The sequence below is a fragment of the Adiantum capillus-veneris genome, chromosome 26, assembly GCF_014529385.1.
Source record: "Adiantum capillus-veneris isolate H3 chromosome 26, ASM1452938v2, whole genome shotgun sequence".
Taxonomy (NCBI): domain Eukaryota; kingdom Viridiplantae; phylum Streptophyta; class Polypodiopsida; order Polypodiales; family Pteridaceae; genus Adiantum; species Adiantum capillus-veneris.
In genome coordinates this window covers 138,850,413-138,994,591 of record NC_140956.1, presented here as the reverse complement: position 1 = coordinate 138,994,591, position 144,179 = coordinate 138,850,413, and the positions used below count along the sequence as shown (strand labels likewise).

Below are 144,179 nucleotides of genomic sequence, written 5' to 3'. Positions count from 1 at the left end.
AAGTGGATCACTATGGAAAGTCACTTCTACATATGTGCAATAGTACCGGAATGCTCATTGCAAATGGTGTATCTCTATGGCAAGGCACCAATGACTTTACATGTAGAAAGCACAATGGTGCTAGCGTGATTGACTATATGTTGTTCTCAGAAGCCACTCTAGAATGCATACAAAGCTTTACACTTGGTGAATGGAATCCGGAATCGGATCATAGGATGTTATGTATTGACCTCAAGTGTGGTAAACGGCCCGAGCATGTAGCCTCCAATCATGATGTGAATCATTTGTACCTACGTCTAGACTTCAAACGAGCACTTATATATGCTGATATGGTGGACCAAATGTTAAGCATGATAGAGCATCAAGGGAGCCCAACATTAGAATGCAAGTGGAAAGTTTTCAAAGAAGTAATTTTCTCTTGTGCGAAGGAATGCTTTTCGGTGAAACACATGTCTTGCAAAAGGTCTAAGAAGGGTAGCACCAAGAAGAAATGGTTTGACATGGAATGTAGTCAAGCCCGAAAACACTTGCTAAGATTGGATGCAATCAAAGACAAGGAAGTTTACTTGGAATGTTCACACACATACAAAGCACTTGTTCAAAAGAAGAGGAGAAGGTGGGAAGTCGAAAAACAACTTCTTTTAGCACAAGAGAAAGCACATGCATGTGGCAAGTTTTGGCAAAATCTAAAAGGCAAGCGCGTTGAGAGCTTTGGTGACTTGACTCTTGAGGATATGTATATGCATTGTAAGAACCTCTATGAGCAACCCAATGTTGATAAGATGGAGGGTTGTAGCTCCCTTCCATTTATGTCTCCCTTCTTTACCATTGAAGATGTATGCCGCGCGCTTGAGAAACTTGCTACTCGCAAGGCAGGTGACCTTCAAGGTGTCAAGGCTGAAATGATTAAATGGACAAGCAAGAAAACACGATATTGGATATGCGATATGTTTAACCTTGCACTTCAGTATGGCATGCCTCATGATTGGAGTGCAAATTGGATCAAACCTTTGCACAAAGGAGGAGATGTAAACAATGTGAACAACTATCGCACTATAATGGTTGGTTCTTTGATGGCAAAGTTATTTGGATGTATCATGGAGATGAAGATAAGTGAATGGGCTGAAAAGAATGGCAAACGTGCGCTTGGCCAAGCAGGTTTTCGAAAGCATCATAGCACTATTGATCACCTTGTCACTCTTCGAGTTCTTATGGAAGCGTCTCGATTGAAAGGAAAAAAGTTGTATTGTTGCTTTGTGGATTTCAAGAAAGCTTTTGACATGGTACCGCGAGGAAATCTTTGGAGACGTATGCAAAGCCTTCAAGTGCCGAGAGAATTTATGCATGCAGTCTTTCGCATCTACCAAAAAGTGATATGTCGATTACGTATGGGAGATGGAATTTCAGAATTTTTTGCAAGCACTATTGGTGTCAAACAAGGATGCCCACTTTCCCCAACCCTCTTTGGGCTACTTATTGATGAATTGGAATACATGGTTCTTGATTTTATGCAGCAAGAAGGCATAGAAGAGGTTAAGATTGGAAATGCGGTGATCATGCTTTTGCTTTATGCCGATGATGTAGTGCTCTTGGCACATACCTTAGAAGATGCACAAAAGCTTATGAGTGTCTTGGAACGCTTTTGCCTACATAGCGGGCTGATCGTGAATGGATCCAAAACCAAGGTTATGCTTGTAAAGACCCTCAATGACGAAAATCCATGCATTGTATACAACAATGAGAAACTTGAAGTGGTAGATCACTTCAAGTACCTTGGCCTTGAGGTTCCATCCAATCATAAATGGAAGGATTGTGCAATGCGTCGCTTGGAAGCCGGAAAGAGGGCTTATTATGCATTTGAGAACATGTGCAATGCATGAGAGATCAAGTGTTGGGCTCTCAAAAAGTACCTCTTTGACACATTGGTGACACCGGTGCTTCTTTATGGAGTGGAGGTGTGGGGTGGAAGCATCGGGAAGTCTACTTGGAAAGAATTTGAGAATGTCCAAAAGCGTTTTCTCACCAACTTTCTCCAAGTCAAGACACAAACACCCTACATGCTCTTACTTCTTGAGTCCGGATCGCTTCCCATTGAGGTCTTGGGCATGGAAAGGGTTGTGGAGTACATGCATAAAACACAACGTAGCCCTTTGCATCGACTTCCTAGAATCGCATATGAAGCAAGTCAAAAGGTTCAAAAGACATGCAAGAGCAAAATACTAAGTTCGGGGTGGATGCTTGATATCAAGAAATGGTTTGGAAGATGGGATGCATGTCACTTGGTCAAGGATGCGTCGATCGACTCCCAAGTTAATGAGGCCTTCTTACAACGCCAATGTATCATGGCTTGGGAGAAATCCGGAGGTTCTCGCTTCAGCCATTACACCACACACGTTGCCCCAAACTACAAATCTCTCTTCTTCTCGGAACGAGGTAACCGAACCTATTCCTACATCCTTGAGCCCATCCCGTTGAGTGCGATCCGCACGATTGCCTCCATTCGTCTTAGCTCCCATTCTCTACGCTGCGAGACAGGACGTTGGGGCACTGGCGAGGAGTGTCATCGACTTTGCACCTTATGCCCTCGTCAAGTGCGAGAGAGTGAGTACCACACACTACTTGAGTGCTCAGCTTTTGACCACATTAGGTCCTCTTTTCCCCATATATTCAGCCATGAGCTCTCCCTACATACCTTCCTCTCCCAACCACGATGTGGACTCTCTATTGCGACGCTCATTTCAGCCATTTTTGAGCATCGACAGTCACTTATGAACTCCACTCACACCACGTGACATGTTCATTTGGTCCCATAGGTCATATTTGACCTCCCAGGACGATAATAGAACTATCTATCTATCTATCTCTCTCTCTCTCTCTCACTCTCTCTCTCTCTCTCTCTCTCTCTCTCTCTCTCTCTCTCACTCACTCACTCTCTCTCTCTCTCTCTCTCTCTCTCTCTCTCTGTCTCTCTCTCTCTCTTTCCATACACACTCACGCACACACACACACACACCCTCAGGACTCTCTCAATCTACCATAGGCTCTCTCTCTCTCTCTCTCTCTCTCTCTCTCTCTCTCTCTCTCTCTCTCTCTCTCTCTCTCTCTCTCTCTCGATATACACACACACTCACTCACAAACACTTACACACACACACACATATACACTTCTCTCTCCATCTCTCTCTCTCTCGTTCAAAAAAAAAGTCAGCTCTCTCTCTCTCTCTTTCCATACACACACACACACACACACATGCATACCCTACACACATAAGCACACGCACACAATCACATACGCACCAACAATGTACACACACGGCACGCACGAGAAGGAAAAGAAGCAACGAAAATGGACATCGACGCATCGACAAACGACACCAAAAACACGCGATGGAGACAACAATTCAAAGAAAGACGCCGAAGGCATGCCCCAGCTGGCACCAAAATTGACGAGTGCGCTACACCAACGCACCAGTAAAGCCTGGATTCACCGGCATCTCATCCACGATGCATTCCTTAGTAAACATCCATAGGGTAATTCATTTTCCGTTTTCTAAAGCCAAACTTTGTAACAAACCATTTGTCTATTCCACCTCTCTCTAGGTGATGGTCACCAAGGCCCACCTAGGAGAATATCACTTTCTTATTTCTCCCAAAACAAAGCACCAGTCAACCATCCGGGACCCGACTGCCTGCTTTGTCTCTCCGGCTTAGGGCCCTAAACCTAACTAGTTTGTACTAAACTAAGCAGCCTGCACCTATAAAAGAGCACTGAGAGATCACTATCGAGGAGTAAGCACTTGAAGGAGAAGTCATGCACATACACTGACTCCAAGGGTCACTATGCACAGGAGTAGGATCTCCGTATACATCCTATAGAATGCACTATAGGCTCTCTCGCTCTCTCTCTCTCTCTCTCTCTCTCTCTCTCTCTCTCTCTCTCTCTCTCTCTCTCTCTCTCTCTCCACGGTCTCGATCTCTCCCTCCACGGTCTCGATCTCGCTGAAACAAGGGGTTTTGTAAATACCATCTTGAATCAAGTTTGCCCGCACATTCCGAAGGCTCTTCATCTCTCTCTCTCTCTCTCTCTCTCTCTCACACACACACACACACACACACACACACACACACACACACACACACACACACATCGCGGTCTCCATCTCACCGAAACGAGGGTGGGAGATGGGATGCATTACACTTTCTACATGATGCTTCAATTGACTCCCAAGTGAATGAAGCTTTTCTACAATGCCAGTGTATTACGGCTTGGTAGAAATCCAGTGGGTCACGCTTCATACATTACACCACCCATATTGCCCCAACTACAAAACCATGTTCTTCGCTGAAAGAGGAAACCGTACTCACACTTACATGCTTGAGCTTATCCCCTTGTCGGGGATACGCACTATCGCAGCCATTCGGCTTAGCTCCCATTTCCTTCGATGCGAGATAGGGCGTTGGGGCAATGGAGAAGAGTCAAATCGTCTGTGCACATTATGCTCACTACAAGTTCGAGAGTCTGAGTACGACACACTACTAGAGTGCTCAGGTTTTGGTCACATCCAAACTTGCTTCTCTCACATTTTCAGCCGTAACTTAGACCTACACACTTTCCTCTCCCAGCCATAGTGTGGGCTCTCCATTGCGACTCTCGCCACCACAATTTTGGAGCATCGAGAGTCACTCATCAGCCATACACATACTACATCACATGTAACTTTGGTCCCATAGGTCATATTTGACCTCCAAGGACAATAATAGGATCTCTCTCTCTCTCTCTCTCTCTCTCTCTCTCTCTCTCTCTCTCTCTCTCTCTCTCTCTCTCTCTCTCTCTCTATGGTGCACTGCGTTGTTGTCATTTGAATCGTTGATGTCCGTGTCCTAGCCACTCAAAGCTAGGTGGTGCCCCTTGTTCACTCCCCGTGACGAAATTTGCGTGCACGGGCCTGGCGTAGAGGCCGTTGGGGTTCGTTTTGCACTTGCGCTTGTCACTTGATAGTAGCCTTGGGCTTCAAATAGTCATTTAGGAGTCCAACACAACGTTTTCTTACGTTTCTTGGAGCGAGTGGGACGTCTCTTACAAGGTTCCTCTTATTTAGCATCAAAAATTGGCGCTAAAGAATCTTTAGGGACCCATTTGTATGTTTTCTTCGTTGTATGGTAGCCGGCTTTCAATCCTCCATTGAGGAAAGCTCAAAGAGCTAAGAATAGCTTGGGGTCTCCATATAGTTTGGACATGATGGTGGTTCTAACTTCTGAAGCCATGAAATCCATCAATTTGGCAATATTTAATGGCACCTTTTGGGCTTCAGTCCCTTGACGTGGGGAAGATGGGATCTCCATTTCTTCGATAGGTTCAAATAATCCCTTTGTAAACATTCTCTCCAACAAGAAGGGAGTACGTCCACTTTCCCATGATTTAAAGTCACTTTCTTCTTGGATGATACTAGTTATGGCTAGTGGTCTATGGACTTTGTGAGGTTGCTTTTGCGTAGGGAACACTGTGTCGGTAATCTGGATCTGCCTAGGTACTTGCTCTAGATCCCTTTGGGTCTCTTCTACCAAACCTATTAATTGCTTGAGTCGCTCGATCTCCTCTATAGGGTTTGGGTAAGTTTATATCTTCTTCTTGGGTCTTGGCCATTGTCTCATGACGACCTTCCTTGTTTGTTTGTTTCCTAGTGGTCGTTGGGTCCTCAGTAACCTCAATTAAATTCAATGGCATTATCGTTGGTGCATTTGGATCATTAGGACATTGGGCAATCAAATGATCTAAGCCACATCGATTACACATTAGTATCGTCATTGTAGATGTGCTCGCTTGATTGGTTTGCATCAGTGTGGCATTGTTTTGTAATCTAACAGGACATTTGGCTACACGATGTGGAACTCCACACTCATAGCATTGAAGAGGTGGTCTCTTGGCAGTGTAATTGATATTCTTTCTCAAGTGCATCAATCCCATAGGCAATATTAGGGTCTATATCTTCCTCACAACCTTCCAAATCAACAATAGATGTCTCACAACCCACTTGATTCACATAAGTGATTCTCGGATGTGGTGGTTGCAATCCTAGCACTCGAGGTGGTAAGGATGTTGTTTGAACAACATTTTGGGCCCTAGGGACCATGTGTTGTGATGTTTGTTCAAGAGGTGGGACCGGCATCAATGCAGGCACTCGAGGTGTATCCATCCATTCTAAGGTTGGTCTATTGGCCATCGTGCATTTAAATACTATGCAATCCTTAGCTTGATGACCATACCTCCCACATGCATTGCAATTCCAATCAAATTTTACTATAAAAGTAGGGCATTCACTAGTACTATGCGTACCATAGCAAACTGAGCACCATTGTTGCTCCCTTCTTGGATACATATGATTGTTTTGCGGAGCACAATTGTCTTTAAGACTTTCTTGAATGGCCTTGGTGAGATATGCTAAAGTCATCTCAGATATCTTTGGCTCCTTGGCAATAGGCTTTAGGGTCATTGGATGATGCCCCGATGCTTGCGAGCTAGTAGATTTAGGCTCAACAAACACTCTTTCTCCTTGAATCATTAAATTATCCTCCAATTGGATCGCATTGGGGTAACTGCTTCCCAAGTGGTGATACCTCTAATGAGTAGGCCATTGTAAATATCCTCATGTCGTAGTCCCCTAATGAATCTTTCAAGCAATTGGTTATTATTGAAGCACTCATTTGGATTACAACGAGAATTTCAAATGCTTCAAGCGACTAGTAAAGTCCCTCACCAACTCTCCTTCCTCTTGTTGGGCTTTCTAGAATTGAGATGCTACACCCCAAGGTACTCCCTCTCGTATGTACTCTTTCAAGAACAGTCTCCTAAGAGTAGGGTAAATCGTTTTCTCTTCCACCCTTAGGGTTCTATACCAATCCTCAGTCTTCCCACTCAAGGTTAGGCTTAAAGCATGACTCTTATGCAGGTCATTGTGTTCTCCTAGGGAATCGCATATTTGTTCAAATACTTCGATATGCTTTCTCATGTCCCCGTCTCCACTAAATTTTTGTGTGAGCTTGACTATTTGCACTACCTTACTTCTAGGCTCTCTATCCGACATGTTACGCATAATTTCAGCAAGGGATCGACCAATAGCTTGAGCAAAGGTTGCCAAGTCACCTAAGTGAGTAGGTATAGTAGGGACCCTTGCTCTCAGAACTGCATGTGGAATGGGGGTTGGCATTGGGCTTAGCGTAAAGGAAGCCCTTGGGTTCTAAGTTTGGTACGGTGTTTTTCCATGTGGTGGCCCAATGTTCATATGTGTGACCAAAGGCATAGCAGACGTCGAATTTGACATGCTAATGTAGCCGGTATGGTCCCATTCAAATAAGAGCTTGGATGTTGTGGTTGTGGAGCATAAGTTGTTGAAACAATGGGAGGGGTAGGAGCTACATAAGCATGAGGACCCATAGGTGCATATGATTGATACACACTTGTAGGTACTGTTTCAGGCATTGGGCTACCATGTAGCGGTGCTTTACTAACAAATGAGGTCCATGGCGTGTTTTTTGTCATGCCCATCACACTGGGGTAGGTATGGTAGCCGTGGTGTCATCAAGAGAGAGATGAGCTAAACTTGGAAAGGCAAAGCTATCACTTGTGGGCTTAGATTGTAGTGAGACCCCTGGCGAAACAACATATGGAGGATCTATCGGACTTACTGAGGGAGTCTCCCTTTGTGATAAAGTTGGTTGCTATTGGTTGACCCTTAGTGGTTGCTAATCCACGAGCACTTGATTGCTCGACTAGCATGGATTCTGACATAAGGGCCTTTGCCTTAAGCTCTCTCCGTTGTTCCGCCTTGCGTAGGATCTCGGTTTCCTTTTCCCTAGCCGCAATGATATATTGCTCAACCTCTTGCACTTCGGCAAGGCTCCTACCATCCGGTAATATAACCTCGAAGGGGAATATCTCTAAAGATTCTGGAGATGCAGTACATGGAGTATTCATGAGCACACTTTTCAGGAGCATGGGGTTTACATTGGTCATGAATGGTAAATTTACTTCCCCACCCCCTTCGTTCACATTGTTAGCTCCATGTTCGAAGTGAGTGGCTCTACTAAAAGTCTCCTCTAAGAGGCTAAGCACGCTCGGCCCGGACCATGGGCCCATGGCATGCATGTCTTGGCTTGAACTATCAAGATTAGGCATCGGGTAACCTTCCATGACGTTGTAATCAGAGGAAGAGTCACTAGACGCGATATGTGGGTCATGAGTGGTACTACCTTGGGTTCCCGCTGAGGGCCTAGAGCCTAAGGTGGAGGAATAATGAGTGCCTGCATAAATGGAGACATTCTCTATCTGCTCGTCCTCTAGCACATGACCGGAGTGTAGGTTCATGTGACCTCAACACTCTAGAAGTGTTGGTGAGTGTCCATGAAGGCCGCTCACCTAGTTTTTCAGGTGTTTACAACCCAAAATTTTTTGTTATTTTTTATCTTTAAAAAAAAAAACCAAGCCACGAAATATGGCATGTGATAGCTCAAAACGAGTGTCTTGGCTAGACAGACATGTCATGCTTTACAGCCCCCAATTCAGTTACGTAAAGCTCTCAAAATCCTAAAAATAGTCTTTGCCTAGGTGGGAAGAGGGCTAGAATTAGTAAGTCCAAAGGGTGAGTGTGAAGGGGATGGTGGAGGACTTGAGGAACTTGTCCCACATGCCCTCCCTTCACTTGAGGTCCTAGTCTTTATATATAAAGTAGTGTGTATAGTATAACATAAGACTGAGGATTGAGGCTTGGGCTCGGGGGAATGATCCCGATCCCGATTCTTCCTTTTAAGGTAAATTTTTAAAATTTTCTTTTTGTTTTTGAATTTTCTTTTTTGTCTCAAATATTTTGAGTTTTTTTTTATTTCTTTTTTAATCACAGTACACTGCACACTCACAATACAGTTAACCTTCTCACTATCTACTCTGCTGCTCACTATCTACACTAACTAGCAGATCTACTAACACCTGCACATTACAGATATTAGCAAATCTAACAAAAAGGTTGCACATTTCAACACTAACAGATTCTAACAAACCTGTTAAACCTGTACATTACAGCCACTTAGCAGATCTACACAAACTCAGACAAAAGCTAAAAACAAATGGAAGAAAGGCTTCCAGAGGTAGCACTGAGTGCTTCTCAAGCTTAATGCAAGGCAATCCCCGATAGCGGCGGTAAAAATTTGCACATTGCCGCACGTGTCGGAGGCTGGGAACTTGCCTGTGCACTGTGTGCGAGCCTCGAAGGGCTGCAAGCACACAACTAGACATTCCTAGCAAGCTCAACGAAACAATGGTGTGTCACTCACTGCTCAATGCTTCCGTTGTGAAGGATCCTGTGTTGCGAAGAAGAAGAAGCTACCGCCGCCCTCAACCGCCTCGCCACCGTCGATGCCGCCGCAATGCTCGGTCAAACTCTCTCTCTCTCTCTCTCTCTCTCTCTCTCTCTCTCTCTCAAGCATACACACATATAGACGTGAGCACACGAAGGAGAAGGAGACAAAGATGGAGCAAGAGCACTTCTTAGCTTGCACCTCAAAGAATGAGGATTTTTAGGTCAAATGGACCTTTTATAAGAGTTTGATCCATTCACACGTGGGCGCCCACAGCGGTCATTGCAAAACTACTGTAAAAATAAGATAAGTGGTGCGCCTCTCATCGACGATCACCTACACACCTATTGGACCGACCGAGAAGCTCGGTCCATGACTCAAGCAAATAAATCAGAGGGCATCCGTTAAAGATGATAGGGTGTCCGTGAGGATTAACATACACACATATATGCATAAAGAAGCAATCTACACGCACACACACACACATACATTGATAGAGAGAGAGAGAGAGAGAGAGAGAGAGAGAGAGAACGAAAGATAGAGAGATATAGAGCTAGAGATAGAGAGAATGAGAAATCTAGGTTTAGGGTTAGGTTTATCCTTAGGATTAGGGTTTAAATCTAGGGTTAGAATTACGGTTAAGATATAAATCTAAGGTTATGATTACGGTTTAGATTTAGGGTTAGGTTTATATATATATATATATATATATATACCTTTAGGATTATGGTTTAAATCTACGATTAAGATCAGGGTTTAGATGTAGGGTTAGGTTTAAGGTTTAGTTTTAGGATTTAGTTTTTATATTTAAGTTTAGCTTTAGGGTTAGGGTTTTAATTTAGGGTTAAAATCAAGGTTTAGATTAGGATTATGTTTAGGGTTTAAAATTAGATAGAATGTAGAGATAAAAGATAGATAGGGAGTGTCATAAAAACTAATATCTAATTCTCCCAAATGATTTTCTCATGTTAAACTAATCATTTAATATGGGGAAGTACCAGAGGAGTAAAAGCTAGAATATTGATAAGGCTGCCATACCGGTCTCAGCAGGGATCCAAGGGAGGGAAAATACGGATCCAAAGCGGAGCAGTCTGCAAAAGAGCAATGTGCATCCATGGAGCTTAAAAGACCTAAGGTTCAATTCCATTAAGATTTTCATAGGCTAAGGTTCCAAAAATTAATTAAAAAGTCCAATGGCCAAAAGTGGGAAAATTGGATGGTTATGGGAAGACTAAAAAGTCTTCCCACATCCCTAGGAAGGAGGGGTGTTAACCCTCACGGCACACGGACACCCTATGATCTATAAACGTTGTATTATGTATTTGGTAGAGTCAGGTACCAGGCTTGTCGGACCAATAGGGAAAGGTAGAGTGATCGCCGATGAGAGGCGCACTTTAACTTGGACATTCAAGGGATTAGTTGGCTAAGCATGGGCGCCCAAGTGTGAATGGGGTGAGCTCCTATAAAAGCCAACTAAACCTAATTTTTACTCATTCTCTCATTTGTGCAATTGAAGAGTGCTCTTGCTCCATCTCCATCTTCTTCTTCTTCACCTCCTTGTGTGTATGTGTGTGTGTGAGAGAGAGAGAGAGGGAGAGTGTGTGTGCGATCGAGCATTACGAAGGCACGACGGCGGCGAAGCGGTTGAGCGCGGCACGACTACAGCTTCTTCTTCATCGCGGCGAGGAATCCACCACGAAGGCGAGCGTAGAGCGGTGAGTGACACACCCTTTGTTTTCTTGAGCTTGCTAGTTTAGGCTTGTTGTGTGCTTGGAGCCGTTTGTGGCTCGCATACAGTGTATTGGCAAGTCCCTTGCTTCGACAGTGCGGCAAGGAGCGCACATTTTTGGTGCCGTTGCCGGGGATATGCCCTACACTAAGCTCGGTTAGCACTTTACGCTTCCTTGTGGTGCAATTTCTATCATAGGAAAGGCAGGGAAGGAGTGTGTGGAGATTTCTGTTTTTTGCGTTTTCTGCATTTGCTGTCAAGTTTCAATTTCTGCTATTGTCTGCGTTTTTTCAATTTTCGCAATTTCTGCATTTTCAAGTTCGGCGTTTTCAATTTCTGCAATTTTCTGCATTTCTGCGTTTTTTTAATTTTCTGCATTTTCTGCAATTTCTGCGTTTTTTTCTGCAATTTTCTGCAATTTCTGCATTTCTGCGTTTTTCAATTTTCTGCATATCTGCGTTTTTTCAATTTCTGCGTTTTTTGAAATTTCTGCATATCTGCGTTTTCTGCAATTTTTGCATATCTGCGTTTTCAATTTCTGTATTTTCTGCACCAAAAAGAAAAAGAAAAAAAAATTCTGGAAAAAAATATTTAAACTAATTTTTCGAAAATAAAAAACGTGACTCTTAAAACGGACGGGTTGGTTTGTATAAAAGATAGATCGGGATCGGGATTATTTTCCCAGGCCCAGGCCCAGGCCCAGGCCCAGGCCCAGGCCTCAGTCCTCAATCTTATGATATATACTAGACTCACTCTTATATATATACCCTACTCCCTCAAGAGAGAATGAGAGCATGTGGGACAAGTCCTCCACTCTCCTCCTTTCTCTTCCCACTTGCACCCTTAGACTTTCTAGTTTGGGCCTAGTTCCCTACTGGAAATTGACAGTTTTAGGGATTCCGAGGGCATAGAGTGACCAAACGGAGGGCTGTAAAGCACGGCACGACCCTCTGACCGATACGCTCATTTCGAGCTATCACACGGCCCATTCCACGACACGCTCTAAAAAATATAGCAAAAAAACAAACAAAAAACACGCTAAAAACTAGTCACAAGGCCTCCTAGAGCAGCTTTTTGACACCTTAGGGTATCAAAAGCACATGCACTTACGCTCTGGGCGGGTGCTAGAACACGAGCATATTGAGGGTGCCTCCGTTCATACGAACACCCATTACCCATCCACGATAGGATCAAGACCCTCAGCGGGGACACAAGGTAGCACCACCCAAGACCCTAAAATAGCCGCTAGTGATTCCTCCTCCGACTCAGAAATCATGGAAGCATACCCTAACCAAAACACTGAGAGAGAAGGCCATGCACCTCCCGAAGCTCCACAGCCTAGTACTAGTATGTTTAGCCGTTTCATGGAAACATTAGGTAGAGCTACTCGCTCGGAACCTGATGCAAATGAAGCACACGAAGGGGGTGGGGAAGTGGACTCTCCTTTCACATCGCACGTGGACCCCACACCCCCAAAGAGTGTCCATGTGGATATCCTACCAACTTCTTACCAAGAAGGCCCTGTTGAGCTGCCTCCTTCAGAAGTTCCCTCTAGAGTACCGTTGGTGGCAAGTAAAACCACGGGGAGCAACATTGCTTCTACCTCACAAGAAACCGTTAACACGTCGACTCTAGAAGGATTGTTCATTAATGATCATTGGACATACGACCTCCACACTGAGGTGTTGACGGATCTACACTCTGGCCACGCCTACCATGTAGGATCGATAGAGATTGTACAATCCACCTCTAGTGCCACGAGCATCGAAGATCAACAGAAAATGATCTGTAATGTTATCCATGGCATTATTCAATCAGAAAGGCAAAACCGAGGGGTAAATATACTCTCAACTGGCCCCATGAGATTTCTGGATACGAGCAAGGCTCAACAGCCTACTCTATCACAAATGGAGACTCCTCTAATGAGCCCCATGGACCCATCTTACGTCATTTCACCTGGGGTCTCTATGCAATCTGAGCCTCCGAGCGAAAACTTTAGCTTCCCTAACTTGGCTCAACCCTCTATCAAGGAAAACACAGTGCTCACTCCAGGGATAAGCCTGACAGAGAATGTACCGATGACATCTACGGTTAGCGCAGTGCCACTACCTAGTGTTGTAGTACCTAATATGGGGCCTCGACCATATGTGCCTCTAGCCCCTTATGCACACATGGCCCCCACACCTCCAATAGTACCACTTGCTTACGCTCCTCGAGTGCCGCTCCCTAGCCCTTATCCGAGTGGACCTATGCCCGGTTATGTTCCATATCCTGCATCATCCACACATATGCCAAGACCGGTACCCGTTCCTCTCCCACATATGATTCCAAGAGTACCTCCACCGGCCCTACCTCCTCACATAGGTGACTTGGCAGCGTTTGCTCAAACCATAGGTCGATCTATCGCGGAAAATATGCGTCATGCATCTGATAGAGAGCCTAGAAGTAAGGCAGTACAAATTGCCAAACTCACGCAAAAATTCAATGGGGACGAAGATGCTAGGAAACACATTGAAGTGTTTGAACAAGTATGTGATTCCTTAGGGGAACGCAACGAACTACATAAGTGCAATGCCTTAAGCTTGACATTAAGTGGGAAGGCTGGAGATTGGTATAGAACCCTAAGGGTGGACGAGAAAACAATCTACCCTACCCTTCGAAGGTTGTTTCTAAAGGAGTACATACGAGAAGGTGTGCTTTGGGGTGTAGCATCTCAGCTACAAAAGGCCGAACGTAAGGAAGGAGAGTCAGTAAGGGACTTCATTAGTCGTCTCAAGCACTTAAACTCTCGTTGCCCTGTAAATGAGCGCTTCAACAATAACCAACTGCTTGATCGATTCATTCGAGGGTTGAGGAATCAAGGAATCTATAATGGACTAGTGATTAGAGGTATCACAACCTGGGAAGATGTCACTGCCAATGCAATCCAATTAGAGGACAACTTGATGATAGCAGGCATGAGGGTGTCTACTGACACGAGATCCACTAGCTCACAAGCCATTGAGTATGAACCCATGACCGCAAAGCCCATTGCCAATGAGCCAAAGGTATTTGAGACATTCTTGACAGACCTCACCAAGGCAATCCAAGAGTCTCTTAAGGATAATCGACCCCCTCAAAATAGTCACATGTATCCAAGAAGGGAGCAACAATGGTGTTCCATTTGCTTAGGTCCACATAGCACTAGTGAGTGCCCTACGTTTAGAGTAAAATTTAATGGAACTTGCAACGCATGTGGTAGGTATGGTCACCAAGCTAAGGATTGTTTAATGATCAAACGTATGATGGCAAATAGACCACCTGTAGCCTGGACGGATGCGCCTCGAGCTCCTGTATTGATGCCTACTCCACCTGTTGAGCAACTACCGCAACACATGGTCCCTAGACCTCAAAATGTTGTACAAGCTACACCGCTACCACCTCCTATGCTAGGACCGCAGCCCCCGCATCCAAGAGTCATCCCTATGAACCAAGTGGGTTGCGAGCCATCAAATGCTTATGCAGATGGCTGTGAGGAGGAAATAGACACTAGTATTGCCTACGGACTTGATACATTGGAAGAATGTCCTATATACTACATGGAAGATTGTTGGGGACAAATCAAGCCGGTTTATCAAGCTGCTGCTCTCGCATCCAGAGGTCAAAATATCAACACCCAGGCTAGGAGGCCACCTCTTCAATGCTACGAGTGTGGTGGACCACATCGAGTAGCGGAGTGCCCTATTAGGCTGCAAAAGAATGCTGCACAGATGCAAGTGAATCAAGGGAGCACGTCTGCAATGCCAATACTCACATGTAATCGTTGTGGCATAGATCACTTGATTGCCCAATGCCCCTATAACCCAAATGCGCCTAAAATCACACCCCTGAATTTGGTCGAAATTGCTAGTGTGACGTCGCCAATACCACCCGTCGCACCCGCTTATGCGATTACACGGTCCATGCTTCAAGGGCCAGGCCATATCCTCGAAGAGAGAGATACCGCGTCAGTTATCCAAGCAAAGAAAAAGAAGACACGAAGGAAGAAGTCGCAGAATACGGAAAATTCAAAGCCAAGTTCCAAAACAAACATAGGAACAGGAGATGACCCCGTGTATATGAATGACCTCGAGGATGATTCAGATTCAGTCGAGACAATGGAGACTAGAACCAATACCACAAAGGGAAAGACCGACAAAGAAAACCGTAACATGGAACCAAATGAAAACCGAATAAGAGAAAACCATAAAGAGCCTCTGAAAACACCACAAGTGTTTCCAAATCCAATCCAAGACCCCCAAGATAAACCGCAGGGGCAAAAAGGGAAGAATCGTAAAAAGAAGATTGGGACGTACCCAAACCCTGTAGACGAGATTAAGCAGGTGAAACATCTAAGAGATTTAGTGGAGGAGACTCAAAGGAAACTAGAACCAGAACCCATGCAGGTCAAAATTCATGACACAGTGTTTCCCACGCAAGTTCATCCACCCCACATGAACCATAGACCGTTATCCATATCTAGTATCATCCAAGAAGGGAGTGAGGACAGGACATCAGAAAGTGATCATACACCCTTCTTGTTGGAAAGGATGTTTAACGAAGAAATACCTGATCCCATTGAGGAATATGAGATTCCATCCTCACCAGTTCCTAGTCAAGGACCTACACCCTGCAAAACGCCAATGAATGTTGCCAAACTAGTGGACTTCATGTCTTCTGAGGTCCGAACCACGATCATAGCAAAGCTGTATGGAGATCCTGAGTTATTCCTTGCACTTCGAGCATTCCTTAACGGAGAGCTACGAACGGGATTACCGCAGTTTGCGCAACCAAATAGGCCTGACTCGATTATGATTGATGAGGAAAATCATGTGCAATCACTTGACTTAGATGGACACGAGTCTGTGATCGAGGTACCCATTAACGAATTAGGGCAGTATTTTGAAGGCGACGAGTCTAATGCGACCCTACCCATCACTACCAAGGGATTAACTATAAAGGGAATTCTTGATGGTGGTGCGGGAGTTAGCATCGTTACAAAAGATTGTTGGGAATCCATGGGAAAACCCCGCCTCAGTGTTACTAACATTGTGGTAAAGATGGCAAATGGTACCATAGCCAAACCTATGGGGATGCTCAAGGATCTTAAGATCAAAGTTCTAGGACACAAGGTACGACATACATTCATTGTAATGGATTTCTCTAAACACCTTATGTCATATGAAATGATTTTAGGACGACCATTCATGAGGGAAGCACAAATGGTTCACGATTGGTCTAAAAATCATGTCTATTTGCAATTCCAAGACTCTGTCCTTAGAGTGGATTTGGTGACTGGTAAGGTACACCCCTTAGGGAGTAAAACAATTATTGATCATCGCTCTGACACCACAGTTCACTCGGCCCCACTACAATATTGTTACACTTGTAAGAAGGATACAGACATTGGCCAAGATTCTCCTTATATGGATATCCTACCTGGGATGACTGAGTCGGACAATGTGGATTGGGTCCACCTAGCATCAACCATAGACACTTGGGGAAATAGGGGGACGATATGGGTAACACCTGAGGGGGATGAAATGCCTATACCCTTAAATATGCTACAAGCGATGCATATCGCTTCTGACAAGACTCATCCTAATGTAACAAAGAAAACATACAAGTGGGTCCCTAAAGCTTCTTTAGTGACCATAGCTAGTGCTAAAAAACAGAAGCCTTGTAAGAAACGTACCACTCGCTCCAAGAAAAGTAAGAAAATGTTGCGATGGATCCCTAAACGACTCTTGGAAGCCCAAGGCTACTATCAAGGAAATGATCAAATCTGGGTGCCAAAACGTAGATTGTGCTCTTACCTATCACCTGACCCAAGTGAGCCCAATCCCGTAGCTCCAAAACGAATCAATGATCGTGGAAAGGAAAAAATCACAAAATGCTACACACCCGTTCCCGAGCTAGTTTGGGTACCAAAGAAAGAACGATTTGTTCCACCTAGCTCAGGAAGAGGGGAGTCCCATGAAGATTCTAGCTCCTCATGTAAAACATCCATAGAGGTAAAAGCTTCTACACCGCCTCCATCTATAGTAGTGGACCTCCATGAAGCTACAAAAGAATCCACACCTCCCAGTGTTCAAGAATCACCTGATGAACCACTTCAAGTTCAATCCTGGGAGAGTACCTTACCACCCTTGCAGCTTGACAAGGCACCTAGGGTAATAGAAAACTACTGGCAAAAATCCTCACCTATTACCAACTGGAACAATTGGTTTCAAAGGGTGACAAGCTCATTTCAAACGGTATGATCTACCCAAGGAAGGGGGGAGTGTTTGCTGACAGTCATCATTCATTTGTTTCCCTCTCAACCTTTTTCCCTGACCTCTCAATCTCCGATCTTAGGGAATGTACATATAAAGCTTTATACTCACAAAAAACAAAAAAATAAAGAGCAAGAGCAATTAGCAAACGAGTATGCACATTAAAGTCAAAACATTGACTCAGACCTACACATGTCACATTTGGTACAGTGAAATAGAAACCTATGCCATAAAACACCTTTGATCCTCATCACTTGAGTGATGGAGGGTAGGTAAGATTAGTATGATAGGAGTGTTTCTGTTTTAGAGTTGCGTGATTAGCGAAGTTCTCTTTTCCCACTGATGTGCCTCCTAGAGGTATTGTTTGTGTTTCATAGTGTGTACAAGAGCGTGTTGCTATTGATAGGATTTGGACCTTCATGGAACCTTCAAATCAAGCACGACCATCAACACAAACAGGTGTTTCTTGTCCATTAGCATTGCCGTTATCTTTTTGCATCTATGATTGTCTGCTTTGATTGTGATTGGTAGCATAATATTCAGTGCATTTGCTTAGTATCAAACATTTAATTCAATGCAATCTTTTGTCATAATCACTTGTTTAGGTGTAAAAATCAAGCAGTCCGACTAAGCTAGTTTGACCAAGCTAGGTATTAGAAATCTTCTCTTAATACCATGGGGAATGCCTTCCTAATAAGCAATGGTTACTTAGGTTCTTAATCCGATTTAGGCAGCATTGTATGAAATGTACTAGGGCTTTCTAGTGGGCTTAACCCTAGTGACCTTTAGCTTAAGTATTATAAAGGGAGTTTACTAATGTGATGAGCCTGGGGAGTGTAACAATGTTATATGACCCCCCAAAGTTACAAAATTTAAATGCTGAAAATGAACAAGCAAAAAATCAAAGTGCCACAATGTAAAATTTTAAGCTGGAAGAGAAATCTCAGCTTGATTTGGTACTTCACTCACATGTATCGCCTATGGTACTAGAGCCCTAGAGGTTCCCAGTGTGGGCGCTTTTCCTTGAAAAGCAAAAAACCCAAGGCATACAAAATAAGCACACACATCAAAATTGAATCAATGTGAAAAGACTTTGGGGGGTCAAAGAAAAAGTAATCAGTCAAGCGATGATTTCATGAGAAATTCCTTTTATGGTAGCTTAACTACAAGGTTTTCTAGATATAGCCTCTAGTCAGCCCTCGAACATGAATACTTGGCTCTCGCGATTAAACAACTTAATTGACCACAGAAAATTAAGAAGCTTACCCATGGTATTAATATTCGATCTCTAGTGCCTTTCGACCGTCAAATTAGCGACCCCATACTTGTTTAATTTTCTACCTTTACATCTGTTTATGCATTTGATTACATTGCAATTTAATGTTCATTGCTACCAAATTGTTTGAAATTCTTTTACCAATCAATTTGTCTACCTAAAACTGCATATGCTTTTTAAGAGAATGCAATTACTGTGCCAATGTTGTTTGATTTTGCAGTGACTGAAGGAGGCTAAGGACATTCATCTCAAATGCTCTTCCACCTCGACGAACCAGCTTCAACTCAATAGCTTCCGAGGACAGAATCTACATCAGGAAGGGGGGCATGTTAACCCTCACGGCACACGGACACCCTATGATCTATAAACGTTGTATTATGTATTTGGTAGAGTCAGGTACCGGGCTTGTCAGACCAATAGGGAAAGGTAGAGTGATCGCCGATGAGAGGCGCACTTTAACTTGGACATTCAAGGGATTAGTTGGCTAAGCATGGGCGCCCAAGTGTGAATGGGGTGAGCTCCTATAAAAGCCAACTAAACCTAATTTTTACTCATTCTCTCATTTGTGCAATAGAAGAGTGCTCTTGCTCCATCTCCATCTTCTTCTTCTTCACCTCCTTGTGTGTGTGTGTGAGAGAGAGAGAGAGAGGGAGAGTGTGTGTGCGATCGAGCATTACGAAGGCACGACGGCGGCGAAGCGGTTGAGTGCGGCACGACTGCAGCTTCTTCTTCATCGCAGCGAGGAATCCACCACGAAGGCGAGCGTAGAGCGGTGAGTGACACACCCTTTGTTTTCTTGAGCTTGCTAGTTTAGGCTTGTTGTGTGCTTGGAGCCGTTTGTGGCTCGCATACAGTGTATTGGCAAGTCCCTTGCTTCGACAGTGCGGCAAGGAGCGCACAAGGGGGAGAGGCCTAATGGTAGGGGAAGAGAGAGGAATACACACACACACACACACTCCCAAGCTCCCCCTTTACACAAAGGGAACAATGGACACATGGCAGACTCCTAGCCCAGTTGCCCCCAATCTCCCCTCAAATCCTATTGGATGACCATAGAGGTGGACCAATGAGAAATAGGCTAGAGTAAAATTAGTCTAATCAATCTAAAAATGCTTGCTAAAAGAACCAATAGATATTAAGCTCCTTAGAAGACTATTGGACAATCTACCAAGGGGTCCAATGAGCATCCAGCAGCCCAATGGCTTGCTTGATTCCTATTGGCAAGAAGATTAAAAGATCCAATGAGAGTTTAAATAAATTATTTTAATTACCTAAAGCTTTCACAAGAGAAGAAAGGAGGACACATGTCACAAGGCTATTAGTTATGCTTCTTAATTGTTATTGGCTAAGCTTTGCAGGAGCCAATGGGAAGCCAGCAAGAGTAATTGGGAGGAGGGGTCGACCGAGAGAGAGAGAGAGAGAGAGAGAGAGAGAGAGAGAGAGAGAGAGAGAGAGATTGGCATTTTAATCTATCTAATTTTTGCTACACACACACAACTCATGTGTTGAGCAAGAACTCCATCTCCTTCTCCAAGAATTGAGAAGTAGAGGCCTACAGCAACAACTCTTGGCTATGGAATGTAAATCCAACCAAGATCCAAGCTGCAATGACATGCTCATCTCCTCCACCATGCTAATTATTAAGATAAACTATGTTATTAATGTGATTATGTGAGGAGAATACTTCTTTCTCGTAAGATACATCTTCTTCCTCTCAATTTTTCCTCATTCTCTGCTAGCTCTCACCATCTTTGAAGGTGTGTGAAGTCTTAGGACTGAGGCTAGGCCCACTAGGTGTGTTTTCCAAGCATAATTTGGTGCATGAAGCTTTCATCTTCATTGCACCAACGAGTTTTGTCAAGGAAAACAAAGATTGTATTGTACAAAAGTCTCCTTTGATGGGAGAAGCTATAATACAAAGCCTTTTTGGAGGGGGGACCGGCTCCATGTAAATCCGGTCCTCAACTGTTGTCAATTGTTCTATTTCTCTCTCTTTTCAAGTATTGTCTATGCCAAACTAGCTAGGTGTAAATTGCTATGTTGCTTTCTCAAACTAAGTACTCTCTCTATGTTGCTTTCTCAAACTAAGTACTCTCTCTAAATTGCTATGTTGCTTTCTCAAACTAAGTACTCTCTCTATGCTCATTAGGAACTTGTTCTTAATGAAATACTCACTATGTTATCATTTTCCGCTACACACAAGTTTCTAGTGCATTAAATGTTACATTGGTATCAGAGCTATTGGTTTCTCTTTTCTTGCTCAAGAAGAGAGGTCCTCAAGCTTGCTACAAATGGTTGGTGTTATTAATTGCAAAAGAGGAAGTAGAATATGGATTTTCATCCTTGAAGCATGCCTGCTTTATGCAGTTAACAGGGATACCGTCGAGAGCTATGGTCTTAATAATGGAGTCCTACGGGGCTTGCCTATGAATTAACCATTATTGAGCTATTAGAATCTTGACAAGAACTGGTGTTGTCTCAGCTCTGTGAAACCCTCTCTTCTATTCCTTGCAATTAATAATATTCGAGTCACGGGTATAGATGCTTGAGTGCTTATCTTTGAGGGTAAAGAGGAGTAGCAACTAGGGCTTGAAGTGCCAAAGTACAAGTAAAAATTTACATCTATTAATTTGCTAGTATGGCTCACAAGGGAAAAGAGATTGAAATGAATGTTGATAGCTTTGATTTTGCTAATGAAAGAGCAACTAATGATGCCCCTATGCTTGTAAACCATCTTTTTTCTAGGCTTCAACAAGCCCTGGGCAATCCATCCCTCCAAGGTGAAGTGCTACAGCAATTGCGCACCCATGGTATTCTCCAAACTCCCCACCAAGAAGAGAGAGTACCTAGGAAAGCTCTTGGTGAGACTTCCAAAGGAGGACTCTCTTCGATAAGGGAAGAAGAGAAAGATCCGTACGAAGGGCTCAAAAACTTAGTACTCGATGAGGCATCTCCCTCTCAAAGGAGAGCCCAAGCTTCATCGATACAGACCCCACCGAAAGAACGAGAAAGAAGTGAGTCTCCTGCCACCTTGATGGAGATGGCTCCACTAAGACGACGGGCAAAACGCTCAACAACATCCCCTAAACGGAGAAGACCATCGCATACTCCTCTTCACCATAATTCAAAGAGGGAAGAGAGGAAACAAGAGAAGAAAAAGGCAAGAAAGAGGTGACCCTCTTCTCCATCTTCCTCCTCATATTCCCCTTCTAAAGAAAGTGATGGTGCAAAACAGGAGGAACAAGGGAAGAAAAAGGCGAGAAAGAGGTCACCCTCTTCTCCATCCTCCTCATTCTCTTCCTCTTCTAAAGAAAGTGATGGTGCAACTCTTGCCATAGGAAATCTTATGCCGCCTGGAAAAGGTGGTCTGAGCTCAAAAAGTTCAAAGAGGGAGGAAAGAACATCTCTTTCCTTACCTAACGATGGCACCTTTGGTGCTACGGACAAAGCTTTGGCCTTTATCCAACAATTCGCCATTTGGAAATGAGGGCTTCACAGAGTCCTCTAAGCTACGTCATGTAGTTATGCATTTTCAAAAGTCCGCCACGCAATGGTGGTCCAGTCTGCGAGCAAACGGTGAAGCTCCACGAACATGGAAAGCTTTAAGAGCTTCCCTCATGAAGCAGTTTTTGGCTAGTGATGTCAAAAATTACTCATCTTATGGCGAAGCTTGAAGCTCTCTCCCTATGAATCTATCCACAAATATGTAGACAAGTTTTGGGATGTACATCTCAAAGCCACCGTCTACAAAAAGATGGATTTTGGAGAGCAAAAACAACAATTTTGTGCCAGTTTATCTGAGGATATGGCGGAGTATGCTAACTCCCAAAGGCCTCGCACCATATCTGCATTCATACACCATACCATGGTGGCTTCAAGAATCAACTTCCAACAAGGAGCTAAGAGAAATCTTAAGTCCATGGAAAACAAGGACCATAGTGAGCCTAAGGGGAAGGACAACATCCAAAAGTATCCCAAAGGCAACTCCAACAACAACAAAGCCAAGGAGAAGGGAGTTTATAAAGCCAAAAATAAACTCTTTCCTGAAGAGCTAGAGCGTTATCAAAAAGATAACCATTGTTTCAAGTGCGGGGAGCAAGGAGAGGATGCTCATCTCAAAGGATATCCTCTATGTCATGCTTGGGGAAAGGTAAGGGAACATGATGCTTTCATTCTCTTTGACCCTGGTTCTACTCACAATTTCATTTCCACAGAGTTGGCCACCAAGCTAGGCATCCAAGCCTATGAGATGGGAGATATCCTACCTGCCGATGGTGCTTTCAAGCCTCAGTCACTCCCTTAATTGGGAAATTGAGGCTCCATGTCCAAAGCATGTGGACAAGGACGATTTCCTCTCAAACATGAGGATGTAATCCTAAGGGCACCATGGTTTGATCGCATGGCTGCCAATGTTGAATTCCCTGAAAGACGAATCTATTTTAGGTATAGGGAAAAAGATATGTACATAGATGCTAAGGAGTTGGTAGCACCATACCCATTGTACATAAGCAAGATTTCAATAAGCCAATAAAGAGTTCTATTTCCGTGTACATGATTTTTGTTAAAGATTCTCAAAATGAACCTAATGTGTTAGCAAAAGAAGATATGAGCAATCAAAAGGAATTAGAGTTATCCAATTTCCTCAAGGGATTCCAAGATGTTTTTATTGACGACATCTCTTGTGAGCTACCTGCCAAACGAGGGGATGACGACCATGCAATTAAACTTCTTTCAGGAAGCTCACCGCCTAATAAACCTCCTTATCGAGTTTCTCAAGCTCAACAAGAGGAGATTATGTGGCAAGTGCATGAGTTGGTTGAGAAAGGCATGGTTAGGCCTAGCTCATCTCCATTTTGTTCACCAATGTTATTAGTGCAAAAGGAATTTGGCACATATTGTATGTGTGTCAACTATAGAGCACTAAATAGAACCACTATCAAGATCTCGTTCCAAAGTTAGAAAACCTATTTGATAAGCTACAGGGGTCGACCTACTTCAATAGGATTGACCTAAAAAGTGGTTACCATCAAATAAGGATAGTTGATCAAGACATTGTAAAGATCTCATTTCGCACTACGTTTGGTCTTTACAAGTGCATTGTCATGCCTTTTGGCTTGACCAATGCACCAGCCACATTTAATCACCTGATGGAGAATCTATTTAGGCCTCACCAAAGCTTTACTGGAGTGTTCTTTGATGATATAATCATCTACTCTAATTCATTACACGAACACAAGCACCACCTCCAGGTAATATTTCAAAGTTTTATGAGAGAATAAACTTTATATTAATCGAAAGAAAAGTGAATTTTTCTTACAAGAGATTCAGTATTTAGGTCACATTATCTCTCAATATGGCATCCAAATGGACCCATCAAAGTTAGAGGTAATAAAAGGATGGCCTAATCCAAGGAATCTGCATGAACTAAGAAGATTTATAGGTATGTGTGCATACTATAGACGCTTCATAGAAAAGTTCTCACAAATCTCGTGACCATTACATGACCTAACAAAGTAAAATGTTAGGTATATATGGTCCACTAAGGAGAACCATGCTTTTGAAAAGCTTAAAGAGAAGCTTATTTCTCAATGTGTGCTTACACTAACGGATCTCTCAAGCCATTCGAGGTCCAATGCGGCGCCTGCGGGTGATTGCCTTGGAGCTGTTTTGCTCCAAGAAGGGCACGCCATCGCCTACAAAAGTCAAAGGCTTGAACTTGTTGAGCAAGCTCTAGGTATATATGAGAAGGAACTCTTAGCAGTTCTACATGCTCTAGACTCGTGGAAGCACTATTTATTGGGGACTCCTTTGATTTTGCGAACGGATCACCAAAGCCTTAGGTACTTCATGGTGCAGACCAAGCTCTTCGACAAACAAACGAGGTGGGTAAATTTCCTTTCGCAATTCCATTTTCATATTGCTCACATTGCTGGCAAGCATAATCAAGTAGCCGATGCACTCTCAAGACGACCAAGAGTGAATGCGATATCCATATCAACTCACTATCTACTATGATAGATGAGTACGCTATCCATCTCGATTTTAAAGATGTGATTTCAGTCCTTGCACTAGGGAAGAAGGAAGAACCATTTACCTTACAAGATGATCATCTTCTCTATGGCAACAAACTATGCGTTATTAACTCACTACGTGAAAAAGTAATGTATGAATCCCATGCTCCTCCTTATGCGGGGCATAGAGGGATTCAATCTACCCTAAAAGGGATAGAAACATACTTCTATTGGCCTGCCATGAAAACAAACATACAAGAGTATGTTTCAAAATTTGTGGTATGCCAAAAGACGAAGTTTGATAGAGGGAAGCAACTTGGATTGCGTCAACCTTTGCCAATCCCTAATTCAACATGGGAGAGCATATCCATGGATTTTATCTTTGGATTGCCCAAGTCTATCCATGGGAATACAGGAATATGGACAATAATAGACAGGTTTAGCAAACAAGCACAATTCATACCTGTCAAAAAGACTATCAAGGCCCATCAAATGGCAACCCTCTTTATATCACAAATCTTCAAGTACCATGGCTTGCCAATGTCCATAGTGTCGGATAGAGATCCTAGAATGACCAGTAATTTTGGAAGGGTCTCTTTGAGAATTTGTGTACAAGGCTAAACGTCTCTTCGGTCTATCATCCTCAAATGGATGGCCAAAGTGAAATAGCTAACCTAACAATTCTTGATCTACTAAAAACTTATGTCACAAAATTAGATCAAAAGTCCCAATGGGAGAAGTACTTACCTCTAGTGGATTATGCTTACAATAACTCTGTACATACTTCCACGAGAAAAGCACCTTTTCAGGTGATAGAGGGAAGATCAAAAAGTCCCATGCTACTCAAGGTACATGGGAAGATCTTTGCTGCAGATGAATGTAGCCGAGACCTACAAGAATCTTTCCAAAAGATTAAGGATGCTATTTCCATCTCTCAGCAAAGACAAAAATCTGATGCTAATAAGCACAGAAGAGCTCTAGCCTTTAAACAAAATGATTGGGTCTTGCTTAATTTTTCCAAGGCTCGATTAAGGCAAAAGTACTATTCTAAGTTAGAAAAAAGGTACTATGGTCCCTTTTAGATTCTTAGGCCGATCAATGAGATGGCCTATCAAGTCAAGTTGCCCAACCATACACAATGATTTCCATGTGATCCTACTAAAGCCTTACAAAGGGGAGCCACCTCAAGAAGCAACCATTGAAGATGCACCGGAGATCCAGGACCAAGAAGAGGTGTTGCAGCCCAAGTCCATTCTCCGACATGAATACAAGGTATTAAGAGGTAGTAAGACTATCCGATGATATCTTATCAAGTTTAAAAATTATCCTTTTGAAGTTGCTAGATGGATGCAAGGCATACAATTAAAGGATAACCTAAACCTTTTCAATGCTTACAATGATTCCCTAGAGTAAGTAAATGTAAATATGTATAAATGAACAAAGTTTTTGTCTTATAAGACTCTCTTTTTCTTTATTGTGCACAAATGTTAATAAGTATGCATGCTTACGATCATGTTGGTGGAGACGACGTCTCCCGAACACCAAGTAGAGCTTGTCACACTACTATGGAAGATTGATACGGACTAATGTGCAAACATGCTTGCGGCAGCTAAGACTCTCAAGCACCAAATGGAATAGTCATCCATTCTGGAACAATGTCGTAGGGTAAATAGGGATCCTCTACCCGCTAGCAAACGGACTAATGACTAGGCTTTATCTTCTCTATCTCATAGTCGAGGATGACTATGATTTCAAGAGAGAGGTAATGTCAAAAAAACTAATATCTAATTCTCCCAAATTATTTTCTCATGTTAAACTGATCATTTAATATGGGGAAGTACTAGGGGAGTAAAAGCTAGAATATTGGTAAGGCTGCCATATCAATCTCAGCAGGGATCCAAAGGAGGGAAAATGGGGATCCAAAGGGGGGAAGTCTGCAAAAGAGCAATGTGCATCCATGAAGCTTAAAAGACCTAAGGTTCAACTCCATTAAGACTTCCATAGGCTAAGGTTCCAAAAATTAATTAAAAAGTCAAATGGCCAAAAGTGGAAAAATTGGGTCGTTATGGGAAGACTAAAAAGTCTTCCCACATCCCTAGGAAGGAGGGGGCAAGCCCTAATGGTAGGGAAAGAGAGAGAAACACACACACATACACACTCCCAAGTTCCCCCTTTACACAAAGGGAATAATGGACACATGGCAGACTCCTAGCCCAGTTGCCCCCAATCTCCCCTCAAATCCTATTGGATGACCATAGAGGTGGACCAATGAGGATTAGGCTAGAGTAAAATTAGTCTAATCAATTTAATCATACTTGATAAAAGAACCAATAGATCTTAAGATCCTTAAAAGACTTTTGGACAGTCTACCAAGGGTCCAATGAGCATCCAGCAACCCAATGGCTTGCTTGATTCCTATTGGCCAGAAGACTAAAACATCCAATGAGAGTTTAAATAAATTATTTTCATTACCTAAAGCTCTCACAAAAGGGGAAAGGGGGACACATGTCACAAGGCTATCAATTATGCTTCTTAATTGTTATTGGCTAAGCTTTGTAGGAGCCAATGGGAAGCCAACAAGAGTCAGTGCGAGGAGGAGTCGACCATGAGAGAGAAAGAGGTTGGCATTTTAGTCTATGTAATTTTTGCTACACACACACACACACACACACACACACACACAACTCATGTGTTGAGCAAGAACCCCATCTCCTTCTCCAAGAATTGAGAAGTAGAGGCCTACACCTGGCTATGGAATGCAAATCCAACCAAGAGCCAAGCTTCAATGGCATGCTCATCTCCTCCACCATGCTAATTACTAAGCTAAGCTATGCTATTAGAGTGATTATGTGAGGAGAATACTTCTTTCTCGTAAGATACATCTTCTTCCTCTCAATCTTTCCTCATTCCCTGCTAGCTCTCACCATCTTTGAAGGTGTGCAAGGTCTTAAGACTGAGGCTAGGCCCACTAAGTGTGTTTTCAAGCATAATTTGGTGCATGAAGCTTCCATCTTCATTGCACCAACGAGTTTTGTCAAGGAACACAAAGATTGTATTGTACAAAAGTCTCCTTTGATGGGAGAATCTATAATACAAAGCCTTTTTGGAGGGGGGACCAGCTCCATGTAAATCTGGTCCTCAACTGTTGTCAATCGTTCTATTTCTCTCTCTCTTTTCAAGTATTGTCTATGCCAAACTAGCTAGGTGAAAATTGCTATGTTGCTTTGTCAAACTAAGTACTCTCTCTATGCTCATTAGGAACTTGTTCTTAATGAAATGCTCACTATGTTATCATTTTCCTCTACACACAAGTTTCTAGTGCATTAAATGTTACAGAGAGGGTAGAGAGAGTGATAGTAGACAAATCTCCTGTTTCTCTCTCTACCCTATCTCTCTATCATATTACACTCAAGTTACCCCTCTCCACCTCTCTATAGAGAGAGAGAGAATTAGGTATCTACCTCCCTCTCTACACCTTCTCTATCTATACATTAGATAGATAGAGGACAAAATGAGTAGAGAGAGAGCAATAGGAGTATACAAATCTCCTATTTCTCTCTCTCTACTCTATTTTTCTCATCCTACCCCTCTCTACCTTTCTATAAAGGGAGTGCAAAGATAGATAGTTAATGATTAGAGCCTAGGTTTCTTTCTTCTCTACCTAAGAAGAGATGCACTCCTCTAATCTATGAAAGGTTGGAGTTGTTCATTGCAATAGGGTAAGTGGGACTAGGATTTATTATCTCGGTTGGCATGTCTGTTTACAGGGTTCAAGGGACACCATTGAGAACTATGGTCTTAATAATGGACTCTTTTTAAACTTGCCTACGGCTTAACCATTATTGAGCTATTAGCAAGCTCGATAGGAATTGGTGCCAACTTAGCACTGTTAAACCCACTCCACTACCCTTTGCAATAAATATTATAAACCACGGGTGTGTGTGTGTGTGTGTGTGTGTGTGTATATATATATATATATATATATAGATAGATAGATAGATAGATAGATAGAGAGAGAGAGAGAGAGAGAGAGAGAGAGAGAGAGAGAGAGAGAGAGAGGAATGGGGTAGATATAGAGAGAGAGGTAGAAACACTGCGGACTTTGGAAACAACTTGTTTGTGAGCCGTTTGTGCATATGAGCTTGCATGTAGCTTCCATGGGTTTAGGTATGTAGTCGTTTGCAAGCTCACACGCGCAAACGACTCGCAAGAAATTCGTTTCTGAAGTTCGCTGCGTTTTTGCGTCCCAAAACACTGTGGACTTCGGAATTGGCTTGTCCACAAGCAGTTTGCGCATGTGAGCTTGCAAGTAGCTTCCATGGGTTTAGGTATGTAGTCATTTGCAAGCTCACCTACGCAAACGACTCCAAGGAGAGTCATTTCTGAAGTCTGATGCATTTTTGCGTCTCATAAACGTTGTGGACTTTGGAAACGGCTTGTTCGCGAACCGTTTGCGCATGTGAGCTTCCAAGTAGCTTGCATGTAGCTTCCATGGGTTTAGGTATGTAGTTGTTTGCAAGCGCACATGCACAAACGACTTGCGAGAAAGTCATTTCTGAAGTACGTTGCGTTTTTGCGTCCCAAAATTGTTGCGAACTTTGAAAATGGCTTGTTTGTGAGCCGTTTGCACATGTGATCTTGCATGTAGCTTCCATGGGTTTAGATATGTAGTCGTATGCAAACTCACGTAAGATACATCACTCTTATAGGTGATATTCCATCCTACGAAGTTGTAGCTAGATTGGTGGTATGTTCTAGACGTAGCCCCACGCAGTGCATAGGTGTACGAGGGATACAATTTTCCAATCACCTTGGCATCCGTAGAGGAGACCGGAGAGGAAAACAAACAAGAAGCCATGGATGTGGTGCCAGACAAGCCCGAAACTGCTTCTGAAAGAGGGATGCATGGGGAGGATCTCCTAGATGAAACAAAGGACATTTGTTGAGGATGAAGGAGAAGCTCAAAACCACATGACATAGGAAGTAGTATTGCTAAATGTGCTAATACAAAAGATAAGGCGTGCCCTAGAGTGACGAGCATATATACGATCCGAGGGGGAAAAACCTCCTAAAGAAGGGTAAAAAATGCCCCCAACATTCTTAAGTGTGCTCACATACATATTAGTACCATGTTATGGTAAAAACTTTCTCGTGTGAGGTGGGCTTACCCTAACATATGTAATGATTACCTTTACCGAGGTAGGGAGATTCTTGATATAATAGGCCTCTCGAGATGTTTGCCACGACCATATTTTTCCCTAATCATGCTCAAGAGACAATGTCATCATGCACATTTCAAAGAGCCTAGAGAAAGTGCTTGCTGTTTGACACCTTCGTGCCACCATCACTAACGTATGAAACCCCAATTTTGACACCGCACCCCTCTAATGCTCTCTTAGAGAAAGCTAGAGAGACCTCATATTTTACTGCAATCATGCATGATTCGTAGCAAACAATGAGTACCACATTGTCTTTTTTCTGACATAGGATAACTTCATTTAGTGTCCACATTGCATTGGATATTTAAGAGTATCTTCTTACCCCTAGAGATTGAGGCCAGGCCAAGCAAAAATTATTTTGCAAAGAGAAGAAGAGAAGTTTTAAAATAATCCAAAGAGAGCTCAAGGATCTATCCGGCGAGCCTTGACCTATTATTCAAGAGGGAATTGGGATAACCAATTCACTACACTTGGGTGATAAAAAGGTTATTCATGTTTCCTTGAGTACCTTACAATATCTTGCGTGCATTTGGTTGAGCATATAGTTTTTTCCAATGCATTTAAATGTCTGTGAGTTTCAAACCTCCAAAAATCTCTTCCCACTTCTCTTTGACGTTTTTGAAAATCTACCACGTCCATGTGCTTTCTCATGGGCTTGAGAAAAATATGCATTTACTTTTCATCTTCTTAAGATACCGTTGAATAGGAGCCAAGTTACATAAATAAGGACAACATAAGGTAGTGAAAAAAGAACGCCTGTCCTTAGTTTAAAGAGAAAGCAATGTAGGTGAGATACATGCTACATGGTAGCAAATGCAAAGAGTTTGATTCCTTATTAGATTTTCATCATCTTTCTAAATGGTGTAGGGGATAGAAAACTATTTTCTTTCTATAAACTCAATGTAGTTGCCCCTCTCCCCGATCTTATAGTAGAAGGCCGTGGTTTGGAAGATGATGATTATGGGTATTCTTGGCATCCTTGACTCTTGAGCCTTAACAAGCCCCCAAAAGGACTCCCTGCTATTCTTTCTTTAGCTACAATAGAATAGCTAGGCTCAAGGAGGTGCTCAAAGTGTGTATGCGTTTATTCTTAGGTGGACAATAAGGACTTCCAATCACATTTGCACCATGACTATGATTGTGAGATCGAGGAGAGAAAGAGAGGTACATGATGGTTTGAGGGTTATGTGTGGATGTTTAATGTGTTCTCCCTATTTATTTCTCTTATAACCATCGAGGAAGTGGTCTCCACCATTAGTCTAAAGATTATTAGCACAATATTTGTTTCAGCTACAACTAGCCTGGGGAAGTGTTGATGCGTGCAAGTTTTGTGTGGTGTAGACATGACGAAGTTGACAGAAGAAGTTTATGGTTGGTGATTAGTAACGTCAAGGTTTCTAAATCTGGCTTCTTATGACCGAGACAGAATACCTAGCTATGTAGCTGGCGGTATGCAAGGTCTCAACAAGGCCATGGTGATCGTTGGGTTTTTGATTCTTCTCCTCAATCCTCTCACTGTTGTAGTGTAAGTAAGATTTTCGCTTTTAATAAAAAACAAAAGTTTTTTCTTTTTTATTTATGTTTATGTGTTACATGTGGGTGCAGGAGCCAGAAGCATGCAAGCACCCCTCCCAGGGGCTGGAACTCCTACGATTCCTACTCTTGGGTCATCTCTGAGCAGGAATTCCTCCGCAATGCTGAGCTTGTATCTCAGAAGCTCCTGCCTTTTGGTTATGAGGTGACCCCCCCCCCCCCCCCTTCTTCTTGAGAGAGAGAGCTCTAACCATGGGCTTCAAAGGATACTTGTCTGTGCAGTATGCGGTGGTGGACTTTCTCTGGTTTCGAAAGTTGGAACCGGGTGCATCAGTTTTGTCTGCTGGATTCGATCATATCGATGAATGGGGCCGGCCTGTACCTGACCCTGCCCGCTGGCCGTCCTCGTATGGTGGACAGGGCCTGAAGCCCATAGCTGATCGACTACATGCCATGGGCCTAAAATTTGGCATCCATGTCATGAGAGGGATAAGCACACAAGCTGTGAAAGACAACACTCCAGTGTTTGGAGATTTGGTGAGGAATGCCATCTGTTTGTGAAGTGCATGCTGTTTTGAGAAGTGCGAGGTTTGATCAAGCATGATGCAGAGTCAAACATGGAGAGCAAGAGATATAGCCCTTCAGGATGAGGCATGCTCTTGGATGCCCCAATGTTTTTTACATGTCAACGAGAGTAGCGAAGGTGGACGCTTATTCATACAATCCCTCTATGATTTGTATGCATCCTGGGAAGTTGACTTTGGTAAAGTCTCTGATTGCAATTGAAGTTGTTTACGGCATAGTGTGATTGAGCATAGGGGCCCTTGAATATAACTTCTATTTGTGTTTTTTGTAGTCAAACATGATTGTGTCTTTGGATCGGGTGACTTCAGCTTAGACGAAATCACTAGTGTGTCACAGGTTTCTCTCTCATGCTCTTTTTATGTGCATTTACAATGCTTGTATTAGTGTGACTATATACACTCATAAATAGATAGTTAACTAATATTATATATGGTAAAAAAGGGAGCTATATAGTGTGTACAAGAGACCGTTGGGATGCTCAATGGGTCTACCTCCCAATGGAAGTATAAACTAGGAACTTTGGAAGTACAAACAAGAGGAGTACAATGTAGGTGCTAGCTATATATCATGGTGGCACATAAAATGAGTGCACTATAAACCACTAAGAAGATACAAAATCACACTAATCCAAACACCCCTTCCTTGTTTAATCGTGCTACTACTTAGTCCTTTGGTTCTTTGCTTTGAGAAAGTTCCTTCAGAGAGAGAAATGAAATGAAATTAACGTCTTCTAAAGGCCAAAATAACCTATGAGACCAAAGAGTTACATCATGGTGAATATGATACAAGGTCCAGATAAAAAGAAAGAAACTAACTAATCAAAAACATTTCTAGCACTGTAAGAGGTGGGTATCAAGAGCACGAGGGGTACGTATATGAAAGGTGGATGTGTATCTCAGAGAACAGATACAAAATGGTGGATATGTGTGTATCAAAATCTGGAGATGGCTCGCATCAGATGATGCATGATCGTGTCGATGTCCTCCATGTTGAGAGTCTGCACAGGGCGTCTCCCATGTCTCGCCAATATAGATATGAGCAACCTCCTCCGGCAAAAAGTGAGCATCCCTCATCCTGTGTCACATGCGCACTTCACTTGCGGTACGTGGACATGTTCTGCCACAGTCTAGCATGATGCAGTAGCTTAGGACTGAGCCTGGCACCTTTGTGAGCCTCTAGCAGGACGTGCATGTCCAGGCTGGTAGCACTTGCATACCCTCTCTTGCACAGGACAACATCTTCAGCATATAGGCTTTTGACTGCGTGAACCACCTCTTATGTGGACACTTAACTAATAAGTGACTTTTGGCAATTTAATGGAATCGTGGGCTGAATTAGGCCCTGCTCGACCCAGCCTTTGGTGGGTACATAGGCAGCCGGGGGCAGCGCTTGTAGAGCAAGGAAGTAGAGGAGGAGAAGCCAGCCTTTCCTTCAGGCTTTCTCAGCGTTTTCAGCCTCCCATGACCAATGTTTCTAGCACAAGGAAGCCAACGTTTTGAGCCCAAGACAACAACGTTTTCAGCTTTGCAGCGTCTGCAAATTCCAGCCCTACCCTTGTCGTGGTTGTAGACCCCTAACCATCGACTTCGCTAGCAATTTGGCATTCAACTGTAGACCCGCCGTCGCCGTCGTCGTCGCCGCCATCATCATTGTTGTCATCGATTTCGACATAGAACTAGTAGTACCCAGCATCAATACCCATTAGCTTCAGCATCTCAGCAATTAGTCATTGTATGAGCATTTGTGCAAGAATAAAGAAAGTACTTGCTCTGGCAATAGAGCAAGGGGCCCCTTGAGGGTTGGGACCCAATACCTTGTGTCGTCTCTCTTTCTCTCTCTCTCTCTTGTCTCTCTCTTTCTATCAGTTCATTTCAATCTTTCAAGAGAAGTAAAGTGTTCCTTGTGTTTGTGCGGAGTACTAGATCCGTGCTAAATCCATAAACACTTCCGCTGCACCTGACATTGGTAGCAGAGCTCTGTGCTTACTTCGTGTCACAAGACGGGCACCACGTGCCAATAGAAAAGAACAGACTGAACAAACCTGTCACCTTTAGCACTTCAATTAAAACATAGCTGAGAGAGAGAGACGACACGCGACACAAAGTGGCGGAATTCCACCCAGAGAGTATTGGCCCCAAACCTTGGCGCCCCTTTCGGTATTTCTTTATATTGCATCAACACAGTACAAGCCGGTACTCTAGAATATGCACCTTCACGAGGAAGCATGCCAGAGAATGAGCCCTAACCTCATATTTAAAGGCCATAGGCCCCAAAAGCAGTTTACAGTGAAAAGCCTTAAAACTCAAAAGCATCTGGTCCAAAAGCAATGCTCAAAAGCTACCAGCGTAAAATCCGGAATTCCGTACAGTTGCCATGTCAGCAGTCAGCGCAAAACGCGGAAATCCGTACAACATGCCACGTCATCAGTCAGCGTGATTTTTGAAAATCTGCTACGTCATTAGCCATCTTCGCAATTTCTTGTGTGTGTGTGGGTCCTGCTTTATTTTAATCCTTTATGTCACTTGGGGCCCCATCGGATGGGGTCTCCATAAGTTGGTAGGACTTCTTCTTCTGTTACTTGTTCTTCTTAGGGTTTAGGCCCCTCGGCCGGCATTTGTAAGTTGGCTCCATTCTTTAGGCTTTGACACATCAGCAGTTTGTTACACTTCGGCTTTGCGAACTCAAAGGAAGAACCTAAAGAACCCAAGTAGAACCATCAAGAACCCAAATAACCTCTCCCATTTTTTTTTCTTGAAAGAATCTTCAAGTCCCGACCATGGACTTACCAGATCCCATCTTCATTGCCATGTCTTTAAAGGAAGATCAACATCGGATACACGAGAACACAGATCTTGAGTACCAGGATCTACTTGCCCCTAGGAAAGAGTTGGAGACAGGGTTCCTAATCTCTTTTGGATTCACATTCGCATGTAGCGTGCATCCACTTCCGTCGACAAGAAACCCTTGGAATTACCTCCGAGCACCCTTACCTTTTAGCTTCACCCGCAATGTTTTCATGACAAGACTATTCGAGTGGAAGTACTTGCTCGCAAGGCAGAGTCAGCAGGAAGGCTGGTATTTTCCGATAGTAAGGCTACTTGATAACTCGTATGGTAGGTGTTGACATTGTACCAAATCTTCATCCGCAGTATCCACCCGTTTGGAGGAATCTTCATTGGCTATGCATCCACATGTATCAAAAGTAGCTAGCATCAGAAGTATCGATAGAAGTTCGGCAGTTGTGCCGGACGCACTTCACTTGCGGTACGTGGACATGTTCTGCCATAGTCTAGCATGATTCAATAGCTTAGGACTGAGCCTGGCATCTTTGTGAGCCTCTAGCAAGACGTGCATGTCCAAGCCGGTCGCACTTGCATACCCTCTCTTACACAGGACAACATTTTCAGCATATAGGCTTTTGACCATGTGAACCATCTCTTATGTGGACACTTTACTAATAAGTGACTTTTGGCAATTTAATGGAATCGTGGGCTGAATTAGACACCACCTCCTAATAAGTGACTTTTGGCAATTTAATGGAATCGTGGGCTGAATTAGACCCTGCTTGACCCAGCCTTTGGTGGGTACATAGGCAGCCTGGGGGCAGTGCTTGTAGAGCAAGGAAGTAGAGGAGGAGCAACCCAGCCTTTCCCTCAGGGTTTCCTCAGCGTTTTCAGCCTCCCATGACCAGCGTTTGTAGCACAAGGAAGCCAGCGTTTTGAGCCCAAGACAACAGCGTTTTCAGCTTTGGAGCATCTACAGATTCCAGCCCTAGCCTTATCGTGGTTGCAGACCCCTAACCATCGACTTCGCTAGCAATTTGGCATTCAGCCATAGATAGACCCATCATCGCATTCACCGCTGTCATCATCGACTTCGACGAAGAACAAGTAGTACCCACATCAGTAGCATCAGTACCCAACATCAATACCCATTAGCATCAACATCTAAGCAATCAATCATTGATGAGCATTTGTGCATAAAGAAAGTACTTGCTTTGGCAACAGAGCAAGGGGGCCCTTGAGGGTTGGGACCCGACATCCCTGTGTCATCTCTTTTTCTCTCTCTTGTCTCTCTCTTTCTATCAATTCAATTCAATCTTTCAAGAGAAGTAAAGTGTCCCTTGTGTTTGTGCGGAGTACTAGATGCGAGCTAAATCCATAAACACTTCCGCTGCACCTGACATCTTGGGCCTCCTGGATTACCCCACCTTTGTTGCTCGGTCACCTAGTGTATCTCTGCCAGTGATATGCCTTGTATCCCTCCTCTCTGAAGAGTGTGTGTGCACGGATGCATCCGTGCGTGGTGCGGTGTATCGTGTACGTGTGGGAGGGAGAGAAGGAGAGAGTATGTAACAGACTTGGACACTCCAAGTCAAGATTCTACCACGACACGACAGAATTCTGTCACAAGACGGGCACCACGTGCCAATAGAAAAGAACAGACTGAACAGACTTTTAGCACTTCGTTAACAATTGAACTGAGAGAGAGAGATGACACGCGACACGGAGTGGCGGAATTCCACCCCAGAGAGTATTGGCCCCAAACCTTGGCGCCCCTTTCAGTATTTCTTTATATTGCATCAACACAGTACAAACCGGTACTCCAGTCTGCACCTTCTCCAGGAAGCATGCCAGAGAATGAGCCCTAACCTCATATTTAAAGGCCCTTGGCCTGAAAAGCAGTTTACATGAAAAGCCTTCAAACTCAAAAGCTTCTAGTCCAAAAAGCAATGCCAAAAGCTGCCAGTGTAATTTACGGAAATCCGTACAGTTGCCACGTCATTAGGCAGCGCAAAACGCGGAAATTCGTATAGCCTGCCACGTCATCATGTCAGCGCAATATTCGGAAACTGCCACGTCATCTGCTGCAGGTCCTACTTTATTTTAATCTTTATGTCACTTGGGGTCCCATCGGACGGGGTCCCCATAAGTTGGTAGGACTTCTTCTGTTACTTGCTCTTCTTAGGGTTTAGGCCCCTTGGCCGGCATCTATCAGTTGGCTCCATTCTTTAGGCTTTTGACACGTCAGTAGTTTGTGACATCTCCCCTTCTTGAAAGAGAGTAATCGTCAGCGATTACTCTTCTTTAGGCTTTTGACACGTCAGTAGTTTGTGACATCTCCCCTTCTTGAAAGAGAGTAATCGTCAGCGATTACAGCATGTCTGCAAAACAACTCAAGTTAGCTCAATTTTTTTTTCCGAGGGTCATTCGGAGGGACAATCAGTTTGCTCTTTTGTAGGACCGGTATACTTTTTGGAAAGCACACGCTTGATGCTCTGATACCACTGTCACAAGATGGGCACCATGTGCCTATAGAAAAGAACAGACTGAAGAGACTTTTAGCACTTCATTAACAATTGAAGTGAGAGAGAGGCGACACGCGACACGGAGTGACGGAATTCCATCCCAGAGAGTATTGGCCCTAAACCTTGGCGCCCCTTTCGGTATTTCTTTAGATTGCATCAACACAATACAAGCCGGTACTCCAGACTCTGCATCTTCTCCAGGAAGCATGCTAGAGAATGAGCCCTAACCTGATATTTAAAGGCCCTTGGCTTGAAAAGCAGTTTACATGAAAAGCCTTCAAACTCAAAAGCTTCTGGTTCAAAAAGCATTGCCAAAAGTACACAAAGTACACCGGAGTGGGAGGGTCTCACTCTCAGACTCTGCCTCCAGATGCTCTGAGAAGTTGGAGCCCAAGCCACTAATTTATAAGTTTTACAAGGGATGCCAAAAGCAGAGCCCCAAAAGCTGCCCATTAAAAAGCTTTCAAAAATAAAGCTATTTTCTCTCTCAAGCCATTGCTTGGCAAATAAAGCAAGCTTAAAATTAAAGCTCTCTCTCTCTCTCTCTCTCTCTCTCTCTCTCTCTCTCTCTCTCTCTCTCTCAACCTGAGCTCTCCTACGCGCGAGCTCTCCTACGCGCGACCTGAGCTCTCCTACGCGTGAACTGAGCAACGCGCTACGCGCGACTTGACCTCTCCTACGCGCGAACGGTCTCTGCGCCCACAAATGCACATGAGATAGCAAGCCTCTTCAGGTCGTCTCTCTCTCTCTCTCTCTCTCTCTCTCTCTCTCTCTCTCTCTCTCTCTCCGACAAGGACGTAGGTCGCGAGCAACAGAAGAGACGGGCTGGTGTTCTCAGCTTACCTAGGTGGCTGCGCACGCAAGGAGTGAAGCATGTAGGGCAAGCAGCGTGCAAGCAGTGAGGCTCGTAGGGCTGATGAGGCCCGGATAGCAACGGCAACGTAGGGCAAGAGCCAAGGCACGCAAGGCTAGGGCAGAGGGCACGAGGTTGGGCAGGGAGCGTGAATCGCTCTGCAAGCTCCTCTACACGTAGAAAGACTTTCTACGCGTAGAAAGTCCTCATACCTCCTACGTTAAAGTTTAAAGACTTTTAAGCTTTTAAGTTAAACTCTTTAAGTTTTGCCCTATTCTCAATCCCTCACCCTAGTACCCTAGTACCCTACCCCACATTTGTGGCTCGGGTTCGATGGATCCGCCTACCGAAGGGGAAGGGCCGGGTGTAGATAGCTACACCACCCCAAAAAAAACAACAGCTACATTTAAACGGAGAAACAGAGATACTGTACTATCACCAGGATCCTTACGAGTTGGGAAAACCTCCAAGATACATGACGAGCTAATGATGGAGAAGGTCCAGGTGATGCTCAAATTAGAGCTAAACTATACGAGGGATGACATTAGGAAGGAAATGCACGCGAGCGCTGAGAGCTACAGGAACTCCATGTATGGAGACATGATGAGAGAACTAAGGAGAGAGATCCGGGGGATACAGAATGAGGAAATTCAGATCTTGAAAATGGAATTACGAAACCTAATCAAGGCCGAAGTAAATGTAACAGAATGCGTTTTGCAAAAGAAACTCGATGAGGCAGTAGCAAGTTTTGAAGCATGGAGAACAAATATGGAAAAACACATGGGGGAAAAAGATGCAATAATCGAGGAGCTAAAAGGAGAACTTGCGGCTTGCAAATCTGCAACTAAAGAGAAGGGAGACTACCAACCTTCGGTGCTGAAGGAGCTCGAGGACATGAAGGATCATATGAAAGCTCTATGGGAAGGAGATGAACAGAAATCGAAAACGGCATCTTCATGGGCGGAACGTCTTTTTAAGACACAAGAAAAGGTTGATGAAGCAGAGAAATGGATTGAGGATGCGAAGAAAGGGAAGGCCCAGATGCCCGAGACCACACCTACCTCCACCATTATTAATATGACCATTGAGGAAGAGCAGAAAAGGAAGAATCGGGCTCTGCATGTGCGGGTCACAGGAGTCAAAGACAAAGAGAATGAAGATGAAGAAGTGAAGGAACTGCTTCAACGCATGGGCATCACAGAGCCTACTCACACAAGTGCATGGAGAGTGGGCAAGAAAGGAATCGATGAGAAGGGAAACGTAAAGGATAGGGCACTTATTCTCCGCTTCCCGAATATAGAAATAAGGAAAGAATTTCTAAAGAAGAGGCCAACTCTTAAGAAAACCGGTATTTTCCTGGGAGATGACCTTACATCATAGTTACCCGGAACGCGGAACGGGAACGGCGACGGGCCTCCCTGCGGAACGGGGGAACGGGAATGGGCTCGGAACGGGAACGGCGCGGAACGGCAGGCTAAAAAAACACCCAAATTTTTTTTTTTTTAGCGTTATGTGTTTGAATACAAGTAGTATTAGAGTCCTTTGACTCTAATACCCACAAAAAACACGATTCGAAGACCATTTAACCTTATTATGACTTGATTGAGATGTGAGGCGCCCAGAGTACATAGCCAGATGAACAACAATGAGCAAACACAATGCCCATAGTACATACACAATGCTCTCAAATAATTGCAAGAGTAGTAGTCAGAGATAACACTTTGGAATTAATTATGGCTAACATAGTAACAAGCCTCAAGGGCCGCCAGCGGCCAAGGTGCTACAAAAAAACCAAAGGGGGGCAAAGTTCAAACCAGACTTCAGTGACCACAATACCAAAAGACTGAAGGTGACAAATACCATAAAGATGCTAGTAGCTACAAATGGCAAAGAGGGCAAGGCTCAAGCAGCCATACAAAAAGGTGGATAAATGGCAAAGACTCAAGACTCAAGAGCCACTAGCCTGAGAGGCCTCCCAATCCGTAGTAGCCGGCTGTAAATCATGCACATCCTCCCATTCCTCATCATCGAGGTCTAGGTCCGGCTCGATCTCAGCCACAGATGAAGTACCTGGTGTTGGTGGATGTGCATCTCCACCCGCCTGAGAAGCCTCTTGCTCCATCTCCCACTGTGTAAAAGGATCTGTCTGTTTGTCTGTACTCTTGCAAAGCATTTTCAAATTTGCGCTGACGAAGACAAGATCATTAGCCTTCTCCACTCCAAGCCGATTCCTCTTCTTGGAAGCAATGTGGCTAAAGGTACTCCACAATTGCTCCAAGCATGAGGTACTAACTGACTGGCTGAGAATACGGATCGCCAATCTCTGAAGCTCAGGGCCATCATAGCCATAGTCCTCCCACCAAAGCACTGAACCTATTTTCCTGCGATCAATCTGAGCATCTGGACTGCCAAATGACCCTCGCATCTCTCTGTACTGTCTCAGCTGATCTCTGACAATGCGTCGCCCATCTCTGTCTAGAACCATCTTGTTTAAGATCTCTGTAAATTGGTTCATGACTTCCCTATTTGTCTCTTGCCCTCCACCTTGGAACTCTGGATCCACCATGTACGCTGCCCTGTGTAAAGGAGAGGCATATGAATTCCACCTCGAGCTGCAAAGCGCATGGATCTCCTCATATCGCTCTGCGTTCGGCTCAAGCTGTGCAAGCTGCTCAATCATGCGGTCCATTGCCTCATAAATCTTGCCAATGCAAGGATCCATGCCATCCAGAACTCGAAGCAAATGAACCACCGGTTTTACCTGTGCATCTAGACTCTTGAGCTCCTTCCAGAACTCAAGATCCTCTGCCTTATCCTTGCACAAAATCCCTGCAACTGTCTTTGCATAGGGGGAGGTGGTGAACTCATCAATGATGAAGACCTGTCGGACCGCATTTTGACATTCAGACAGCTTGCGTACAAGAAGAAAGTTGAATGCGAAGCGGGTATCTGAATACTTTAGAAGCACTTTGCCGCCCGACCTCTTGAGGTACTCACTCCGAACCAAGTTGTGATTGTTGATGAAAGTAACCATCTTCACTGCATCAGCAATGACTGGAGCAATCCAGTCTAGCTTGCCGATGTCTTTCAGAAGGTTGTTCAAGCAGTGTGCCATGCAAAAACACACTGTCACATGCGGATAGTGGCCCTCTATGATAGCTGCTGCTGCCCTGTTTGATGCCTCCCCATCTGTGACAAAGGCCACCACGTGTTGCTCACTGATGGTTTCTATGGCCGCTGTCCACTCTGCAGAGAGGACATCGGCGGACTTGCCACTCTCAGTGGCATCATGAGAGTGCACAAAGTACATCTCTCCACTGGAGTATGCGACGAGACCATGGATATATCTCTTCCTTGTATCGCTCCACCCGTCAGCAATGAGGGAAACGCCATGTTTTGCCCAAAGACACTGAATGTTGAGGGTTGCTTGCTCCACGATAGCCTTCTCTCGATCGAGCAAGGTGGTTCGGAGAGCCTCTGAAGATGGCGGCACATAGCCGGTGCCATACTCTCCTATCTGTTGCACCATGACTTTTCAATACTCCGACCTATTTCGATCAAACATAGAAGAGGTTAGTATCAAAAAAGTGGAAATGACGATAACGGAAGAAATGAGAGAGAAGATTGATGAATCATAAAACAATGTACATACCTCGCTGCGACAAATGGGATATGGTCGTGATAGAAGAATCGGGCCACGGCCGCATCCACCTCTTCTTTCTTCTTTGGGTCCCAAGAGGTGGTAAGGGTCTTTTGGCGACGAATTGGACCTTTTGAAGATGCACCAACACCTACACCGGGTAGAGAGGAAGAAGGGAAAATAAGGGTCTTTGGATCAATACCTTTGCGTGCCGGCTTGGCTTTATGGTTGAATTGCCGATCCTTTTCCTCGAGCTCCTTCCTCTTCTCGATGGTTACGTTGGCACAAAATTTCACCTCATGTCCCGGCACTCGAAGAAAGTGTGCCCTCACTTTGTCATGCCCCCCTTTCCGCGTGTAAGAGCATAGCTTGCATCCCCATGCACGAGAACCTCCCGCCGCCGACAAGGTGCCCTCCGAGGTCACTTCATCCCACCACGACCATTCCTTTGCCTTTTGAGTGTTGCCCGCATGAACGGAGGGGGTTGAACGAGAAGATGAGGCCATGGATGATGGATTATCCGTGAAGAGAGAGCTTGATCTTGAACTTTGAGAGAGAGAGAGAGGGATTGAGAGAGAGAGGCTTGCCGCTTGATTCCGTGAGAGCTTGAGCCTTGAGCCTTGAAAGTTGAGGGTTAGAACTTAGAAGTTAGCCCAAGAGAGAGAGAGATTGAGAGCTTGAGCCTTGAGGCATGCCGCGGCGCCACACTATGGCTTGAGAGTTGAGAGCAAGCTAGGGAGAATGAGCTTGGCTTGAGAGTTGAGAGCAAGGCTCAAGCAAGGGAGAATGGGCCTTGAGGCTTGATGAGTGTGTGAAGAATGGGGGAGGAGGGGGGCATTATATACTTTTTTGACTGCTGAAAATGGCCGTTGGCTGCCTAACAGTCATTTTTTTCAATTTCAAAAACTGCCGTTTATGGCCGTTGGGGACGTTCCGGCCGTTCCGGTCCGTTCCAGCCCGTTCCGGTCGTCCCGTTCCGGTGACAGTTTCCAGCCGGAACGCTGTTCCGTTCCGACGCGTTCCAGAAAATCCCGGCCTGCCAGAACGCCGTTCCGGCGTTCCAAGGCCCGAAATGTCCGTTCCCTGGTAACACTGCCTTACATTGGCACAAGTGGCGCACATGCAAGAGTTGATGCTAGAGATCAGGGCAGCAAGAGAAAAGGGGAAAAACGCCTTTTATAGAGAAGGGAAAGTAGTGGTTCTGGAAAAGCGCTCATCATGACGGTGTGAGACCTATGGGGCGACGCTCCGAATAGCGGCGTGGAATTGTAATGGATCATATAGGCTAGATGTGTTGGGTCTAAAGGCCCTCTTATAGCCTCTCTTACTCATTTATTCATTCTTTTATACTTGGGTGTGTGCACACCCAAAGGCCATTTAAATGGTCATAAGTTTGTACCCTTACATAATAATAATACATAGGGCTTTTAGTTGCGTGCCCAAGAAACACAAGAAGAAATCGTACGTTTTCTCCCTCTCTCTGCAACAGCCCTCGCACTCTCTCTCTCTCTCTCTCTCTCTCTCTGCTCGTGTGATCTTCTACACCCATCGCTAGCCCCTCTTATCACTTCAAACTGGTATTAGAGCCAAGTTTCCTACTTCCGCGCGCATTCCCTTGCGAGAAATCTTCATTTTCTCTCTCCTGCGCAGTTTTCTCTCTCTAAAAAGAGCAAGCGCAGGTGTTTTCTCTCTCCTCCCCGGACTCAGGGAAGACAATACCTCAGTCCACAAGTGCTTATATGCTGAAAACAGGTTGAAAACAGGTCATTTCGGGCTGTTTCTCTTCAAAAACAGGTTTTTTCTGTTAATTACAGCAAGCACAAGTGTTACAGGTACATTTGGGACACTTTGGGCAACACCAATTCCACCCGGAGAATTGGGGATTTTGCCCTATTTGCTGAAATTTCAGTAAATTTCAGCAAATTGTCACTTTAAATTCGGGGGTTTTGTACATTAGTGCAAGATTATTCAAGTCTACGCCTACAAGTGTAATTACAGGAGAAATTCTCGGGGATTCGAGTTGAGAAATTGAGGGCTTTTACTGATTTTTCAGAATTTTAAGCAAATTGTGCAGTAACTTTTGGGGCTTTTGCAAATGTGATGCAATTCTGGACATTTTGTGTCATGTATTGCAATTTGTGGTACAATTGAGCAGAGTTTGAGACCCCTCTCACATATACAGGAGGTTTATGTGATAATAAACACATGTATTTACTTGTGGATGCTTCCCATTGAGTCTATGTATTGCTGAAAATACATTTTGCAGCAGCTTTTACCTCAGTTGCAGGTTTGAGGTTGTTGCAAATGCACTTTCGTTTTTTTGTTGAAGTGGGAGCATTCATGCACAGGAAGTATGCTTCATGTATGTGCTGAAATTTCAGTATTTACTACTGAAGTTTATCTCTTTTACTGCTGTACACTTTGGATAAAGTGTTTGTAACCCAGTGTTACGTTTCCTTGCACTTCTATAGTGTTCTCTGAGCCTGTAAGAGGCTAAAATTGCAACTTGCAGCTTGCTGTTATAAAATTACAGCAGTGAATTTTTGGTCTATTTTGCATCGAAATGGCTTCCAATGCATCTACAAGTAGCAGTGAGTCAAAGTCTTTGATGGAAATCAAAAGATTTGATGGCACTTGCTTTGATTTGTGGAAGGAAAGAATGCAAGGCATTCTATTCCTTAAAGATTACGAAGATGCATTGCTCGCAGCAAAACTTGAAAACTTGTCAGATGCAGATTGGGCAAAGCTAAACAAAAAGGCTATTGCTTATATCAAAATGGCTGTGTCAGATGATGTGCTTATTGATATAAGTGACTTTCCAACAAAAGTAGGTAGGGCAATTGCAATTTTGCTAGGTTAATATATAAGCAAACCCAAGTTAGCACTTTCTGGCAGAAGAGGCAGCAGGAGCTTCCCGCTCAACAGGCAACTTCTCAGCAGTACCCCCCCCTCATGACCCTCCATCGCCATACCTCCCACTTCCTCTTGGCGTTTTGTCCAGAATCAGCCATCGCCATAGAAGTTTCCCTTTCTTGGCGGTTTTCCCCCAACATGTAGCATCATCAGAAGGCATCAAGCATAGCGTTTCCCTCTTGACTACCTCAACGTTTTCAGCTTTTACTAACGCTAGCATCTTCAGCATACCTCAGCGTTTTAACTTTTCAGTCAAAAACGCCAGCCCAATCTAGCAGATCATCAGCGATTCCATCCTCAGCAGACCCCTCGCGACACCAGTCAAAAACACCACCAAATTAGCCAGCGTTTTTCTCACAAAAACGCCAGCCCAACAGAGCAGATCTCAGCGTTTTGTTTTCAGCCTCTCAGCGTTTTTGATCAGCAGATTTCAGCCTCGAAGAGAACGCAGTTTTCAGCCATGACACAATAGCAGATTTCCGCCAAGAAGGTTGCAGATTGCTCCCCCAACTTTAGCCATAAAAACGCAGCCAAAACAGTCATTTTCAGCCACCGAAACAGTCCCCGAAATCAGCGATTAGAAGACCTCAGATTTCAACCATCGAGTCGTCGTCATCACCGTCGTCGTCATCGGCATAGTCCCATTGCATCAGTCCATTGCATACGCATTGTACACCTTTGTGCAATCAAAGTTAGACCACTCTCGCCGACGAGAGTGGGGCCTTCCAAGGAGGGTTTTACAACCTCTCTGTGTCGTATTTCTTCTCTCTCCTTCTCTCAGTCTCATTCACTTGCACGCACAATATCCACTCACTTTGTTCGTGACCACAGCACTCTACAAGACGGAAAGCTCTCTCTTTCTCTAAGAACTAAAAGGAACCTTGAGCAATAAAGATCACTAATCTTGAGAAAATACAACATTCATTCCGCTGCACCTTACATAGGTATCAGAGTTTTGGAAGTGTTTTGCATTACTCAAGGAAAGAACCACAATAATTTTTTTTTTGCTTGTTGCGATCGCACGAATCCAAGTTTACTTGGGCGTGGCGATTCCTAATCGTGTTTTGTTGAAGAGTGACTGGAATCCCAAGAAAGAAGGGCTTGTCCAGCCTCCCCTTGTTTCTCTTTTCACTCATTGAGAGCGGACCGTGCACTTAGCGGCCGGCCAATCGACGTGAGGTGAGAAAAGCAACCTTGGTGTGAGCGCAAGGCCGCCAAGGGGTGCGCCCGCAGAAAAGAGTAGAACTCGGGTGAAGAGAAGATCCTTCTCAACGCGATTTGCAAGTGAAAGAAAACCTCAAGAACCCCAAGAACCCAAGACCCACAAGAACCTCAAGAACCCAAGATTCTCACGAATCAAGGACCTCAAGAACCTCAAGACCCTCAACAACCCAAGTTCCTCGTGAGCTTAAGACCCCAAGATCATAGCGCATGGTCGTCACCCGAAGCGGCATGGATACTTCGCATTCAGGTGATGAGCATGAGAGAGGCGACGAAGGATTCTCCCCACCAGGAGATTTTTCCAACCCTCCCCCTTCGCCATCTACACCACCAGACCCTATGGAGGCAATGATGAAGTAGATGATGGCCATGATGGATAGACAAGAAGACAAGCGCCTTGCTTTAGAACGCGAGTGCGACGCAAGAAAAGAAAGAAAAGAACTAAGGAAGAAAGAAGCGGCAGCAAGAAACGCTGCATTGGAGGCCAATTGTGCCGCTCGTAGATTGGCTTTGGAGACCGAGCGTGAAGCTCGTAGATTGGCTTTGGAGGCCGAGCGTGAAGCTCGACGAGAGCTACGCACTCAAGAATTGATTGCCCAAGTCCTAGCCTCGAAGACGGAACCACCCAAAGATCGTGGAAGTTCGTCAGGTGGCGCAAGCCACGACGCGGATTCCAACCATCCAGTCACAGAAAAGTTGATTTTCAGTAAGTATGACGGTAAGATGGATGCTACAGTTATTCATTCTTGGTTGCATCAATTTAATGCTTATTTTGCAACAACTAAGAAGACAAGCAATAGCTAAGTTTTGACGGCAGCTATATACCTTGCCGGTGATGCCATTAATTGGTACCACGCATGGCAAGAGGCACAGCTAGCCGCGCACATAGAGGCAGTCGGCGATTTCACACCCCTCTTTTAGTTGGGCTGATTTCCAAGACAAGCTCAAGGCGCGGTTTATGCCACCTCAGTACCTTGAACGATTGAAGGACGATTGGCGAGCTCTCAAGCAAAATGGTATGCGGGTTATGTGTTTCTCTAATCATGTTTTGCAGCTAGGCCCTCAATTACGCATGTCGGATGAAGAGCGCAAAGAGGCTTTTCTCTTTGGATTGTACGAGTATATCAAGTACGATGTCGAGGTATTCGATCCAATCGATCTCAACAAGGCGGTAGCGATTGCTCTCGCACAGGAGAGGAAGCACAACAAGGGAAAGCCTAAGGAGAACAAGACTTCCACAAGTACCTCTCAGAACTCGCAGAACGGTAAGAATGGTAAGAATGATAACTCTTCTCACCAATCTTCTAACAGTATCTCATCAAAGAATTCTTCCAATGAATCTAAGGGTAAGGCTAACACAACTGCTAAACCTAAGCTTACTCCAAATGAAAAGGTAGCACAAGGAATTGTAGGAGGTTACATCACTTCGGAAGAACAAGCACGTATTCTAAGGAAGGTCGTTGTTTTCATTGTCACATTAAGGGTCACATAAAAAGAACACTACATCTGTCAATGCAATGAATGATAACACGATTGTGCCCACAGTTTCTCAGGACCCTCCCATTGATGATTCTCTCATTAAATGTTATGGTCGTATGTCGGGGCACCGTTTTGTCATATTGTTTGACCCAGGTAGTATGCATGATGTGATCAGTTCCTCTCTTGTTGAGAGAGCCCGCCTCGAAGTTAGTCCGAGATCTCCTATCGAGGTCTCTGGCTTTCGTCCTGGTATGGACGCTCTCATCACCGAGGAATGCCTTGATGTGTTATTTGCAATTAAACAGACTGCCTTCACTAGAAGATTTGTTGTTTCTCCTCTCATATGATTTTGGGCATTCGATGGTTTCGTGATAATGACACCCTCATGGATTTTCTGACTAACACTATAACTCTCAATGCCAAAAGTGATTCTCCTATTGTCATTCATGGAAAGGACATTGCTCCTTGTCCATCTCTCATTGCTAATATGCAGGACAAGGTTGAAAGGATTTGAGATACGGAGACTCTCTCAGTCTCTTTTTCTCCATAGCATGACACACAGAATTTGCATGATTATGAGAAGCATGATGATTTGATTGACCATGATTTGCATAATGATTTGGATGACAATGACAAGCATGATGAGTTGCATGAAGATGATGTGATTGTTCACAAGGATGATGTGTTAGTTGATGCTTTTTCTAGCGAAGCTAACCTCGTTGTAGATTCGATCAATCACCAAGAATCGATCTTGGCTTTCGAGTCGAGGTCCATAGATCCCCCACAAGACGATTTTATAGATCCCGAAGAAGCGATCTTGGCTCTCGAGCCTTGGTCCAAGGAACCATCACAAGAAGTATTGTGTGTTCGCATGATTGATAGGCACGCATTGTTCGAGTGTTTCATTCGTGAAGGTTTCCTGTATTTTAGTCAACATCGTTATGTGATCTCTTTTCCTAGGCATGACATATTGTATGTTGAGCACGTTTCTATCATGGATGCACACGAATGTATGCGGATTGTTCATGAAAAGTTGAAAAGTTTGTATGTCAGGAAGTCACATTCCATGTCTCTTTCTTGGCATGACACAATTTCGGAAAGATCACATGATAGTATGAGCACCAAGCATGGGCATTTCCATTGTGATTTGCCACAATTGCTTGATTTCGATCATATAGAAAAGATTCGATCTCATTGTTTGCATGTGTTTGATAAACGGGTTGTCACTCCGTTTTTATGTTCATCTACATTGCATACACAAGCTTTAGCGAAGACGAGATTTTTTCCACTCACTTTACATGGAATGGGTATGTTCATGGTTTTGTGTTGGAAATGGTTTCAGGAATTTTCAGCCATGGAGATTCTTAAAGAAGAAAGAAGCATGACTCTAGACGAAGTTGAAGCATCGAAGGAGCCACAGAAGACTTTGTGTCGCTTTCAGCGTGGCCCAAAGAAGCAAGCGTTGCAGACCTTTATGAAGTTCAAGTACCGCATGACCCACACATTAGAGTGGGCCGGCGAAGAGTCCCTTCCAAGATTCCGGATGCTATTGGCTATCTCCCTCGACGCCATACAGTTTGGTACCAGTACCTCACTTTAAAAAGGAGGGGATGTCACGTGACACATCCCAACCCTATGTGTCCGTAGACAAGCTACACCATAGCAGGGTTCCCGTCAGTTCAATCAGTTTATATTAGCAGTGATCTGGCACTTTTGTGAGTCTATTCGTAGACCGTGCATGCCCAGTCACTTAGCTTAGATGCATATCCTCCGGTTGCACACAGCATGATCATCGGAATTCCCATCAGAATCCATTAGCATCAGTTAGAAGAATTTTCCAGTGCATTTAGCCTATTTTCCTATTTATTGGTTATTTTCACTTATTATTTTTAAGTGACTTTCCAACAAAAGTAGGTAGGGCAATTGCAATTTTGCTAGGTTAATATATAAGCAAACCCAAGTTAGCACTTTCTGGCAGAAGAGGCAGCAGGAGCTTCCCGCTCAACAAGCAACTTCTCAGCAGTACCCCCCCCTCATGACCCTCCATCGCCATACCTCCCACTTCCTCTTGGCGTTTTGTCCAGAATCAGCCATCGCCATAGAAGTTCCCCTTTCTTGGCGGTTTCCCCCCAACATGTAGCATCATCAGAAGGCATCAAGCATAGCGTTTCCCTCCTGACTACCTCAGCGTTTTCAGCTTTTACTAATGCTAGCATCTTCAGCATACCTCAGCGTTTTCAGTCAAAAACGCCAGCCCAATCTAGCAGATCATCAACGATTCCATCCTCAGTAGACTCCTCGCGACATCAGTCAAAAACGCCACCAAATCAGCCAGCGTTTTTCTCACAAAAACGCCAGCCCAACAGAGCAGATCTCAGCATTTTGTTTTCAGCCTCTCAGCGTTTTTGATCAGCAGATTTCAGCCTCGAAGAGAACGCAGTTTCAGCCATGACACAGTAGCAGATTTCCGCCAAGAAGGTTGCAGATTGCTCCCCCAACTTTAGCCATAAAAACGCAGCCAAAACAGTCACTTTCAACCACCGAAACAGTCCCCGAAATCAGCGATTAGAAGACCTCAGATTTCAGCCATCGAGTCGTCGTCATCACCGTCGTCGTCATCGGCGTAGTCCCATTGCATCAGTCCATTGCATAAGCATTGTACACCTTTGTGCAATCAAAGTTAGACCACTCTCGCCGACGAGAGTGGGGCCTTCAGAGGAGCGTTTTACAACCTCTCGGTGTCGTATTTCTTCTCTCTCCTTCTCTCAGTCTCATTCACTTGCACGCACAATATCCACTCACTTTGTTCGTGACTACAACACTCTACAAGACGGAAAGCTCTCTCTTTCCCTAAGAACTAAAAGGAACCTTGAGCAATAAAGATCACTAATCTTGAGAAAATACAACATTCATTCCGTTGCACCTTACATTTATTTCTAGTATCGAGGACTTTAAGGTGGGACCCAGACCGGTTGGGATTGCAGTGGATCATGCTCTCGTGACCTTATCAATCTCCTTCCAATACAATGCCTCTCAAGTACAAAGGAAGAAGACACACACAAGATATACTTTCACGCCAGAGATTGATTCAGTCTATGTGGAAAAGATCTATAATAGGATGTGGGCAGCCGAGCCAGTATATACTGTAGAGGAGATTACTTCTCAGTTAACAGAGATACTACGTGGAGCAGCACAAGAGGCATACCCACATACTCAACCTGATCAGAAGAGAGGATCTGGGAACATGCCTCAAAATAGTTGGTATGACGAGGAATGCAGAGAGATGAGAACCCAGGTCCAGAAAGAGGTTACACTTGGGATCATCATATATAAGCAGTCTCGGATTGCTCTTCGGCGTATAGTACGTCGCAAGAAAAGGGCATTTTTAGCCAAACTGGAGAAGGATTTATATCAGCTCTTCTTGAGTCGGGACTCACATGAGGCCTGGCCTTTATTTCACAAGCACTCACCGCCTCCGACAATTACTTCTCCTGAGATTTGGGGTCAATATTTAACATCATTATATATGGTATCTAGACAGCCTCCATTACCAGATCCGCTAGAGCCATGCCCTGCTACTAGTACTTTCTTTACTACGGAAATGGTGAAAAAAGCCATTGATAAGATGAAGACAAGAAGAGCATATGATCATGAGGGTTTAGTAGCAGAACATCTGATCCATGCCAGGGATCTACTTTCAGAAGTCCTTGCTCGTCTATTTAATCGGGTCATGTGTGAAGGATTACCTGAATCTTGGAAATTATCTACTATTGTACCTATTTTCAAGTTAGGGGATCCTATGATACTCGGGAACTACCGTACCATTATGGTAGGTCACACATTGACCCGACTGTACGCATCCATTCTTGAACAAAAATTGAGTAGATGGGCAGAGAATGAGGGCATAAGGGCAACAAGACAAGCTGGATTCAGGAGGGGTTATTCCACTTTAGACCATATTCCTACGCTTAGAGCCATTATTGAGGAAGGAAGAGCAAGCGAGAGAAGGATGTATTGTTGCTTTGTGGATTTTCGGAAAGCTTTTGATATAGTACCAAGGGCCTGATTGATGCGCAGGATGCAAGAGTTAGGGGTCCCCAAAGAGATTATTTGGGGGATCATGGCCTTATACGGGTCAGTAACTGGTTATGTACGTACTCCAGAAGGGGATTCCGACATTGTTCATTCCACCGTTGGAGTAAAGCAGGGATGCCCACTGTCCCCTACTTTATTTGATATGTACATAGATGAGGTATCCGATTACATTGATAGAGAGGGTGACAGAGGTGCTCAACTTGTAGGGTCATGGATCCCTTTGTTGTTGTATGCAGATGATATTGTATTGATAGCAGAATCACCAGATGGAATGCAGAGGCAGTTAGATGCATTACATAAATTCGCGGAGGACAGTGGACTGTTGGTAAACTCGGGTAAAACCAAAGTCATGGTGTTTAACACCACACCACAGTGGGTTAGGAGATCAACATCTACATTTGCATATGGCCAGGATACAGTAGAGTACACAGATGCATACACATACCTTGGTGTGGTATTTGTAGGACCGAAGTTTACTCTTAAGTAAGTTGCGGATGCTAGATTGTCCAGAGCCTCTGCGGCCTTGGGAGGGTTGGAGAGGATGTGTTCAAAAGTGCAGTTTCAGGAACCACGAACAAAACTTTGGCTCTTTGATACTATGGTGGCTTCGGCTATGCTTTATGGGGTCCAGATTTGGGGACCATCTGTGGATCAGGATAATTGGAAGTCAATGGAGAGACCTTTGGTATCTATGATTTCTCGAATGATTAGAGCCAAGGCCTCCGTACCACACGCGATTACCCGAGCGGAACTAGCTGCCCCTCCGATAGAAATTGAAGCTCTTACCAGATCAGTGTCCTTTATACATGGTTTGTGGGATACAAATAATTGCCGATATACTAGACTGGCCCTCGAATCCTCACGACAACTAGCAATGAAAGGGGATACATCATGCTGGTATGGGCAACTGTCCTCGTGGTTTCAGAGACACGGGTTCAGTATGGAAAGATTACCCCCCTTCCAATACTCTCTTGAGGCTCCATCACTGGCAATTACACGAACGGAGATTAATAAAATCATCCGTCAGGATCTTATACAGTTGGATACTAAGAGGACATGGGTAGACCCTACACAAGAATTGGGCATGAAGATGGCCGACTACAAAGAAAACTTCCTACAGCTATCTGAAGAAGGATTTGTGATTCGCCCGAGCTACATGGATACCAATCTGTCTCATGGTTTGAGATGTGTTATTGGTCAGATTCGTACATCCTCACACCAGATGGAAATTGAATTTGGCAGATTTAGGGGAATCCCACCTGAGAGCAGAATTTGCAAGTTATGCAGAATGGAGCCGGAGACAGAACTACACTACATATGCCATTGCACCGTATACTATGAGATACGTGGGCGTTTCCATTGCCTATTTAAAGAAAGGCTTTGGACCTCTAGATAGAGTCATGCAATATCAAGATCAAAGATGCTTAGGCTTGTACCTACTGGAACTACATCGGCACAGGGATAATCTAATGAGAAGACAAAGAGCACTACAGCCTCAGAGGCAGATCACAGATTTCTTCGTATCGAGAGAAGTAGGAGTGGAAGGAGAAGCAAGAGGCTAGCAGCCAGCACAAAGGAGTACCCACATTCATACAAAAGGCACCCTCATTGACAGGGCGATTGAGCTTAGGAAATCGAGACGACCACGACCGAGATGCAAAAGCACACTTCACTGGAGGAGACTACAACAAAGGATTAGAAGCATTCTAGCCAGACACCCAGAATGCTCCTAAGAAGTTTATTTAATACTTTGTATTTAGTTTTTCACATTTATTTTCACACTTTCACACTTTTCACACTAAGTACTTTAGTACTAAGGTACCCAGACATTGTAACAGATTCACCACTTTTGTATCAGTTTGGTCTCATAGGTCATTCTGGCCTTTTGAAGATGTTAATATAACATTTCATTTCTCTCTCGCGTAGAGTTTAACGTAGCCAAAAGCTGCCAGAAACTGCCCACACAAAGCTGCTTTTTCTCGTACACTGCTGCCACGTCATCAGGTCGTGTAGGCTTCCGTAAAATGCGCCGTAAAATGCGGAAGTTTCCGTACGCTGCTGCCATGTGTACCTGCAGAAATTCGGGACTGTCCATGCCAAGGGAGGATGTGTGTGTATGTGTACTGGCTGCCACGTCACAGTTTTGTGACATACCCCCCTCTTGAAAGCATTGTAATCGCCCTCGATTACGCCTGCAAAACAGACAGAGGCCATAAACTGTCTTAGCAGACACTAACTGTTAGTACCGACGCACTAGGAACACACATCTAACACATGTATCAATCGACAGTCACATCACACAACATCACAGGACATCACTTGACATCACGGGACATCACATGACAAATCACATTCAAAATTAATTAGGATCTCAGAACATGATTTATCGGCAACATATTTAGCAATCGCATCTAGATCCACTTGGGACCTCACAGATGCCCGATTGACTAATCCTTATTGCAACATGTCTATCAAGATCGGTCAGACCAAAATGCTGCAGTCATTTCGTCTATCAGTTCCTGCACTCAAACAAGTCAAGAACAAATTAATATCATATTATCGGGAATTCCAGTTCATAAAGTCATACAGCAGAATACTATTAGCTCACAGTATCCCTAAAACTCAAAGAGACATCAGTATCAAAAATCGAGGCAATTTGTTGACAAAGGAGCGGAGCAACTCCCCTCTTGTGCATACCCGCTGCACCAGATTTTGCCCAAGCTGAGTTCGGGGTTCTATTTAGAATAGACAATTCAAAACAGATCACAATTTGATTCGACACCGGCCCGGTGGAGTTCCGTGCCAAGAGGACTCTTGGCATTCAATGTGAGAGTGTTGTCCTCCCAATCAATGAGAGGGTTATGCTCACGAAACCATTTAATGCCCAAAATCATATCACATCCTGAGAGAGGAGACACGACAAGTTTTCTACGGAAAGCAGCTTGTTGAACTGTAAACAACACATCAAGGCACTCTTGCGTGATGAGAGAGTCCATATCGGGAGCGAAGCAAGACAGCTCGAGAGGAGATGTCAGACTAACCTCTAGGCGGGCTCTCTCTACAAGAGGCACTAATCACATCATGCATACTGCTTGGATCAAACAATATGACAAAACGTTGACCCTTTACATGACCATAACACTTCATGAGAGACTCATCAATGTGTGTCTCAGAGACATGAGAAGATTCAACTTGATTCATTTAAGTGCTTGTGGTTGATGTGGATGCCTTAGGTTCTTTAGGTGGGGCTGTCTTAGGACAAGCCGCTTTAATGTGACCCTTGACGTGACATTGATAACAACGACCTTCCTTAGCATAAATGACTTGTTCTTCTGCTGTTATGTATCCTCCTATTATTCCTTTTGCGGCTTTCTCATCAGGGGTTAACTTAGGTTTAGCAGGTGTTTTAGCTTTACCCTTAGATTCATTGTTAGAATTTTTTTTCAAGGAATTAGAGGAAGATTGGCTAGAAGAGTTACCGTTCTTACCATTCTTACCGTTCTTACCATTTTGAGGATTCTGAGAAGTCTGGGAGGTACTTTGAGACGACTTGTTCTCCGTAGGCTTTCCCTTGTTGTGCTTCATCTCTTGGGAGAGAGCAATTGCTACCGCCTTGTTGAGATCCGCAGGGTCGAAGACTTCTACATCAAACTTGATATATTCGTCCAACCCAAAGAGGAAAGCCTCTTTGAGCTCATCATCTGATTTGCGTAATTGGGTGCCGAGCTGCAAAACACGGTTAGAAAAAGACATGAGTGGCATACCATTCTGCTTGAGATTGCGCCAATCCTCTTTCAACCACGCTAGGTACTGTGGTGGCATAAACCGCGCCTTGAGCTTGTCTTGGAAGTCGGCCTAATTGAAGGAAAGGGGCGCGTCGTCGTCGGTTTCCTCTAGGTGCGCGGCGAACCGTGCCTCTTGCCATGCGTGGTACCAATTAATGGCATCACCGGTAAGGTACATGGCTGTCGTCAAAACCTTGCTATTTCTTGTCTTCTTAGTTGTCGTAAAATAAGCATTAAATTAATGCAACCAAGAATGAATAACACTAGCATCCATCTTACCATCATACTTACTGAAAGTCAACTTCTCGGTGACGGGGTTGTTGGAGTCCGAATCTCGGCTTGCGCCACTTGATGAACCACCAACATCTTTGGCCGGCTCGGGTTTCGAGGTGAGAACCTGTCGGACCAACTCTTGCATGCGTAGGTCTCTTTGCGCCTCACGCTCTGCCTCCAAGGCCTCTCGTCTCTCTTCAGCCGCCTCCTTTCTTGCGTTGGCCGCCAAGCGCGCTTGCTCATGCTCACGCTCAATAGCTGCCTGTCTTTCTTCGGCCGCCAAGCGCGCTTGCTCACGCTCACGCTCCATAACTGCCTTTCTTTTTGCTTGTCTTTCTTTTCGTTCCTCGGCCGCCAAGCGCGCTTCGCGATCCGAGGTAACGCGTTGCACTTCTTGGTGTAACAGCATGTCCATCATCGACTTGACCAAAGCCTCCATAGGATTTGGTGCAATCCTTGGCGTAGATGGGGAAGGGGAGGGTCAGAAAAACCTCCTGGTGGGGAAAATTCTTCTTCGCCACTTCCATGCTCATCACCTCCATGCGAAGTATCCATTCCGCTTTGGGTAATGACCATAGACTGAAGTCTTGGGTTCTTAAGTTCACGACGAACTTGGGTTCTTGTGGGTCTTGGGTTCTTGGGTTCTTGAGTCTTGAGGTTCTTCTTCCGCTTGCAATCTGTGCTAGAGAAGGATCTTCTCTTACGCGAGCTCTACTCTTTTCCGCGGGCGCACCCCTTGGCGGCCTTGCGCTCGCACCAAGGTTGCTTTTTCCCACCTCACGTCGATTGGCCGGTCGCTCAGTGCACGGTCCGCTCTCAATGAGTGAAAAGAGGCACAAGGGGAGACTGGACAAGCCCTTCTTTCTTGGGTTTCCTGTCACTCTTCAAAAACACGATTAGGAATCGACACGCCCAAGTGGGCTTGGGTTACGTGCGACCGCAACAAGTAAAAGAAATATTCTGTGGTTCTTTCCTTGAGTGATACAGAACACTACCTTTGATACCAATGTAAGGTGCAACGGAAGTGAATGTTGAACTTTGCTCAAGATGAGTGCTCCAAACTGTGCTCAAGGCTTCCTTTTACTTACGGAAAGGAGAGCCTTCGGTTCCTTTAGTGAGAGAGTGCAATGGACAAAAACAAAGTGGATAAACACTGTGAATGAAGGTGCTGAGACTGAGGGATAGAGAGAGAAGAATACGACACCAGAATGTTGTCAATACCCTCCTCCGAATGCCCCACTTTCTATGGCGGGAGTAGTCTGCTTTTGATTGCACAAATCTCTACAATGCAATGGACTTGCCGACGATGTCGATGACGATGAGACGGACTGAAATTTGAAAACGCTAAGGGCTGAAATCTGCATATGTTTATCTGCTGAATTCTAACTCTATGTCGGTGACGACGGCGATGACGACGATGGGACGACGACGCGCTGAAAACGCAGATGCTGAAATCTGCGTTTTCCGGGCTAAATCTGCAAGCTTCGGTGGATCTGACTGTGCGGCGAGGATCTGCTGCAGGAAGGTGAGATCTGCGAGGTTTGGGGGATTTTCTGTGGTGTGTCTATGCTGAAAACTAAAAACGCTGAGGCTATTGGCTGATCTGGTGCCGTGGATCTACGAAACGCCGAGGCTGATTTGCAAATCAAAGACGTTGGGCTAGGCTAATGTCACGTAACACATCCAACCCTATGTGTCCGTAGACAAGCTACAACATAACAAGGGTTCCGTCAGTCCAGATTTAGAAGTGATTTGGCACTTTTGTGAGTCTATTCGTAGACCGTGCATGCCCAATCACTTAGTGTACATGCATATCCTCTGGGTGCACACAGCATGATCATAAGCATTCCCATCAGAATCCATCAGGGGAATTTTCCAGTGCATTTAGCTTATTTTACCTATTTTTGACATTTTTCACTTATTATTTTTAAGTGACTTTTGTTGGAAAGTAGGTAGGGCAAATTGGGTAAGATAATATATAAGCAAACCAAGCTTAGCACTAAATGGCAGATAAGCAAGGAGAACAACAGGCTTCAGCGACAGGTTCCCTCTCTCTCAGCAAGACTCCCCAACCACTGGGGCGATTTCCATCAAGAAGGAGACTCAACGTTTTTCATCAAGTAAGCAAGTCCAGCGTTTTTCTCACCAAATCGCCTAGGCTCTCTCTCCCTCTCTGCCTTGTGTTTTCAGCATTAGCCTCACCGCCGGCAATCTGCAAACATCAGCGTTTTCAGCCCTTGCCATCGCCAACATATCCCCCATGCCTAGCGTTTTTGGTCCTAGCAAGAGCAGCCTCAGATTTCAGCCTTTGGACAATTACAACAGGTGAATTTCAGCCCTCTTTTTATAGCCATTTCGACCCCGACACGACAACAGATTTTCAGCCTTGAAGGACAGCAAATCAGCGTTTTTCATAGCGTTTTCAGCCATTGCAGAATTCAGCCAGCAGCGTTTTTGGACAGCAGATAAAAGATTGCAGATCTCAGCCCTTAGGTCGGTCTCGCCATCCCCGTCGTCATCACCGACATAGCCTCGAATTGCATCGTTCACATGCATACACTTTGTACCAGTTTGTGCAAGACCACTCTCGCAAACGAGAGTGGGGCTTTCGGAAGAGGGTTTTACAATGTCTCTGGTGTCGTATCTCTCTTCTCTCTCTATCTCTCAGTCTCATACACTTGCACGCACAGTGTCCACTCACTTTGTTCGTGATCATAGCACTCTCTCATTAAGAACGAAAGGCTCTCCCTTCCATAAGAACTAAAAGGAACCTTGAGCAAAATATGGAACACTCATCTTGAGAAAGAACAACATTCATTCCGCTGTACCTTACATTGGTATCAGAGCTTTGGCAGTGTTCTGTATCACTCAAGGAAAGAACCACAAGAATCACAAGAACTTTTTTTGCTTGTTGCGGTCGCACGAACCCAAGTTCGCTTGGGCGTGTCGATTCCTAATCGTGTTTTTGAAGAGTGACAGGAATCCCAAGAAAGAAGGGCTTGTCCAGCCTCCCCTTGTGTCTCTTTTCACTCATTGAGAGCGGACCGTGCACTTAGCGGCCGGCCAATCGACGTGAGGTGGGAAAAAGCAACCTTGGTGTGAGCGCAAGGCCACCAAGGGGTACGCCCGCGGAAAAGAGTAGAACTTGGGTGAAGAGAAGATCCTTCTCAAACACAGATTGCAAGCAAAAGATAACCTTCAAGAACCTCAAGACCCTCAAGAACCCAAGTTCCTTGTGAACTTAAGCACCAAAGATCATAGTGCATGGTCATCACCCGAAGTGGAATGGATACTTCGCATACAGGTGATGAGCATGAGAGAGGCGACGAAGAATTTTTCCCACCAAGAGATTTTTCCGACCCTCCTCCTTCGCCATCTACGCCACAAAGTGTACCAAATCCTATGGAGGCAATGGTCAAGACGATGATGGACATGATGGCCAAACAAGAAGCGACTCGCATTGCCTTGGAACGTGAGCGCGACGAACGAAAAGAAAAAAAAGCACAAAGAAAAGAGGAAGCTGTAGCAAGATGTGCGGTCTGGGAGGCTGAGCGTGAGGCTCAAAGAGAACTACGTACTCAAGAATTGGTTCGACAAGTACTTGCCTCGAGGTCCGAACTAGTCAAAGATCGTGGGAGTTCCTCAAGTGGCGCAAGCCATGATGCGGATTCCAACAACCCAGTCACAGAGAAGTTGACTTTCAGTAAGTATGATGGTAAGATGGATGCTACGGTTATTCATTCTTGGTTGCATCGATTTAATGCTTATTTTGCGACAACTAAGAAGACAGGGAATAGCAAGGTATTGACGGCAGCTATGTATCTTGCCGGTGATGCCATCAATTGACGCATGGCAAGAGGCACAGCTAGCTGCGCACCCAGAGGAAGCCGACGAACTCACGCCCCTTTCCTTCAGTTGGGCTGATTTCCAAGACAAGCTCAAGGTGCGGTTTATGCCACCTCAGTAGAACACACGATTGAAGGACGATTGGCGCGCTCTCAAGCAAAATGGTATGCCGGTTATGTCTTTCTCTAATCGTGTGTTGCAGCTCGGCACTCAATTATGCAAATCCGATGCAGAGTGCAAGGAGGTATTTCTTTACGGATTGGACGAGTATATCAAGTATGATGTCGAGGTATTTGATCCAATCGATCTCAACAAGGCGGTGACGAGATGAAGCACAACAAGGGAAAGCCTAAGGAAAACAAGACTTCTCAAGGATTCCCGCAGAATTCTCAGAACACTCAGAATGGTAAGAACGGTAAGAATGGTAATTCTTCTAGCCCTTCTTCCTCTAATTCCTTGGAAAAGAACTCTAACAATGAATCTAAGGGTAAAGCTAAAGCACCTGCAAAACCTAAGCTAACCCCAGATGAAAAACCTGCACAAGGAATTGTAGGAGGATACATCACGGCTGAAGAACAAGTGATTTATGCTAAGGAAGGTAGATGTTTTCAATGTCACGTCAAGGGTCACATTAAGAAGGCTTGCCTAAGACAGCCCCACCTAAAGAACAAAAGGCACCCACAGCAACCACAAGCACTATAACGCAATACGTTGAATCTTCTTATGACTCTGACACACACATTGATGAGTCTCTCATGAAGTGTTATGGTCATGTACAGGGTCAGTTTTTTATCATATTGTTTGATCCAGGCAATATGCATGATGTGATTAGTCCCTCTCTTGTTGCGAGAGCCCGCCTAGCGGTTAGTCAGAATCTCCTCTTGAGGTTTCTGGCTTCGCTCTTGGTATGGAGACTCTCATTACGAAAGAGTGCCTTGATGTGATGTTTATCGTTCAACAAGCTTCTTTTAGTAGGAAATTTCTTGTGTTTCCTCTCTCAGGATGTGATATGATTTTGGGCTTAAAATGGTTTCGTGAACTCAACCCTCTCATTGTTTCGGAGGCGAACACTCTCACTTTACATGCCGAAACTGACTCCTCCCTCATCATTCGTGTTGAGGAGGGCTTGCATTCTTTGCCTCTCATCTCTCGTGTGCAGGTAAAGCGTGAATTACGACGAGGAGCCAGTTTCCCAGAGCATTCAGGCTCCAGCTAAGTATTCAGATTTGGTTACGAAGTTTAAACATCTCTTTTTGCAGGATGATCTTCCACCTCGTCTCCCACTCGAGTGGCCGGAGGACCATCGCATTGAGCTTATGTAGGGGACGCAGCCTGTCAGTAAGGCTCCCTATCGTTTTGAACAAGGCACAGGAGGAAGAGTTAGAGCGACAACTCACGGAGTTGGTGGCTAGAGGATTCATACGCCCTAGTGTAAGTCCTTTTGCTGCCCCTATTTTGTTTGTTCGCAAAAAGGATGGTTCGTCTCGTTTGTGTGTTGATTACAGGGCATTAAACAAGATGACCGTCAAGAACAAGTTTCCGATGCCTTGCATTGAGTATATCCTCGATAGGCTCAATGGGGAAAAGGTTTTTAGCAAGGTCGATCTCAAAAGTGGATACCATCAGGTACGGTATTCAAAGGCGACATTTTTAAGACCGCTTTTCGCACCAAGCGAGGGCAATGGGAGTATATTGTTATGTCTTTTGGATTGACAGGTGTCGTGGGTACATTTAATCGTCTTATGGTAGGTCGTTTCAGTGATATGTCGGTGTATGTGTGTTCATCTTTTTGGATGATATTCTCATTTTTTCTGCATCGTGGGAACAACATGAAAGAGATGTCGAAAGGGTATTAACTCGTTTGGATGAGTGTTAGTTGTACATTGCAACTAAGAAGTTTGAATTTTTTCTTACTGAAGTCACTTATTTGGGTTATATCATTTCTGCAGAGGGCGTCGAGCTAGGTCCCGCGAAGGTGGAACAGGTTCGTAATTGGGATTTGCCCAAAACTGCATATGATGTGCGTTCTTTTCTTGGTTTATGTCAAGCATATAGTTTGCACATAGAGAATTTTGCACGCATTGTTTTGAAAGGGGTAAAGACTCGCCGTCAGCACGTAGACTTGCTCGAGGCAGCCATTGAGGCTTTCGCAACTCTCAAGGTTGCAGTGACAGAAGCACCGTGTCTTATCCTTGTCTCTTGGGATGATCCCTTTGAGGTATGGACGGATGCGAGCAATGTCGCCATAGGCGCTATGCTTCAACAGCATGGTCGTCCTGTAGCTTTCCTTAGCCGGAAGCTCAATAGTGCGGAAAAGAATTATTCAGTTTATGATAAAGAACTTTTGTCTGTAATTCACTCTCTTAAGCATTGGAAGCACTTTCTTTATGGTAGAGAGTTTACAGTTTGCACAGATTATCAAGCCCTCAAGTGGCTCGAGTCTATGCCTAGTACACATTGGAGTGATCGCCAAGCACGGTGGTCACAATTTTTTTAGCAATTTGGAGGTTTGATTGAGTATGAAGCCTGGAAAAGCTAACTCTGTTGCAGATGCGTTGAGTTGCAAAGGACAGATTTTTGCTCTTGAGTCACGATCCACATTTTCTATTCAGGGTGAGTCTTTTGACATCATGAAGAATCAGTATGCGGATTCCGAGTTTGGTAAGCATTGGTTGCAGGCTCTTGCTTCCCAAGGCAAGCAACTATCTCATTCGTGATGGTTTGTTGTATTTTCGTCAACGTTTATGTGTGTTGCCCTCTCTCAGGCCAACCATATTGCATGATGCACATGATTCTCTCACGGGTGGGCACACGGGAATGAACACCACTTTGGAAAAAATAGAAAGATTCTTTTATTGGCCTAAAATGCGAAAAGATGTGTATCGTTATGTCACACACTGCACTATATATCAAAAGGTAAAAGCTCCTCGGGGTAAGCAGCAAGGCCTATTGCTTCCGCTGCCTATTCTCGATGGACCTTTTCAAGATATTTCCATGGATTTTGTGACTAACCTACCACCAAGTTTGCATTCAAGGAACACTCAATGTTTGACAGTTGTTGATTGTTTCAGCAAGTTTTGCATGTTGATTCCTTGTAAGGCCACAATTACTGCACAAGATGTAGCACGGTTGTTCATTAAGCATTGGTACCCCTTCTGTGGTTTGCCAAAATCAGTTGTTTCAGATAGGGATGTTAAGTTCACGTCCAATTTTTGGCGTGCACTCTTTGAAAATTTTGGCACTAAGTTAAATTTTTATTGGCTTTTCATCCACAGTCAGATGGTCAAACAGAAATTTACAATCAATTGGCTTTTGATGTTTTAAAGTCGTATGTGCATGATCAGCAGTCTCAGTGGGAGCTTTATCTCCCATTGGTTCAGGCTTTCTTGAATGACTCTTTTTCTTCTGCTATTGGTCGAACTCTGTACGAGGAAACTTTTGGCCGTCCGTTCCAGTCACTTTTGACTTGCTCGGTCATTCAAATGGCTGATGCCAATGCTGAAAGTTAGTCATTAGATGAGATTTCTGAGAGTGTGAAGCTTCGGCTAAGCAAAGCTCACGAATCTTATTCACGGCAGGCTAATAAGCATCGTCAGGATGTTTCGATGAAGGAAGGAGATTGGGTGTATTTAAGAATCATGAAGCAACGCCTTAAGCAAGTTGGAAAGAAGTGTCCAAAGTTGTTTTGTTGTACGTATGGTCCATTTCCAGTCATTAAAAAGATAAATGAGGTTTCAATGAAATTGTAGTTGCCTAACTCATGGTCAATGCTCAACGTTTTCCATGTTTTTTGGTTGAAAGTGTTTCAGGGAACACCTCCAAAGGACATTTCGGAAGAAGAAGAACCGGAGATCATTGATGAAGTTGAAGTCATGGAACCGGAGCAAGTGTTGTTGCATCGGTTTCGACATGATTCGAAGAAGCAAGTGAGACAATACTTTTTGAAGTTCAAGGATCGAGGAACCCACGAAGCGGTGTGGGTCGACGAAGAGTTTTCAAGGATTATCCAGAGTTGTTGGCAGACTACAAGGAAGCCATGCAGCTCGGTACCAATACCTCACTTTAAGAAGGAGGGGATGCCACGTGATACATCCAACCCTATGTGTCCGTAGACAAGCGACAACATAACAAGGATTCCGTCAGTCCAGATTTAGAAGTCATTTGACACTTTTGTGAGTCTATTCGTAGACCGTGCATGCCTAGTCACTTAGTGTAGATGCATATCCTCTGGTTGCACACAGCATGATCATAAGCATTCCCATCAGAATCCTTCAGGGGAATTTTCCAGTGCATTTAGTCTATTTTACCTATTTTTGACATTTTTACTTATTATTTTTAAGTGGCTTTTGTTGGAAAGTAGGTAGGGCAAATTGGGTAAGATAATATATAAGCAAACCAAGCTTAACACTAAATGGCAGATGAGCAAGGAGAACAACAGGCTTTGGCGACAGGTTCCCTCTCTCAGCAAGACTCCCTAACCACTTGGGCGATTTCCATCAAGAAGGAGACTCAACATTTTTCATCAAGTAAGCGAGTCCAGCGTTTTTACCGGATGTTTGATTATTACCCGGTCACACCCCACAATTTTGTTACTTTGCACGCACACAGGATATCCAACGGATATATACTTTGTACATTGATTTGTCTCATAGGCTAGTTCTCTTTGGCCTTTTGAAGACGTAAATAAAATCTTTCTTTCTTTCTTTCTTTCTTTCATCAAATCGCCTAGGCTCTCTCTCCCTCTCTGCCTTGTGTTTTCAACATTACCCTCACCGCCGGCAATCTGCAAACATCAGCGTTTTCAGCCCTTGCCATCGCCAACAGATCCCCCATGCCTAGCGTTTTTGGTCCTAGCAAGAGCAGCCTCAGATTTCAGCCTTTGGACAATTGCAGCAGGTGAACTTTAGCCCTCTTTTCATAGCCATTTCGACCCCGACACGACAACAGATTTTCAGCCGTAAAGGACAGCAAATCAGCGTTTTTCATAGCGTTTTCAGCCATAGCAGAATTCAGCCAACAGCGTTTTTGGACAGCAGATAAAAGATTGCAGATTTCAGCCCTTAGGTCGGTCTCGCCATCCCCGTCGTCATCACCGACATAGCCTCGAATTGCATCATTCACATGCATACACTTTGTACCAGTTTGTGCAACAATCGTAGACCACTCTCGCCAATGAGAGTGGGGCCTTCGGACGAAGGTTTTACGTCTCTGGTGTCGTATCTCTCTTCTCTCTCTATCTCTCAGTCTCATACACTTGCATGCACAGTGTCCACTCACTTTGTTTGTGACTAATCCAGTCTCTTTGTTTACTCGATCTACTTGAAAGAGTTAAATGATGAACATAGAACGGACATGTTTGAGCTTGACAAAGAATGCCAAGATTGTTTCTCGGAGATCTCGCCGGGTGAGTTATTTCCATCTCGTCCTGAGGATCACACCATTGATCTGATTCTTGGAAGCACACTACTGAACCGCCCACCTTACCGTGTTAGGCGAGCCCAAAATGAAGAGATCATGAACCAAGTGAAAGACCTTATTGAAAAGGATCTTACCCAGGCGAGTACTTCATCTACTGCTCTCCGGTCTTGTTGGTATTAAAGGAAGACGGATCTTGAAGAATGTGCATTGATTACAGAGCTCTCAATAAAATCACTATCAAAAACAGATTTTTGATTCCAAGGATCGATGATATTCTTGACTTCAGGGATCCTCTTGTTTCAGCAGGATTGATTTGAAAAGCGAATATCATTAGATCAGAATCGCTCTGGGAGATGTCTACAAGATAGCCTTTCGGACAACAAGATAGCCTTTCGGACAAGCTTCGGTTTATATGAATTTTTGGTGATGCCTTTTGGCCTTACCAATACTCCAACGACTTTCAACCGAATGATGGATAGGATTTTCCGAGAGTACATATCATTTGTCGGCACTTTCTTTGATGACATTACCGTCTTCTTCAAGGATGAAGTAGAACATCGACACCATCTGCTATAGGTCTTTCAAGCATTGTGTGATCGCAAGCTACTTATCAATGCCAAAAAGAGTGAATTTTTCTTGCCAGAGATACACTTTTTGAGACACATCGTCTCAGCAGTAGGATTACAGATGGACTCGGCCAAGATTGAGACTAAACACGACTGGCTAGATTTGAAGAATGTTCATGAAGTTAGAAGCTTCTTGTGCTTGTGTTCTTACGATCGGCGGTTCATTCAAAAGTTTGCAGAGATAGCTTTCCCTTCACACATATTGACACAGAAAGGAGTCCCTTTCTCGTGGGGACCGACATAGGTGACTGCCTTTCAAACACTTACAGAAAAACTATTGTCGATGTTCAGGGACAGAAAAACTTGGTGGCAGATGCATTGTCTCGGAAGCCGCTAGTCTTGGCTATTTTCGCGATTTATTATAGAAGCTTCGAGGGCATGGTTGATCAGTACGCCACAGATTTATATTTTTTTGATGTATTCACTCAAATAGAGAATGGGGAGGTAGTAGTGGGATATTCCATACGGGATGGCTACTTGATGAAGAAAACGATGTTGTGCGTCACACAGCCATTGCGGGAAAAGGTTTTGACTGAGTGTCATTGTCCACCTTTTACGGGTCACCGCGACATCGACACCACCTTGAAAGGTGTTGAGCGTTACTTCTTTTGGTCGAGACTCAAGAAAAATGTGGACGACTTTGTTCGCAGTTGTCTACTATGCCAAAAGGTCAAGTTTGATAGGCATAAGGCACAAGGATTGTTACAACCTTTACCCATTCCCACCCGCCCTTGGGAAAGTATTGCAATGGATTTCATTTTTGATCTCCCAAAGACACAGAGTGGGCATGATGCCATATGGATTGTCATCGACAGATTTATCAAGCATGCTCACTTCATTCCAATGAAGAAAACAGTCAAGCTGGATCATTTAGCGCGTCTATTCATTGCACAGATTTTCAGGCTACATGGCATGCCTGAGACAACAGTCTCCGATAGAGATCCCCGATTCTCGAGTTTGTTTTGGAGGGCTATTTGGGAGAACATTGGCACACGATTGCAGTTCCCATCATCATTCCACCCGCAGACAGATGGGCAATCTGAGATTGCAATGTAAGGTGCAACGGATGTGAATGTTGATATTGCTCAAGATGAGTGCTCCAGACTGTGCTCAAGGGTTCCTTTTACTTACGGATGGGAGAGCCTTCCGTTCCTTTAGAGAGAGAATGCAATGATCACAGACAAAGTGAATGCTATTGTGAGTAGAAGTGCTGAGACTGAGAGAAGAGAGAAAAGAATACGACACCAGGCGGTTCTCAAACCCTCCTTCAAGGGCCCCTCTCTCGATGGCGAGAGAGGTCTATGCTATTGATTGCACAAATCTGGTACAATGGTGTTGATGCAATGAACTTGATACTATGATGCAAGGGAAAGCTAAGTCGATGTTGACGGTGACGACGAAGGCAGTGACAACTAGGTCTGAAATTGATGCTATTCGGCTGAAAACTCTGCTGCTGTTAGGCTGAAAACGCTGTTGCTGTAGGGCTGAAAACTCTATTGCTGTTAGGCTGAAACAATGTTGTTGTAGGGCTGAAAACGCTGGGCTGTCAAGCTGAAAATTCTATGACTGGCTGGTCGAAAAACGCTGCTGATGAGGCTTGTTGAAAACGCTGATGCACTTGGTGAAAAACGCTAAGAGGGCTGCTGAAAACGTTGGTGCTGAATTGCTTGAGGGAGTCTTGTTGAGGATTGGAGTCTTGCTGAGGAAGAACGCTAGAGGGCCTGCTGCAAGAGATTGCCTGTGCTCTCTTTGTTTCTCCGCCTCCTTCTGCTTCTACCGAGTGCCCAACGGGTTTCATTTATAGGAATTATATGCTGGGTAGGGCAAGCTTCTCAACAAACTTACAAAAAAGAATTCCAAAAGTTACTTTTAATAAAATGACTTATTAGAGGTGGTTCACGCGGTAAAATGCCTGCATGATGAAATGACTGTTCCTTGTGCAAGAGAGGGTATGCAAGTGTGACTGGCCTGGACATGCACGTCCTGCTAGAGGCTCACAAAGGTGCCAGGCTAAGTCCTAAGCTAATGACTCATGCAAGACTGTGGTAGAAGCATGTTTGTGTAGCGCAAGTGAAGTGCACAGGTGACATCCCCCCTTGTTAAAGGTGAGGCACCATTGCTGAACTTCTATCCGTGCTTCTGATGCTGACTGCTGAATGCTTCTGATGGTGTGGATGCATCAACAATGAAAATTCCTCCGAACGGGTGGATACTACGGATGTAAGTACTGCTGCAATGTAAACACCGACCATACGAGTTACTAGGTAGCCTTACTACTGTCGCAGAATACCAACCTTCGTGCTGAATCTGCCTGCAAGCAAGCACTACCACCCGAATAGTCCTGTCGTGAAAACACTGCGGGTGAAGCTGAAAGTTAAGGGTGCTCGGAGAAAAATCCAAGGGTTTCTTGATGACGGAAGTGGATGCATGCTACTTGCGAATGCGAATGCAGAAGAGGCTAGGGCTCTTGTCTCCAACTTCTTCCATATCCGCATAAGAGGCAAGTAGATCATGGTATTCAAGATCTGGGTTCTCGTGTATCTGATGTCGATCTTTCTTTAAAGACATGGCAAGGAAGATGGGATCTGGTAAGTCCATAGTTGAAACTCAAAGATTCTTTCAGGAAAAAAAAACTTTGAGAGGTTCCTTGGGTTCTTGATGGTTCTTGGGATTCTTCCCTTGAGTTCGCGAAGCCGAAGTATGCATAGAGCTCTGATACCAATATCCGGTGTCACAAACTGGTGACGTGGCTGGCCCCCGGACACACACTTACACACGCTGCTCGGATATTGCGCCGACAGGTTGACATGGTTGACTGTACAGACAGTTCCGTGAAACGTGTTGACAGTTGCCGACGTGGCAGAATTGTACGGATTTTCGTGAACTGTGCTGATTGCTTTTTGGTATTTTTTTGGAGCTAGTTGCTTTATGGGGATTATTGTTTTTAGCATTAAAGCTTTTGAGTTTGAGATGAGATTTTTGGGGCTCTGCTTTTGGGCATCCCTTGTATTAATAAATAAGTTGGTTGAGCACTCATACTCGGAGCATGTGGACGCAGAGTCTGAGAGTGAGCCCCTGCCGACTCTCTTGTACTTTGAACACAGATCGATATAAAAAGAAATACCGAAAGGGGCGCTAGTCTTTGGGACCAATACCTCTGGGCACGGAACTACGTTGGGCCATGTCGTCTTTGTGGACTGTTTTGAAGTGAATCTCTGTTGTGTGGCGGTAGAATCTTGACTTGGGCTGTCCAAGTTTGTTACAGTGGTATCAGAGCACAGAAAGATTCTTCTTCTACTACTGAGGATCCGATCCTTTTTGCAGCGCGCACAGCTTTTGGGAAAGAATCTTTGTGTTTCGACCCAGGACTTATTAGCCACTCCCATCCTTCATACATCACGCATCGGGCACGCTCCCGTCTTCATCGCTTTGTCTTACATGGCATAAACCCATAAAGAATCCTAGATTACACATGGGTTCTCATGAAGAATCTGACATAGGTGACACCTCTCAGTGGGAAGGCAAAGAAAAGTTGAAGATCTGGCGCGGGAACTGAAAAAAAGAATGAAGATTTGGTCTTCATACATCACGCATCGGGCGCGCTCCCATCTTCATCGCTCTGTCTTACAGTGCATAAAGCCATAAAGAATCCGAGATTACACATGGGTTCTCGTGAAGAATCTGACATAGGTGACACCTCTCAATGGAAAGGCAAAGAAAAGTTGAAGATGTGGCACGGGAATTGAAAAAAAGAATGAAGATTTGGGCAAGTTTTTTTTCGGACAAGTTTGCCAAAACGGAGTACAAACGTCAACTGCAGATTGGCATATGTGTGAACAGATTGATTAAGTACTCCAGGGACCCGAGATAGGCGAGACACCTTAAGAATTACCCGGCTGATAAGATTTATTGAGATGGCATGTAGCCATTGCTTCTCTTCTCAGGTGGGGAGGAAAGCCGAAAGGACAGACGAGTGCAGAAAAGCGGAACCTGTACATGTAGAAAGAGATGGACCAGAACTTAAAGGACCACCAAAAGGTAAACTTGAGAGTTACAGAGTAGCAGCCGAGTGCAGAAGAAAAGAAAAGATGAAAGCAGAAGTGGTATCACATTGATTGGGGCCTGAACCGAATCAAATGAATGAAAAGTACAAAACTTTGCCGCCCTTGGGGCAAAGTGAAAGATCAGAAAGCCCTCATTTTTCTTTGATGAGGAGCCAAGGCCAACTTCTTGAATTGGCGGCTCGATTTGGAATTAGGCCCGACAGGCCGAGGCCACAAGTGGAGGCAGTTCTAGCGGCATCCGGACGGGATGTTTCCATTACACCGATCATTGGCAAACTCCGTTTGCAATGTCAGAGGTATTTAGGGCATGAGGACTTTTATGTAATGCTCTTAGAAAGGTTGGATGTCCTCCTTGAATTCCCTTGGTACCTCAAGAACAACGCCGTTGTTGACTATCGGGCTGAGAAAGCGACTTTGACGAATGAAGGACAAAGAGATTGCACTTGATGAAATTCAGCTTCTTTACTTGATTTTTCTTGAGAGAATTGATGATGATTGAAGGTCGAATATGTTTGACCTAGAAAAGAAACGACAAGATTTTTCTTCAATAGAGGCTGTTTCTCAGAAGGCGTACAAAGCGAGTTACCTCCTTTATGTCTTGAAGATCACATGATTGATTCATGGTAGTACACCATTGAACCGGCTAGCCTACAGCGTTAGCCGAGGCCAAGATAAAGAAACAATGAATCAAAACAGATTTCCACATTACGACAATGAAATCTGTGACTGCCTTTTAGACAATGAAAGAGAAATTGACTACTCACCAGTATTGATAGTATCAAAAAGGCAAGAGTCTTACAGTGAAGAGAATGAATCAAGGGAACCAGATGATAGCTCATCACAAGATTCTGGCGAATCAAAGAATTCAGACGAACTAAGGAAACCAGATGCAAGTTCATCAAAGGATTCTAGAGAAAGAGGAATCAGATGATAGTGCGTCTTAGGGTTTCGATGATTGACTCTGACGTGCCAATGGACAGGGAAGCGAAAGACGCTACCCGTTGGTCCCAGGGCACAAGGAACGAAAGAAAAAAGGGAATCAATTGGTAGATGAGAACATTCCCCAGACTTTGGATAAGATTTTTGAAGCCGACCAATACATGAGGGACTTGGACGCTGCTTTTGCCAAGGTCCGGGAGGCTTTAGAAATCTCAAAAAAGACATAAGAAGGCCGCAGATCGACATTGTCGCGATTTGAAATTAAAGGAAAACAATTGGATGCTCTTACATTTTGAGTAGGCACGCCTAAGAAAACGAAAGGGAAAGGAGCGGCTTTTTCCAAAGCTTGGCATGAGGTATATGGCCCTTTCCAGATAAAAAAAAAGATAAATGATGTCTCCTTTAGATTGAAGCTGCCCGATACTTGGAAGATTCACAATGCTTTTCACGTGAGTCTATTGAAGCCTTCTAAAGGCGATGTGCCCGATGATAGGGAGCCAGATGAGCAACCCGAAGTGGAGGAAAGCAAGGAGATACTCGTTTCAGAACAGATATTGACACACAAGGATAGAAAGATAAAAGGTAAAGCGATTAGGCGGTTCTTGGTTAAATTCAAGAACTATCCCGCATTGGATGCGAAGTGGATGGAGGAAGAGGACCTAGCAGATACTCCTCAGATTTTGGAACTTTACCTTGAAGCATTCGGTTTAGCATAGTCTACTCCAATAGAATCCTGATTTCAGCAAGGGTGAATCTAGTGCAGCGGGTTTACACAAGAGGGGAGTCACTCCGCTCCTTTGTCAATAGATTACCCCGATTTTGATATAGAGTTACTGATGTCCCTTTGGGTTTCAGGGATATTGCTGGGCTGACCGTATTCTGCTCTATGACTTTATAAACTGGGACTCCAGAAAATGAAACTGATTGATTTGTACTCGACTTGTTTGAGTACAGGAATTGAAAGATAAAATGACAGCAACATTTCGGTCTCATAAATCTCTACAGACATGATTGCAATAAATCTCTACAGACATGATTGCAATAAGGATTAGTTAATCGGGCATATGTGAGGTCCCGATTGGATCTAGATGCGAGTACTAAACACGTTGCCGATTAATCATGGTTTGAGATTTGGAATGAATTTGAATGTGATTATGTCCTGTGATGTCAAGGATGTCTTGTAATGTCCGGTGATGTGACTGTCGATTTGTACAAGTGCTAGATATGTCGTGTCTAGTGCGTCGGTACTAACAATCAGTGTCTGCTAAGACAGTTTATGGCCTCTGTCTGTTTTGCAATTACAATTCTTTCAAGAGGGGGGTATGTCACACATTGGTGACGTGGCTGGCCCCCGGACACACTTACACACGCTGCCCGGATATTGCGCCGACAGGTTAACATGGTTGACTGTACGGATAGTTTCGTGAAACTGACAGCTGCTGACGTGGCAGAATTATACGGATTTTCGTAAACAGCGTTGGTTGCTTTTTTGCAGTTTTTGGAGCCAGTTGCTTTATGGGGATTATTGTTTTTAGCATTAAAGCTTTTTTGGACTACTGGGGCGTTGCTTCTTGCATCCCTTTTACCAATAAATAAGTTGGTTGGGCACTCATTACTCAGAGCATCTGGGCGCAGAGTCTGAGAGTGAGCGCCTGTCGACTCTCTTGTACTATGAACACAGATTAATATAAAAAGAAATATCGAAAGGGGCGTCAATCTTTGGGGCCAATACCTCTGGACACAGAACTATGTTGGGGCGTGTCGTCTTTGTGATTTGTTTTGAGGTGAATCTCTGTTGTGTCGTGGTAGAATCTTGACTTGGGGTGTCCAAGTTTGTTACATCAGGTGCAACACACACAGCTTTGATACCAATGTCCGGTGCAGCGGATGTGAATGTTGATATTGCTCAAGATGAGTGCTCCGAATTGTGCTTAAGGGTTCCTTTTACTTACTGAAGGGAGAGCCTTCCGTTCCTTTACAGAGAGAATGCAATGATCACAAACAAAGTGAATGCTAGTGTGAGTGGAGAGTGGTGGGACTGAGAGAAGAGAGAGAAGAATACGACAATACGACACCAGGCGGTTCTCAAACCCTCCTCCAAGGGCCCCTCTCTCTATGGTGAGATAGGTCTATGCTATTGATTGCACAAATCTGGTACGATGGTGTTGATGCAATGAACTTGATACTATGATGCAAGGGAAAGCTAAGTCGATGTTGACGGCGACGACGGCGGTGACGACTAGGGCTGAAACTGATGCTATCTGGCTGAAAACTCTGCTGTTGTAGGGCTGAAAACGCTGTTGCTGTAGGGCTGACAACTCTGCTGCTGTTAGGCTGAAAACGCTGTTGCTGTAGGGCTGAAAACATTGGGCTGTCAGGCTGAAAACGCTATGACTGGCTGGCTGAAAAACGCTGCTGATGAAGCTTATTGAAAACGCTGATGCATTTGCTGAAAAACGCTGAGAGGGCTGCTGAAAACGTTGGTGCTGAATTGCTTGAGGGAGTCTTGCTGAGGATGGGAGTCTTGCTGAGGAAGAACGCTAGAGGGCCTGTTGCAAGAGATTGCGTGTGCTCTCTTTGTTTCTCCTCCTCCTTCTGCTTCTATTGAGTGCCCAATGGGTTATATTTATAGGAATTATATGCTGGGTAGGGCAGCGGCTGATAGGAGGCACCGGATTTGAGTTATCACCTATCAAACGGATGGTCCCACCCATCACAAAAAAAACGTCATGGAAATTTATGATGAGCGCGCGGTGGTGTGTGCAAGTGAAAGAGCACGCGAAGAAGTGCAGAGTGTGTACCTTGTAGAGAAGGCACTGTGTTGCAGGAGGGGAGTGCTAGCAGAAGAAAGAGGGAGAGAGAGAGGCAGCGCACGATATTGGAAGGGGGAATAAGTGAGTGAGTTGAAAAACTCACATTCCCTTTATTAATTTGTATAGGACCAATTTAAAGTTAATATACATGAAAGGGGGCCATTTGGGCCTTTAACCCAACAACCTCCCACTTAAAGGCATAAATGGCGCCTCTAAGCTACGTGACTCCCACCATCTCTATACATAGATGAAGTTGTGCTTTGGATAAGCACTTAGTGAGAGCATATGCTGGATTTTGTGATGTATGGACCTTAACCAATGTAATAAGGCCATCCTCAAGCACTTCTCGTATGAAGTGATACCGCACATCAATATGCTTTGTGCGTGCATGAAACATGGCATTCTTTGCCAGACATATGGCACTCTGGCTATCACAACCAAGCATAGGTGCCTTGGCAGGCAAACCAAACTCACTGCATAGGCGTGCTAATCAAATAGCTTCTTTAGAAGCCTCAGTGGCTGAAATATATTCAGCCTCTGGAGTAGACAATGCAACGATCTTTTGCAATCTAGAACACCATGAAACAACACCTCCCGCAAGAGTAAATACATAGCCACTTGTGGATTTCCGTGTATCCACATCACTAGCCATGTCAGAGTCACAAAATCCTTTCAACTCCAATGGTCCTTTACCATAGCAGAGGCATTTATTTTTAGTCCCTTTCAAGTACCTCATAATGGACTTCACTGCATCCCAATGCAACCTGCTTGGATTAGCCATAAACCGGCTCACAACTCCCACTACATGGGCTATGTCAGGCCTAGTAGCAACCATAGCATACATAAGTGAACCACAAGCTGAAGCGTAAGGCGCACTTTGCATGTCATTGGCTTCTTTCTTTGACTTAAGACAATCCTTGGAGATTTTGACATATGGCTGTAATGGCACACCAAGAGGCTTTGCTTCAGCCATGTTAAATTTGTCGAGCACCTTTTCAATGTACTTTTCTTGCGACAAATACAATAGGCGCTTGTCTCTCTGCCTTGTAACTCGCACTCCAAGTATATGTTCAATTGTCCCAAGGTCTTTCATTGAAAATGCAGATTTCAGCTGCCCTTTAAGAGCTTCAACAGTGCTTTTTTTCTTTGCAGCTATCAACATATCATCAACATAGAGCATAAGAATGATAGGGCTGCCATCCTATCACGTTTGGTATACAAACAATGGTCTGCATGGCTTCTTTTGTAACCATGTTTAAGCATGAAGCGATCAAACTTCTTGTACCATTGTCTACATGATCGTTTTAGCCCATACAAGCTTCTATTGAGCATATATACCAAATGTTCCTTGCCAGGAATCGGGTTGCTTCATGTAAAGCTCTTCTTCCACATCACCATGCAAGAAAGCGGTATGTACATCCATTTGGTCCATTTCCAAATCAAGAGCAGCCACTATGGCAAACAATACACGCAAAGTCGTCAGCTTCACAACAGGAGAGAACACTTCCTGAAAGTCTATGCCCTTGGTTTGAACATATCCTTTTGCAACTAGCCTTGCCTTATACTTGGGTTTTGCATCAACAATCTTGATTTTATACACCCATTTGTTAGGAATAGCCTTCCTTCCTTTGGGCAATTCCACCAAATCCCAAGTATGATTAGCATGCAAAGCTTTAATCTCTTCCTGCATAGCAAGCTCCCACTTGTCGCTGTGCTCACATGTCTTTGCCTCTTTATAGTAAGAGGCTCTCCCTCATTTGTCAACATAATATAATGCAAAGAGGGATCATATCTTCTCACAGGCCATCTTTGACGAGTAGACTGCCTCACCCAATGATCCACATTATCCGGCAATGGGTTTACATCAGGTGGCATAATAAAATCATCAACAATGGGCTGCTGTATATCATTTTCAACACCATTTTCAGCATTGTTTCTTGGCTGCAAATGCCCTTCAGGAGCCTCAATTTGCTGTCCAACATCATCTGGCTCAAACACCATTGGATCTTCTACATTTTCAGCCGTTTGTGGTGCATCCTGAGGGTCAAAAATAGGCCTAACAGGTGTCTGGTCATGCTGAAATTTCACCCTTTTATGGTCATGCTTTGAGGCACAATTGTTTTGAAGCAGCCTTGCCTCATTAAAAACAACATCCCGGCTGCGTACAACCCTTTTGAGCTGAGGTAACCAAATCCTGTAACCCATTTCGCCTTCTTCACCATATTCCATGAAGAGGCCTTTAATGGACTTGGCATTTAGTTTACTCCTCAACTCAGGTCTAACATGCACAAAAGCCTTGCAACCAAAAATGCGTAAGTGATTATATGAAGCAAGCTTGCCAGACCAAACCTCTTCAAGGATGTCACCTTTCAAAGACATGTGAGGGGATCGATTGCATATATGCACTGCAGTTTTCAAAGCTTCTCCCCAAAATCCATGAGAGAGATCAGCTGTGGACAGCATGCATCTCACCCTCTCACAAAGTGTCCTATTGAATCTTTCAGCCACACCATTAGAAGAGGGGCTGTATGGCACAGTAAGCTCCCTCTTAATGCCCAAATTTTCACAAAATTTGTTAAATTCAGCACATGTGAACTCCCCCCCATTGTCCATATGCAAGCATTTTAGCTTTCTACCTGTTTGGGTGGTCACAAATGCATGAAATTTCTTACACGCAGCAAATGCTTCATCCTTAGATTTAAGCAAATAAACCCAAATTTTCCTAGAATGATCATCAACAAAGGAGACAAAATAGCATGCACCTCCTATAGACTTAGTAGGCATGCTACATACATCAGAATGTACAAGATCAAGCATCAATGTCATAAGCATCATCATCGGACAAAGTGGCACACAAGATGTCCTCTATATCGGACAGCTCCTCAATCACAACACTAGAAGCCACATTGGCCTTCTCTTTGTCCTTTGAGCTATCCTGTGCATCTGTCTTAACTTCCTTCTTCTCTTTCTTTTGGTGTCCGCCATTCTTTTTCCATTCTAACTCGGCTTTGTAGTACCTGCAATCGGGTTTCTTGTGACCTTTCCTGCCACACTGATAGCAAGTCGCATCACCCTTGCCTTTGCTGGCATTTCCCCTTTCCTTACTCTTACTCTTACTCCTTTGTGCATAAGCATTCTTCTTTTTTGTCCTGCCTCTAACCATGTTGGGCAGAGTTGCCTCCCTCTCCACTTGCTTTCCTCCTGATTTCCTCATTCAAGATAGAACCCCTAACACCATTAAAGGTCAAATTGGGGTTATTGGATAATGAAACTACCAATGTTTCCCATGACTCAGGTAAGGTCATAAGCAAGAAGATAGCTTTCAACTTATCATAAAAAGGGGGCAAGCCTGAGTCCTGTAACTGCGACAAAGTACCTGCGAACAACGACAAGTGCTCTGCAGCGCTCTTGGACTCATCTAGTTGCATGCCAACAAGTTTTCGCATCAAATGCACTTGGTTGATAGGCGTTGTATTTTCATACATTCCCTTTGACTTCTCCCACACATCAAAAGCAGTTGTGAGACCTTTCACATCAATGACTGTCTCATCGGTCATGGCCATTTTAATGTATGTAACAGCCTTCCTGTTCAGGCTAACCCATACTTCATCCGTCATATTCTGTGGCTTTACCTGTTCAAGTGCCCCTTCACAATCCTTAAGAAATAGGATTCCCTGAATCCTGTCTTTCCAAAGGTCGAAGCCTGTTCCATCGAACCTCCTATCTCGAAGAGATTCTTCACATCTGAAGAAGATGAGGCCATAGTTGCACGAATAAGAGGGCTAATACGCTGAATTTTTAGGCAAAATGCACAAAAACCGGAGTATAGCCTCACAGAGATGTGCATTACAGCTCCAAATGGTCACATGAGCAATTTGGGGCAAAATAGGTCGATTTGGGCACAAGAATCAATTTCTGAAATTTATGCGCAGGAAATTTCAGCGAGCGAATTTGTGCTCAAAAACAACAATTTTAGTTGTTTTAGCCTCACAGAACCTACATAAGACTAATACACAGCCTTTAGAAGCATGTAAGAGCAAAAGCCGCAATTTGTAGATCAAATTGCATGAAATTGAGCCACAAATGGTCATACATAGCCAAAATTTGTCAAACGTGCGTAGATTGCATCAATTTGCACTTTCCCCAATGTACTGGCATCATAAAAACACTTACAAAAACCTGCGTAAATTTGAAATTTGCTGAAAACACCTGTTTTAGGAGCTGTTTTTCGGCAATTTGACGAGTACTTTGGCGATGAAATTGCAAAATCTCGCGTGAAAGTTAACCTCCTTGGCTGAAAATCAGCGTTTGCAGGTTTGGGAGCAAACCCTAACCTGGCTCTGATACCAGTTGATGAGCGTGCGGCGGTGTATGCAAGTGAAAGAGCACTCGAAGAAGTGCAGGGTGTGTACCTAGCAGAGGAGGCACTGTGTTGCAGGAGGGGAGCGCTAGCAGAACGAAAGAGGGGGAGAGAGGTAGCGCACGATATTGGAAGGGGGAATAAGTGAGTGAGTTGAAAAACTCACATTCCCTTTATTAATTTGTATAGGACCAATTTAAAGTTAGTGGCCAAGTTCAATGTGAACTTGGCAAAAGGTTAGTAACCTTTAAAATATACATTAAAGGGGGCCATTTGGGCCTTTAACCCAACAATTTATCACAAAACTGGTTGACTTGAGGTCCATACTTTCTGAAGAGGAGCCATGCCTCTTCTGTGTCCGCTCAACTGAAAGTGTGTAGTCTATATCTCTTATGTTGCAACTATTTACACCTTGTAACATTGATTTCCCGTTGGCATGTAGCACGACCGGTTACAATCTCATTGCAGTCTTCAAATAACATGTTTTCTAGTAGTTTTGCTATGGATGAGTGTCACTAACCCTGTGTGTACGTGGACAAGCTACTTCATGACAAGGGTTCAGTTTAGTTCAGTCAGTCTAGAATAGGAAGTGATCTGGCACTTTCGTGAGTCTGTTCGTAGATCGTGCATGTCCAGACACTTAGAGTAGATGCATATCCTCTGGTTGCACACATCATGATCATCAGATTTCCATCAGGACCCATCAGGAGCATTTTTACAGTGCATAGACCTAATTTCCCTATTTTTGACATTTTTCACTTATTATTTTTAAGTGATGTTTGTTGGAAACTAGGTAGGGCAATTTTGCTAAGTATATATAGAAACCTAGCGCTAGCACTTTTGGGCAGAAGAGGCAGCAGGAGCACCTTTGTTCAACAGGCACCTTCTCAGCACAACCCCCACTAGGAACCTAGCGTTTTGCACCATCTGCAACAAGCTAGCGTTTTTGTAACCCAGATCAGCCAGCGTTTTTGCACTTGCAGATTCCTAGCAACAGTAGAACAACAGATCAACCTAGCGTTTTGCATTTGCAAGACAACTGGGTACAGCAGAACCGGCAAAAGCCCTAGCGTTTTTGCCAGGAGACAGTTTTCAGCCCTAGCGTTTTTGCATCAGCATAACACTTCAGCGTTTTGCAGATTCACCGCGACGGAACCCCAAGAAGCATCAGCATTTTCAGTTTTCAAGAGTCAGACTCCACACTAGAACCCCCAAACCTTGCAGATCTCACCTTTCCGTAGCAGATCCTCGCCGCACGGTCAAATCCAGCATAGTTTGCATTTTCAGCCCGGAAAACGCAGATTTCATTATCTGCGTTTTCAGCGCGTCGTCATTGCATCCTCGTCGTCGATATCGTCACCGACATAGAATTAGAATTCAGCAGATATAAGATTTGCAGATTTCAGCCATTAGCATTTCCAGATTTCAGCCCGTCTCGTCGTCGTCCTCATCGTCGTCGACATTGTCGGCAAGTCCAACGCATTGTAGAGATTTGTGCAATCATACGTAGACCACTCTCGCCATAGAGGGTGGGGCCTTCAGAGGAGGGTTTGACAACTTCTCTGGTGTCGTATTCTTCTTTCTCTATCTCGCAGTCTTAGTACCTTCATTCTCAGTATTTATCCACTTTGTTTGTTATCACTTGCACTCTCTCATTAAAGGACGGAAGGCTCTCCCTTCCATAAGTAAAAGGAACCTTGAGCATAGTTCGGAGCACTCAACTTGAGCAAAGTTCAACATTCATTTCCGCTGCACCTTACGTTGGTATCAGAGCTTTGACAGTGTCCTGTATCACTCAAGGAAAGAACCACAAGAACCAGAAGAATTTTTGTTGCTTGTTGTGGTCGCATGTAACCCAAGTCCACTTGGGCGTGTCGATTCCTAATCGTGTTTTGAAGAGTGATAGGAAACCCAAGAAAGAAGGGCTTGTCCAGCTTCCCCTTGTGCCTCTTTTCACTCATTGAGAGCGGACCGTGCACTTAGCGGCCGGCCAATCAACGTGAGGTGGGAAAAAGCAACCTTGGTGTGAGCGCGTGGTAAGAGGCACAGTTGGCCACGTACCTAGAGAAAGCCGCCGAAGACGTGTCCCTTTCCTTCAATTGGACCGACTTCCAAGACAAGCTCAAGGCGTGGTTTATGGCCCTACAATATCTAGCACGGTTGAAAGACGATTGGCGCAATCTCAAGCAAAATGGTATGCCAGTTATGTCTTTCTCTAATTGGGTATGGCCCTACAATATCTAGCACGGTTGAAAGACGATTGGCGCAATCTCAAGCAAAATGGTATGCCAGTTATGTCTTTCTCTAATTGTGTTTTGTAGCTCGGCACCCAATTACGCAAATCGGATGATGAGCGCAAGGAGGTTTCATTTTTCGGGTTGGACGACTATATTAGGTTTGATGCGAAGTCCTCGATCCAATCGATCTCAACAAGGCGGTAGCGATTGCTCTCGCAGAGGAGATGAAGCACAACAAGGGAAAGCCTAAGGAAAACAAGACTTCAACAAGTACCTCTCAGACTTCGCAGAACCCTCAGAACGGTAAGAATGGTAAGACCGGTAACTCTTCTAACCAATCTTCCAATAGTCTCTCAGAAAAGAACTCTCCCAATGAACCTAAGGGTAAAGCTAACAAAATTGCTAAACCTAAGCTGACTCCAGATAAAAAAGCAGAATAAGGAATTTTAGGAGGATACATCACGTCGAAAAGCAAAGCATTTATTCTAAGGAAGGTCGTTGTTATCACTGTCACATAAAAAGAACCTGTCCTAAGCTTGACTCTAATGAATCTAAAGAATCCACAGAAACCACTTCCTTTGTCAATGCAATAAATGACAACACGAGTGTGCCCCAAGTTTCTCATGACCCTCCCATTGATGAGTCTCTTATTAAATGTTATGGTCATATGACGGGGCAGCGTTTTGTCATATTGTTTGACCCTGGCAATATGTATGATGTGATTAGTCCCTCTCTTGTTGAGAAAGTCCGCCTAGATGTTAGTCAAAAATCTCCTCTCGAGGTCTCTGGCTTCGCTCCCAGTATGGACTCTCTCATCACGAAAGAGTGCCTTGATGTGTTGTTTACAGTCCAATTGCTTTCCGTAGAAAATTTTTAGTCTCTCCTCTCTCAGGATGTGATATGATTTTGGCCATTTGATGGTTTCGTGAGCATAATCCTCTCATTGATTGGGCGGAAAATACGTTCACTTTCAATGCCAAAAGTGATTCTCCCGTTGTCATTCGTGGAGAGAGAGTTGTTCATTCTTCATCTCTCATTTCTAATGTGCAGGCGAAGATTGCAAAGAACAAGGAGAAGGAGACTCTATGTGTCTTGTCTTCTCCAGAGCATGACACACGTAGGGATTTGCATGATGATAAGCATGATAGTTTGAATGATAATGACAAGCATGATGAATTGCATGATAGTGACAAGCATGATGCTTTGCATGAAGATGATACGATTGTTCACAAGGATGATGTGTTAGTTGATACTTTCTCTAGCGAAGCTAACCTCATTGCAGAGGCGATCAATCACGAAGCACCGATCTTGGCTCTCGAGTCAAGGTCCAAAGAACCCCCTCAGGAAGAACCGATCTTGACTTTCGAGCTTAGGTCCAGAGAACCCCACATGAAGTATTATGTGTTCGAATGATTAGTCAGCAGACATTGTTCGAGTGTTTCATTCGTGATCGTTTCCTGTATTTTAGTCAGCGTCTTTATGTGATCCCTTTTGCTAGACATGACATATTGTATGCTGAGCACGATTCACTCATGAATGAGCACAGATGTATGCGGATTACAAGAAGAATTGAGCACCAAGCATGCGCATTTCCGTTGTGAATTGCCACATTTGATTGATTTAGATCAGAAAGACACTATTCGATCTCATTGTTTGCATGTGTGTGGTGAACGGTTTGGCACTCCGTCTATTTGTTCATCTACATTGCATGCACAGTCTTTGAGGAAGACGAGATTTTCTCCACTCACTTTACATGGAATGGGTATGTTCATGTTTTTGTGTTGGAAGTGGTTTCAAGAATTTTCAACCATGGAGATTCTTAAAGAAGGTAGACGCATGACTAAAGACGAAGTTGAAGCATTGAAGGAGCCACAGATGACTTTGTGTCGCTTTCGGCGCGGCCAAAGAAGCAAGCTTTACAGACCTTTATGAAGTTCAAGTATCGCATGATCCACGCATCAGAATGGGCCGGCAAAGAGTCCTTCCCAGGATTCCAGACGCTGTTGGCGATCTCCCTCGATGCCATACAATTCGGTACCAGTACTTCACTTTGAAAAGGAGGGGATGTCACGTGCACATCTAACCCTATGTGTACGTGGACAAGCTACTTCATGACAAGGGTTGGGTTCAGTTCAGTTCAGTCAGTCTAGAATAGGAAGTGATATGGCACTTTTGTGCAATCCGTGCATGTCCAGACACTTAGAGTAGATGCATATCCTTTGGTTGCACACAACATGATCATCAGATCTCCATCAGAACCCATTAGGAGCATTTTTACAATGCATAGACCTATTTTTCCTATTTTTGACATTTTTCATTTATTATTTTTAAGCGACTTTTGTTGGAAACTAGGTAGGGCAATTTTGCTAAGTAAGTATATATAAAACCTAGCGCTAGCACTTTTGGGCTGAAGAGGCAGCAGGAGCACCTTTGTTCAACAGGCACCATCTCAGCAGAACCCCCACCAGGAACCTAGCGTTTTGCACCATCTACAACAAGCTAGCGTTTTTGCACCCAGATCAGCCAACGGTTTTGCACTTGCAGATTCCTGGTGACAGTAGAACAACAGATCAGCATAGCGTTTTTCATTTGCAAGACCGGCGACAGCAAAACCAGCAAAAGCCCTAGCGTTTTTGCAAGGAGACAGTTTTCAGCCCTAGCGTTTTTGCATCAGCATAACACTTCAGCGTTTTGCAGATTCACCACGACGGAACCCCAAGAAGCATCAGTATTTTCAGTTTTCAGCAGTCAGACTCCTCACTAGAACCCCCAAACCTCGCAGATCTCACCTTCCCGTAGCAGATCCTCGCCGCACGGTCAAATCCAGCGTAGTTTGCAGTTTCAGCCCGGAAAACGCAGATTTCAGCATCTGCGTTCTCAGCGCGTCATCGTTGCATCGTTGTCGTCGACATCGTCACTGACATAGAGTCAAAATTCAGCAGATACAAGATTTGCAGATTTCAGCCATTAGCGTTTCCAGATTTCAGCCCGTCTCGTCGTCGTCCTCATCGTCGGCAAGTCCAAAGCATTGTAGAGATTTGTGCAATCATAAGTAGACCACTCTCGCCATAGAGGATGGGGCCTTCGGAGGAGGGTTTGACAACTTCTCTGGTGTCGTATTCTTCTCTCTCTATCTCTCAGTCTCAGTACCTTCATTCACAGTGTTTATCCAGTTTGTTTGTTATCACTTGCACTCTCTCATTAAAGGACGGAAGGCTCTCCCTTCCATGAGTAAAAGGAACCTTGAACATAGTTCGGAGCACTCATCTTGAGCAAAGTTCAACATTCATTTCCGCTGCACCTTACAATGAGCCACCCCTATCTGAGCTTATCACTAGAGATAATTGGACTCCATAAAACCAAGGAATAATCTTGGTTTATTTGGATATTTGAGAATTCAAGAATCTTGTATTTGAGACCACATATCTGTTTTAGTTGCTTGATTTGTACATTTTCAGTGTATTCTTATATTGAGCTATATGCACGTATGGTTTTAATAGCAAGAGAAAAATGTGCATGTGCGTGTGCATAAACACGTATGTATATATATTTATATTTGTGTGTATGTAACACATACACACACAGAGGTATGTGTGTGTATTTACATACAGATACACATGGATACATGCACAGAGAGGATTGGAATGTGCCCCTGCATGCACACACAACATAGCTTGAATTTAAAGCAATGACTATTTTGCAGGCCATCGTGACGACTGGACGACCAATTGTTTATTCCATTTCTCCAGGAGTTCAAGCAAATCCACTTATGGCCACATTTGTCAATGGTTTTGTTAATATGTATAGGGTTACAGGCGATGACTGGGACACATGGCATGATCTACAATCACATTTTGATGTTGCAAGGTTAAATTTAAAAGTGCTGAGTCCAAGATGAATTCTTATATTACCACGTCAATTTTTAGTTCATTGGCACTTGTATTGTGCCAGAGACTTTGCAGCAGCTGGTTTGATAGGAGCACCAGGCTTGCTGGGTTTGTCTTGGCCAGACTTGGACATGCTTCCCATAGGATTTCTAACTGATCCAGGTTACAGAATATTTCTCAATACAATCTCCTCATTTGTGACTTGTTTGCTGGGGGAGTTCTATGTTCTTTATGCGTTGGCCCAAAGTGTTCACTTTGCATGCTTACATAACACAAGGTATGTTCAAGATTTCAAGTTCATCTCTTTTTGGTTAATTTCGGTTGTAGGTGCTAATTACGGTCCAAATAGGTCATCACGTCTCCTTTTGGAGGAGCAGAGAACGCAGGTGCAGGTTTTTCACATCTTCTTTTGAAGAAAAGTGAGGGTTGAAAAGTCTTTCTAGACTGAGCATGGATAGGCATATGCAGATGACACTTTGGGCTATGGCGAGGTCTCCTCTAATGTTTGGTGGAGATATGATCAACATAGATGATACCACTATTGATATACTGACAAATCAAATAGCACTCGAAATCAATGAGAACAGCTATGGGAACATGGAGGTGCAAATGACACGTTTTTACTTGTTTTCCTGCTGCTGAATCAAGTACTTGCATAGCCAAGACCTAAGGATATGCTCTTCTCTTATCAGGTGCAGATCTCTGATGTGATGCAACAATACACGCCCTCTGTGAACCTGCTTGGGTGTAGAGATGCAGCAGGCACCTATTGGAAATTAAGAGGTGACAGCACAGCCAAGAACTATCTCAAGCTCTGCTGGACCCGAGAAGAGCTAACAGAAGGTGGATGTTTTCATTGGAATCCATCAAGTGCAGACTTAACAGCTCGGTAATGCTTGGCTTCGAAGCTGTTGTAGCATTATTTTCTTGCGATATCATTCAATTTATTGCATATGCTCCTCTCTTAATCAAAACCAGAAAACAAAAGAAGACCGCCACCCGACAAATCAGGGTTGGACGAGTTCTGATGCATGAGAACTGGCCAAGCTGCCTTGATGCGCAAGTCGACACTCAAAATACATTTTCTCCTTGTGCCCAGAGGAGAACACAGGTGACATGATTGTTTTTTGGCTAGTAATGTATTCTTGCCCCGTTTCTCATAAGGTGAATACCTCTAAATTATCTGATCACTATATGTTGCTGGGCTTGTTAAGAGGTTGAATATCTGTAAATTACCTTGCAAATTCTGGCTAATTGTTGTGTGTCGGCAGATTTGGCATGTGAAACCTGATAAAAAGCTTGTAAACAACATAACCAAGCTTTGTGCGGTCGTCAACGAGCTGAATTATACTGGAAGCATATCTGGTAAGACATTGACTATTTTCACTCTGCAGTCAATGTCGTGAGTTGTCTAGCTAAGATCACTTCCTTTTTGCTGTTAGAGCAAACTCTTAGCTTTGATACACGAATATGGATGGCCAGAGGAATAGGAGGTAACCTTTTATTTTCTTTTCCCTTCATGCACATCAAACATATGTCACATCTTTCTGTTTTTGTCGTGGCAGGAGAGTATTATATTGCTTTGTTCAACCTTCAAGAACAGTCTGTTGATGTATCTTTGCCGTCGAGTGGCATAGTGGAGGTGGGTCTAAAACTACCACGTGCCATGAACGATACAATTGGTAACCAACCAAGGGGACTCTCAAGGATGGACTATCAATGTAAAGGAAAAGAAGCTTGGAGCAACCAAAACATTGAGACATTGAAGGGCATATTATATGCTACAATAGCCCCGCATGGATGTGTTCTCTTCTCCCTCCAATGCGATTTGAGTTAGGATTATGCTTCCCAAAGGTGGCTTTTCTTCCTCTATTTATTGAACACATCGGGCATTGCCATGTCCAGCCCTAAGAATGCGCCGGTAGGTTCTAAGTTTGCTGTTAGTGTTTTATAGTAACAATCATGTGAACCATTGGTTCTCCGAAGACCACTATGCTATCCTTGAAGCTCTTTCCAAACCCATCCTGCCCATGCAACCCTTGCTTATGATAAATACTGCATCCTTCCTGCCTCAAGATTGTCTCCAATCCAACCATCCACCTTTGACTTCATGCTGCTGATGTTGGTGCATGATACTATTGAGATGGGGCGTTAAAATTCCTCGACACCTTTCGCTGTCATTGGATGATGGTGATGTGCCATCATGTTAGTGCCAAAACACACGCATTGTACAAGGCCATACTTAGGAGGCTTTTGGTAGAGAGAGAGAGAGAGAGAGAGAGAGAGAGAGAGAGAGAGAGAGAGAGAGATGAAATGAAATGTTATATATATCTTTGAAAGGCCATATTGACCTATGAGACCAAAGAATTACATGATGGTGAATTTGATACAAGGTTTGGATAAAAAGAAAGAAACAAACTAAACAGGAACACTACTAAAGCTGTAAAAGGTGGGTCTCAAGAGCTTGAGTGGTACACATGCAAAAAGTGGGTGTGCATCTTCGAGAATAGATACAAAATGGTGGATATGTGTATCAGAATCCGGAGATGGCTCACATCGATCATTGCATGATTGTGTTGGTGTCCTCCATGGTGAGAGTCCGGACAGGGTGTCTCCCATTTCTCGCCAATATAGATTTGATTCTTTGGTGCAACCTTCTCTGTTGAAGGGAGTATCCCCTCATCTTGGACCTCTCGAATCTCTCTAGCTCTGTTGTTCGATCCTCATCGAGTGTATCCCTCTTCTCTAGCTTATCTCGTCCCTGCTCAATCTCTGGATGGAAGAACATTGTGATTTGTCTTTGGGTGTCTCGGTGTGAGCCTCTCTCTCTCTCTCTCTCTCTCTCTCTCTCTCTCTCTCTCTTTGTAGTAACACTGCTTAATATCGTTGAATCTCCGATAGATGAGTCCAAGACATCCTTGATCCTTGTATTTCATAATTCTAGATAGAGGTCCAAAACCTTCTCTAAAGAGGTATTAAAAAAAGCGGCCATATATCGGGGGGTGCACTATGTAATCATGTTAATTTATAGCGTGAGTTTGAAAGGAGGGGTTTTAAAATGCAAAAGTTTTAGGCAATTTAACAAAGATGCATTAAAATAAGGGGTTTTTGTATTCAAATTTGAAAAAAAAAAATCCTAAAATAAGGGGTCATTTTATTCATTCAAACATGTTAAAAGATGAGTGTTTTTTAATACCCCATGAATGCATGTTATATAGGGGGTACTGAACGATGAATACTCAGAGCATATCTCATAGTATGTTGTACAGTGGCATACAAGCTTCACTTGTCTTTGACCATGAAACTCATGATGCTATAACTAGAAACGACTTTCTCTACTTTGAGAGCAATGATAGTAGATTCGCAAAGTTCCAATGTCAATTTTTTATAGTTCTTGTGGCTCAACCTTTTAAACAAGAACAAGCAATCTAAAGACATTAGACTTACAGGGCTAGCATGGAAAAATGATTGTGAGGTGCTGTTTATCATGGGCTACTTTTGTAATTGGTTACAACATGATTCTGACCTGCAATATACCCGAGTATCAAGTACAGTTTGTAGATTATAGGACATAATCAATGTTGATTGGTTTTTTCCTAATGTATTCAAGGAGTTTGAAAAAGGAAAAAGCGGGGAAGCAGACTCTTGTAATTGGTTACAACATGATTCTGACCTGCAATATACTTGAATATCAAGTACAGTCTGTAGATTATAGGACACAATCAATGCTCATTGGTTTTTTCTTAATGTATCCAAGGAGTCCGAAAAAGGAAAAAGTAGGGAAGCACACTCAAAATGGAGAAATTATGATGGTTTTAATGAGTTTTTTTTGGTAACTTTTGACATGTTATCGCTAGTCAGGCTGGAGGCAGATTGATCTAGGTGAGAGTGTACTAGACTTTGGTTTTCCAAGAGATTATCTATCTCTTGTAGCCTCCATGCACTAGTCGGGTGATTAACATTTTATGTTTGTGGGTCTTGTTTTGCTAGCATCGATATAGTGAGGCTGCCTGCCGACACTTTTTGTGATAGTGAGGGCAAGTGCCTATATGGAGGCCCATGGGAGCCATATTTTGCATAACTTTACCTGCGTGTAGCCATCCGCAAAGGTGCAGATGGCCAGAGGTAGGTTTCTCATGCAAAGCCTGTTTTATTAGTGAGCTAATTAGGCAATCCTACCTTGAAAGGTCCAAAGATATACTTTGTCCAACCTGATGCTTCCGAGTTCACAAAAGCTGTAATACAGCATGAGTATTATGTACACCTCTAGGTACATGGATAACGCATGAAGATGTAGACCTTGTTGTCAAGGTGACTCAACTACCATTCATTTTTTTTTCTGCTAACTAGAATGAGAAGAGTCAACTTCCTTTTCATGTGAATTGGCATTTGAGATACCTCACTCAAGCGCCTGTTTGCGTACAATTATATTCCGACACAAGCATTTCTATTTTAGATGTTTTCGATCGCTGTGTGTCAATGTTCCCAAGTTTCAATGCAAGTGGCTTTGGACAACTTGGAGCATATCATTGAAAATGCATATGTAATCAAGCAAGAGGTCTGTGCAAGTGTACTTGTTTCAGAGCCGTCTTTTGACTCCTTAGCACTAGCTTGTCAAATGTCTCCACATCCATATATCCATATAAGACTTTAATGTTGGATGTAGGGTGTTCTCGTGGACGTGAAAGAAAGGGTTTTCTTGATGAACATGAACTACATTGCATGAGGAAGTACGAATGCATTTTCAAGCAAGAGTATCAAAGAGGACGTCGCTTACAAAAGAGTGCACATTGTTGATAGTGAAGATGGCGACCGTCACAAGCAACAAAGAAGGATACAATTGCTAATGTCACAGACGGGAGTGCATAACAATATAAAATATACTCGGATAAATAGAATTTATCACTTAATATTGAAGACAAAGGATATAAAGAGAAATAGAGAGAGTGAGAAGATCGACACAGTAATGGGACAAGAAGATGGGATGGTCCGCCCCGTAATAGTATCTTTATTACCGAGGAGAAGTCTATACAAGCACTTGAAACGAACGTATTACCACGTTCGTTCTAGAATAAGACTTGATGGTTTCTGGAAGCCCTCAGGGCAAAGCCCTATTCTTAGAAACTTCTGTTCCTTATTCCGAATTCTCAAGAATCAACGTTCTTGCCTTTGGATCTCACGTTCCAGACTCGGGGGATGGCATCTCTTCAACCCTTTTCTGACTCTTCTCTCAGAGTTCTCTGCCTGCAGTACAACTCTGCGTTCTCGGACACAAGTCCTTCCTTGGGAATCTCAAGTTCCTGATCCCAACTCGAGAGTCTACCACTCTCAGATTCACAAATCCACTTCCAATCTTGAGTACGAAACCCTTGGGCTGATCTGGCTCTTGTTCCTCAAAGCACTTTCCTCCTTCAGAGGCTTGTGCCTTCCTTTGTTCCTATTCCCTCCTCACGAAGAGAAAGTACACCTGCAATCAAATACCAAAGTTCATAACATGAAAATCATTACCTTCACAATCTCGACGCTCGAAGTGCAACTCGGTTCTCGAAAAGCAATTTCTCGGAAGAGATCTCTGCATAGAGAATCATCTCTTCGAATCCTACACACATAAGTGTGTGTTCTCGGGTTCCTTCTTGTAAACCAGCCCCGTCTACAACATTTTATGGGCTGAAAACAGAGAAAAATAGCATCTTGTCGCGATGGAAACACTTCTCGTAGGCACTTCTTCGTGATCGCCTACAAGGTCTTGGTGTCATCTAGTACAGTCGGGGCCGGCCTTTAAAAAAAAAAAGTATGAACCTGCCCAAAAGCTCAGTAAAACCTTATAAGCTGAAAACAATGCATACACAACACTTCCCAGATGTCCCTGGATGTAACCACATGCACGGATACAATGGAGACATAGACTTCATAGCTGGTACAACTTGGCATTCTTAATCTCCAATTGATGTGATGATGTTTGAATTTGAGAGAGAGAGAGAGAGAGAGAGAGAGAGAGAGAGATTTGGTATTGGTGTACATGAACATGGTCTGGGAAATGAAGTGCACAAGCTGATTAGCTCCATTCTATATCAATGTAAGATCTGGTACATGGGTTGGTGTGTTGCAAGGGTTGCGCGTATGATTGGGGTTCGTTTTGCTAGCATGTGAGAAAATCTATCCAGGATTGCCTAGTGGTGGTGAGTTTAGATCTCGTGGACCTGTATTCAATGGAGTCTTGGAGATATGTATTGTGCAACTCGAGGGCGTCTCCTAGCTCTGATTGCCTCAACGTGATGTGACCCCTTCGTGTCTGCTCGACGGTTGACGGTAGGGTTGTAATCTCTAGAAGAAGTTTGTAAACAGATTTTCTGCTACCCTTTGGTGCCTCTACATGTGCCGATAATGTCTTTATGTGTGTATCTCCACGAGAACGCGACGAAACTAGTCTCTTTATGTCTGTATCTCCACTAGAAAACGACTAAATTGGTGTTGATCTTTAGACTCCATGGTCTGTCTTAGGGTAGGATTTCTCATGCAAAGAGCATATCTGTCTTTGATACTCTCGTATGGTCTATAGTTGCAGTCATTTTGAAACGTTAAAAGTGGTGTTTGACACTATTGGATCAATCGTTTTGTGCTGATTGTTTTGAAATGCTAGATGCGGAGTTCACAGCAAGCACGAGGAGGCATCGCTTGGCATGGCATCTTGAGATGCTATTCCAGAGGAGGCAACACTCTACCCTGTGTTTTGAAATGTTGACAACAGCTCTACCTCACATACTGCCCCTTAGAGTTTGGCCATGGTGTTGCCCATCATGATGGTCTGGTTATAGGCATGGAAAGGAAGATGCATCAAAACCCCTTACATCGACTTCCTACAATTGCATGGGAAGCAACCAAAAAAGTTAAAAAGGCGCATAAAATCAAGATCTTGAGCACGTGATGGACACAAGACATAAAGAAGTGGTTTGGGATGCATTACACTTGCTATATGATGTCGCAATAGACTCCCAAGTGAATGAAGATTTTCTATAATGCCAATGTGTTACGGCTTGGGAAGAATCCAGTGGGTCACACTTCACACATTACACCACCCGTATTGGCCCCAACTACAAAACCATGTTCTTCGCTAAAAGAGGAAACCGTACTACCCTTATATGCTTGAGCCTATCCCCTTGTCAAAGATACGCATTATTGTAGCTGTTTGGCTTAGCTCCCACTTGCTTGGCATTGGGACAATGGAGAAGAGTGAAATCGATTGTGCAGATTATGCTCACTACAAGTTCGAGAGTTGTAGTATCACACACTACTAGAGTGCTGAGCTTTTGGTCACATCCGAACTTGCTTTCCTCACATTTTAGTCATGACTTAATCCCACGCACTTTCCTCTCCCAGCCAGCATGGGCTCTCATCACCACAATTTGGAGTATCGAGAATCACTCATCAAGTGCACACATACTACATCACATGTAACTTTGGTTCCATAGGTCAGATTTGACCTCCAAGGACAATTATACAATCTATCTATCTAATCTCTCTCTCTCTCTCTCTCTCACTCCCTCATTGAGTATCCATAGACATGGCATGATTATGCAAAAAGGTTGTATGAGGTCCGTGGCCACCCTCCAATCCCATGCCACACCCTACCATCTCCACTTTCTTCACCACACATGGTAACACAAGCTATACACCGACTACAGCACCACAGGTCTGTCTGCTAACCACAAATGACTACAAAGTGAGCACCTCGTTCACACAACCAACATCATAGCCTCATTGATTGCACACATCTTCAATATAGGGCTATGCTAAAGGGCTTCCCATATGACTAGACTAGACGTGCTATCAGACATCCACAAGTATGGCGACACCCTGGATCCAAGGAATTACATCAATTGGAAGAGATCCTGACTCAAGAAGTAGGAGCATATATGGTGTTTGTGTCTTAACTCAGAGAAAGTTTGTAAGAAAGTACTTTTGGACATTCTCAAACTCTTTCCAATTAGAATTTGAGATACTCCCATCCCACACTTCTACTCCATAAAGAAGAACCAGTGCCACCAATGTGTCAAAAAGGTACTTCTTAAGAGCCCAATATTTGACATTTTTTGCATTACACATGTTCTCAAGTGCATAGTATGTTCTCTTCTTGGATCCCAAACAACACATAGCACATTCATGCCACTTGTGATTGGTCGAAACCTCAAGACCGAGGTAGCTAAAGCTCTCAACAGCTTTAAGTGTCTCATTATTGTACACAATGCATGCCTTCTCCTTATGGTTGGTTTTCACAAGCATAACCTTTGTTTTGGATTCATTCAGAACCAGTTCACTATGCAAGAATAAGTTCTCAAGGACAACCAGATGCTTTTGTGCATCCTCTAAAGTGTATGCTAGAAGCACTACATCATCGACATATAACAAAAGCATGGTTATTGCATTGAAAATAGTGACCTCTTTAATGCCTTCTTCTTGCATAAAGTCAAGTAACATTTGTTCCAATAGATCGATGCAGAGACCAAAGAGAGTTGGTGACAATGGACATCCTTGTTTAACCCCAATAGTGCTTGTAATTGTTTTTTGAAATTCCTCTTCCCATACGCGATTGACACATCACCTTCTCAAATTTGAGAAACCGCAAGTATAAACTCACTTGGCAGTTGGAGTTCTTTCATCCTTCTCCACAAATTGTTACATGGAATCATATCAAAGGCTTTCTTGAAATCCACAAAGCAACAATACAATCGCTTGCCTTTCAACCGAATTTCCTCCATGAGAACACGAAGAGTGACAAGATTATCAATGATGCTATGGCATCGACGAAAACCCGCTTGTCCTTTTGCACGCTTGACATTGTCTTCAATGCAATCACTCAATTTTTATCTTTATTGTAAACACTAACAACTTTGCCATAAGAGAATTAATCATTATAGTTTGGTAGTTACTTATATCCTTTACATGCCTTCCTTTATGAAAAGGCTTGACCCAATTAGTGCTCCAATCACAAGGCATACCATGTTGACGTGTAAGGTTGAACATATCACACATCCACTTATGTGTAGAATCTCATGTCCATTTAATCATTTTTGGCTAGATACATTGAAGATCTCTCACTTTTCAAGCCCACTGCACACATCTTCAAGAGTAAAAATAGAGGGCCTCCATGGGAATGAACCATAAAATGGCATCTTTCTAGCATTTGGTTGCTCATATAGTGGCCTACAATGTGTGTACATATCCATAAGACTCAAGTTACCAAAACTCTCAACCCGCTTGCCCTTCAAGTTTCTCCAAAATCTTCCACATGCGCATACCTTTTCTTAAACTTGAGAAAATTGATGTTTGACATCTCATGTTATTCTCTTCTTTTGAGTCAATGCCTTGTATGTATGCAAATGACTTTGATAGTTGTCTGTGTCCATAGTTGCACCTAGCTTTACCAAGGACTTTCGAGAATCTTGACCTTTATCAAACCACCTTTTGCGGGATTTATCTTTGTTGATACCACGAACATGCTTTATGGAAAAGCATTCTTCGGCACAAGAAAAAATAACTTTCTTGAAAGCTTCGTATTTAGTTTCCAAATGGTGCATCATATTGAAGCTTTGTCATTCATAACTTTTGCTCAACCATTTCAATATACATTGGTGCACGTTTGAGAGAGAGAGAGAGAGAGAGAGAGAGAGAGAGAGAGAGAGAGAGTTTAGTACCTTCTCGAAGAGCCAAAGAGAACTGGCCTATGAGACACAACCGTATATAAGATATAGGTCTGATCCACATTTAATAAGATGCAACAAAAAAACAAAGGACATTCTATGCAATGATGTAGGTATGCCAAAGAATGTTAATGCATATATGTGTGTGATATACACAACATTAAGTGGTGTGATATGGGGTAAGTGTTGTTAGTGTTAATACATCTCAAGCAAGAAGCGATCCAAGCACCTCTAATTTGGGTTTGTTATCGTTGAGTGTGGAGAGAATTTTCTCTTAACAAACAAAGATAGATAGTGGGTATCGACGCCATTATAATAAGCACACTTGCATACAAAGTGTGTCTCATCCTCAACCTCCTCTTGACATAGCGTGGATAATCTAGCTTCTCTTCTCACGTGTGCATGCGAGCGTGTGTAAGAATAGGAAGATGAAACAAGGATAACTAGTCTATCATCTGAGTGTGGTCGGTTGGTTCTCCGAATTCCCTCTTGTATAGTAGGTCTTGAGTTCAAACCTCGTCGGGTGGATAGATCTTGTCGGGTGGATAGATCTTTGAGGTCTTTTGGGATTGTTCTTAAGGTGGTAAAACTCCTCTTCCCCTCAAAACATTGGTTGCTTCGCATGACATCAATCTCTAGGGGTAAGAATATAATGTGAATTTTCCAATCACTAACCTCATATTTTGTTGTAAGAATAAATCTATGTAAGACGGGACATTGACTGCAGTTATCCTATGTGGGAAGAAGAAAATGAGATCTGTAGTAGGAAATCTCGGTTGGCATGGATTTTGTTGGAACGCCACCCCTACACCTCCCTAACTTATTGGAGAAAGTATATGGTATGGAGTCGAGCCTTTGGTACATCAAGTTATTCTATCAAAATGTCAGCTATCGTAATGATGGTTTTTTACTACAAATCATGTATGATATTAATAGCAAAATATGGGGTCTCTCTAGCCTACACCAAGAGAGCGTCAATAGTGCCAAATGTGGTTGCATATGTTAGGTGCCAAATAGCTAGCAATTTTTGGAAAATGTGTTTGATGCTATTGTCTCTTAAGAATGGTTAGGAAATAATAGGCTCTTGTCAAACAATCTTGTGAGGAGTGTAGTATCAATAATCTTCTTATGTGTGAGAAGTACACGAGTCAAGGACCTCTACATGTTGGTCATTGGAGGTGAAGAGTCGTCTCTATGCTTGAGATGAGTTATGATATATCATATCCTTCATTTTGCCAAGGTTTTTTGTTAAATCTCTATCAATATACAAGATCTCTGATACATGTAAATGCGGTTGTAATTCTTTCTATTGGATTAAACATTAAAAAATTTTTATCCGTGTATAGAATGATGTGGAGTGTGCTAGAAATCTCAACTATATAAAGTCTTCCACTATATCTGTGTCTAGCCCAAATAGAGTTAGTGATAGGGAGTAGTCCTTGTGTATTGACATGGTTATGTTAGTGCTCAAATAACTAGGATGTAACATCCGCCACCACTAGACGCTAAGAAAGTGGAACACTTCATATATGCGACGAGGACCCTTTCGTCCACAGCGTCAATAAGGATCTTGCCAAGGGGATTCCTAACTCTTGGAGTATGCTTATTGAGGTGGTTCAGGGAGGGCAATAAGAGAGGAAACCTCTAAACACCCCTCAAGGCTCTCATGCTGCTCAATTGGGGATGGGGTAACCACATGTAAGAAAAAAACAACAACCAACCCACAACCAAACAAGTGAAGGGGCACCATCTAGTTATGGGATGAGAACTAGGACGCAAGAGAGATTTTGTCACGACCAAGAAGAGGTGCAATAAAATACACACAAACAATCTCACACCAAGACACACACCGAAAGGAGCAAGAGAGAACTAGAGAAAAGGAAAAGAGAGAGGAATGGAACTTGTGCAACACCTCATTTGTGACTTGCAAATGGAGATGGTTTGTTATGATGCTATCGTAGAGCTTGCACAAAACTAACTCAATGCTTAGTAAATGCTAAACATCACCATCACGCACACGCGTGCGCGCACACACACACACACACACACACACACACACACACACACACACACACACACACACACACACACACACACACACACACAGAGTCTTAGGATTGTGGAACACCTCTCACCACCATACACTCTTACAATGAGCAAGAACATGGCAATGAAAACACACTAATCACTCTCTCAAACAAGCTCAAATGAAAAAACATAAAAGGTACAAGTCACCTCGCATTACCAAAGAACTTTACACAAGTGGAAGGATGCAGATTCTGAAGCCAAGAATGCCTTTGAAGCACCAAAATCTCAATTGTCAATAGTAGAAGAGCATGTAAAATAGTGATTTAAGATAGTAAACTCACACTCTCTTTGAAGGGGATCGAGGAGCACCACAGACAGAGAGTGAGAGAGAGAGAAGGAGACACACGACACACAGATATGGGTGGGGAGACTCAATAAAGAGTGAGCACCCCCCTATACACTTATGCTATGTATAAGGTATACAAGTCAGTGGGCGCCCAGACTTTTGGGCGGCCGGACAAGGCACATGCGCCTATACCCCAACAACCTCCTACTTAAAGGCGAATGTGCCTTTAAGCAAGAGAACCTAATCTAAAGACTACAAAAGGCGAGAGAAAACCGCTCTCAACCGATGCCCACTGGCTGGCTGTGATCGTGTGCATCCGACTGTCCTGCTCCTGTGTAAGTCCATACACCACCAGACGTACCGCACACGTACTGCAAGTATGTACGCAATACCTGCATATCTCCCTCGTGCACTATGCCATCATCAGTCAACAAACGACTGACAACCCCAACTGCAAATGCTCCCATTGCAGCTGCGATATCCGGTCTCAAGATCAGCATCTCATACATGAAACCACCGAATGCCGATGCAATGCTAGCGGGCCCTGCTAGCTCTATGGAACATGCATCAACATATATATCCCTGGCAATAGGCATCTCTGACTGACGAGGCGTGTCAGCCACATGCATCTCCTGACTGTCCGCAAAAGACGCATCAACCTGTCGTGCAACCTCAGAGCAAACCAGCTGCTCTAGATGTCTGCTGGAAGACATATCCTGCACAACCATATCCCCACGCTCACTGTTGAGCATAGAAAGGAATGACTGCATAATCGCTGACATCTCAGTCTCCTCTGCAATCATCCACTACAAACATGACCACTCAATCTGCTGTGACTCACTAGAGCTCTCATGCTCTAAATCCGTATGCATAGACTCTTGCACAACGTTCTCCTGTCGTGACTCACTAGAGCAAGACCTCTCTACCTGTCTATCCTGCATAGAAGTATCTCGCACAACTGACTCTCTGCTTTGCTCAGTCACTAGCAAAGCATGCATGTCTGACTCTGTCACCTCTCTGTGTGACTGCTCAAGTCGTGCCCCAACTGTGTACACAACGAGCTCACTACTCTGCACTCCATGCAAAGCATCCTGCAACCCACAAGCAAAAGAGACTCGCCTGCTCTCTCGCTGTCTACCTGGCTGCATGATCACAGAGACAACACCGTCTCTCGCGTGATCCACATGCAATGGGTAACCTGTACCACTCCTGGCACCTCTGGCAATCACCAGCGAGCCCAAATGCATCACAAGAGATCGCTCAAGCAGCGATACCCGACATCCACTATCCCGTAACTGTCTGACTGAGATCAAATCCCGTCTCAGATCTGGCACGTAACGCACATTACGCAGGGTAAATCTCATACCACTGGGCAAGGACAAACATACGTCTCCTGCACCCTCAATGTCATACACAACACCATCAGCCATGTGCACACAACCAAGTCTCCCACTAGAAAACGTGCTAAACCACTCACGATGCAACGTGACATGGAAAGTAGCATCTGAATCTAGTAACCACCATGAAGACAATGTGCAATCCGATATGCAATCCGTAGACATAAGATCGTCTGAAGACAAGCTAGATGTAAATGTGACATCGTCGTCACAAGCATACTCAGTAACCACCGTACTGATCTCACTAGCATCTGTCATGCCCAAATCTGTATCACGCATTTGTCGCCTCCGTTGTCTCAAACGCCTGAAACATCGACGCCTAATGTGCCCTCTATGTCCACAATGCCAACATGACAAGTCTCTATGCCGTCGAGACTTGCGTGTGGGACCAATCTCTCCCATGGACATAGAAGTGGGACTAGACTCCCCTGTAGACATGGATGTCGCGTACATAGCATGTAAACTCTGCCATAAAGCATGAGTTGTAGTCTCTCTCGAGACCTGCCAGTCAACAGACTCAACCCAATGCAAACGAATCGTAGACATTGCTAACTCATCAAGATCCTGCCAATCATCATCACGCATAGACTTGGGCTTCGTCGATAAACCACGCAAGGGTTTATCCTGCCCCAAATCCGCAAATGCAACAAGCATATGCTCCTTCCAAGCAACAAAATCTGCACCATCAAACTGTGTCAGACCATAACGTTGGAAGTCAAATGAAAAATCAGCCATAATGCTCGCAAAAGAGCAACCAACAATGAGTAGCAAATGTCAACCAAATCAGCCCTAAACTGGCTCGAATTGCATCAACAAAAGTCTGCAAATATGGATGTAAAATATGGTTGCAAATCAGCCCCAAAACAGCCCCAAAATTCAGCTCTTAAACAACTGCATAAACAAGTCCCAAATGTGTCCCAAATCAGCCTACAACTGAGCCATACATGGACACCTGCAAAGAGGAAACAATGGCTGAAAATTCAGTGCCCAAATAAACCCTCAAACCTGCCTGTAAACTTGTAAACCTGTAGCTGAAACCTGCTGAAAAACCTCAAGCCATTAGTGCTCGAATCCGGCTACCTAGCTCGTAGCCCCACAAGCATACATCACAATACTCACTCCTGTGAGTGTGCCAAGATAACTGTACGCCTGTCAAACCCGTGAGCTAATCACCAAGCCCACAATGTGCGGTATCGATGTATACACACGCACAAATCTCCCACCTGCAGAGAACACCGCATGCAAATGCTGAGTGCAACCCGCAATCTCTACCTAGATCGCATAAATGATGCGCATAAAACTCTTGGGAAAATTTCACCAGAGTTTCGTCAGTAAAACGGCCACAAAACTAGTAACCAAACTGACTGCACGCTCTAAACCATGAGCAACCAAAGTGCATCAAACCGCACTCCAAATGCATGCACCAATCTCCACACTTTGCATACATCATTGCAAACACCTGCAAATCTAGTACATAAATATCTTCTCTACCTGTGACTGCCAAAAAACATGCTCGAGGCATACATTGCCGAGCTCAAAATGCAATCACATTAGTCTCCCTGAGCATCAAACCACATAAGGCATACATTGTATCCTCCCACCTGTGAGGAAACTTGCAGCAAATATCACTCTCACATTTGAGAGCAAACCATGTGTGGAATCCTCGACACACAATAAACAACTGCTGCTGCAGAAAATTCAGCGTTCAGAATTTTAAAATTCTGATATGACGAGCGCGTCCGGAGCGTGCCAAAACCCCAAGGTAGACTCCTGGATCACATGTATCCGAGTCCGGGTGTGAAAGCTATGCCAAAAAACCTCCGTTTCGACCCAAAAACGCAGCATAATCTGCTAAAAGAGGGTTGAAAAATGCAGCTCCTCAACCGTAGCTTGAATGAAGTTTTTGATGGCTCGAATGGCTTCGAAAGGGTGGTTAAACACCAAGACGCCTGGTGGAAACACTCTCGGAAAGCTGAATTTTCCGATGCCGAAGTCGAAACCCTGTTTGCACTCTTGAAAGTGCGCGCGCGCGGACGCGATTTCAGGAATGAAACTGGCTCTCCGCTGTCGTCGTGACTGTGCACACATGCGCTCCCTCTGCACCTACGCTCTGATACCAATTGAAGGGGATCGGGGAGCACCACAGACAGAGAGTGAGAGAGAGAGAAGGAGACACACGACACACAGATATGGGTGGGGAGACTCAATAAAGAGTGAGCAGCCCCCTATACACTTATGCTATGTATAAGGTATACAAGTCAGTGGGAGCCCAGACTTTGGGCGGCCGGGCAAGGCACATGCGCCTATACCCCAACACTCTTGCTTTGCAATGTGTAGCATCAAAGCTTCTCTCACACCAAGTGTGAAGCTCACAAGGTGATGACTACACCTAAATCTCTCCTCTGGTATAGAGTGTTGGTGTGCTTTGTGAGATATTTGTGCTAAGAGCTTAGAGCTCATTTATAAGAAGGAGAGGGACCTATTTATAGATTGGAGACCCCTCATTAAGGTTATTGGTAATCCTAGTTTACAAGCTAATAAATCAGGATTATTATTATTTTTTAATTTCAAAACATTACACGCCTTCTTTGAGTCATGGATGTGGGCTCAAGGGAAAGCATTATTGGTGTTAGATAGGGTGAAACTAGAGAGTTAAGGAAGGAAGGAGAGAGAGAGAGAGAGAGAGAGAGAGAGAGAGAGAGATTTACGATATGTACACGTTCGAGGTGAGGCGCCTTTTAAGGTTCGATCAAAGGATGTTTGTGTTAGTACGTTAGTAGTTAGTGTTAGTAATCACTAAAAAGGTTAATGATACATTTACAATGGATAGAATGAGTTGAATGGTTGAAGATGGGTGTATGAAGTGAGAAAATCCTTGTGATGGTGAAGCTTTGAAGAGATTGGAATCACCCTTGTGTAGATCTTCAGAAATGACTGCCGATCCTCTTCTTCTTCTTCTCTTTTTACGTTGTTGCCGCAAAGGTCGAACACCATGATGAAATTGACGATGTTGGTTGACGAGAATCCCTCAATTTGCAGAGATTAAGCATGGTTTTACATGCTGAATTTTATGTATATAGAGAAGAGGTAAAAACGAATTATAATTTAGAGGTACTAGAGAGAAGCATAGAGATAGTGTATGTACATGTGAGAGCTATGGAGGTGAGAGGGGAGGTTAATGGTGAAGAGGCTGAGAGAAACCATGGAAGGTGCAAGTTTCAAAGAGAGATAGAGAGAAATGAGTGTGTGTGTCGAAGTGTGAAGGAAGGTGAGAGAAGACTAGGGGTGACTTGTGAGAAAAGTGGATAGACTGGGGTCCACCAAAAAAATCATATCTCACCAGTGGTAGTTGTCACGAGGACGTGACAAGTGCTAATTACTATCACGAGGACGCGGAAACTTATAACCTTAGTTGTTGGTTTTGTTTCAATGTTTTAATTTAATTTTTGGGACCCTCCTTTTGAGTCACAAATGATCAAACATTGCATGGCCAGTGTGAGACGACTGGCGACCGAGAGAGATTTACCCGTAGTTGGAAAAAACAGGTCGCCACGAGATGGTTGGGCCAATCGGCACTAGAATTTGAGCAGTAAAAGGGTGTATAGGCTCAACTCAAAGTCATTTAGGCCCCCTCGTTACACTTATAAGTCGGTGGGTACTAGAAAATTAACTCAAAAGAGGCATAAGGGACACATGGTGATTGCAGATGCACTTGCCAAGTTTGCACGAAGAAGGGGTACCCATTTCAAGAGAGGGGGACTGATTTTTGACCATTAAGTGCTTTACAGAGTGTCGGTAAGTAGTGGGTGCAGGTGATCACAACTTTAATGGAAAGCTTGCCTTCTCGCTTGTTTATGCAACACGATGACTTGCTCTCGCGTATCTCTCCCTCCCCTTTGGCACATATGGTAATGCCCCACTAGATGGGCTACTGAGTTGACCATGTAGAGTTCTAAGGGTTTATGTGCGTGTTCCAAGGCAAGAGCCTTCTAAACAGGAATAAGATTAGCTAATTGCTAGTCCCACATAGGTAAGGACAGTTCCATCGTGAAGGATTGAAAAATCGGAGAGTTTTCTCGCTTGAAAACTTGTCCGACTTGAAGTGGATTTGTCCCATTGTGTGTGAAAGTATCTGAGACATGTGTAGACGTGTTTGCTCCGGTTGAAATGGTCCAAAACAGAGAATTACATTCTGCTGTGTTTTTCTGTAGGTTTAGGGTTTCCCACCTAAACTGCAGGGAGTCGCCAGTAGGGAATCGCCAAGGGAGCCTCGAAAGGCCTTGGGATACGTGTATAGGATTGTAGGCACATAACAATGGAAAAATAGAAAATTACAGCACGCGAGAATTGGCCTGCAGCTCATTGTAAAGCTTCCAGAATCCGAGGAAAAGCGTCCTAGGCATGTAATTTTGACCTACAGGGATTTTGCGCCATTATGTTGGCAAAATTGGGTTAAAAAGCCTATATTTACAGCCATGCACATGTCCAGACACCTTGGTGGGAGTTAGGTGAAAGTGATCGGGATCGTTTCTTTGCACTAAGAATAAAGGAATATCGAAAGGGGCATCAGTCGTTGGGGCCAATAGGTGTCTGCCTCTTCTTGGTAACGCTCTAGCTTTCGACTCATGTGTGTTTGAAGTGTCAATTCCATTACAGGTTTTTATTTGCAAAGTTTCTCTGTGTCCTAAAGTCTAAATAAGAGTTTCGGATGAAAGCCAAAGTCTATTGCCCTACAGGCCGGTTTCTTGGTTACGTTGCTGGGATATAATTTTTTTTTCCTCAAGAAGTGAGCCTCGGTTGGTTGCGACGAAGACACAGAGTAGAGGAACGCGGGATTGCACTATTGATGACAAAGGGAAAGGCATCATGGAAGAGGGTTCATAGGATAGGTAGAAAATTCCTACAGTGTCTGAGGTTGGCAAGAGTTCACGACCACGTCTGTCTGTACCTCTTGTTGATGTGAATGCTCCACGAGTACATGGCTTTATGACTAGGCAACTTGAAGATGATGTGTTCATGGATCAGTTGGTTGCCGCTGAATGTGTTTTCTTGATTGGTGTAGAACCCAAGGTTTATGGAGTTTTTGCAAGTGCCATAGTAGACAAGGCAACTCAGAAAGTAGAATCCGATAAGGCTCAAGCCCAGGTACTTCATGCATCCCAACAGCATAGGGAGCACTCGCACATTGCTGAGTCAGGGGCTCCAAGACAAGTTCCTTCCGTCCATGAACGGGTGGTTAGGAGGCGAATTCCGCAGGTTTTTCCAGTTCAGCTTGCCACCTTTTAGAGTCCACATGTTGCATAAAATGGATAGGGAACCAATTTCTACGTAATGCATCAAGTTTTTCCACCACCCACGGTACATTGTGGGTATTTTGGGGGTAGACCCGTGTTCCAAAGTATGGTTGATTATGCGCCTTGAAACCAACAATATATGCCAAGAACAGTGTTTGGGGGTGTGCAAGGCATGATGCCAAACCCCATGTATGGTAATATCGGCATGCAACAAGGCTTTCAAAGCAATCAGGGCTAGTTTGGGGTGCCATAGGGAAATTTTGGCATGGATTTTTTTTCTGGACAATAGCTAGATATGGCACTTATGATGCAAAATGTCAATGGCCAAGGAATTTCGATGACCTCTACTACAGTTCCCATGTTGTAGACAATTTCCTATGACAATTTGGGGGCACTGGAAAAGCCAAAATCTTACAAAGAAGGTGGTGCAGCTATAAAGTTTAGCACTTTCAATAGCTTTGAGGATAAGGAAAAGGCTCTTACTTTCCTCTAGCAGTTTGATACAACTTATGCAGGAGGGAATTTTATAGAGGACTCTAAGGTTAGGAAAGCTGCCACTTTCTTGAAAGACACTATGCTTACATGGTGGACGACATTGTTGATGTAACGACAAACACCCGCCACATGGGTATACTTCAATAAAATGTTTGCATCTACATGGTTGTCAAAATTGATTTGAAGCCAATGTCATGACGGATTGGCACCAACTCACTACGGCTACTTGCAAGAGTCTATAGGAGTACAATCAAAAGTTTTGCAAAGCTTTGCTCTTAGTAACCTCCTACAGGTTTGTGCTACTGATAGAACAAACTGAGAAGCATTGTTGTGGGCTGCCTAAAGGGCTTTGAGATAAATGTACAAAGAACAGATTGGCTACTCTCATTCAACTTATGGAAGTTGCCAACACTAGTCTTGCCTTGTTGAAGGGAGAGGACACTGGGTTTTTGGGCAACGTGAAAGGGGGGTAACAAAAGAACAATTCAACAAAGAAGCCCTTTGTGAAAACGACTTCTGAAGCGTCACAGGGGTCAAAAAAGGTCAACAAGGAGAAGGACCCAGCTGGGACTTTTGGAGCGCATGCAAAGAAACAGAAAAGGAAGCCTTTTGTGTGTAAATCGCTCAAGGAAAATAAGGTCTTGATGGCTGATAATAAATGCTTTATATGCGAGCAGCCTGGTCACTTTGCTACAGATTGTTCACAAAGGAAAAGACCAGCTGACTCAGATAATAAAGAGAACAAGAAAGGAAAGAAGCCCAAACCCATGGCAGGTTTAGTGCTAGACATGGTGGGTGACAGGCCAAGCACGGATGCCAACGAGTATGCAGAGCATGGGGTAAAGTCAGAGACCAGACAACAATTATTTTCTTTGATCGAGGTGCCAAAGTGAACTTTATCTCACCAGAGTTAGCTATGAAGTTGGCGATTAGAGCTGAAGAGATGGGATACACGACAGACGCAGGGTTGGCATGTCTTGGCCACTCAGAGCGTGTTACTCCCAATCATTGGAAAATTGCGTCTCCATATTCAGTCATATGTGGACACATAAGAGTTCTATATCAAGCCATTGGAAGGGTGCAATGTGATGTTGGGAATCCTGCAGATGTTACAAACACATGGCGTACTGGATGTCTTCGACAAAAAGATCACCCTTCAGCATAGGGGCAAAAGTCATCTTTTGTATGTAAAGCTTGAAGGGGAGCCTGTCCCTATTGTATCTACTTTGTCTATCAATTCTGTAATTAAGAATCATCTTTTTGCATACTTGATTTTTATACGTGATGTTTCAGATAGTTGTCAGTCAAATTTATCATCTTTCTGCGTACTTGATTTTTGCATGTGATGTTTCAGATAGTTAAGAATCATCTTTCTGCATACTTGATTTTGGACGTGATTTCAGATAATTGTCAGTCAAATTTATCTGTGTTAGATAAAGAAAGGTCAACATTTTTGCAAGAGTTTAATGACCGTTTTTGTGATTCATTCCCATCAAAATTGCCTTCAGAGAGGCCGGAGGACCATATGATAGATTTGGTGCTAGGGTGTAGCCCACCAAACAGACCTCCCTACAGGGTTAGTGCAGCTCAACAGAAAGAGATTATGGGCCAGGTTGAGGAGCTTTTAAAGAAGGGGTTGATTCAGCCTAGTTCTTCACCTTTTTGCTCCCCAATGCTCCTAGTGCATAAAAAGGATGGCTCTTGGCGCATGTGTATTGAGTATCGTGCGTTGAATAAGAATACCATCAAGAACAGGTTTCCTATCCCAAGGATTGATGATATTCTTGACCGGTTAGAGGGTGTTGCAATTTTCAACAGGATAGGCCTTAAGAGTGGGCACCATCAGATTCATATAAGGCTAGAGGATGTGCACAAGACTGCGTTTAGGACGACATTTGGTATCTATTGAAAGGTGGGCATGGGAACTTCTTCGACATCTAGTTCATTTTTTATATGACACATATCACATATATGTGTGTAGCCTTTTGAAAAGGCACCTGGAGATATGAGCTGCCGGATACTGGCTGTGAGACCTTCCGGATACTGGCTGTGAGACCTTTTGTATATAAACACTTCCTTTTGTGTATGAATCATAACATATGCTGTAAATATATTGCATGTACATTATAGTCTATAGAGTGTGACTTTGTCTCTCTCTCCCTCTCTCTCTCTATCTCTCTCTACTGTGTGCAACCATGGTTATTCCAAGCTTCAAACCACCTTGAGCTCATTGCATCAATCCACCCACCCGCTCCCAACAATTGGTATTAGAGCCTGTCTTCCAATCCAGAGCTTTGACCCTTCCCTCCTGCGTGTGCAAGCCCGTTTGGATCTTGTGAGGAGGAAATCTCTGCAGGCAAACTTTTTGATCAAGGAGGTAGAGCTTGAAGCAGTCGAGGGGCTGTAGTGCTTGTTGCAAAGCATCTTGGCAAGGCAAAGAGACAAGCTGAGCGGGGAATTAAGACTGAGAAAATCGGAGCAAATTTTGCAAGGAAATCAAGGTAAATTGAAGCATTGGAAGAGTTAAATTGTAAGCACAAAACGAGCAACGAGGGGCTCTCTGTAGCAAGTGAAGATAAAGCAAGAAATCGAGTGCAGGCCATTGCAAGCAAAGCGAGATGGAGATTAATAGTAGCACTGTGAGAGGTTCTTTGAGTAGGTGATAAATGCAAAGCAAGCTTCACTGTAGCAGCGCTGGTTTCAAACACACACACACACACACACACACACACACACACACACACACACACACACACACACACACACACACACACACACACACACACACACACACACACACACACACACACACACACACACACACACACACACACACACACACACACACACACACACACACACACACACACACACACACACATACACACACAAGCCCATCATCATCCTGCTCAACAAAGCCTTGATCAGCCCCCACAGATTCAATCAAGAGGCCAAGGCAATCCATTCTGCATCTTGAGTTCACGAGGAGCGCTAGGACTCCATCACTGCGAGATTGGACGGATCCTGCTCATTTCGACAGTAATAACAAATTTTGGCAATTCGTTTGTTTTGTTTTTATCCCTTTTGTTTTAAGCCTTGACCTTTAATAAATTGAACATAAGGCTTGTTCTTGCCCCGTCACTGGGACACATTGTCACCCAAATGGGTTTCCCACAAGCAACAGCTACATAAGAGCTTTGGGCTCAGTCCTACTTATCCAAAGCTTGCAAAAAATCATTGCTTCAAGCGGCCCTTTCCCCGGCTTCACTACCTAACAAGGTTTCCTAAACCAAGGGCTCTTTTCAATACTTTGCAAGCTTGAGTTACTCAAGAGGGAAATCCCGCTAGCTGAAAGGAAGCTTGGCTAAGCAAAGCACCACATCAAGCTATGAACATTATTCTTGTATGAATTCAAAGCGTCCTTTTTTGTTTTCTTCAAAGCTTTAGTGAAGAGGAGCTTCTCATGAGAGAAGAGTGACTTCACAAATCCAAATTATTAAGCGCTCGCACTTGCACTATTTTGTAAAATTGGGCAAGACACTGCCATAGAGAGATTCTCTCTATCGGTAAGACCAAGTCCCTGGTAGCTTTCACAAGTGTTTGCACCATGGAAGAGAAAGGAATCATAAAATTTAATGGGAAAACTGGATACTTAATGAAGAAAACATTATGGGCCGTAGTAAACACATCTCTCAGTGATCATGAAGGCACACAAACCAGGGCTTCTACTGCACTCAATTAAGAAAAAGATGAACATACACTTGGCATTATAATTATTGCACTCCATGACAATTATGTACATTTTATAGATGAGGGCACACATACATACGAGGCCTGGCGAGTTCTAGAAGAGAATTTTGGAGCTAAAGCAAAACGAAGTAAAGTTAGCTTGAAATGGAAACTTTACAAACTCACTATGCTCGAGGGGGAAGACATAGCTAGTTTGGTCAATAGGCTTAAAAGCATGATTGCACAATTGACCTACATCCAATGCGAAGTAGAAGAAGTCAACAAAGTTGCAGTCCTCCTTAGTGCACTTCCTTCCAACTACAACCATATTGTCACACTTCTTGAAGAAAAGGAGCCAACTCCAGCACTTCAAGATGTGGTAAGCTCACTTCAGGCAGAAGAAAGGAAGCAAAAAAATCCACCTACACCGACAAATGGGGCTCTTATAGCAAGAGAAGGTGAATCATCCATAGATTTCATATCAAACTTCCAACGTCCGAAAATGCTATGACTGTGGTAAAATGGGTCATATAGCTAAAGACTGCTATATCAATAAATTTTGTAGCACTTGCAGAAAGAAGGGACATCCTACTTCTAGCTACTATTCAAAAGTTCAAGATAGCAGTGGCAATAGTAAGAAGAAAGGTAAGAAAGCAGTGAGAGGAGCAGCACATGTAATTGAAGAAGAAGAAGAAACTGAGGACGAAGGGGAAGTTTCTTTCGTCACATATGTACTTTGAAGATCCGTTTCTACTCTCTCTAGTTCAAGGGGAGGTATTTGCATCCTGTGTGGATAGATCTTGTCATCTTGTGTGGATAGTGACATCCTGTGTGGATAGTTGGGTCTTCATTATGTATGACATGCCCAAGGAGAGGGTTGAAAGGTGGGCATGGGAACTCCTTCGACACCTAGTTCATTTTTGATGTGACACATATCACATATATGTGTGTAGCCTTTTGAAAAGGCACCTGGAGATATGAGCTGCCAGATACTGGCTGTGAGACCTTTTGTATATAAACACTTCCTTTTGTATATGAATCATAACATATGCTGTAAATATATTGCATGTACATTATAGTCTATAGAGTGTGACTCTCTCTCTCTCTCACTCTCTTTCTCTCTCTCTCTCTCTCTCTCTCTCTCTATACTGTGTGCAACCATGGTTGTTCCAAGCTTCAAACCACCTTGAGCTCATTGCATCAATCCACCCACCCGCTCCCAACATCTATGAGTTTTTCGTGATGCCTTTTGGTCTTACAAAATGTCCCTACTATGTTCAATAGGATGATGTACCGGATTTTCCGCTCGCATCAAAAGTTTGTTGGCACATTCTTTGATGAAGGTGGCAAAAAGGTTCCTCCCATTTTGCATACAAATGAGAAGGTCTTTGAGGCAAATCAATATGTTGAGAACATGGATGAAATGTATAACAAGATTAAGCTTGCCTTGGAGAAGACTCATGCAAAGCAAAAAAGGGCTACTGATTGTCATTGTCGTGAATTACTGTTTTCACCTGGTGATTGGGTACTTTTATAGTTTGAAAAGGCAAAGTTAAAGAAGATGAAGGGCAAGGAAAGATTATTTATGAAGCTCAGCATGTGTTACTATGGGACTTTTCAAGTTCTTGATAAGATCAATGATGTTGCTTATAGGCTGAAATTTCCTGACACTTGGAAGATTCATAATGTGTTTCACGTGAGTCTACTAAGATCCTTTGTGGGTGATGTGCCAAAAGATATGCCATAGGAAGATTAGCCAGAAGTCGATGAACTTGATGAGATCTTGGTACTTGAGCAGATTTTGGCACATAAAGAAAGAAAATTTAAGGGACAAGTTGTAAGACGTTATTTGGTGAAGTTCAAGAACTATCCACCTATGGATGCAAAGTGGATGGAAGAGCATGAACTATCAGAGTCACCAAATGTATTATAGATTTACCTTGAGGCCTTTGGGTTATAGCCTACGTATGACCCAACCCAACATGTTCAAAGAAGGGTTAATGATGGCACTAACACATCAAATGTACAAACGGATTTAGTGCAATAGAAGTGTGCATCACTCTTCAAGTGTTAAAGGTATTATGCTCACTTCTATCATAGATGAAAATGAAAAAAGTATGAAGGTCTCATTAAGTGATTTGTATCTATGTTTTATGGCCTTGCTTCCGGGCACATGCTATGATAAAAGCGTGCTAACAACCCAAGATCATCAATGGCATGTATATATGGCATGCAATTGAGAACGCTTGCAATTTCAAGAGGGGGGTATGTCACGAGGACATGGAAAATTCTAATTACTGTCACGAGGACGTGGAAACTACTAACCTTGTTGGTTTCTTTTTGATGCTTTTTATTTAATTTTTGGGACCTCTTTTTGAAGTCATAGACATTTCATGGCTAGTGTGAAACGATTGACAATCGAGAGTTTCACCCAGAGTTGGGAAGGGTAGGTCGCCATGAGATGGTGGCCAATTGACACTGAAATTTGAGTAGTAAAAGGCTATCAAGGCTCAACTCAAAGTCATTTAGGCCTCGTCGCTACACTTACAAGTCGGTGGGTACTAGGAAATTAACTCAAAAAAGGCATAAGGAACACATGGCGGTTGCAGATGCACTTTCCAAGTCTGCAAGAAGAAGGGGTGCCCATTTCAACAGAGGGGGACTGGTTTTTTCCCATTAAGTGATTTACAGAGTGTGGGTGAGTAGTGGGTCTAGGTGATCACACCTTTAATGGAAAGCTTTCCTTCTCCCTTGTCTCATGCAATGCGATGACTTGCTGTCGCGTATCTCTCTCTCCCCTTTGGCGCATATGGTAATGCCCCACTAGATGGGCTACTTAGTTGACCATGTATGCTTTTGAGGGTTTATGCATGTTTGCCAAGGCAAGAGCCTTCTAAATAGGAACTAGATTAGCTAATTTCTAGTCCCCCATAGGTACGCACAATTCCATCATGAGGGATTGCAAAATTGGAGAGTTTTCTCGTGTGAAAACTTGTTTGATTCAGACGGAAACTCTCCCATTCCGTGCAAAAGCATCTGAGACATGTGTAGACGTGTTTGCTGCGCTTGAAATGGTCCAAAACAGAGAATTATAGCTTGCTGTGTTTTTGTGCAGGTTTAGGGTTTCGCACCTTAATTGCAGGGAATCACTAGGGGAGCCTCAGAAAGGCCTTATGATGCCTGTACAGGGCTGTAGGCACCTAACAATGGAAAAATAGAAAATTGTAGCAGGCTAAAATTGACTTGCAGCTCATCGCTTGTAAAGCTTCCAAAATGTGAGGAAAAGTGTTCTAGGCGTGTACTTTTGACCTATAGGTATTTTGCAACATTTTTCTGGCGAAATTGGGTCAAAAACCTGCGATTACAGCCATGGACAGGTCTAGACAGCTTGGTGGGAGTTAGGTGAAAGTGATCGGATTGTTTCTTCGATAAAGAAATACCGAAAGGGGCGCCAGTCTTTCGAGCCAACAGGGTGTCAGCGTCTGCTTGGTAGCGCTCTAGCTTCCAAGACGTGTGTGTTTGAAGTGTCAATTCCTATTACATGTTTTTATTTGCAAAATTCTCTGTGTCCTAAAGGCTAAAGTAAAGTTTCAGGAGAAAGCCAAAGTCTACCTCCCTACAGGCCAGTTTCAGTAGCTCCAAAAATTATGAAAAAATTTGAGATGATTATTCAGTTTGTGAGCTACATTTTGTCTTTTGATCACTTCTTCAAATTTAGAGTGGAGGTGGACACCAAAAATTCCACCAAAATGCTTGTTTTTCCTCACTTGCAAAAGTCTTCAGTGCCCCCCATTTTGTTGAATTTGCATAATCCTCCAAGAGTGAGGTCCTTCTTGCATGGGAGCATGACTTAATAGATTCCTAGGGGTTTGAAGACATACATGGATGTGGATTACTCACAAATATGATATATGGATATGATGAAAAAAAGGTTAGTATATAAACAATTCATGGAATCTAGAATATGGTCAATTGTATATAAACATAAAATGAAAAAAAGAAATATATGAAAATATAGAGAATCAAACGAGAGGGCTCTCATTTGTTTTTATTGATGTAGGACTAATTTACAAGAAGTAAAGAAAAATGCATGTAGAAATATTTATATAATAAAGAGTATGCACACTGCTGATAAGAAAAATTGTGATAATGGTGAGTTAATGTACATAGCATACTTAGGCAAATAATGCACACCTAGGTATAATTATTTAAATAAATAGCAAGATAATAATAATAAAAATGTCTATATTTATCTTCATAAAATGTAATATTTACATACAAGTGGGCTATAAAATATTTTTTATTTTTATTTTTATTTGTATTTCTGGTTCATCTAGCCAAGTGACTAGCTAGTTGAGGGGTTTTTTTAGGAGATATTGGGAAAGTCCCCTAACTCACACATGCCTATGTACAATGAAAGGGTGAGGATAGCCACAATGTTTGAGTGATTTTGATAGGGTGAGGTACCTCACTATGGAAATTCCGGATAGCCAAAAACAACTATCATTAGCTCTCCCCCAAGATGATCGTACATTCATGTACCATCATAAGGCATCTTTTTCAAAGAGAGTGGTTTTGAGTCCTCTGTGATACTTGGTATCTTGAAATGATTGTATGGCTCCTTGTCACTTTGGCTTGGATTACACCCATACATCATGCAACAAAACTTACACGAGATAGTAGCTCTTTAAAAATTCTTTGGTGGATCCTTTGGTAGAAGGCGACTCAAGTAGGGCTTTAGCCGATACCTGTTTGAATTCTTGGAGTGCTCTTTGCCATTCAAGTCCATGAGCTGGTAGTAGTTTGAGTTGAAGGCCTTTTTGACAATGTATGGTCCTTGCCATCTAGTTTCAAACTTGGCATCAAAACGATTGTCAAGTCGATTGTCATACCTTAGCACAAGATCTCCTTCTTTGATGCTTTTATCCTTCAGTTTCGTGTCGAGCTTCTCTTTTTCTTGTGTAGCTTTCCTCTTGTAGCATTCATAGGTTTCTTCTCTCTTCCACTCAAGCTCCATTAATGTAAGAAGTCAATCCATCCATGCTTCTTGATAATCTTGTTCCCCTTTGCTGTCAAGCCGCATTGTTGGGATGTTGAGCTCGATAGGTTGCAAGGCCTCTTGACCATAGACCAAGTGAAATGGCGTGAGCTCTGTGGCCTCCCTATATGTGGTTCAATATGCCCACAATGCTCCATCCAAGAATTTATCCCACAACTTTGTCTTGTTTTCCACTATCTTTTTGATGATGCTTGCAATGACACCATTTGCTTTCAGCACCAAACCTTTTGACTGGGACATATGGTGTGTTGTGACGATATAAAATGTGAATTTCTTCATAGACTTCTGTGAGCATGCCCTTTCTAAACTCTGTACCATTACTAGAAACAATTTCCAAAGGTGTACCAAATCTGCAATAAATGTGAGTGTAGACAAATTTTCTTACTGTCCTCTCATTTACCTTTGCCACACTTTGTGCTTCCACCCACCTAGTCATATAGTCTACAACCACTAGACTGTAAAGTTTACCATTTTTTATTCTGGGTAGTGGATCCATAGCATCGATGCCTCACTTTTCAAAGGGTCCATTTGCAAGTACTATTTACCTTGGACCATGTACCAATCTCCTATTTCCATTTACTTGACAGTTGTAATAGATTTTACACCAATGTTGGACATCCACATTTAGGCTCGGCCAAACATACCCCGAAAGCAAAACCTTCTTCACAGTTAACTTTTTGGCAAAATGACCACCACATGCTTCCTCATGAAAACCTTTTAGAATGGATGGAATTTCCTCCATTGTTGGTACTCTTCTACACACTTGATCCTTTCCTCTTTGATAAAGGGAGCCTTCTATGAAGAGATAGACACTTGCCTTCTGTATGAGCTTCCTCTTCTAAGATTTTGTGAAGCCTTGTGGAAACTTGCCCTCCAAGATATAGCAAATAATGTGAGCCAATGACTCAAATCCCTGGTATCTCAGTTTCTTGACAGCTGCTACCACCATGATCACCTGCACTTCTTTCTCAGCACATGTAAATGCTTGTTCTGCAAGGAAATTAGAATCTTCATTTTGTTTCCAAAAAGTATGATACAGTTGCACTTCTTCAAACCGATTAAACAACCTACATATGGCATGAACTCTTGTCCTTAGGATTTCACTCTTGCATGCCCAAATGCCTAAGGTTTGCTTCACAATGAGAAGTGCATCCCCCTTTCCATGAGTTGTTGTATACCTTGACTAATGCACATCTTCAAACCATGAAGTAAAATGTCGTACTCTGCTTCACTATTGCTAGTTGAGCTTGGTAGATAGACCTTCTCTTTTATGACCACCTCTCCACTTGGGTTGATCAACATCAACCCTCTCCCTTCTTCACCTATGGCTCGTCAAAAATCTCCATCAAAGAACAAGGTAAAAGTATTAGGAATGGTAGGGTCTTTACTTCAGGCACCTTAATCTCCTTCTCATGCACCCTATACGTGAGAATCCCTTCCAATTCTGCACGTGCACTATCTTCTATCTTGAAAGAGTATTGGAACTCTTGCAATTCCATAATCCATTTGAGATCTTAGTACTAAGATTCATTTGAGATGACACTCAAGGGAACAAATTTTTTTCAGTGAGAATTACAAAAGCTTTTGCTAACAAGTAGGTTCTCACGGCAAACATGAGAGCAAGTATCATGAGTTTTGCTTCTATGTAGACTCTCTCCAAAGCATTCATGACCCTACTAGCAAAGTAAATGGGTCGCATCTTGGTACTGTGGGATCTTGTTGTAACAAAACAACACCAATTATTTCCTTCCCAAAACTAGAGCTAACAAAGAATGTGTACTACCAACAAGGAGGCATACGTGTTGGTAGTTCCGACAGAATGACTTTAATGTTACAAAATTATTCTTTAAGATCATCAGACCAAACAAACTCTACTTGTTGTGTCAATTTCTACATGGGGTGAAGTAACTTCGAGACTAAGTGAATGAAGCGAGACATATACTTCACCTTTTGAATGAATGAAATGACCTCCTTGAGATTCTTGGGTGGTGGTAACTCAATAAGATCCTTTGCCTTTGAATGATCCACCTCAATACCTTTATAGGAAACCTTGTGACCAAGCAAGACCACTTTGTCCTTAGCTATATGGCATTTGTCAGGGTTGAGTTGGCCTCCATGTCATACAGTTTCTTCAAACCCTGTTCTATCTTTTGTAGGTGGAATGATTTTGAGCTATAAATGCAAAAATCATCAATGAACACCCTAATTGACTTTCCAAAGAATATGTGAAACACCATGTTTATGAAACGTTGAAAAATTTCCGAAGCTCTTGTCAAGTCAAATGGCATGACTCTAAAAGCATAACAACCCCAAGGAGTGATGAAGGTTGTTTCCAATTGATCCTCCAATGCAATCCCTATTTGAAAGTAACCTAAGTAGCCATCACACACAGTGTATTTCTCATCATGACCGGCTACCTCATTTGGTATCTCATCTTAAAATGGGAGGGGAAAGTGATCTCTTTTTGTTGCCTCTTGAGTGGTCGTTAATCCACACACACCCTCCACTTTCTGTTCTTCTCGGGAGAGACCCACTCTGAATTCTCCACTAGATAAATGAAAGTGCTGCTAGAAGCTTTCTTACCTCCTTGAGTATAGTCTTCTCCTTGATGACTCCTAGCCTTCATAGCTTTTGTGCCTTCAGTGTGGTCTCAGGATTTGACTTGATCTTGTGTTCAACAACATCTACTCCACGCACATTTGGGTAGTCTCTAGCAAAAAGCCTAGGAAACTTCCTTAACACACATTTGAACTCCTCTCTTTGTTCCTTTGTAAGTGTTATTGACATCATACCTTCTAGCATCCCTTCATCTTGCACACCTTGGTTCTCTTGAGGACCTAGCTCTTTCCAAGACTAGGCAAGAGGTCTCTTGGTTGCATGGCTTAAACCTTACCCCCCAGGAAAAAATAACATGTTGCAGTGCAAGTGTAGGGTTGAAGGGTTCTTCAAGTAAAATAAAGTAGAGTCTATGAAATTTGAAAATGCCTCATTATCTTCCACTCATATCTCATTGTGAATGATGTGTTGGTATCTTTTAGACTTTTCTCCTTCACTCCACCAAATTTTAGATACATAGACTTTGAGTCTAATGCTTATCTATACTAGCATGAGCAACATAACTTAAATATGCCCAAGTCTATAAGCTTGATCAACCTAAAATAGCTAAGACTCCGAGACCATAGAATTGAAGTACCAAACTGGAAAGACATGTTTCTTTTGCCTTCCTGACACTCATTGATTTCACTTGATATTTGATGGCATGGTACTCCATTGACTTTGATACCTTCGTCGCACCTTTGACTCTCTATACATAGGCCTCTGAATTTCTATTTTTCTTGTCTAAGTTGGGTGAAATTGTCTTAAATGTTACTGATGAGTAGACTTGGGTAGTCAAAGGCATGTGTTGCCTTCATACAACCAATGCATCAGGATGTGTTGCATTTGGGTTGTAGAGTCATTGCGAGAGAATCAGGGCAACACAATGTGCTAATCATCATGGAGACACACACGCGCGCGCGTGCACACACACACACACACACACACACACACACACACACACACACACACAGAGAGAGAGAGAGAGAGAGAGAGAGAGAGAGAGAGAGAGAGAGAGAGTCTTATCATCAAAGACTTTCCTGGAGCTAAGACTCCAAGAGTTTTGTGACGTTTAGATTGTTCTCTTATGTGGAATAGTTTTAAAAGAGTTAATAAACAAAGTCTTTGCAATCATGTTGGGTGCATATTAATGCTTTACACAAAAATTAGGGTGCTTTTAAAAATAAAAAACTAGAGTAACTTCAGAAACACAAACATATTTTTTAATAGCTTCCATGCTAAGCTCAATATAAGTATTCTTTGGAAAAGTTGTTAGTACCATACTTATAATATCCTATTAGATCCTATTAGATATATTGTGGTAGCGGAGTTCATAGCAAGTAAACAAGACCTTTCATTGTGTGCAAGAACTATGTGTTGGTGCTATTGTGTGGCCCCAAAATCATTCTAAAAATATACTTGCAATTTCTTACTTTGAAGGGTCTCTGCTATAATACTTCTTGCACCCCCTATGGTTGTGCATCCTTTTGGTCAATTCGTGTCATCAGCATATCTATGATAGATAGAAGGTCTGTGTTATCCATGTCTTGAAATTAGCCATATTGACGAATTTTTTAGATGGAATCTTTACAAATTCCATCCAATGTTAAGTTTCTCTGCATGTTGCCTTGCTCGTCTTCTAACCTCCTGTACCCATGCTCCTCACCTTCTGTCCACCTCACGACCATATCCGTGTCGTCTACCTACCAGCTCATGCTTGCTCTAGAAGCCCATGATCCACCTTGAGTTGATGCCCATCGCGCATGTTCCAACTGCGGCAGGAGTAACCATCCCAGCATCCTCCACCCTGCCCATTTAGGCTCACGATGCCTTGTGATCGTTTTGGGCCCCTTCCTTTGCTGCTGCTTTTGCCTTGCAATGCCCCCCTGTGTCTCTCGCTCGCGTGCACACATGCACAATCACACATACCGCCCCTTGTGGAAACACCGACTCACAGGTGAGCACACATCTCGGATGACAGCACAGAGACACAGTCATGAACAGCTACCCCTTTCCGCCACCCTCTTGCTCTGCAATCGCGCGTGCGCGCGCGCACACACACTTTTTTTTTTTTTTTTGGGTAAAACATTGGAATTAATTACAAGTGGGAAACCTCAAGATGAGGAAAACCCACCAGAAAGATATACAAAGAAAAGAAGACTATGTTCAGTGCGAACATAATCAAACGTCTAAAAACAGTCTGTAAAAAGTGCATATAGGGATGAGTCAATCTCATGAAGAGAGAGACAGTCTCGTAATCGGATAGTTTTTGCAGAGCCACCTTTGGACGCCTACCCTTTCTTCCGTTCGTCGCTTCAGCACGCGCACACACGCGCGCGCACACACACACACACACACACACACACACACACACACACACACACACACACACACACACACACACACACATGCGTGGCACCACCTCTTGGGCCTTGGCAAGAACCGCCTTCTCCTTTGTCAAAACTATCTCCCTTCCCTTTTCCAATTCACTTGAATCCATAATGCAAAGGTGTTTAAGGGCAACACAAACCAAATGCATGGCCTGCAACCAGTTGACAGACAGAGAAGAAGAAGAATAGTATTTTAACGTCGCAGGAAACTATCTTAAGAGACCTTAAAGATCTATTGGACGAGGAGAGTTGAACTCAAGATCTAAGTGTGTGTGTGTGTGTGTGAGAGAGAGAGAGAGAGAGAGAGAGAGAGAGAGAGAGAGAGAGAGAGGGGTCTACAGCGCCTCTAGCTTTTACACATCACACACATAGTCGCTGCCAACACCTTTAGCAACAAGCCCTTCCCGATCTTTGTTGGAACTGCGAGAGAGAGAGAGAGAGAGAGAGAGAGAGAGAGAGAGAGAGAGAGAGAGAGAAACAAAGGGTGTTGTTGCGCAGCTTCTCTCTCTCTCTCTCTCTCTCTCTCTCTCTCTCTCTCTGCAACCGACTTCCCCAAGTGCAAGCTCCCAGCTAGGTCTCTCCGTCTAAAATCTCTCTCTCTCTCTCTCTCTCTCTCTCAACTAGAGGATGCACAACTACTGTCACGCGATTGGGAGTTGTCCATTGTGCATTCGGCGTGAGTACATGGACAAGGGGGCGAGTTTGAGGACAAAAAGCTTCTCCACCTCCACGTGGTACCCACCGCCCCCCTTTTTTCTTTGAGTTGGTTATGTAGGCTTTTGAGATGAATTGCTTCATTGATTTTACACATAATTGCCTTCTAACTCAAACTCCCTTTCCTTTTCCACAGCCAAGGGATCTTTCTAGATTCCATCTAATTCAAACGTTATGACTACCTGGTGACTTTTGGCTTCAACAATACTCTGATGTTCAATATTTTGGTGATACTCTTATGGTTGGACACATATATGCATTGCAAGAGTCTATATGAGAAACCAAATGCTAGAAAGATGTTGTATCATGGGTTTCTTTCATGAATTGTTTCCTTTGTTACCCTTGAAGATGTTTGGGAGGGTTTTAGAAATTGGCCACCCTCAATGTTAAAGATCAAGGTATCAAGCAAAAAATGCTAAAATGGACAAGCAAGGAAACAATTGTTGGATATATCATATGCTAAACCTTGCACCTCAACAAGTCACGCCTCATGATTAAAGTTCATGACAAATGTGCATGTGGATAAGCCTCATGATTAAAGTTCATGACAAATGTGCATGTGGATAAGCCGGTCTGCAAAAACATCATAGCACCATTGATCACAAAGGTAAAAGATTGTATTGTTTCTTCCAAGGAGACGCTCATGGGCATAGAACACACAAAGTAGTATTACTGGGTTTGGAAATACATGTTGGGGTAAAGGCATTGTGCCTTTTCCTAAACGTCCGATATCCGATCGCCTACTAACCATACCCCTTTATTAGTTGTACATATATACGCTAATAAGGAGCTCCTCATTTGAGGCTTTCTCCACCCATAAAACACCACTCTTCTCCTCTTCCCTTCCCCACACCACACCGTGCACACACACATCTTGCACATGCACTGTTTCAACTGGTATCAGATCCATGGCATTGATCAGTAGTGATGCTCCCTCAATGGGGCAACGGAGCTCTGCAATATGGCAGTGGAGATGAGAGCTTGATGATTGACCTCGATGCGTAGCTGGCAAGGACAAGGCAGATCGGGGTGGATCAAAGCTCAAGTTGGAGCTCTCAACGCGTGCAAGCCTCCCATCTCTCAAGGGCATCTGCAGAGAATCAAGTAGGGAGTGCTGTAGAACTTGTGAGCTTGATAGAAAAGGGGGAATTTCTAGATCTACCTGAGCGGAAAATGCAACAGAGAATTGAGCAGAGAGAGATTAAGAGAGTGTGTGTGTGATCACACAACTGCAACCATAGCTGGACATGAATTGAGAGAAAGCAGGTAAATTGAATCTGCTTGGGGAGCTCAATGTGCAGGTGATGGAATTGAGGTTTAAACTCAAAGGCTCAACCTTAGGTGAGAGAGCTCACTAAATTAAGCTTTACAGTATATCAAGAAGCTTGAAATCGAAGGCTTGTAAGAAAATGGCAATGAGTCACAATTATAAGAAATAAGTTGGGAAATTAGGCAAGCTTAAGAAGGCAAGTACAAACAGTGTTGCAGAGCATAATCGAGCACAATTGCAGTGCTGTGGACAATTATACATTGAGCAGAGACCTTGAAGGGAGAAAATGAATTAAAATTTATCAGATTTCAATCCTCTAAGGGTGTGTTCATACTTGCACACACACACTTGCTTCAATCGAGCAAGGCGAGTGGCATCGCACTCAGAGTAGAAGATAGAGAGACAGGATGCATGCACTCATGGCAAGAGTGTGCGTGCATGCACGCACAAAATCCAATCAAAAATTAAAGTTTCTTTTTTGTGTGTGAGCTTGGGCTTTGAAATTAAGGTTCTGCATCGAAAGGCTTGGAGAGTTGGAGATTAAAAAAAATGGTGATTCAAGGCAATCTGCACATGCATCCGACGCCCACAAAGATGAATGTACTATTACCACATGGACGGCTATGGCTAGGTAGGTGCAAAAATGTGGTGGCCTTGAAAGGCTTGGAGAGTTGGAGGGCTCAACAAGTGGAGGGCTTCTTTGGGCTTCAAATTTTCAAGCTGCATTATAAATAGTATAGATGGTGCTGGTGGGCTAGAGGTTATTCTCTATATATGATATAATTTAGCACTTCTTGCAACTGGTAATACTGCTTGCAAATGAAGACTAAGTGAAATGTCATGGTCTAGATATCCACCTAGTAGTAATTGAAAAGTGGCTAAGGTTGATAAAATGTTTTTCTTTCTAAATTTATATAGGTGAACACCCCGTCCCCCCTCCCCCCCGTCCCAAACCACACACACACACACCCAACTGGGCGCCCTCTAAACATAAGATGTGAGCCTAATACAATGGGGGACTATCCTATTGAATACACTTATGTGTGATATCCAAAACCCCCTCTTGTACACGCACATGATACCATACAGAAAGACAAAGTGCATCCCTTGAGTAAGAAGGGAGCATCAAAAGATGCCTAAACCAACCTTGGAATCTTTGTCATCTACAACTCAAGTAAGGACATTACATACCAAGCACAAGGAGCTTTCTTTGAGCCATACAAAGACATTTTTAGTTTGCATGCTTTGCTCTTCACTTTTTGAACATACCCTTCTTCATGGAAATCATCAATAAAAAATGTAGTCTTTATGTCCAATAGATGTACATCCAACCATTATGAGCTTCACATTCACAAAGGCTACAAATGGTAGTCATATTGATAGCCATTTTTCGGCTTTCCATAATTGCCATAGTAAGCTACCTCACCCTATCAAATCACTCAAACATTTTGGTTATCCCTACCATTTCACTGTACATAGACGTGTGTGAGTTAGGGACTTTCTCCATATTTTCTTAAAAACCCTCAGCTAGCTAGTCACTGCGCTAGTTGAGCCAAAAAAATAAAAAATATAAGTATATTATGGCCCATTTGTGTGTAAATATTTCATTGTATATAGGGCCTAAATAAAAGGATTTTTCATAATTATTTTGGTATTTATTTAAATATTTATACTTAGGTGTGTGTTATTTATGCTATGTACATTGACTCACCATTACCATATTTTTTCTTACCATTTTGCATACTCTTTATTCCATATAAAAATAATTTCATGCATGCTTCTCTTATTTTTGGTGTAACTCCATCCCAATAAAAATCCAAAAAAACTAGTTTATTTATGTGTATATTTTTTCACTATTGTCATTTTTTCCTTCCTACATCTATTCTCTATTACTCTCATAAATTAGACCACAAAAAATATTCATCTTTTTATGGTAGACTTATAATGAGAGAGATTTATTTTGACCCCTTTATATTTTTTCCACCTATATTATTTATATTTGACATGTACATATTTTTTTAGACCCCTCAATATTTTATTTTCTTAGTTGTACTATTCACTTATATCATGATCTCAATAATATCTTCAATTATAGACCTACCAAATAAGGTCAAGGGTATGTGGCATGCATGCATGCACCATGGGGGGCTCACTCTTGGAGGTATTCAAAAGAATCATCCAAAGAAGAACCTCACAAGAACTTCGTGCAGTGGAAAAAAACAGTCGGTTTTGCTGAATTTTTAAAGATCACATGCTCCCCGAATTTGAAAAGGTGATACAAACAAAAGTTGTAGCTCGTGGGCTGAAATTTTACCTCAAATTTTTTCATATTTTTTTGAGCTACGAGCTGTGAGCTATGATTTTATTGGTGGACCCCAGTTTGTCCATGCTATGCAGCCACACTCCCTCTTCCACTTTATCATTTTCCTCTTTCACACACACCTCTCCACTCATCATCCCCACCTCTCTCACCACTCCTCTCTGCACCCTACTCACCTTCTTCTCAACCTTAAAGAATAAAAGAAACCATGGTGAACTCATGTCTCCTACACACACTTCCATTCCAAAATTGACCACCTAATCTCATTTTTCCTCATCCATATTACCCATATCTATAAAAAAAGCCACAAAATTCAGCCTCTTCTCTTGAAAGACAGCATCATGGTGATTGATTACTCATGTTCACTTACCTTGGCTCCTAAGGAAGGTCAAGAGTGGAGAAAAAACGTACCATCAAAGCTAGTGGACCGTCAACAAGCGTCAAAATTGACCCTACTCAAGACACTTGGAGCATCAACATTGTAAGAAATCCATATTTTCTTACCTATTAAGAGTTTTTCTTCCTTATTTGTATCCTACATGGATACTCCCATTGTAAATATCCAATTCCATTTGTAAATCAATAAAAATACTAACTCTTCTAATTTACTAACACTAACCTACTATGAAAAGTCCTATCACCTCCACTTCTCTCCTCTCTCTCTTCTTCATCTATCCCCACCAACTTCTTGATAATTCCAAGCAAAAGAAATTAGATAAGTGCTGAAAATCTAACCCAACCATGGTTAGAGGAGTAACCCTAGCCCTCAAAATTGCTATAAAAAGAGGGTGTAGCTAGCACAAAAAGGGGGAGTCATAAGCAAGAGCACTATGCTATAGCTTGAGAAGCCAAGCTCAACCTCTTTAGAATGAGCTCTTGAGTGGAAGCTCATTGTCTTATGCATGTGCATGTGTTGTAATAGGGGTGATTAGCAAGGGAACTCTATGCCATTGTAAGAGAGAGAGTGATCATTCAATTGAGAGTTAGAAATCTATCATTTCTCCTACTAGTGTAAGCCCAACATTTGCTGAATCAAGGAGGGTGGATTTGGACTAAGCTTGGATACTTTGTCTCTCTTCCAACGTGAAGTAATGGACAACAATCATGTGTAAGTGTGTTGGTGTTTTTTTTAAAGTTCTTGATAGCTTGTCTCTGGGTGTTGTCATCAATTTATCCATAAATCCCACATACTGTAAGAGGGCCATAGGGTGGAGAGGACTCCCCTGGCCTTAAGACAGTGATTGGGGTGGCTTTTCTTGTGATGTGTTGTGGTGTAATTTACTCAAGCTATGTTGAACAAATACTAATCTCACTTTGATTGGTCATGACAGATTTGTAAAAAGGTATTAATGCAACAAGCATCCCCTCCCTCTTCCCTCTTTTTCTTACATATATAATTGTGTTTGCTTGATCACTGTTGAACATCTCAAAGCAGCCTGAGCACTATCTCTCTCTCTCTCTCTCTCTCTCTCTCTCTCTCTCTCTCTCTCTCTCTCTCTCTCTCTCTCTCTCTCTACGCGTCCTAGTTCGCATCCAAAACTAGGTGGTGCCCCAAATTTGTGTAGGGTTAGGTTGCGGGTTTATGTGTGTGTTTGCTGTTTTTTCCAACCCCAACCCAATTGAGCAGCACGGGAGCCTAGAAAAGTGCTTAGAGGCCACTCTTCTTGTTGCTCGCCCCGGACCGCCTCAATATAACAAGAGAAATAAAAAGTCTCATCAAAATCAATGCCTTCCGTCACAAGTCTAGACTTTTAGCAATAGATGCTATCATTCTACTTATATTTCATGAGCTTGTAAAACCACTTAGTACCAATGGCCTTCTGCCATGAGGAAAATCACTTAAAGATCAAGTGCCATCTTTTCTAATACTATCAAAGTCATCTTGGATAGCAATCAATCTATGTTTTAAATTGTGCGCCTCATAATGATAACAATGTCCTCCTCATTTTGCATACCAATTTTAGCCATAGAAAAATAATCAAATACATACGAAGCATACTCAGAACCCAAGGAACTAGAGAAGAAATAGCTCCATCTAATTTTCTATCAAGCAACGGTTGCACAAACAATTTTGATATAATTCTAGCCCACTTATTTTTAGCCCTTTCCTTATGAGGCCCACACATGAAGTCCTACATGTAAATTTGCAGCAATAATAGTCCAATTTGTGACATTATTTGAAGCTTGCATAGACTTACTTGTTAACTCATAATGTTCTGCATGTCATTGTTCACCACCATTAAAGAAAGAAACAATCTCTCAAAAAATGTTAGTCTCTTTGTTGCATGACAACACTGGCTACACAACATATCACATAGAATTTCAGAAAGCAGATCTTGTCTTATTGATACACTTTGACTATGGATGACACAAATAAACCCATTGATTTCTAAAGTTAGCAAATAAATATTTATTTCATAGCCTTATGATCCAATTTTGTATGTTGTTGCTTAGGTAGTAAAGCATGGGCCAAAAACAAGCAAAGACTCGCACATGACCAATTGAAGGCTTCTTGCCATGCCAATCTTGATAAGGCATGGTGTACTGAAAGGCCTTAGGAGGATGAGAATTAAGTACATATGCAACACTAATGAGAACCTCTAGCCAAAATGCACGTGGAAATTGGTTTTTGCTCATATAAAGTACCATCTCAATAAGTGAACTAATTTTCCTCTCAGCAACACCATTTTCTCGAGGAGTCAACGTACTTATCAAACGCATCTTTTATATTCAAGGGTGACAACAAAGCTCGATAAAAAAATGAACAACAACAAAGCTTCGGCAAACAATGGCAAGTCAAAGAATGACCTACAACAACAAGAATGACAAATTCAACAAGAAAATCTTACCTTCAACGACACAACAAAGCTTCAACAGAAACAATGGCAAGTCAAAGAATGACCTACAATGACAAGCAATGACAAATTCAGCAAGAGGGCTAACAACAACAATTAGAAGGAGCTCACACACGTGCTTCAAACTTAGTGCAACATTGTAGAGGACTTGCATTGCCATGGAACCAAAAGCAAAGTTCATTCTCAAGTCAACGATGGTATATGTAACCATACATTGGTCGATCCCACGAACTACCAAACATGCATTTAAATCTTTTCATATGTACTCTCTCCTCCATTAAAATAGATTGTGTCCACATTGCAATCACATGTTTTTAGCCATTATTCTCATACATGGTATTTTTCATCTTGATTACTCTCTCTTTGTCTCTCTCTCTCTCTCTCTCTCTCACACACACACACACACACACACACACACACACACACACACACTGCCAGGATAAAGTGTGAAAATCACTATACTGATACTGGTACTACTTGTGTACTGGTACTAGAGTTGGTATTGGTACCGATGATACCTCTGTATTGGTATTGGTATGGGTACTTATTATACTAGACTAACACTGATACTACTTATGTACTGATACTAGTGTTACTTTAATACTGGTACTGCACTATATAGGTACTGGTACTTTTACTGAAGCAAAATGGAACTACGCGGGTGCTGGTACTTTATTGCACTAAAATGATACTACTTATGAACCGATGCTACTTATGTACTAATACTGGGTTCACTTGTACCCTGGTGATATTATGTATTGATACTGGTACTTTATTGCGCTGAACTAATACTACTGCCACTTGTATGATATACTGGTCGGGGGACTGATACTTTTTGTGTATTTTACTAGTACGGGGGCTGCTTGTGAGACTGGTATTGGTGCTAACTGTGTACTGGTACAATATTATTACTCAACTATTGCGACTCTGGTTCTAGGAAACTGATTAAATGCACTGAATGACTGATTGGTTATGATGACGGTGGCAAAATATTGTTATGAACATAATGGGTTGTGAATTATAATAATTTCGATGAAAGCTGCTCATACAGCAGTATGTGGTTTGCAAATTACATTAAGGATATGGCAATTGTGGCGCATCCCTTGTTTATACACTTTCTATTCCGACTAAATGGTTTTTGGGCTTAGTCACTAATGATGTTGTGCTAATTGTGTACTGGTACTAAATTAGTACTGGTACTAATACTATTTGTGTACTATAATATACTAGACCAAAGCTACTTGGGTACGGGTACTATAGACACTGTTGTACTAGCGCTGAACTCGTACTGGCAGTGGTATTGTAATATACACAACTAGTACTGGTACATGTACTAATACTTTATTGTACTGAACTGATACTACTGCCACTTGTGTGATATACTGGTCCTAGGACTGGACTATTTGTGTACATGAGTATACTGGACTGATACTGGAGCTACTTATGAGACTAGTACTGGTGCTAATTGTGTGTTGGTAATGAACAGGTTATGGTACTTAGACTGTTTGATTACTATAAAAGACTAAGACTAGTGCTATTTTGTGTACTGATACTAGTGCCACTTGTGTACTAGTGCTGTACTGATACTGGTATTGGTACCGGTTTATACTGAATTAATACTGATGCTACTGGGGTACTAGGGATACTGGTATTGGTGTAAAAAAATGGGTGGACCTATTGCCCGGCTATGATAGTATAAGGATAGTGTGTAAATGTCCTTGGGAATTATTTATTGGGGCGAGTTGCTCTAGGGAGTCCTTGGTGTCTTATAGTAACTAGTACTGTAGCTGGTGCTGTTTGGGTACAGTATTATAATGGACCAGTACTGGTGCTACTTGTAAAATTGGTACTGGTATTGTATTGTAATGAACTTTAACACACACACACACACACACACACAAACACACACACACACACACACACACACACACACACACACACACACACACACACACACACACACACACACACACACACACACACACACACACACACACACACACACACACACACACATTTTTTTGTAAATCAATTTGATTTAACTAACTGTGGGAAACCTCAAAGAGAGGAAAACCCACCAAAAAGATGTACAAGGAAAGGAACACAACAGTGTTCGGCTGTGCAAAATATCTAAAAGCATTCATAAGAAAGTTGATGTATCTCTGACGTGATATCACCAACTTCCAAGGCAAACCGCAAGGACTACCGAAGGGAAATCTTGAAGAAAGGTAGTGGATCCGTATGAATGCGATGGAACATATAGCCATTACGTTGTGAGCGGAATGAAAACACACACAGCGCCTCTATAACGACCCGACACACACTCTTGGAATGATACACACACACGCTATGGGGCACCACTCGGCTTACACAACACACCTGGCCGAGACAGGGAACACACCTCTGGAGTGAGAGGAGAGAGACTATCCACTTGCCCACTCCACACAGACACACACACACACACACACACACCCAAAAAACTCAGCTCAAAAGAGGGGAACTTCTGATAATTAGATACAAATGAGCTTGGGCCAACACCAAGGGGAAAATAGCTCACACAAAATGGGTAAAATATACCAGATACAATCACAAATTGGAGCAGAAGCTTCGCTCATAGGAGAAACTTACACAGCAAAAACAGCAGAAAAAGAGTGAGGAATTTGGCAAAATGGACAGGGCCATCGCGTCCGGAACGGCCCAAAACCCCAGTCTACAATGTCAAAGTGCTCAAATCCGACCTTGGATGAGCAGTTTACGGCCAAAACAGGCTCCAAAAACACCAAAAACACACCTGCGGCTGTTCCTCCTCTCTTCTCCACGTTTTTTATGGTCTTCTCTCTGTTTTTTCAGTTCCCACACTTAGCTTTATTATTTGGGCACCCTTGGCCTGTTAGACGACCTCAAACGGACCCCGAACAGGCCAAAAACTGACCTCGCAGTGCCTAGTTGTCACCTTTTTGCATCATCCGCACACCTGGCACTCAGCTTTTTTCCAATAATGCATCTCGCCACCACGTGAAGTGGCCCCAAAAAGTGGTCCTAATGATGACCTTTCTGCGTAACTCTCACAAGAAAACACCCACGTTGTGTCCGTCCTCATCTGCGTGCAAATATTGACCTCGTTCGCCCTCCTGACGCCACTAGATGCCATCTGACGCACCTGCTAACCTCACGTTGTCGGCCCGCGGATAGCTTCCTCGAGAAGTTTTACGCGCTATAAACTCCTCATTATTGTAGAAAAACACAGTGGTACTGGTAATAGTGAAAATCGATGCACTGTGTACACCCTGTCCTACCTGTACACATGTGGGCCCCACATAACCACCTAGCTAAGGAAAATGGGCAATCCTTTATTTGATGCACCATGCATGTATATGTACATATGCGCAATCCCTTGCTCCAAAAAACTCCTGACATAATTTGCCCATCCCCTAGCCTGCTAGATCATTCATGATCAGCAGTAGCAAAGAGAGATATGAGACTCGCCGCATCACAGGTCTCCTCATCCCTCACCAACACTGCTTGATCCACATACAGCTCATCCTGCTCGACCATCATCAACCTGGCATGATACAATTTAAGACGCAATCCATTTACCCTTGACTTATGTAGAAACCCATCCAGGTTAGCCAGCTGATATGTGCCATTTGGAAAACACTCCACTACCTTGAAAGGGCCTTCCCACTTAATTTGATGTAGCGCAAAACCAAGTCATGTTTCTTGATACCCTTACTTTTGACCTGTTCATTTATCTTTGCCAAAGCCTTATCCTGCATCTGCCCATAATGCTCCAATGCGCTCATCCTATCCAGCTAGACCTCTTGTAACTGCAAGAGCCTCTCTTTGAATGCATCACTAGGCGGCCCAAGCAACTTCTCTAACATCTTGACCGTAGGCAACTCTACCTCCACAGGCAATAGTGCTTCTTTTCCATACACCAAATGAAATGGAGTAAACCCAGTACCTGTCTTCACCGAAGTACGGTAAGCCCATAATGCACTAGGCAATTCCAAATCCCAATTCTTTCCTTGGTGCTCTGTCACTTTAGAAAGAATTTGTACCAACTCACCATTGAATCTTTCATTTAAGCCATTACACTGCGGGTAATAAGGAGTGGTATGCTGGTGCCTAATCTTCATGTTTGTGCATAAGAAGTCTAGCAGTTTAGCTCTAAATCCTGGCCCCTTATCTGAAAGTAGCTCTAATGGCACCCCAAACTTGCAACATATTTCATCATACACAAATTTTGCCACATCCTTTGCAGTGATCTGTTTTACTGCTATAGCCTCTGCCCATCTAGAAAGATAGTCCACTGCCGTCAAAATATAGCTTTTGCCCTTGCTTGTGATAGGTAACGGGCCTATTGCATCAATCCCCCACTTTTCAAACACATCAAACGCCATAATGGTTTTTCGTAGCTCTGGCTTCAACACTCTCTTCCCAAATGCTTGACACCTATTGCAAGACCTACACCAATGGTGAACATCCTTGTGCAAACTAGGCCATACACACCCCTCTTGCAAAATCTTATGCAAGGTGATCTTTAGAGAAAAATGGCCACCACATGCGCCTTCATGATTCTCTTCCAACACTCTGTAAAGCTCCTCCCGCCAAGGTACACGTCTCAACACGAGATCAGCCCCTTTCATGTATAAGAAATCACCAATCAATTTGTACCTGTATGCTCTACGCACAAAGCCATACTTCTTAGACTTCTGAATCTCCTTTGGAATGATTCCTGTTAGCAAAAACTCCTCTTCTTGAGCCAAACTTTCCCGGCCATGGTAAAGAGGTAAAGTGGTCCTCAACACAAATAGCTCCCTAATCATGCTTTGAGCTGCTTCATGTGCCTCTCCATTTAGAGCACGTTCAATGTGTCTGATGCTCCATGCTTCAAACTTTTTTAACAGGCCTTTAATTCTGAAGCACATTTCCTTCAATGAGGTGTTCTTGCTCTTCCACACACCCAGCACTTGCTTCACCACTAACAAGGCATCACCTTTTATGCTCAACCTTCGAACCCCATACTTCAAACAAATGTGTAATCCGGCTTCCAATGTAGCGTATTCAGCCTCATTGTTACTATGAGCATCCAATTTGAACCCTCTCTTGCATACTAGCTTCCCCTCTGGATCATAAAGTGCTATACCCCCTGAAGCTGCATCGTGGCTCTTTCTGTATGAACCATCAAAGAACAACACATGTGCATTGCTGATCTTTGGAACTTCTTCAACTACCTTTCTCACCACCTCTTCCTTAACAATAAGGAGATTCTCCTTGTAGGTCAACAAATCAGCTAGGGTAGCCCTTGTACTATCTTCCACTAGAAAAGAGAACTCAAACTCTTGCAGCTCAATTACCCATTTCTTCACCACATTTGACATGTTAATACCATTAATTAACTGTGGCAAAAAGGCATAACTCGTCAAGAAAACAAAAGGCCGTGGTAGCAAGTAATGACGAAATCGTCGACAAGCAAATATTACACTGGCCATCACTAGCTCTACTTCCGAGAACTTTCTCTCCGCTACCAACTTCACTCGGCTTGCACAATACACTGGCCTCATATAATGGCTGCCCTTCCCCTTTTGCAATAGCATGGCTCCAATGGCATCATCCCCTACTGATGGATTTACATAAAACACTTTCTCCCAATCAGGAGCCTGCATGGCTGACAACCCCCCTAACACCTCTTTCACCTCTTGAAACACTTCTTCACACTTGTCATCCCATTGCAATGGATCATGCTTTGCCACTTGCTGTAATGGATAAAGAATCTGAGAAGACAATGGAATAAACCTTGCCATGTACTTCACTTTGTGTATAAAGGTTGCCAATTGCTTCGTACTCGTAGGTGATGGAAGAAGAATAATAGACTTAACCTTGTTTGGATCAGCCTTAATGCCATTTTCTGACACCATGTGGCCCAATAACTTCACCCTTGGCTGTGCTAGATGACATTTCTTTGGATTTAGTTGTCCTCCACATTCATCATATCGAGCCAATACCATCTGCAGCTTCTCATGGTGTTCAACCCTACTGCTATAAACACAGAAGTCATCCATAAAAGCTTTAACACAACTACCAATGAATGGTTCCAGCACCCAATTCGCTCTCTCTTGATAGAAGGAAGGTCCATTTGACAACCCAAATGGCAATACTGTGTAGCAATAGCAGCCCCATGGCGTAATAAAAGTTGTCTTTGTGCGGTCTTTAAGAGCAATCTTCAATTGAAAATAGCCTGAAAAACCATCACACACACTGTACCTCTCATAACCTGCCACTGAATCCAAGATCTGATCGATGAATGGAAGAGGATATGGGTTCTTCTTAGTGGCTGCGTTTAAGGGTTTAAAATCCACACAAATTCTCCACTTCCCATCCTTCTTTGGACTGACTACAACTGGACTCACCCATTCTGTGTTCTCCACTGGAACTATGAACCCTGCCTTCAATAACTTGTCCACCTCTACCCGCAAGGCTTCCATTTGCTCTTGACCCATCCTTCTTAGCCTTTGCCGCACTGGCTTAGCACCTTCTTTCAGCTCTATATGCATCTCTTCACCCTTGAACCCTCTGATCTCTTCATATGAAGTAATGAACAAATCAGGAAAACTAGCTAGCATATGCAAAAATATATCCTTCTCCATAGCTGAGAGGTCTCCACTAATCATTTGCGTCATTAATTCCTGCTTCTTTGACAACTCAACCTTGGTTTGCATCAGCCCTTCAATCACTTCATAAGGCCCTTCACTTTCATCTTCAACCTCATTCGCAAATGCAACTAAACCAATCTCCTGGATTTCTTTGTCCATCAAAAGAAATGCAACTTCAGCATCCTCATCACTGCTAGTAGTGTTATCACTGTCCTCATCTGTCACCGTGGAAGAGTCTTCATCACTAGACTCATCCTCATCTTCATAAAGCTCCTCTAATCGTTTCCTTGTGTCCATATTATAAAGCTTCTTGGTACCTGTCTTTCCATAGAGGCTAATCGTACCATGTCGCCAATCTTGAACAGCTCCCACTGCACGTAACCATGGTTTGCCCAGTATAATAGGATATGCTCCCAACCCTGCTGGCATCACATGAAAATCAACCACTACCTTTGCATCATATGCCTCCACTTCTAAGCTCTTTACAACACCCAAGCATTTTACTTTTTGATGGTTTGCCAATCTGATCCGAAACCCTGACACCCCAGCCACTGTGAGACCCATCTTCTCAACGCATGAGTGTGTTATGACGCATATTTGGGTTCCGCCATCCACATAACCTTGTCCCAAATTTTTCCTTTTATGCCACACATCTACTATTGGACAAATGTCTGGTAGCTCTTCCATTGCCAACACCTTTACTGAACCTCTCTCTGGCTCTTTCTCCATTGGGTTAACCATCCTCTTCCACTGTCGCTTTAGCTTAGGCACCATCTCTATAAGCTGCCCAAAAGTAACATCTGCCTTCCTGCTCGTCAGATCCTCCCTCAAGTCATAGCTTAATTGCCCATTCCCTAGTGGAAAATCTGAAACATGAAACTTTCGACGAGCTCTCATTTTCCTCTTGGCCTTGACATCCTCGCCTTCATGGCTCTTTCCCTTCTTCTTGCTAGGACCTGGGACACTTCTTCCTTCCTTTTCCTCTGTCGTCCTCTTCCCAATAGGCATCACTAATGTATCCTCTAGCTTTGATGCCTTCTCCAAGGTGACTACACTTAGCACTTTTGTCTTTCCCTTTTCCTCCTGGGTTAATCCGCTGGTTCCTTCATCTCCCTTAATTTCGATGCCATAATCATGCGACCTAGTTAGCACCTGTTTTGGCAATGGATACATGTCTCCCCCCATCCTTGGTGGCTTATCACATTGCGGGCTGATGTGACCCAACTCTCCACAATTATAACATGTGGGCGTTTGCCTCCAAAACCTACCATTGCTTTGTCCAACACCATTCCTAGGCCTTTCTTCACCTCCTGGCTGATTTGCAAACCTCCCTCGACCTCGATTATTTCCCACTTGACCTAGCATGTTTAGGCTGAGATTCTTCATCAAATCAACCACTTGCCTCATGTCTTGCCTTAGGCCATCATCTTGCACTGCTGTAGTGACCACTGCTGGCATAACCTGAGTAGTAACAGGAACCACTGGTTCGTGATGAACCCCTGACATGCGACCTTGTAAAGACTCTATAGGCTGAAATTCAGACCTCATTGGCAAAGACTCCACCCCTAACTGGCTCATTTTCCTCAGTTTCCACTCTTTGTTCCTTGCTACCTCTAGTGCATCCTCATATGTCCTAGGCTTCTTTAGCTCCACTCTCCAACGTATATTCTCCCAAAGACCAGCCAAGAACCTGTCCTTCTTCATCATGTCAGGCGGGGGTACCTCTGGTGCTAAAGCCTTGCACATCCGCTCCCATGCCAATGAAAACTTTCGTATATACGCATCTACTGGCTCACCTTCCTTTTGCACTAAAGCCTGTACTTCTTGCCACACTTTGTCAGGGTCTTCTATCTTCACAAACTCCACTTCCAATCCATGCCTTAGATTGTCCCAACTCAATCTTATAGGTGGATCAGCCATACGCAACTCCTCTTCAAATGCTTTGGACCAAGCTCGTGCATCACTCTTCAAACAAATTTGGAGAAGACGTAACATTTGCGTAGGGTCATGAATTTGGTTGCTAATGCAGGCAACCTCCATCTTTTCCAGAAAGTCCTCCACATCTTCATCACTTCTTCCATGAAACTCCGGATAAGAGAAAGCCATGGCTACCCAAATTATGATGCTTTGAGAACCCCTTCGAACACACGTGCAAGAACCCAAAACTTTTCACTACCCAATCCCCAGAAACTTCAATGGAGCTCAGCTTTAGATAAGGACAAACACATGCACATCAAATGAGTTTTCATAGTTAATCATCGGAATGACAACAGGCAAAGGACATTCCAGGATCTCTCTCAATCTTCTTGGCCCAAACATAAAGACTATGCGCTGCTGGAAAAAGATCTTCCTGGACACATGAACATTAATCTGAATTCTTTGAGTTAAATGAAAAGGAGTGAACTGAGGGCCATTTTGATCATCCATTAAAGCCAACCATGAAGCTCCCAAGAAGGCACACCTGACTCAACCTCTGATTTTGCCAAAATTTCAGCAGCATAACAGCATAAATGGCTCAAAATACCAAAAAACCAGCCATCATAACTTGGGAAAATTTCGACAGAGTTTCCCCAGAAGTAGAGCAGTAGGAACCCAAAATATAGACTGTCTATGTATGCATAAACTGTCAACAATAGAACCCGAGCATCAAGTAGGAATCACTAGTACATAGCCTATGGCGAGGTCACAAAAAGGGTGCTCCAGCTACCTGTATCACCGAAAGGATCTCCACATTTGAAAATCCCCCAGCTCAATAAAAACCTCACGCTATCGACCCTCACACGAAGGCTAATGCAAATCGCATATAGTCAAGTCTCAGAAATGACTATCTTCCAGACCAAGTCTCAGAAATGGCTGGGACTGCCAAATACAACCAAGTATGGCTCCACAAATGCGTACAATGGCAGTTTCCACAAGTAACGTACAATCCAGCAGACAATACGCTCAAATAGGCGCCAAGTGATGCATTCCCACAACAACTGCAAGTGACATCACTGTACTCCAGCTACCTGTACCTGTGTGAATCACCTGTACCTGTACCTGTCCTTGTAACCTGTAACCTGTAACCTGTAATTTGCAACCTGCAACCTGTAATCCCGAAGCTCGAAGCTCGAAGCTCGAAGCTCGAAGCTCGAAGCTCGAAGCTCGAAGCTCGAAGCAGAAGGTACTCGAAGAAGATCCTCGGTGGGGGCGCCAAAAGAATGTGAGCGGAATGAAAACACACACAGCGCCTCTATAACGACCCGACACACACTCTTGGAATGATACACACACACACGCTATGGGGCACCACTCGGCTTACACAACACACCTGGCCGAGACAGGGAACACACCTCTGGAGTGAGAGGAGAGAGACTATCCACTTGCCCACTCCACACAGAGACACACACACACACACACACACACACACACACACACACACACACACACACACACACCCCCAAAAAACTCAGCTCAAAAGAGGGGAACTTCTGATAATTAGATACAAATGAGCTTGGGCCAACACCAAGGGGAAAATAGCTCACACAAAATGGGTAAAATATACCAGATACAATTACAAATTGGAGCAGAAGCTTCGCCTATAGGAGAAACTTACACAGCAAAAACAGCAGAAAAAGAGTGAGGAATTTGGCAAAATGGACAGTGCCATCGCGTCCGGAACGGCCCAAAACCCCAGTCTACAATGTCAAAGTGCTCAAATCCGACCTCGGATGAGCAGTTTACGGCCAAAACAGGCTCCAAAAACACCAAAAACACACCTGCGGCTGTTCCTCCTCTCTTCTCCACGTTTTTTCTGGTCTTCTCTCTGTTTTTTCAGTTCCCACACTTAGCTTTATTATTTGGTCACCCTTGGCCTTTTAGACGACCTCAAACGGACCCCGAACAGGCCAAAAACTGACCTCGCAGTGCCTAGTTGTCACCTTTTTGCATCATCTGCACACCTGGCACTCAGCTTTTTTCCAATAATGCATCTCTCCACCACGTGAAGTGGCCCCAAAAAGTGGTCCTAATGATGACCTTTCTGCGTAACTCTCACAAGAAAACACCCACGTTGTGTCCGTCCTCATCTGCGTGCAAATATTGACCTCGTTCGCCCTCTGACGCCACTAGATGCCATCTGACGCACCTGCTGACCTCACGTCGTCGGCCCGCGGATAGCTTCCTCAAGAAGTTTTACGCGCTATAAACTCCTCATTATTGTAGAAAAACACAGTGGTACTGGTAATAGTGAAAATCGATGCACTGTGTACACCCTGTCCTACCTGTACACATGCGGGCCCCACATAACCACCTGGCTAAGGAAAATGGGCAATCCTTTATTTGATGCACCATGCATGTATATGTACATATGCGCAATCCCTTGCTCCAAAAAACTCATGACAACGCTGTCGCCCATAGGCTCCAGTATGCCCAAAACCTGACCCACATGAAGAAGGCTGCAAAGAATTGCAACGCCGGCGAGAAGATACCAAAATTCCAAAACCGCTTATGGAAGACCGTCGTGGGAAAACGTAGCTGCATACACGCAAAAACCCGACGAAGGAATTCTCGCGTGACACAGCAACCCCACAAGAGGTGACAAACATCCTCCTTGGCAGACAAGCAACGGACACATGATGAAGAGCGGATACTGCGCCTCTGAAGAAAGGTACCCATTGGGAGCACACCAAGCAAACACCGCCAAAGAAACAAACGCTCTTTCAACGGCAAACGACTGTCCCATGTTGCAGATATAATCCTACGCCACCAAATATCATATTTATGCACACACACACACACACACACATTGCTAGGGATAGTGTATTAATTTAAATATCTTTATTGACACTGGTGCTACTGATACTAGAGCCAGGTCTGATACTAATGCTACTTGTAGATTGGTCATGATATTGGTACTATATTATACTAGATTGATACTGGTGTTACATATGTATTAGTGCTGATGCTACGGTGTATATTGTACTGACACTGGAATTGGATTGTAATGAACTGGTACAACTGCTACTAGTGTGATATACTAGTACTGAACTGGTGAGATTTTATACTATAATGGTACCGGCGCTACTTGTACTGGTACTTCTTGTATACATGCACTGAATTTGTACTGGTTCTAGTCATGTATGTATACTATACTATACTGGACTAGTGCTACTTGTGTACTGGTACTGGTGCTACTTGTGAACTGTTACTACATTGGTCCGATACTGGTGATACTGGAACTGGTGAAAAAATAGGTTGACCCCTTACCCGGCTAAGATAGGGTAAGGAGTCTACAGACATTAGGAACTGGTACTATGCTGTACTGAAACTGATATGGTATTATATTGTACTAGATCTGTTGCTAATTATGTGATATAATGGTAGTGGAACCGATATTAATTGTGTACAATATTATACTGGACTGATACAAGTGCTACTTGTAATATTGGTACTGATACTACTTGTGTATTGGTATTACACTGGTATTGGTACTAGTATGGTTTGTGCTCTTTAATATTCGGATTGGTGCTACTTATGTGATGGTATACTAGAACTGGTAATTCTGGAACTGGTGTAAATTTGGGTGGTCTTTTTGCCAGGCTACAAGAATTTAAGGATATTTTGTTGAATTCCTTGAACATTATTTACTGGGGTTAATTGACCTAGAGAATCCTGGGTGAATATAGTAGGTAATTCGATAGTTGAGAATTTGGAGGTGTATTAAAGGACACTTAATTGACGCATTAAATGCCACCACACACACACACTAGTATACTAGTCATAAGTGTTTTTTTAAAAGAAAAACTCCCCCCCCCCCCAATGGTTGCATAATAAACACATACTGGGACTTGGTCCCCGCTTAAACCAAAGCGTGAAGTATTATCATTATGTGCGCATATGTCGCACGTGTCAATGCAAGGAACTTGCCGATACACCGCGTGCGAGCCACAAATGGCTCCAAGCACACAACAAGCCTAAACTAGTAAGCTCAAAGATGACGATGGTGTGTCACTCACCGCTCTACGCTTGCTTCGTGGAGGATTCCTTGCCGTGAAGAAGAGGGAGGCGCCGCTACGCCGTGCTCAATCGCCTCGCCGCCGTCGTGCCGCCGCAATGCTCGATCGCACGCACACACACACACACTCTCTCTCTCCCACGCGTACACACACACACACACACACACACACACACACACAAGGAGATGAAGAAGAAGAAGATGGAGATGGAGCAAGAGCACTCTTCAATTGCACAAAGGAGAGAATGAGTGAATTTTAGGTTTAGTTGACTTTTATATGAGCTCACCCCATTCACACTTGGGCGCCCATGCTTAGCCAACTAATCCCTTGAATGTTCCAGTTAGAGTGCGCCTCCATCGGCGATCACTCTTACCCTTTTCCTATTGGACCGACAAGCCCAGTACCTGACTCTACCAAGTAAATAATACAACGTCCGTCGTGGGTGATAGAGTGTCCGTGAGCCGTGAGGGTTAACATTTCCCCCTTCCTGATGTAGATTCCGTCCTCGGAAGCTATTGAATTGAAGCTCGTTCGGTCGTCGAGGTGGAAGAGCATTTGAGATAAATGTCCTTAGCCTCCTTTAGTCACTGCAAAATCAAAACATCATTGGCATAGTAATTGCATTCTCATAAGCAATTAAAAAGCATATGCAGTTGTAGGCAAACAACTTGATTGGTTACAGAATTTTAAACCTTTTGTCAGCAATAAACATTAAATTGCAATATAATCAAATGCATAAACAGATGTAAAGGTAAAAAATTAAACAAGTCTGGGGTCGCTAATTGAACGGTCGAAAGGCACTAAACATCGACTATTAATACCATGGGTAAGCTTATTAATTTTCTCTGGTCAATTAAGTTGTTTAATCGCGAGAGCCAAGTATTTCATGTTCGAGGGCTGACTAGAGGCTATACCTAGATGACCTTGTAGTTAAGCTACGATAAAAGGAATTTCTCATGAAATCATCGCCTGACTGATTACTTTTTCTTTGATCGCCCAAAGTCTTTTCACAGTGATTCAATTTTGATGCGTGTGCTTATTTTGTATGCCTTAGGTTTTTTGCTTTTCAAGAAAAAGCGCCCACACTGGAAACCTCTAGGGCTCTAGTACCATAGGCGATACATGTGAGTGAAGTACCCAATCAAGCTGAGATTTCTCTTCCAGCTTAAGATTTTACATTGTGGCACTTTGATTTTTTTTTTGTTTGTTCGTTTTCAGCATTTTAATTTTGTAACTTTGGGGGGTCTAACACTGTTACCCTACCCAGGCTCATCACACTAGTAAACTCCCTTTATAATACTTAGGCTAAAGGTCAATAGGGACTAAGCCCACTAGAAATCCCTAGTACATTTCACACAATGCTGCCTAAATCGGATTAAGACCTTAAGTAACCATTGATTATTAGGAAGTCATTCCCCATGGTATTAAGAGAAGATCTCTAACACCTAACTTGGTCAAACTAGCTTAGTCAGACTTGCTTGATTTTTAAACCTAGACAAGTGATTATGACAAAAAATTACATTGAATTTAATGTTTGATACTAAGCAAATGCGATGAATATTATGCTACCAATCACAATCAAATCAGAAAAACATGGATGGAAAAAAGATAAGGGGCAATGCTAATGGACAAGAAACACCTGTTTGTGTTGATGGTTGCGCTTGATTTGAAGTGTGAACGAGAGAAAGATTCCATGAAGGTCCAAATCCTAACAACAGCAACACGTTCCTGTACACACTAGGAAACACAAAGAATACCTCTAGGAGGCACATCAGTGGGAAAAGGTACTTTGCTCTCAACTCTAAAACAAAAACACTCCTATCGTACTAATCTTACCTACCCTCCATCACTCGAGTGATGAGGATCAAAGGTGTTTTATGACATAGGTTTACCGGATGTGAATGTGTAGGTCTGAGTCAATGTTTTGACTTTTATTGTGCATACTCATTTGCTAATTGCTCTTGCTCTTTATTTATTTTTTGTTTTGTGAGTATAAGGCTATATATATACATTCCCTAAGATTGGGAGATTGAGAGGTCAGGGAGGAAGGTTGAGAGGGGAGTGAGTGAATGATGACTATCAGCAAACACTCCCCCCTTCCTTGGGTAGATCATATCGTTTGAAATGTGCTCGTCACCCTTTGAAACCAATTGTTCCAGTTGGTAATAGGTGAGGATTTTTGCCAGTAGTTTTCTATTACCTTAGGTGCCTCGTCGAGTTGCAAGGGTGGTAAGGTACTCTCCCAAGATCGAACTTGAAGTGTTTCATCAGGTGAGTCTTGAACACTGGGAGGTGTGGATTGCTTTGTAGCTTCATGGAAGTCCACTATTGTAGGTGGAGGCTATGGAGAAGCTTTTACCTCTATGGATGCATTATATGAGGAGCTAGAAGCTTCATGGGACTCCCCCCTTCATGAGCTAGGTGGAACAAATCATTCTTTCTTTGGTACCCAAACTAGCTCTGGAGCGGGTGTGTAGCATTTTGTGATTTTTTTCTTTCCACGATCGTTGATTCGTTTTGGAGCCACAGGATTGGGCGCACATGGGTCAGGTAACATGTAAGAACACAATCTATGTTTTTGCACCCAGATTTGATCATTTCCTTGATAGTAGCCTTGGGCTTCCAATAGTCATTTAGGAATCCACCGTCACGTTTCCTTACATTTCTTGGAGCGAGTGGGACGTTTCTTACAAGGCTTCTGTTTTTTAGCACTAGCTATGGTCGCTAAATAAGCTTTAGGGACCCACTTGTATGTTTTCTTAGGACGAGTCTTGTCAGAAGCTATATGCATTTTCTTGTAGCATATTTAAGGGTACGAGTGGTGACATTTCATCCCCCTCAGGTGTTACCCAGGTCATCCCTCTATTTCCCCAAGTGTCTATGGTTGCTGCTAGGTGGACCCAATCCACATTGTCAGACTCAATCATTCCAGGTAGTACATCCGTATAAGGAGAATCTTCCCCAGCATCAGTGTCCTCTTTACGCGTGTAACAATACTGCAATGGGGCCGAGTGAATTGTGGTGTCAGATCTATGATCAATTATAAACCTGTTTCCTAGAGGATGTGATCGACCAGTCACAAGATCAACTCGAATGACAGAATCTTGGAACTGCAAGTAGACATGGTTTGTAGACTAGTCATGCACCATTTTTGCTTCCCTCATGAAAGGATGTCCTAAGATCATCTCCGATGCCATAGTGTGTTTGGAGAAATCCATAACAATGAAGGTAATCCTTATTTTATGTCCAAAGACCTTAATCTTGAGATCTTCTAGCATCCCAATAGGTTTAACAATAGACCCATTGGCCATCTTCACTACTATGGTTGTGGTCGGAAGGTGAGGTCTTCCCATAGTTTCCTAGCAATTTTTAGTCACAATGCTAACCCCAGCGCCACCATCAAGGATTCCCTTCAAAGTTAATCCCTTAGTAGTGATTGGTATGGTCGCATTGGATTCATCACCCTCAAAGTATTGTCCCAACTTGTTAACATGTATTTCTATAACAAGGTTCTCATATAGGTTGGGTTGTGGATCTAAGTGTTCCTCCTCTATTGGCATCTCCCCAGCTCCATCCATCTGTGAAAATTGTGGTAGCCCAAACTTTAGTTCTCCATTGAGGAAGGCTCAAAGAGCTGAGACTAGCTCAGGGTCTTTATATAGTTTGGACATGATGGTGGTTCTAACTTCTGAAGACATGAAATCCATCAATTTGGCAATGTTCAATGGCACCTTTTGGGCTTCAGCCCCTTGACGTGGAGAAGATGGGATCTCCATTTCTTTGATAGGATCAAGTAGTCCCTCTGTAAACATTCTTTCCATCAAGAAGTGAGTACGCCCACTTTCCCATGACTTTAAGTCACTTTCTTCTTGGATGACACTAGGTATGGCTAAGGGTCTATGGACTTGGTGAGGTTGATGTTGCGTAGGGAACACGGTGTTTCTAATTTGGATCTGCCTAGGTGCTGGTTCTAGATCCCTTTGGGTATCTTCTACCAAACTCCTTAATTGCTTGACTCGCTCAATCTCCTCTGTAGGTTTTGGATAAGTTCCTGTCTTCTTCTTGGATCCTTGCCATTGTGGCTCATGAAGATCTTCCTTGTTGGTTTCTATCTTAGTGGTCTTTTTGGTCTCCATGGTTTCTCCTGAATAAGAATCCTCTTCAGTGTCATTCATATATACAGAGTCGTCACCAGTCCCTATGTTGGTTTTTGAACTGGGGTCTAACTTTGCTGCTTTTTGTGATCTCTTTCTTCGTGTTTTCTTCTTTTTTTGAGATTGGGCAATTGATGTCGTGTCTCTTTCCTCAAGAATATAATTTTGTTTTTGGAGCATCGATCGTGTGAGTACGTTTATTGGTACCATAGGTGTACTTTGTGATAGCTCCTTGGTAACTTCAATCAAGTTTAATGGCGTGATCTTTGGTGCATTTGGATTATTTGGACATTGGGCAATCAAATGATCTATGCCACATCGATTACACATGAGTATCGGCATTGTAGACGTGCTCGCTTGATTGGTTTGCATTAGTGTGGCGTTCTTTTGTAGCCTAATAGGACACTCGGCTACACGATGTGGACCTCCACACTCATAGCATTAAAGAGGTGGTCTCTTAGCAGTGTAATTGATATTTTGGCCTTTCATGTATTATTGTGGACTTTCTTCAAGCACATCCATCCATAGGCGATATTAGGATCTGTATCTTCCTCACAGCCTTACAAACAAGAAATAGATGACTCACAACCCACTTGATTCACAGAAGTAATTCTCGGATGTGGTGGTTGCGGTCCCCAATAGTCCTCCATGTATTATTGTGGACTTTCTTCAAGCACATCCATCCCATAGGCGATATTAGGATCTGTATCTTCCTCACAGCCTTACAAACAAGAAATAGATGACTCACAACCCACTTGATTCACAGAAGTAATTCTCGGATGTGGTGGTTGCGGTCCTAGCACTGGAGGTGGTAAAGGTGTTGTTTGAACAACATTTTGGGCCCTAGGGACCATGTGTTGTGATGTTTGTTCAAGAGGTGGGGCCGGCATCAATGCAGGCACTCGAGGTGTGTCTGTCCATGCTAAGGTTGGTTTATTGGCCATCGCGCGCTTAAATACTATGCAATCCTTAGCTTGATGACCATACCTCCCACAGGCATTGCAGTTCCCATTGAATTTTACTCTAAAAGTAGGTCATTCAATGGTACTATGCGGTCCGTAGCATACTGAGCACCATTGTTGCTCCCTTGTTGGATACATATGATTGTTTTGTGGAGCACAATTGTCTCTAAGAGTCTCTTGAATAGCCTTGGTGAGATCTGCTAAAGACATCTCAGATATCTTTGCCTCCTTAGCAATAGGCTTTAGGGTCATTGGCTGATGCTCCGATGCTTGTGAGCTAATAGATTTAGACTCAACACACACTCTTTCTCTTTGAATCATTAAATTATCCTCGAATTGGATCGCATTGGTAATGACTGCTTCCCAAGTGGTGATACCTCTAATGACTAGGCCATTGTAGATATCCTCATGTCGTAATCCCCTAATGAATCTATCAAGCAATTGGTTATTGTTGAAGCGCTCATTTGGATTACAACGAGAATTCAAATGCTTCAAGCGACTAATAAAGTATCTAACCAACTCGCCTTCCTCTCGTTGGGCTTTCTGGAGTTGAGAGGATACACCCCAAAGAACTCCCTCTCGTATGTATTCTTTCAAGAACAGTCTCCTAGGGTAAATCATTTTTTCTTCCACCCTTAGGGTTCTATACCAATCCCCAGCCTTTCCACTTAAGGTTAGGCTTAAAGCATTGCTCTTATGTAGGTCATTGTGTTCTCCTAGAGAATCGCATATTTGTTCAAACACTTTGATATGCTTTCTCACATCCCCGTCTCCACTAAATTTTTGTGTGAGCTTGGCTATTTGTACTGCCTTACTTCTAGGCTCTCTATCACGCGCGTTACACATATTCTCAGCAATAGATCGACCGATAGCTTGAGAAAATGTTGCCAAGTCACCTAAGTGAGCAGGCACCGTGGGTGAAGGAGCTCTAGAGACTACCTGTGGAGTAGTTATTGGCATTGGGCTTGGCGCATAGGAAGCCCTTGGGTTCCATGTTGGGTACAATGTTGTGCCATGTGGTGGTCCAAAGTTCATATGTGTGGCCCTGGGCATAGCAGACGTCGGATGTGACATGATAATGCTAGTTGGTATAGTCCCATGGAAATAAGAACTTGGGTGTTGTGGTTGTGGAGCATAGGTTGTTGAAACAATGGGAGGGTTAGGGGCTACATGAGTACGAGGACCCATGGGTGTATACGATTGGTACATACTTGTAGGTACTGTTGTTGCAGGCATTGAGCTACCATGTAGCGGTGCTTTACTAACTAATGAGTTCCATGGCGTGTTTCTCGGCATGCCCATCATTGGGGTAGGCATGGTAGCCATGGTGTCATCAAGGGAAAGATGAGCTAGACTTGGAAAGGTAAAGCTATCACTTGTGGGCTCACATTGCACTGAGACCCCTGGCGAAACAACATATGGGGGATCCATCGGACTTATCGAGGGAGTCTCTATTTGCGATAAGGTCGGTTGTTTAGCCTTTCTTGTATCCAAGAATCTCATGAGACCCGTTGAAGGCATGTTGATCCCCTTGTTCCTTCTCTCTAACTCAATGACCCTATGGATGACCTCACAAACTCTTTGTTGTTGATCCTCCACACTAGTAGCGTCCATTGTGGATTGTAGGACATCTAACCAACCCACGTGATAGGTGTGACCTGTGTATAGGTCGGTCAGAGTTTGCGTTTGTAGTTCGTATTCCCAATTCTCATTTAGGAACTCTCCATCTAGGATTGAGGTGCTAGGCGTGTCCTTTGAGCTAGATGCCATGTTGCTTTCTAGGGGTTGGCCCTTAGTGGTTGCTAAGTCAGGAGCACTCGATTGCTCTCTTAGCAAGGATATTGACATAGGGGCTTTCGCCTTTAACTCTCTTCATTTCTCCGCCTTGCGTAAGCTCTCGATTTCCTTTTCCCTTGCTGCAAGGATATACTGCTCAACCTCTTGCACTTCGGCAAGGCTTCTACCATCGGGTAATATGACCTCGGAGGAAAATAGTCTGAAGAGTCAGGAGGTGTAGTGAATGAAGTATTCACGTGCACATTCTCTAAGGGTATAGGGTCTACGTTGGTCACGAATGGAGAATTTACTTCCCCACCCTCCTCATTTACATCATTAGCTCCATGTTCGGAGTGAGTGGCTCTACTAAAGGTTTCCTTCAGGCGGCTAAGTACACTCAGCCCGGACTGCGGGCCCATGGCATGCATGTCTTAACTTGAGCTATCGAGATTAGGCATTAGGAAACCCTCCATGACATTGTAGTCAGAGGAAAAGTCACTAGCCGCTATGTTCGGGTCTTGGTTTGTACTACCTTGGGTCCCCGCCAAGGGCCCGGAACCTAAAGTAGATGGATATTGAGAACTCGTGTATGTCGAAATTCTCTCTAGTTGCTCCATCTCTAGCACACGACCAGAGCGCAGATGCATGTGTCTTTGGCACCCTACAAGCGTCGGCAAATAACCTCGAAGGTTAA

General features: G+C 43.4%; 1 protein-coding gene across 3 annotated transcripts; it reads left to right on the top strand.

Moving 5' to 3' along the window:
* The first annotated feature begins 31,129 nt into the window (after window positions 1–31,129).
* On the top strand, window positions 31,130–86,190 carry LOC147424273 (Melibiase family protein). 3 transcript variants are annotated; one of them, XM_086502147.1, is made up of 14 exons: window positions 31,130–31,401; window positions 31,482–31,614; window positions 31,692–31,946; window positions 32,019–32,172; window positions 32,266–32,330; window positions 83,568–83,731; window positions 83,816–84,028; window positions 84,101–84,137; window positions 84,220–84,354; window positions 84,444–84,640; window positions 84,730–84,862; window positions 85,023–85,116; window positions 85,194–85,244; window positions 85,317–86,190. In XM_086502147.1, the coding sequence occupies exons 1-14, from the start codon at window positions 31,328–31,330 to the stop codon at window positions 85,586–85,588; spliced, it is 1,977 nt and encodes a 658-aa protein (XP_086358273.1). In that variant the 5' UTR covers window positions 31,130–31,327; the 3' UTR covers window positions 85,589–86,190. The 3 variants fall into 3 exon arrangements, with proteins under 3 accessions (XP_086358273.1, XP_086358274.1, XP_086358275.1); XM_086502148.1 differs by having other exon boundaries at window positions 31,132–31,401; window positions 83,816–83,913; window positions 84,079–84,137; XM_086502149.1 differs by lacking the exons at window positions 83,568–83,731; window positions 83,816–84,028 and having other exon boundaries at window positions 31,132–31,401; window positions 84,079–84,137; window positions 84,210–84,354.
* Window positions 86,191–144,179: the final 57,989 nt, after the last annotated feature.

Bases quoted from the DNA above. Each gene is read 5' to 3' on its own strand.
- LOC147424273 (XM_086502147.1), top strand. From the start codon at position 31,328: ATGCAAGGTCTCAACAAGGCCATGGTGATCGTTGGGTTTTTGATTCTT. The intron at 31,615-31,691 runs GTGACCCCCCCC...TTGTCTGTGCAG, and splicing joins TCCTGCCTTTTGGTTATGAG to TATGCGGTGGTGGACTTTCT. The intron at 84,029-84,100 runs GTATGTTCAAGA...CGGTCCAAATAG, and splicing joins GCATGCTTACATAACACAAG to GTCATCACGTCTCCTTTTGG.